The sequence below is a fragment of the Microchirus variegatus genome, assembly GCF_963457635.1.
Source record: "Microchirus variegatus genome assembly, chromosome: 2".
In the NCBI taxonomy this organism is placed as follows: domain Eukaryota; kingdom Metazoa; phylum Chordata; class Actinopteri; order Pleuronectiformes; family Soleidae; genus Microchirus; species Microchirus variegatus.
In genome coordinates, this window is record NC_139803.1 from 7,765,913 (window position 1) to 7,888,387 (window position 122,475).

General features: G+C 40.6%; 5 protein-coding genes across 5 annotated transcripts; 1 reads left to right on the plus strand and 4 right to left on the minus strand.

Moving 5' to 3' along the window:
• Positions 1-17,340: 17,340 nt before the first annotated feature.
• On the minus strand, positions 17,341-21,928 carry cUnh5orf15 (chromosome Un C5orf15 homolog). Its single transcript, XM_083910724.1, has 3 exons — positions 21,807-21,928; positions 17,995-18,896; positions 17,341-17,742 (listed from the first exon to the last, which is right to left on the minus strand). The coding sequence occupies exons 1-3, from the start codon at positions 21,919-21,921 to the stop codon at positions 17,608-17,610; spliced, it is 1,152 nt and encodes a 383-aa protein (XP_083766850.1). The 5' UTR covers positions 21,922-21,928; the 3' UTR covers positions 17,341-17,607.
• A 1,074-nt stretch (positions 21,929-23,002) lies between these two features.
• Positions 23,003-29,651, minus strand: vdac1 (voltage-dependent anion channel 1). Its single transcript, XM_083910851.1, has 9 exons — positions 29,563-29,651; positions 27,145-27,214; positions 26,362-26,411; positions 25,958-26,110; positions 25,783-25,835; positions 25,393-25,620; positions 24,728-24,878; positions 24,158-24,215; positions 23,003-23,803 (listed from the first exon to the last, which is right to left on the minus strand). Exons 2-9 carry the CDS (start codon positions 27,209-27,211, stop codon positions 23,712-23,714), a joined length of 852 nt encoding a protein of 283 aa, XP_083766977.1. The 5' UTR covers positions 27,212-27,214; positions 29,563-29,651; the 3' UTR covers positions 23,003-23,711.
• Positions 29,652-54,697: 25,046 nt separating this feature from the next.
• tcf7 (transcription factor 7) lies at positions 54,698-107,540 on the plus strand (the record flags this gene model as incomplete). The annotated part of the gene is made up of 12 exons (XM_083909873.1): positions 54,698-54,880; positions 55,905-55,974; positions 57,122-57,228; positions 89,026-89,149; positions 94,699-94,786; positions 97,883-97,972; positions 99,088-99,207; positions 99,352-99,514; positions 100,793-100,900; positions 101,515-101,562; positions 103,614-103,662; positions 107,473-107,540. The coding sequence occupies 12 exons, from the start codon at positions 54,698-54,700 to the stop codon at positions 107,538-107,540; spliced, it is 1,218 nt and encodes a 405-aa protein (XP_083765999.1).
• A 1,986-nt stretch (positions 107,541-109,526) lies between these two features.
• On the minus strand, positions 109,527-113,267 carry skp1 (S-phase kinase-associated protein 1). Its single transcript, XM_083910816.1, has 6 exons — positions 113,074-113,267; positions 112,360-112,459; positions 111,580-111,653; positions 111,286-111,429; positions 110,333-110,473; positions 109,527-110,211 (listed from the first exon to the last, which is right to left on the minus strand). Exons 2-6 carry the CDS (start codon positions 112,454-112,456, stop codon positions 110,176-110,178), a joined length of 492 nt encoding a protein of 163 aa, XP_083766942.1. The 5' UTR covers positions 112,457-112,459; positions 113,074-113,267; the 3' UTR covers positions 109,527-110,175.
• Positions 113,268-114,890: 1,623 nt separating this feature from the next.
• Positions 114,891-121,145, minus strand: ppp2cab (protein phosphatase 2 catalytic subunit alpha b). Its single transcript, XM_083910408.1, has 7 exons — positions 120,834-121,145; positions 116,867-117,076; positions 116,592-116,765; positions 116,357-116,446; positions 116,023-116,184; positions 115,758-115,876; positions 114,891-115,672 (listed from the first exon to the last, which is right to left on the minus strand). Exons 1-7 carry the CDS (start codon positions 120,933-120,935, stop codon positions 115,600-115,602), a joined length of 930 nt encoding a protein of 309 aa, XP_083766534.1. The 5' UTR covers positions 120,936-121,145; the 3' UTR covers positions 114,891-115,599.
• Between the last annotated feature and the right edge of the window lie 1,330 nt (positions 121,146-122,475).

The following is a 122,475-nucleotide window of genomic DNA, read 5'->3' on the forward strand; positions in this document are numbered from 1 at the left end:
GAAATAACAGTCATAAAAAAAGTCATAATTTTACGAGAAAAGTCATAATTTTACGAGAATTAATTTATAATTTAACGAGAATTAAGTAATAATTTTACGAGAAAGATTGTATTCTCATATTACAGCTTTATTCTCATAAAATTACGACTTTATTCTCAAAATGAAAATATGGGACTTTAAAAACTTAAAATATCTCTAAAACTGTACAGTAAAAATGTCTATTATCCAGTACACTAACTAATTCATTCTTGGCCAGAACTTTTTAGAGAACTCTCTTTTTTACAGTAACTGAAAGTCCATTTAATGAGGTCTCTAAAAACATAGCTGTGAGGATTATTTTTTTTGTTTTATTTTGAATGTTTTGACGTTCATGTGCTCACAAAACAGCATGAGACTGAGTCACTGGATCGCAGGCGTTTTTTTGTTTTTTGTTTTTTACCGTAAAACCCTTTGTAAGGAGGGCGTTAAAAAAAGTAACCTATATTCTGAATAATGTGTATATTCACACAACACTGGTCTAATGTTAGTAAAACAAACCGTCACAAAGCTTCCGTGTTATATATAAAACGTATAAACATCACGCGCACACACCAGCTGATAAACATTATAACTGATTGTTGCACACAGCGCTGTCGCGCGCACACGCGAAAATAAGGTTACTAAGCAACGCAGTGGTTTGTCCTCACCTGCGTGCACGTGTAGAGTCCTCTTCTAAACTCCAGGTCCAACTTTTTGGTTTTTCTAAGCGTTTTCTCCGTGTTTCTGCGGTTGTGCTCAACAAACTTTGCACACACGTTGAGTTTAACGCAGTTTTTTCTGCAGTTACAGCCGCAAACCACAGACCAAGCACCTGACTGACACGGGCGTACATCCCACTTTGGGACGGGGGTGGTGCGTGTGTCCCCCTCTTCAATAAAGTTGTCCCCCTCCAAGGATGAAAGTCCAAAGAGGACTAGAAGGACATAATTAAGACAATTTATTATTTTTAAATATTATAATAACATATGTTGAAGGCATAATATCAGCTGTTTTTAAGTATTGTAGACCCCCCCCCCCCCTCCCCAATTCCAATGGTTTGCTCCACGCATTTATTTCCACTTATTTAGGATATTTTAGCTTACATGTGTCTGATTTTCCAGCTTTATTGTGTTATTATTGTGTTTAGTTATTTCTGTGATTTAGATCAGTTCAGGTCAACAATTATCCCGTTTTTAATGAAGTGAAAAATGAAATATAATAAAATTGTGACTGTTATTTTCCAGTGTTTGTCCTCCAATTAAAATCATGTCAGGTGTATATTTATACAGGACACTTTCAAATGGGAGGAGTCATTAGTAGTCATAGATGTCTTGAACACAACCTCGTCAGCCATGTCCAAAATGTAAGGAACATTTAGTTGAGTTGAGGTTTGTTTTTTTGATTAAAAAGTACACATGTGGGACTTTTAATTTGAAATTTCTCTAATACTGTCGAGAAAAGAAGTCGGAGTTACAGTATTATAGTAACCATAGATGTCCTGAACACAAACTAGGCATTCTTCTTCCTGTAGGGGTCGCCATTGAAGTACAATCAGTCCAAATATTTCAGCTAATACATAATTCGTACATAAATAATTTTAAGGTAAGGTGGAGGAAGAAAAGGGGACATCAGTGAATAGATCACCATGGTAACACAACTATATTTTATTTATGATAATACACTGTGTCTAATTACGAGCGCTCCACTTTAATAAAATGCTTTTAATGCCGCCACACTAAACCTTTATGTTTTTGTTTAGTGCTGCTTTTGTCACACAGACCTGTCAACCTTGCGGGCCTTTTATGCATTCGCACTTTAACCACCACACACACGCGCGTTGGTCACGCAGCGCGGTTAATATGTTTGATTTATGTCACTGGGCGTGCTCACCGGGCGGTGCTATTAAATCACTGGCTAATTAAAAGGTAGATGCTTATCCCGCCCGTGGCCGCGGAATGACACCGTCCTTAATTTTGCGCATGGCTGTGTTTGATGGTCGGGGGGAAACAGCTGACTGCTTTAGGACAATGGTGCTTTGTAGAAACATAGATTTAATTTAATTAGAGCTTGATTTCACTTAATTTTTTTTAGGTGCTTTAATGGACTGACATTGGCACGGTGAAGGTTAATGCTATAGTAAATGCTAAAGTACGGATGTAAAGAGATTATCGACAGATTAAAGTGTCTATAGCGCTTCTATACTGGAGCTTCAATCCAAGTTCGTTTGCACGCTGCGACACCGTCTCTTAGAAATCTCAGCAAACTACAGATCTTTAACAGCCACAGTATTCTTTTTACTATTTCCTCGTGAAGTTTATGTGTCTTCAATATAGCATAGCATTAGCATAGCATAGCATAGCATAACATGGATCCATTCTGATTCTATAGAACCGGACAGGTCAGGCGTAAACAACTTAAAGTTATGATCAATGTCAACTAGAAAACAATAAAGCAAGATAAAATGACATATAAACATTTACTTGGTTAGTAATGTATGTTTTTTTATATATATTATTATGATCTAAATACTATAATCTAAATTAATCCAATTAAAACTAAACTTGAATGGAGCCTTTAATGCAGGGGTTCTCAAAGTTTTGATACCTGAGGGCCAATTTAGGAACGCAACATTGGACTGAGGGCCGCCAAAGAAATAAAAAACAGAAAGAAATCCCATTTGTACTAATTTTAATGGACAGATTGCAGTTCTACAGTTTAGCGTTAACTAATATAAGCGTTAATATAATGTAATTTAAGCATTAATTTAATAAAGCTTTATAATTTACTGGGTAATTACCCAGTATTTTGGCTTTTGTTCTTACCTTCTAATAACAGGTTAATACCAAGTAACACATTTCTGTTACCATATATTTACTGGGTAAATAGCTAGTAATTGGGGGCTGTAGCTACCTGCTTATTACCAGTTTATAACCCAATAATACACTAAAATTCACCATATACAAACCAGGTAAATACCCAGTATTTTTGTTTACACTTATTGGTCTGTATCCAGTAATGTCCAATAAACATTTAACAAGCTTTGTACCTCCTGGATTAAAACTATCAACTGTAATTCATTGCGGGCCGCCAGAAATGTTTCTGCGGGCCGCCATTGGCCCCCGGGCCGCACTTTGAGAACCAATGCTTTTAATGGGATTAATTCCGATTGATCTGACAGGTTGAAATAATTTTTCAACAAATTTTTTTACTATTTCATCTCCATATAAAGACACTGTGACCACCTTGTACTGTGATACTTTGAGTATCCAAGCTGTTTTTCAATATAATGCACACTTTCATCCTCTAATTAGATCAAATCTCCTGCAACTCTAGCTCCTGAAACACAAAGCATATCTCAGTGTTGACATTCAAAACAAATAAAACGTCTTTATTTAATGGTGACTTATTGCTCCGTTAAAAGAAACGGCTCAGAAAAACCTGAGGCTTATTTGGATGAATAAACGTTAAAACTACTGCGTCTCAGTATCCTCTGGTGGAATTTGTCTTCCAGCTCCAATCCTCCGTGAAACAAAGGAGAGAAATAAAGCCCGAGCAGGAGACAGGGGTTCATTATACAGCACACACAGAGAGGAAGAAAGAAAGAGCCAATTGGCCACACTTTAGTTTCTCCAATAGAGCTGCCTAACCACTGCTTTGGGTGATTATAGATTTATCTATCTTTGCTTCCTCTTCACCTCTTCACACATCACCGACTCTTGCTAAATGTTTCCCTTTGGGGACGCGGCGAGGGAAGTTGATAAATTGCGCTCATGTACGAGAGAGGCTTTTAACTGATCTGTGTAAATATCAGGCCATTGAGAGTCACCGGAGCGTTCTCCCCTCATTATGTTTATGTCAATAATATTGTTTATTAGGTTCATTTCTCTTTTTTTTAATGTAAGTATGTACAGTCGTCTCTGAACTAGATAGATCTAATTTTCAGCTGAGACGCGCTAAAAGGCCAAATCGATGTCAGTAATAACGATAAAAGCTGCCGACTAGAACGTAAACAGCGCGCAAAACTGCAATTAAACACGGCCATTAAAGGCTGAGCGTCAGAGCGGCTTGGTTTCTGATATCGGTGGAACAAATAAATGTGTGTCACAACCAATAGAAGTCACATTCACCTGTCATTAACTGTCTGAGCATTATATATACATGCTGCACAGTGGACAAACAACAATAAATACAGCTTTTAAATGTATGCAGGAGCCACTTATGAGTTAATTTAGTTATGACTTTACGCCTTTGAGACTATTCTTATAAGGGAAACAATGTTGCTTTGATGTTATTAAAACTATTATTTATTAGATAATAAAGACCGATATGTAGATATGGGTTTTTGTGTAAAAAGGGTTAAATCTATAGATCATCATTCTCCTCCAAAGACTCCTCCATTTCCAAGTGAGTTAGGGACACTTACGGTGGCCTTCACTGACCAAAAAGGATGTTGTTATATACTAAATACTTCAACTTCCTCAAGACTCAAGAAGAACCGCCCAACCCATTAAGCATGTTTTCATTTTACCTCGCTGGTTCAACATAAACACGAGAAAACTGAGAGCAAAATAAATGCCGACTCAAAACCTCCTAAATGTCATACAATGGACCTTAAAGGTGAATTTTGTAATAAATCTAAAGCAACTGGCCATAAAATCCTCCTAATATGTCACAGAGACTCAGGAATAATGTTCATATGACAAACTGAACTCACCACCAACAACAGTACAGACAAAATATTTGCATTAAAAAAAATATTTTGCAGACTGCAAATCATGTTTTGGCATGTGGCGCCACCTACCGCCGTCTACCAATCATTGCAGTCAGTAGAGTCTCCGCTGCCGAGCAACCACTGGTTGCCAGTTACGTCAGAAAACAAAACCTGAAAGACCTTGGTATTTTGAATTTGAATGTAGTAACCGTTTTTGGCCACATTCTTACATTAAAAACGAAATGATGATTTATACAATAGATCTGCTTATATAACCCACTCAGGTTTGTTATGGTTCAAATAAGGAGAGAAAGAGGAGGCAAACAAAGCTCGCTCTGTAATATTTTAAATGTCTCGTGCAGTAATTAGAGGTAATCACTTTCATTCACACTCCAAACCACTTATTAAATGAAGGCCGCCGTCGACATGATGTAATATTAAAAACCGTATTGTTGAATTCAAACTCATCATTTTCTAATTCAATGGAAAAGATTGGACTTTGCTGCTGCTGCATTTGTCGTCTCCTCCATAAAACCCCTCCTCCTCCTCCTCCTCGTCTATACCTCCCTCTCATCTCCACTTCCCCTCATGCTTGTGCTTGTGTGACAGCCCTCTCATATTTCTCCCTGCTATATGGCTTCTGTCAGGTGATGAAATGGATTCCTTGACCAGAGCAGGGGCCGGGCTGTTGTTTTAGTGTTTGGGTTTTAGCAGAGCGATAAAGCATCGCCGGCTAACCCCGGCTGACAGCAGAGCTCTATCTAACAGGGGCCTGTCCCTCTCGTGCCAAATCGGTTGCTCCATTTCAATTAAAGATTTTTCCAGGAGTGTTAAAAAAAAAGAGAAAGAGAGGCAATATCATAGATCCTTTAAATGCACGACTGCACAAACACAAGCAGCTGCACAGAGCGGCTGAACACAAGCAGATCTGGAGTTACCTTTACTCGTGTTACTGTAATTCAGTAGGTTTTTGTGTACTTGTACTTTTTAAAGGAAGTTTTAAAATGTTTAATTTTAATTTTACTTTGTTTTTTTGGAAGTGCTGTACTTTGATGTTGGGTTAGGGTTATTTTAAATAATCACATGAATTATGGGGATGACAGGTGAACGATGAGGACAGGTGAATAATGTTGAGGACAGGAAAATAATGAGGACACGTGGATGATGAGGACAGGTGAATAATGAGGACAAATGGATGATGATGAGGACAGGTGAACAATGTTGAGGACAGGTGAATGGATGATGAGGACAGGTGAATAATGTTGAGGACAGGTAAATGATGAGGACAGGTGAATGATGAGGACAGGTGAACGATGAGGACAGGTGAACAATGAGGACAGGTGAACAATGAGGACAGGTGAATAACAATGAGGACAGGTGAATGAATGATGAGGACAGGTGAATGATGAGGACAGGTGAATAAGGATGAGGACAGGTGAATAAGGATGAGGACAGGTGAATAATGTTGAGGACAGGTAAATGATGAGGACAAATGGATGATGAGGACAGGTGAATGAATGATGAGGACAGGTCAATAATAATGAGGACAGGTAAATGAGGAGAAAATGGATGATGAGGACAGATGAATGAGGACAGGTGAATGGATGATAGGGACAGATGAATGATGACAACAAATGCATGATGAGGACAGGTGAATGGATGATGAGGACAGGTTACTGATGAAGACAGTTGAACAATGAGGACAGGTGAATGGATGATGAAGACAGGTGAATGATGACGACAGGTGAATGATGATTAGGACAGGTGAATGATGACTAGGATAGGTGAATGATGAGGACAGTTGAACAATAAGGACAGGTGAATGAATGGTGAGCATATGTGAATTGGCATTAATTAAGGTCCCTGAGTACAAAGTAACTTTTGCTCTGAGTGCATTTTTAGAACAGTACTTTTACTTCTACTTAAGTAAGTGTTACCAAAATAGTGGTACTTTTACTCGAGTTGAATATTTCAGTACTCTAAAACAACATGCATGTGCAGCTGAGTGTTTTTCTGTTTTAATTAAATAAGAGACTGACTTCAGTCCAAACACAGTCTCTCCACTCTCTCAGATTCAGTATTAATGTTCCTCACTTTGCTCTTTTACGATAACACTTCTTTACACTTTTATGCTCACACGATAAATCACCCTTCACCACCTTTAGGAAGAAAAGCAGAAACTGTTTCACTCCTCTGACACGTTTGAACGCTTTTCACTTTCCAAGGTGCACGAGAACAATTGTGGCGACTGAGCTTATATTTTTGTGAACAGTTTTTTTTTTTTAAAAGGAGGAAAAAATTGTCTATTTTAAGCTTTTCTTCTCTCTCTCCGTCTCTTCCCCTGTTCTCTTCTCTCTGCCTCGCTTAACCTTTTTTTTTCTCCCCCTCTTCTGATCCACAAAAGCTTTATCCTCTGTACCTTCTGCTCTATTGTGCAGTGACGGCGGCCTCATCAAAGTGAAGCAAAGGGCAAGAAAAGGGTTCAGCGTGCAGTACAAAGAGCCGATGCAGCAACACTGAGAGCGTCTGAGTGTGTGTGTGTGTGTGTGTCTCCTTTTATTGTTCTTGATGCAGTTTTTCTACAAAGGGAAAAACATTCAGTATAATTAATAAATAAGAGGGAAAATGTTCTTCTTTTCTTGTTGTATGCGACGTATAGATGTTAAAATAACTCAGAACGTGGCAGTTATGTGTCGCGTGTCAGTGTACGCGATACTATTCTGGGATATATAGAAGGAGAGAGATCAAATCAGGGAAAAGGTTGACGTTTCTTATTATTTCCAGCTTTCTACGAGTTTTGGAGCAACAAAATGAATAATAATAGAATAGAATTTGTTTATGTTTATGGGATATGTGTCCATAAATACTAAGACCAGACAGGTGGGATTTGACACCGTATCTACAAAGCAAAATTGACCCGATTGTCCCAAATTTGGTAGCTTCCCTCAAATCAAACTCAAAGGTCCCAGTCTTTGTGATAGAACGCGAGGGTCAACGACCAAAAAACCTCACAAGACAAAAGGAGACAAATCCTTTGTCCGGTGCATTTAAAAGCTCATTTGTAATCTTTGATTGGTGCGATCCATACGATGACGCAAGTAAACCACTCCTTTGTAGAAAGACACACACACACACACACGCTAAGTATTGGCAACTGCTTACTCAAGAGAGAGGGGAAAGGGTTAGATGTGGGTCTATAGTTGGATAACACACCTGAGCGTATACATAGGCTTCTTAAGAGGTTTAATTACGGCCGCTTTCATCGCCTGTTTGTAAAGACAGATTGATCAAATCTAGTAAGAAGTGTAAAACTTCTCCCCCCTGGAGCAGGAGCCGGTGTTTGGACGTGGACCAAAAGACGGAGAAACCGTTGCAGTTATTGCTGAAGATCGATGGAAGAACAGAACAGATATATGTGAGGTTCGTTCTGTGTTTGCGGATAAATCGGTGATGTTTGAGAGGCGAGAGGAGGTGATGAATAAATGATGTGTTAGAATCTCACCGTGAACAAAACTCATGGAATCGTTTCCTAATGAACGCTGTGGTACATACAGTACACGGCGAATAACACGTGTTCATTTGTACCGGCTGTCAGAAGTTCTTTTTTAATTCAATTCATTTGTTGATTTCAACGGTGACTTTTATTACTTTTAATAAAAAAAATACAGGAAGTGTCAGTCCCCAGAAACTTTCAGCTGCAGTTACTGTCTTTTGCCACTAGATGTCGTCATTTGTACCACTGTCTGTCTTTTGCTCATCACCTGACTGTCTACACCTGTGTGATAATGAGTCAGGGTATTTAAAGAGCAGATGTGTGCTGGCGACTTTGCTGAGTTTTCCAGTGTGTCACATACGCTGTAAGTATACCGCTGGTTTTTCTTACCTTAACCCAAGCTTCACTCAGCCCCTGCAGATGCCATCTTGTATGTGACCATGTGCTTCAAATGTTTGGTCTTCCCCAGGATGTCGTGTCAGATCGAGGGCCCCAGTTCACCTCTGGATTCTGGCGAGTCTTTCATCAGGATTTCACCTGGAGTCTACAGGCCAAACGGAGAGACTGAATTAAGACCTGGAAGATACTCTAAGGTACTTTTGAAGTCTGCAGCCACATGTATGTCACCCTTTGAATGCTAGTTTGGTGATAAACCTACTCCGTTTCCTGGGCAGGAAGATGAAGCCGGCGTCCCCTCAGCTTGGAGGTTTGTGCAGTGGTGCCGCCAAATGTGGAAAAAAGGTCAGACTGTCCCTGCTCCGGCCTTCCCAAGATTACCAGCAGCAGGCTAACCATCGTAGGCGACCAGTGCAGCCTTTCCAGCTGGGGCAGAGGGCATGGCTTGCCTCCGAGGACGTTCCGTTAAAAGTGGAGAATCGGAAGCTGGTGCCCCGCTTTGTTGGTCCCTTCAAGGTGGTGAGGCGAGTCAACCCAGTCGCCTACACGCTGCAACGGCCTCGCTCCATGTGGTTCAACCCAACGTTCCACATCTCCCGTCTTTGTCCAGTGGTTACTTTGCCGCTACTTCCCAGTGCCCGCACCTTCTCCAAGCATCATTGATGGACAAACGGCGTACAGGTGCATCTAAATAAATTAGAATATTGTGGAAAAGTTCATTCATTTCAGTAATTCAACTCAAATGGTGAAATTTATGTATTCTATACATTTAATACGCACAGATTGACGTAGTTAAAGTCTTTGGTTCTTTTAATTGTGGGGATTTTGGCTCACATTTAACGAGTAAGCAAAATATAGTGTCTCAAAAAATTAGAATATGGTGAAAAAGTTCAATATTGTAACTTTATGGTGTCTCATGTCAATCAGCTAATCAACTCAAAACACCTGCAAAGGTTTCCTGAGCCTTCAAAATGGCCTCTCAGTTTGATTCACAAGGCTACACCATCATGGAGAAGACCGCTGTTCTGACAGTTGCCCAGAAGACGATCATTAAAACCCTTCACAAGGAGGGTAAAAAAATAATCGCTAAAGAAGCTGACTGTTCAGCACGCTGTATCCAAGCATGTTAACAGAAAGTTGAGTGGAAGGAAAAGATGCACAACCAACCGAGAGAAGCGCGGCCTTGAGAGGCTAGATTCAAGAAACTGAACTTCACAAGGAATGGACTGAAAGAGTTCATGGACGGCTGCTCAAAACTGTTGCGTGAACTTTAATAAGAGACTTTCACCAGTCTCGTTGTGATCAGAGAGGGAAGTTTCAGGTGCAGTTACTGTCTTTTGCCACTAGATGTCATTTTTACCTTTTGTCTTTCTTTTGCTGATCACCTGATTTGTCTACACCTGTGTGATTGTAATGAGTCTGTATTTGAAGAGCATTTGTGTCCTGGAGACTTTGCAGAGTTCTCCAGTGCAGTGTTTCCCACACACCTGATTCAGATGAACAGCTCGTGATCAGGCTGCTGCAGAGCTTGATGACGACCTGACCATTTGAATCAGGTGTTTGTTTGTTTTTTTCTCTTGTTTCGTATGTCTTCATTATGAAAAATAACTCTTGCTGCTAAAATTTGTTGTACATTGTGCAATGACAATAAAAGGATTGTGATCCTCTTTTTGCTACTTGAAGATTTTTATTGCCTTTGTTTTTTGGGCTGGCCTGTGTTTTTGGATTTTTGCTTGTTTTCGAATTGAAGAGTTTTGCCTGTATCGTTTGAGACTCAATAAAGACGACCTTGCATCCGATTCTTATGCATTTTGTTCCGTTCATTCACACCTGGGGATGGTACAGGGGACCTGGGGTTCAAATCCCCATCTGACGGTTTGATTTGTGAGTCCCTAGTTTTTTCTACTTAAAAGTGGGAAAAACAGTTTTGAGAAGACTTCATTTTGAATTCAAACATCCATGCTCCTTCAGACTTCCCTCTGACGCAATGGCTTTTTTGGATACTTGTTCTGGAAAAACAACAAATGCTCTCAGAAGATCACAAACCTACCTGTGGGGTAGAACCAAGCCACCATTCCATCTGCACCGATGGTCGCTCTGGTCTTGGATCGCTCTGCATCATCAGCCATTTCTCTTGGCAGGAGCTTTGCCCATAAACGGTGTTTCGTATGCGACCAGCACCTGTTCCGCTGTAATGTATGACAATGCATTCATTAGTTGGTAACAATCGGGGGTGTGAAAAGAATTTTAAGCACGAGTAAATAAAAAGGCAAAAACTAAAATATAAACTGGAACGAACATGGGGAGAATGACCACGGCATTAAAGAGAACAAACGAGTCACAGGTGAGACACATTAGTTGTTAGGCTAGCCCTAACCCTAGTCATTAGGGGTTGCTCTAACCCTAAACCCTAACCCTAGTCATTGGCGATTGCCCTTGCCCTACCCCTAAACCCTAACCCTAGTCATTGGGGGTTGCCCTTGCCCTACCCCTAAACCCTAACCCTAGTCATTGAAGGTTGCCCTTGCCCTTGCCCTACCCCTAAACCCTAACCTTAGTCATTGGGGGTTGCCCTTGCCCTACCCCTAAACCCTAACCCTAGTCATTGAAGGTTGCCCTTGCCCTTGCCCTACCCCTAAACCCTAACCCTAGTCATTGGGGGTTGCCCTTGCCCTACCCCTAAACCCTAACCCTAGTCATTGGGGGTTGCCCTTGCCCTACCCCTAAACCCTAACCCTAGTCATTGGGGGTTGCCCTTGCCCTACCCCTAAACCCTAACCCTAGTCGTTAGGGTTGCTCTTGCCCTACCCCTAAACCCTAACCCAGGGCAGACAATCAATCAATTAACAGTTATTTCAGGAGATCACCTCACGTATATGAAATGAGTCATGAAGGAAAGGAAACCAGAACGAGCCAGGTTCTCTACGAGAGACTATCTCTAATTAAAACTTTGTTCTGACAAATAAACTTGGTGTAAGTTCATGTGCACACATTACTCGGCTAATTAAGTAAGAGCGACCCTGCCACTGCTCTCCCACTGAACCGTCCAAGAAATACTTTTCTCAGCCTCCGACGACTCGCTGTCACAGAACTTGGATCAGTGGAGTAAAAAAAAAAAGCTTCCTGGCAGAAATCTCTCTTACAGTCGGAGGATAAATGCACCAGAATGTTTCCTTCAACGCCAAGAGAGATGATGTGGAGAGTGAGTGTTGTTTAACAGCAGCTTGCATTATCTTCTGAAGTCAGAATTCTGACTTTTTTTTTTTTCTCAGTCTAATCTCAGAATTCTGATTGTTTTTTTAATCTCAGAATTCTCAGAATGCAGTGTCATTGTTCCAAACAAGACACAGATGAGACACATTAGTTGTTAGGGTTAACCTAACCCTAAACCCTAAACCCTAAACCCTAAACCCTAAACCCTAAACCCTAACCCTAACTCAGGGCAGACAATCAACAGAGAAGACAGGAAGGAAATCTCGAACCAGTTACACACAAAGAAAAAACTTCAAAATAATACAGGAAGCAAAGAAAACCAAAGACAAAGTAAAAACTCAAGGTAAAGAAAAATCCAGCGGTCGTGACAAATGAGATGTTTTCTGTTCAGTTTATTTTCTTCCAACTCAATCTGGTTCATTCTAGGCTGAATAAATAGTGATACAGGTGTGGAGTGATGATGGTTCATGAATTAAAGATTCTCACTCGCTGACCCTCTGCTCATGTTACCTGACTTAATTCTTCATATTTACTACATCTTTTGGGGGAGGGAATTTTGCTCAAAAACCAAGGTTACACACACACACACACACACACTGAAACTTTTTCAGAATCAATAAAAGATCTTTTAACAAAATAAAATCTCTTTAAGTGTCTTAAATGGAAGTTATTTCTCTGAAATAGCAGTTTATTTGTGTTCTTTTATTTCAGGAGAACACCTCATGTTTATGGAATGAGTCATGCAGGAAACCACAGCGAGCCAATTAAAACTTTGTTCTGACAAATAAACTTGGTGTAAGTTCATGTGCACACATTACTCGGCTAATTATGTAAGAGCGACTCTGCCACTGCTCTCCCACTGAACCGTCGAAGAAATACTTTTATCGACTCAGCCTCCGACGACTCTCTGTCACAGAACTTGGATTGGTGGAGTAAAAAAAAAAAATATTCCTGGCAGAAATCTCTCTTATAGTCGGAGGATAAATGCACCAGAATGTTTCCTTCAACGCCAAGAGAGATGATGTGGAGAGTGAGCCTAATACTGTGAGGTCAAATAATGCAAAGGAGACGTGCAGCTTGTATGCATGATGTTGCATTATCTTCTGAAATCAGAAATCTGACTTTAATCTCATCGTTTTGACTTTGATCTCATAATTTCCGACTGTCTTTAATCTCATAATTCAGATTTCACCTCCCAGAATTCAGACTTTTTCTTTAATCTCAGAATTCTGACTTTAATCTCAGAATTCAGACTTTTTCTTTCATCTTAGAATTCTCACAAAGCATTGCCTTTGTTTAATATCCCTGCAGCCTTTTCGAATGGGACTGCAGTAAATATTTTAAACACTGACGGTCGCTGTTGCACATCATTTTATATCACCTCTCACCAAAAAGCTGTGTTGCTCAATGATTGTTCAAAATCAATGATTGCTGAGACGTGCGGTTTGATAAACTGACAAAACAGCATGGAACAGAAACACGTGGAGAAACCCAGGAACACAGAAAACCACAGCATTAAAAAATAGACAAACAAGACACAGGTGAGACACATTAGTCGAACCACTAACCCTAACCCTAAACCCTAACCCTAAACCCTAACCCTAACCCTAAACCCTAACCCCAACCCTAACCCTAACCCTAAAGACGATCAAAGTATAGCAAGAGAAATGTACAGTGAGAAAGAAAGAGCTGAGACGTGCAATTTGAAGGACAGAGTAAAAAAAAGAAGAAAAAAAAAGAAGGGGATGGTGATGATGTACGAGAGGCAAAAGAGCCAGAGGGAGATTGATGAAGAAGGTGGAAAAACAGAGGGAAAATGAGACAGAAACTAAATGCTCCAATACAAAAAACATCTGAGAGGAGAAAGTGTTTTGGGTTTGATGGATAGAATAATTCTCCTGAGTAGAAAAAAAAAGATATAAATGACAACCGTTCAGAATGCAAGGAGGAAAATAGCAGTAATGTAAAGTGAGAGGATGAAGATAATGAAGGAAAACCTTGACACGTGAATGCTTTTAACCGTAGGTCTGAGTTTGTTGCTTAAAAATGTCTGCTTTGAAAACCAGGATATTTAAAATGTGTTCTCTGGTTTCATTGTTCACTGAGCCTGCTGTGTGATTATCATGTCTGCATTCAACCACTAGGGAACGCTAGGGCTGAATAAACTCTAATAAATAAGCAGCCACTGAGCAAACACTCTTAACTTTTTCCCTCTCTGTGGTTCATACATGTACCCAGACACATCACAGGTTGATTAATGTTAATATTGTGGCTAGAAATAGATCGAGAAAGAATAAAAGAAATAAAGAAAGACTGCTGCTGTCCCTGCAGAGTTACACACTGTATTTGCACCTCATTCATGACAAAGTGTATGTCATCACCTCGCCTCTCTTTGTCCACTGTGTGCACCACAATTATTATAATTGGCACCTGTGCCGGATCTAAACTGCTCTTTTTCTGCGCTCATTTCTCTCTCAGACCATAACTATGATGATGCCCCCCTCCCCTCCTCCCTATATTTTTCCTTCTGCAGAAGATAAAGCACAACAAAAAAAAGACACAAAACTCAGACTGTGGATATAATGTAGAGTTCCTGAGAGACTCAGAAAACACAACCGCGTTGCTTTCTTCGTCATTAACTTGCCCAGGTTTCACTTTTAGAGATCTATCAGCTCAAATAAAGCTTAAATGAATCCCAGTGCACAGTGAAACTCCACAGAACTCATTTAACTTTCTTTTCTTTATACAACAGGACTCTTAAGTCACCTGTTAGACCAGGTGTCACTGTGCAATGTGAGTGTGAGAGGCCCCAGTCAAAACTGCTTCCCGAGCAAAGAAAGAGCCACCGATGGTGTTCTAACGTCACATAATCTTCTGTATCTAGCTGTAGGCGAGCGTACGTGTGTGCGTTTTCCACCTCTCGTCCAACAGGCTCCTTAATTTCCGACCAACACTTTGCCTCAGAGGCTGAAACCTGTCGAGAGAGCTGAACAATGCCGATCGCTCACTCCTCTGACCCAGTTTCCGGTGATGCAGGAGTTGCACTTTTGGTGTATTATGTCATAATCGACCAAGAAAAACCATGACAACTAATTCATTCTGAGTAATCGAGCAGTTTAGCGTTGTAAAGATCCATTTAAACACAACTTCACTGTCTCAAACATTTGATATTAGGATTTTAGGACCAGACTCTGCACAAATACTTTTCATTCTGGTATTTGGCTCATATTTTACCTTTTATAAAACACTTAAACGCAGCGTCTGGACTGCGGTTGTTGTTCAAATCCAGCGATCATGTGATCACCACTGCAGAAGCTCTCGTCTCCCGTTGCTCGATGTATTGATGTCTTTTTGCGGGAGAAAAAAAAATGGATACCTGCTGAATGAGAGGTTATAAGGCCAATCTAATGCAGCCAGACGCTGAAAATAGAGAGCGAATCACGGGGAAGGCGATTCAGTCGATATCTGTCAGATGTGACCTTGATTACGACCTTTGTCAGAAGCGATGTGATTTGTCAAAAAGTGCATCCCTGCTGTGCAAATGTTCCCTTAAACTCTGCACAGCAGTGCTAATGTGTCGGGTTTGCTCTGATTGCACCAATGCAGCTTTTAAAGTGTGTTCAGTCGAGTTGTTTGGATTATTTTCATAACACACAAGACATTTGTGCAATAATTAATGAAGGCAGAGGCTGCGGTTTGTTTTGTTTGTGGCCGTGAATTTTGTGGAAGCAGGGAAAATATTCAGTATTTAATTAGACATTCAATGTGAGAGACATGGCAAGACTGTAATACTAAATTATAGACTAGAATTAGAGAATAACCCTTATTATAGTGTTGCTCTCCTGAAAATCCATCTCAGTTGTCTGGGACATTAACAATTCTGACTAAATTAAAGAGGCAAATCTGAGCGGCACATTAAAATAGTTTTATAAATAAGTGGGAATTAAAAAAAAAAAAAAAAGATATTTCTAGCCTTGTGCTGCTTTTCCTTTACTGTTCCTGTGACTCCATATGTGATAAAAACCCATTAAACTTGTTCGAGGACGCAGCAGGAATGTGATTTCTGAAGCACAGGTTTGCCTGCTGCAATTATTTGTGTGGGTATGCTGCCACCTTGTGGCGAACTCACTTATTTCACCTTTCAGGAGTTGAGGGGAACTTCAACTCCTGAAATTTTGTGTGCAGTATGTCACCAGGAGTGGAGTAGCTCAGCGGTTAAGACTGTGACTCCTGTGTGCAGAGACATCATGGTTACAGGTTCAACTCCAACCCTGGCTGGTTGTACGCAGCTGGAAGTTGATTTGGATAAAATCATCTGCAAAATGACATGTGACGTAATAACTTTATAGCTTTGTTTATGCATGTCTTGGATCTAAACACTGATAAAAGCTGCTTTTAATATTCAAACGTTAAGCTGGACATCTGCAAATTATGAGAAGTGACAAAACTGTGTTCTTCGTACCCAATTTGTGCTTTATTGACAAAGAAAAGGAGATTGTACAGTTTCTAGTGTTGATTACAAGATCCATCACCTTGACACGGGTTACTCCTCCCCACCCTTATTATACTCTTCTATACTCGTAGCACAGTGCAAATCATCGCATTAATCTATACGTTTATCGTACACCTCGTGTTTAAAAAAACGAAGCCATCGGGAGAACGTGGTAACTGAAAGCATCAGACGACAACAGACGGCGATAAAAAAGGCGAGTTTGGTGCAACGTTGACGCCACACAGACAAACGATTCACCATCGTTGTACGATAAGAAGAGGGGGGGGGGAACAAAGACTGAAAGACTTGTGTGAGTAAAAGGTAACAGAGCAGTGGCTTTTTCTTTTCTATTTCTGCCACAATGAACAGGACACGTGGTCGACAGGGACTTCACCGAAGTCATAAAACAAAGAGGGGCCCAAAGATTTCTGCATAGCAAAATCTGGCCAGTAGAAGAGGTACCATAACATATATATAAGACAAGTTCAGTCTAAACTGAGGGGAAAAGCCTCTCCCGTAGATTATTAGTATTATTATTATTAGTCGTAGTAGTAGAACATCGTAGAACCTGAATATACAGCATTTGTCTTGATTTAAATGGCTTCAGCACACGAAAGACAAGTCACCTTCCTTGACTTAACGCTCCATGAACAGCATCAATGAAAAGGCATTTTATGTCGAATGTAAACAAAAAAAAGCATGAAATTTCCCAATATTTCTCTTACTTTAATCTGATGTTGGGATGTATATTTATATACACGTACATGCATCTACTTATCTTGTCTTGACCGACTAAGTAAGAGAAAACACCTATTATTTATCGTGTGTGTCTTTATGTAGCATTAAATTATATATATATATATGTATATATATATATATATATGTATATATGTATATATGTATATATATATATGTATATATATATATATGTATGTATATATATATATATATATATATATATATATATATATATATATATATATATATATATATATATATATATATATATATATGAATAGGAGACCCCCTAATGAATCAAAATATAAAATCCCAAGACATTATTCATTTACAAAACAAAAAAATTGAGTATTTAAGATAAAATATAACAAACAGGGATGACAGATTGAAGAGCAAAGAACCCAAAGGCGTCACACCTTTTTCCACCTGGCCTGGTCAATCCAGAGAAAAAGCAGTTATCGATTCACGACGTGAATGCGCCCCGGTCAGGAAAGAGAAGCCGACCGGCGTCCGAGAATGTCTGCTCACTGGTTTTATGACTGCGGCTCAAAAGATGTAGTCGCGGGTCATCTTGAGGGACGGCATGGCTTCGTTGACGTTCTGGTCCAGACGGTGGTACTGGACGGTGTTGCGGGAACACAGGCTGTCCTTCCAGCGCTGATTCTGAACCAGGAGGATGATCTGGAAAGGAGAGGAGAGAGAGGAAAATGCAGTTAGATCTATCTATTGAGGTCTTCTTTGACTTCTACAGGGAAGGAACCTGACCGCTTGCAATCACTTGTCATCTCCTCCCACTATCAAACTACAGATATAGCTGTACTGTACTGGTGAGTGAGACACTGTTTAAAAAAAACCTGGGAGAAACAGGACACACATGACCTTTGCCCTCTACAGCCTGAGGTGTAGCACAACTGTTGTCAGGTGGACACTCACCCTTCTCTTGTTGTGATACGTGATGTAGATAATGGCGACCAGGAAGACCAGGATGACCAGATGAACGAAGAAGTGGGAATCCTCCTCCTCGGTGTTGTAGACGTCAGTTCCCTTGAAACTGGGCACCTTCATCTTGCCAGAGTGCCGGTTGGTGTTCAGCTTCTCCTCTTTGAAATCTTCACCGTTGTTGTACTCGCTGACGTTGTCGGTGATGTTGTCCGCGTCGTCGCTTTCCGCGTAGGCGTGGTCGTCGTCGTCCTCGTCTGCGTCGTCTGGATAGTCGTCTAGATCGATGGGAGGGACTGGTTCAGACTCTTGCTCCGAGACAGACATGACTGTCTCTGTCTCCTGTGATAAAGGTGTCGTGTCAGTGGGTTCCATCGTGGTGGTGGAAATAACTCCGGGAGTAGAAAGACTAATGACTTCAGTCTTTGCAGGTTTATCTGCAATTTTGTGTTCCTTCTTCTGATCAATGTTGTCTTCTTTACCGATGACCGGCTTATCTTTATCATTATCTGCAGAGGTACCGATGACGGCGGTGTCTGCTTTAGGGTCTTCTTCTGCGTTAGGCTCTTCTTCTGCTTTAGGCTCTTCTTCTGCTTTAGGCTCTTCTTCTGCTTTAGGCTCTTCTTCTGCTTTAGGCTCTTCTTCTGATTTAGGCTCTTCTTCTGCTTTAGGCTCTTCTTCTGCGTCATGTGTCGTCTGCGTCTTCTTCCGCGTTTTTGTTTCAGCAGCAGTCACATTGTTGTTTTCAGAAGCTGCCGCTTTCTCATCGTCACCAGCTGTTCCAGAGTTCTTGGGATCTGTTGAATTTGCTGGACTCGGTTGCGGTGGTGAATTATTTGTGCCATCAATGCTCAGACTTTGAGAGACAACTGCCTCCTGATTGTCTTCTTCTGATGCTGTCGGGATATAACAAACAAAAAAAAACAAGGTTACTAAAAGCTGATCAAGGCAACTACTACTGACAACTCACATTGTGGTGAGAAGAACAAAAACTAAACTTTGTGAAGTTAAGTCAGTAATAAACAACCTCTCTCGGTGACCACACTAGCACCAATCAATGGCTGAGGAAATGAGCCTAAAACGGCCTTGGGTGAGACCATTAACCTTCCAGACGCCACAGTAAAAATGCCGGTGTGGACATTTGTAACTTAACAGCGGCCTATCTGTGTGTAACTGTGTGAAAACATGCATTCCCCTCAAACCTTTGCCCTCCACCCATGACCACAGCCAACAATGACAGATTGTACACTGAAGAATCTCTGGGATGTGCTGGAATCTTAACACCACAGATCTCAAATAATGCAACTGTGGATTGAAGTAAATGTTGTACCATCGCATCGGCAGTCCAACAAAATGTTCAGGTGTGACTTTCTTTGGTCTTAAAGTGTAAAATATCATGTTAAAAAACAAGTAAGTAGACAAGTAAGTAGTAAATTAAAAACACACGGCTAAGGCTACACCATGGATTCTTCTTGGGCGAGTCCGTAAAAGGGAACAGAATTTATTTGCATGCATGTGGGCCAGCCCTCCTGAATCAATGACACCATTTAACCAACATGTGTCAACATTATTATATCCTGTGGGACGGGGAGGCGTTGCTTAGGATTGAGAGGACAACACTGGGGACTTGAAGCACAGAACAAGACGAACCCACGAGAACAAAGGGACTATTCATGCGCACGGGCCACAGGCAGCATAAATAATCACGGCTAAATAAGAGAAGTCTGTGGCAGCAGCAGTCATAAATGTCACTGCGTCAAACTACGCGCAGGGAATTCGGAATTTTTTCACAGGGCAGCTGAGTCACACTTGAGGAAAAGTCACCATATTGATGGGGAAACTGATACGACCATAAATCACCAACAAGGAATGAAAAATCTTCCTACACTCTCACTAAATGAGGGCTCTTTTGGCTCGTTTTATTCAGATTTAACCAATGTGTTTCATAAAAAAATGCCCAAAAATGATCAGAACTCAATTGTGGAATGAAGGTTACATAAGGGCGGTCGGAAAGTCAGCCTATGACATTTACATTTCAAGCAAAATAAATATTTGGCAAGTTAAAGGTGTCATCCTCCCTCAGTACAAATATGTTTTGTTCTCCATCCTGTTTGTGAGTGACAAAACACACAAGGATGAAAGCCAGAGGAAAATCTGCATCATTATTAATCTAATTCCATAAACCTACAGTACGTCAAACAGCAGAGTTTGCGCAACTGCAGTTTATTCAAATGGGTTCTGATAATCTGTAATTTCAGGCCACAACAAAATATACCGTTTTCTGACACACATAAAAGGTATTTAATCCTCTTAGGAACAAATACTCAACACACAGACAACAATACATCTACAAATAGTTTGTTATCTGGAGTTATCTAATGTCACACACTGTGAAGGAGGCTGAGGCCAACAGGGAATTCTTTATCGCCGGGGGACATGAGATTGCTACTTGACAACTGCCCAAACAGGCTGTAGCGTGATATGCGTTCATTCAGGTGAAAAGAATGAGAGTGCACAGTAAGGACCTGGATTTTATCACGATCGCGGTGAGTGATTGTTGATTACGATGATCAGCTTTGGGCGTACACATTTACTCCCAATCAGGGTCGACCTAAACAGATTTCAATAGACTTGATCTAAGTACACCATACACGTCAAGGTCCAAGAGCAATTTCACAGCTTTGACTTAGAACACTTGTTTATCACGGAAACAAGTTTCCTGTATATGGAGAAGTTTGTTAATTACAGTATAATGATAATAATTACTGATAGACTGAACGCTTTTAGCTATGTCGCCTGAGCCTTATCTTGACTAACTAGTTTTCTATAATGAGTGAGGGGGAGAACACAATTTTGCAACCTGACAACTGCCCAAACAGGCTGTCGTCTGACGCACTGTGCACGATAATTCAGATGGAAAGAGTGGGGGGAAAGGGTGAAAACAGATTTCAATAAGCTTGACATCAATACACTCAGTCTACAGTCAAAGTCAAGTGTCATTAAGAGCAATTTTACAGCTTTGGCTGAGACCCCATTTCCTCAATGGTTAAACAACAAAGTGGTGTTCTATTAGGAGCAGTGGGGGTTACTGGACTGACTGGAGTTAATTAACAGTTGAGATATACGACATAGGACATCTGGACCAAGTCAAAGTCTGACTCTGAATCTCAAATCATTGCAGTTGCCTTGGGGGCTCACGTATTTAGACCTCAGTTATTCAGAACAGGTTACACAGGTTGTGAAATCTGAGAGGAAATATGTAACTTTACCACGGAATTTAAAACGATTCACAACACTGTGAAGAAAGAAAAAAATATACTGGTATGCTAACATTAGGCAAAACACACACATTGGTTTTTGATGCCTAGCATCAACACTTTTAGCAATAGATAACAAAAAAAAAACACGTATTTACAGATATCAATTTCACAAGATAAACTCAAGCACAATCAATAACCAAAGGTAAAGTTGAAAGATACGAATATTACTTAACTATAGTCTATAGTTGACGAACTCGGAGTCCTGACACTTCCGGGAAAGACTTATTTGAACGTTGCCGTCATTTCTCTTTCAGGACAATGACTTAAAAACACTATTTTAAGACGTGTTTTCAGAATATCCACACCGTTAATCACCGCCCTCCTCGTCTGACACCGTGGTGGCATGAAGCACTCGTCAACTAGCTGCTCTACCGAGTCTCCTTCCTGGCTCTCTTTAGCCACTTGTGCTAACTCGCTAACTAGCAGGTCCCGGTTTGACCGTGAAAAACACCATTATCTCACAAACTTTGAAAGTGTACCACGTACCTGCCAGTTTAATGGGAGCTGACAGGCAGCTGCCGGCTAACAGATGGAGGAAAACCAAGGCAGAAAGGGCGCAAATGTTTCTCCTGCTGCGCTGCATCTTCCTGCACGTCGCCATGTTGATGCGCGAGTGAAGTGGGGAGGGGCGTGGCTTGGCGTAGATACACGCCACAAAGACAGCGGGTTGCCAAGTCTGACGGACGACTTCCAAGTATGCAAGTAAAAGATTTGTTTAAAGGTGTGGAAACGCCGTTTCCGCCAGTTATAATTATGAGAAAGTATTTTATAATTACGGAATTACCATCTCGTAATTATTACTTAATATAAATCCGATTGTGATAATTGATACTTGATGTACCATCTCAAAATAATGAGATAAAATATTACTGAAATATGTGTGTGTAATTTTCAATTAAATGAAATTCCTCGCTGAACCAAGTTCTTTTTTTTTTAAACGAGCTGATCATGTGCCACATATTGCCTTTCATTTTTGAAAACCTTTGAAGTGCTGTTTAGTCATCTCTGTATTACTTGGTCACCACCGTCATGAAGCCCGAAGACAAAATTAGTCACAGTAAAACAAGTAAAATAGCCCAACCTGGCAACACAGTGAGAGTGACGGGGTGTGATTCAGGTTTGTTATTACGTGTCTGAGCTCTGTTTGTCTGAGTCACTCTCTCATGACTAAAATGTTTTGCTTTTTAACCCTGCAGTTACATAGATTTACTTTAAGATGACATCTAAAACTTGTACCTGGATTCATGAACAGTTCTCATAAAATAGTACAACCTATGTAATATTTAAGACATTCTTGACTGTCGGTTTATATATTAATAATAGCAAAAATATAAGCAAATAACCCTAAAAGCAAATAAGTGTTAGTTGCAGCTGCAGAGTGATATAATGTGCAGATCATCGACACGCGTGCAAATAAATTCAGAAACTTGTTTAAGATGTTCTTAATTTATTTAAGGGAATGACAATATTGTCAAATACACCAAGCATGTTTCCCAAAACCATTTGTGGAAAACTACCGTTTGTTCTCCACTCTACCCTTTTCCGCTCTCCTTCAAAAGAAGCACTTATCCAGAGAGACTCGACTCGAGCGTGTGATCGGTTTCTTAACGTTTTTTGCTTGACCACAAACAATTGACAGGCCTTGCGTAAGACTTCAAAGTTGAATTATACTTTGCAAGACCGTCAATAAAACAATTGTTTTTTTATTACTATGTGTAACAAAAGACATGATTCACACCAAATGCACAAACAAAAAGACACGACAAAACACAGAATGTACACGGAGTGTAGTGACTCTTCAAGCGACCGACAGAGGCTTGTTATCAGGGAACAATCGACTCTTCTCTTTGTATAATGTGTCCAGACAAACACTAGAACACTCCAGTGCAATAGTGACATTTTAGGTGTGGAGTGCTTAACAGTTCAATGCAAGAGCACCATCTGATGGTGTAACTACTCAACTACCATATATGCCAACCGTGTCGAGCCACACTTTGCACTTTGCGGCTGACCTAGTTTTCATCGTCCCTTTAAAATCTGCATTGACAGAAAGCAAAGAGACGCACAAATCAAATAACCTTGTGACAATGGTGACAAAAGGGATGAAACTTTCTTGTTTAACGACTGGAGTTGTGTGTTCAGCTGGGGTTGTTCACTCTTCCAAAATTTAAGTGTTCCCTTAATGTGGTCCTATCAAAGTGGTGCATCATCACACGGACGATTTAACCTTAAAATAGTTTCAATTCCAACTGAAGTAACGTCTAGAGGAAACACAGATTTTTGTGACAGCTAACTAATCAGTAACGGACTTCAATTTTTTTTGGGGGGGGGGTAGAGGTAGGGGAATGCACGTGTGCTGGGAGGACTCTAAGGGCTTTTTGTTTCATCCTCCTACGCCTGGAATTCGAGGCCGAGACCGAGCTTGTGGCCACCGGCGTTGATGTTCTTGCCATCGAGGAGAGCAGAGAGCGTCAGCTTGATGCCTGCAGACACAGACATATTTGGTTAAATCGCATACAAACAAGGAAATTACAACAAGTTCCCTTCCAGAATTATATTCTAAACTCATTATTCTGTGTTGCAAACCTCAGAAAAAGTCCAGAAATTTAACCTTCAGACATTTTGCAGAATTTCAGTGAAATATTCCTTCAGTATTTGCCCCTGAAATTCTATGACATTGATGTGCATACTTGACGCAGATATTAAACTCTGGCATAGCTCGGAGTCGGACCCGATTCAAACTTTAAAAGACCATGGTTAAAATTATAATTTTGTTCAGTACTTGGCAAATTTTAATAGTTCATTTAAGCACAACACAGTGTAGAGGTTGGACTCACCTGGCTTCAGAGTCTGAGTGTAGCCCAGGCCCACAAGGCTGGAGTTGTTCACCTTGGCCTGTGAAATATAAAGAAAAGCTCACATTAGTAAGCGATAGTGGATATGAATATTGCAACATCTGGGTGATTTATTGCTAAAACTCAACTGTGATTCATTCCGAGCCCTGAAACCGAAACTGTGATTTAAAAGCAACTCCACTAAAAACAGTCTCGGATCAGAGTGGCATATTGCCTACCTTACAGACAATAATTATGATCATATTTATTATTAATAATAGTGTTTATAAGTGTAATTCAAGAGGGAATTGAGGATCACTTTGATTGACAAGAATAAACTAGCCTGGCCCTCTCTGTAACAGGCAGACTTCTCTACCAGAGGCCATTCATTGGCTTGATTGAGGCTATTTTTAGTGTGATATGTTCACGTGGACTGGAAGCTATCGTTCAAAGTTGGTCAGTGAGGCAAGACATGCAGCAAAAGCCTGTGACGCAGACTTGAATCACCACTCCCACTAGTCAAAAAACAAATATGTTGAATGTAAAACTTCAGGATCAAAAACCACTACTCACAGAGAAGGCTGCATCAGCGTCGATCTGATACTTGGCAGCAATGCCAAAGCGGGTGTTGCTGTTTCCTGCAGTCCAGGCCAGGTTGACGGCCGTCTCGAGCTGGTCGTTCACCTTCTGGTAGATGGAGCCACCAAACTCAGTACCATCATTTCTGAGGGGAAAAGAACAGAAGAGGGAGGGGGGGGGGGTTTGTTTAATATTCCCACATTACTAACACCATTTCCCTATGGGTGATACTTTCTTCTCAACGGGATTACACTTAAGACACCGTCAGATGAGTGCACTAATACTGATCCAACATTACACTACATGTGACCTCACATCAGCACTACAGTTGAAGAGTGAAGCAGACAGGCTCGGTCAAGGACACAGCAGGACACACTACTAATGCTGTGCCATCTCCCTCCCTGTCCCGCTCTGGCACTCACTGCCTGGGTATTAGCTCCCTCTGATACTACACTAAGGCCTTCGACGGCTGCCAAATATTCACTCTATCTCGATTGTAACGTAGGAAATCCTATCACCTGGTTGCAAAAATATCTGCTAGGCACCTGGGTGAAGGGCAAGTCAGTGAGGCGGACAAGAGTAGAGCTTATCAGGTGTGTAATTTAATGCCGCATTTAAAAATCTATCAGTATAATTTAAAAGCTTTACATCTGTCTTACACATTCGTATGGAGCTGGAACTCGTCGGTCTTGTATCCGACTGCAAAGTTGCTCTGGGTGATCCTGTTCCTGCCGGCTTCGAAGGTCATCTGGTAGCCTGCCAGCCAGCCCTCGTAGCCCACCACTGCTGCGCCGTGGATGGCAGTGCCGTTGATGTCGTAGTTGACGTCACAGCCGAGGTTGACGTGGTCGCACTTGTAGGCCGTCTTGATTTTGCCTCCTTTCTTGCTGTAACGACCAAGGAGAGAGTGTTTATGTTGGAAGTGACTTATGCTTTTATTTCTACAACTGACACCTTTAATGGCACTGTCATTAACCTGTAAGGAGCATCCACCACAACCTATTTAAGTAAATTATAAGATGACATCCTTAAACCTATTCTGTTCTTACCCAGTGTTTGGTGAGAAAGAGGAATCAAACGTCAGCTTCAGCCCCTTAGTCAACTGCATACAGAAAAAGAAAAAAAAACATGATATGAGTTGATTAAAATCTGACAAAACGATGCAAATGAAATGACAAGAATGACGTTTTTCCAATTCTCTTGACCCCACACGCTGTCACTGACCTGGTCTTCGATGGTGATTTCAGTCCCAAGGGTGTTGTCTGTGTTCCACTTCTCTGTAAAGGTCAGCCCATGCTCCGCCCACTTGTACTTTGTCTCCAGAGATCCAGCCACCTTGCTGGTCTCGGTGTTGGCAGAACCTGTGCTGGTGAACTCCTGTAGATCATAGAACAGTGTCATACAGACAGGTACAATGTGATATTACACAGTGACACAAGCCAATTCTACTAAATGCCCAATATAAGATATTTAGGAATATTTTAAACCAATTTTATCCATCTACAACATAGCTGTACACAAATAACCCGTCTATTCACCACCAGCCAAGAGCCTCTTAAGCTATGATAGAGCGGCTGCAGTCTGGGAGGGCGACCTTGATAATCTGCTCAAGACTGACGACAACTTACCAGTCCATTCTCAGACTTTGTTTTCAAGTCCAGCTTGATGAGCCCGAAGCCTGTAACACAGAGAGTTTTTAAATAAACAGCTCAAAATGACACCTAGTGGAGAATAAAAACACTACCTGTGCCATGATACACATGCTGAAACGTGTCTTCATTAAAGTCATAGTCATTATATCACTAAAATACCCATTTATTGACCCCTACACTGCATTTTAAAGTTATTGACTGAACATGTTCATGCATACCAGCTTCGCCTTCACTACACCCTCAGATTATTCACCCCCGATTTCATCGAGAGCTGTTCTAAAAACCCATAGTTATGAATTATAGACACTGCCAAACTCTGTTGGTGTGCACATAAATCTCGCTGCTGTGAGAACTAGAAATTCAACTTATATTAAAGAGTACAATGCAGCATTCAGTAACCTTTGAAGCCATAGACATTTGTGTATATACAAAACAAACTGAGGCCGTGTGAGACTAACTGCAGGTTCTAGATATGAGCAAAAGTCACTTCTTGAAATAAAGCCACGTTTGAGCAATAACAAGAATGTTTGTTTTCCAATCTGATCTCCAAGTACATGAAAGGGTTTCACAATGTTTTTACTTTCACTGACATTTGCACCAGTGGTATTTTACACCGCTCCTAGAGACACAAGCTATTCACTAACTAACTAACTCACCTTTATGAGGCAAAGGCCGACAATGACAATAGTTAATTTCATGAGATTTACATGCTTTTCTTTTACTGCTGTAAAAACATGTTACTGTCTGCTTGGTGCTTACCGTAACCCTTGGTAAAAACATCCCTGGCAGACTTTCCAAGGTCAACGTAGGTGGGAGGTACAGCCATTATCTGCAACAAAAAAAAAGGAGGAAAATGACTATTAAAGATTTGACAAAGAATAAGGCAAACAAGGAAGTGTCACAGTTTCATAGGATAGCCTGAGCGTTCAGTCTAACAGCAGAGGGGAAGATGACGCACTGTAACACAGGAACCAAATCAGATGGGACATGCTGATGCAGAGAGGCAATTGGTTTTTATTGATGAAAACTACAAAAAAGGTACAACTCTAGTGATGTTATTGTCTTTTATACAGTCGGGAACACTGACTCATACCTTTCAGTGTTCAAATGACTTTAAACGCGCTTTCCTTATGGTTCAGAGGCTACGTTGTATGTGTCACGTACGTGTCGTTTACATCTTTCTATTTCTAAGTTTTTAATCACATATGAACACAATCAGTGCCCACTCTAGGTTTACCAAGAATTTAAAAAGCAATAATTAATTTTTAAATTAAAATAATTTAGTGGGAGAGGTCAAATTTGAATCATTCAGGGTCAAATGCGTTGCCAACTCGTGTGACTTTTTGTCCTCCTATAGCCCATAGTGCAAGACGTGTATTTCATCATCAGAAAAGGTTTAAGCACATTTTTTCAATGGCACAACTGTTGACAAGGTACAGTTGTTACGCAGGCTCACTGATAGCTTTCAGGTGCCTATTGACCAAAGATAGGGCAGGAATCTGATTCTGAATAGTAACTCTTGGTGTGCAATTCTGTAATTATAATTTCTTAAATCCCAAATCTACAGTATTGCAACACACTTCAGTGCAATCGAGTGTGGTTTATTACAACAGAACAATGAAGCAATTATCCATTTAAGTATATTCTATGAAAATAACTAAGCTCCAGATGATGAGCTATGGGCAGTTTTTCAATGAATAACCAATATAACCTGAGCTAAATCACCTCGAGCACAACAAATATACGTCCCTTCCTGGAATGTCCAGCTCTCTGCTTTTTAGAAGCACCTGGTGGTCTTAAGGGTCCGGTTATAGACACCATGTGGACAAATGTCACGTTTCTACAGTGCCTCAAATAGCTCCACATACAGTCTGCTGTTACACCCCCCAACAGTGAGTAGTTTTGGTTTTCACACAGGCACAAAATGTCAGAAGGCCAACAGGGCTTGGGGCCAGAGGAACACTGTTCACATGATAGCCTTTCAAGTGTTGTCATGATGGACTATGGTAAAATTAGACTCATTAAATAGGGCTGCAAAGCACTACTGAATGGTCCCTGCAAGTGTGGAACAACCACAATGGCCACCAATAATTTATGCCAGAGTATCCCACACCCAGGTGGAGTGCATGTACTCGCATTACTGTAATTGAGCATGTTTTAGCTACATTTTAAATCAGGGTTCTTCAATCTTGGTTCTGGGGACCCAGTGCCCTGCAGGTTTTAGAAGTCACCTTGCTCCAACACACCTGATTCAAATGTTCAGCTCATTAACAAGCTCTGCAGAAGCCTGATCATTTGAATCAGGTGTGCTCAAGGAAGGAAACTTCTAAAACATGCAGAGCAGAACAGTATTGAAGATCCCTTGTTTTAAATCACATTTTTTACTCCGAGTACATATAATAGTGGTAGTTTTACTCAAGTAGAATACTTCAGTTTCTCTTTCCACCTCTGTCCACACCCTGAAATTTTCAATAATATGAACCAACGTTTGTTACTCAAGTCTGACCCCACAACAAATTAAATGACCCTTTAAATTATGATGCTGGCTTTGAACCCCAACAGGACCTCCATCCTCAAAGCACAGAGTTGGTGTGATTAGCTGATTAGTGTAAAGAAGCAGGTGTAACTTTAAAAAAAAAGAAGAAGCTTATAAGTGCACTACAAACTAAAGGTTTCTTTTAATATGGACTGTGACACTGAGTTTGACAGTCAGACCCTTTTAAATAGTCAAATTAAGAGTGTCCTCATTATTGGAGAGGTGACTTCAACAAAGAGGTCATGAGCACAGCATCTCCGTGCCCTCGCCTGCTGCTAACAGATTAGCATTCGCCAGCTATCAAGGTGGACAGCTGGTTAAAGCGAGCACCGCTCCGACACGATGACAGGCTGCGTGACAGGGCTGTAAAACCCAATGCTGGCTAAGCTTCTTCGTTTTCGTGCTGGATGAATAACTTATGTTCACGGGCAAATGACCGCAACGCAAGACCTTAGCCACAAAGCTAACAGCAGCAGGCAAGTGAAGACTCCTGGCCTAGCATCTATGCTCTCAATGGATGAGACCGTGCACGAGACGGAAAGCACCGCACAGACCGGTCCACAGAGACCGAGCAGAGCCGTGCTAACACCGACCGAGTGAGACGTGTTGTATTCCGGTGCAAAATTAATTCCACTACGTACCTCTGTGCGTGTCCCGGACCGGGTAGAGAAGGAACCAGCTTGTCAAGCTCACAAAGGAGGAGGAGAGAAGGAGAATCGGTGGCGGTGCGGCGTCACGTACGTTACGAGTTACGCAAGCGGCGGCCGCCGCGGCAGCGACAGGATGTTACGTCAACGCCAAAGATACAGCATTCAGCCAAACAGCAAGAGAGAAACACTCGTCCATCCGTCCTAGAACTGATACAAAAAGTCAGTAATTTGTGAATGTAAAGGTGCAATCAATCACCATTAACAATAACAATAAACTTTCCTCACTCCCTTTACCTGTGTGTGGTCACCAGTGGTGTACACAGAGGGGGAACATGGTGCCCTAACGGACAAAAAAAAGCACCCTAAAGAATGCTAAAAACATGAGGAAGTTGCCCCTGTCGAGCATATGTGGCCTCTAAATCAGTGTTTCCATACCCTGGTCCTCAGGGAACACTGCCCTCTTCCAACACACCTGATTCAAATGGTCAGCTCGTCATCAAGCTCTGCAGAAGCCTGATAACGAGCTGTTCATCTTCATCCGAGTCAGGTGTGTTAGAGCAGGGCAGCATCTAAAACATACAGGGGCAGTGTTCCCTGAGGACCAGGGTGGGGCAAACACTGCCTTAATGGACAAAAAAAGACACCCTAAAGTGCCCTGAAGAGTGGTAAAAACATGAAGAACTTTCCCTGTCTAACATATGTGGCCTCTAAACCAAAACACGCATAAAAATCGATTGTTTCTAAAGGAGTGCCTTTAGTGGAGAAAATGACACTCCCACTTTGCAATAACTCTTTGTGTTTCATTGGTATTTTACCATGTTATATAAAACATGTAGTTCTTAACCTTTGCTTGCTTCATTTATGTCAGCGTGGTCCTTATATACAAACAACTTTTATTTAATACATGTCTAAAGCTTGTAAAGATTGTGGGATGTACTTAAAGTATAAATCATATACTTATGAGCCTTTTTTAATCACCACTCAAACTCGTTGTGACCACAGTGTCTACTCAAACAGGCAGATCTGGTTCACTCACTTTCACCACAGCGTTCTGCAGAAACACAGCATGTGTGGTTGAGTTTAGGAAAGTTGCCAAAACCTTAAGGTGCTTTCCTCTGCAAGGCAAGGTGGCGGCAAAAAAAATAAAAAGCTACTGTCACTCACAAATAATTCCATTTTCACCAGAATGATAATGACGTGAAATGAAACTGCAGGCAGAGCATCTGCAGATGTCAAACTGGGTCACTGAAATCCCCCGAAATACTGATCAGTAGATCCACAAATTAGAATCAACCAATGCTCTTATCTGAGTATCTGTGGCTTATTCACATTCTTCATGGGGGAAAATATACATTTATAAAGAATATATATAATTGTATAGGGAAGTAAAAAAACGTGATGAGGCACAGTGTGGTTACAGCCAGTAGATGTCAGCGTTGTTCACAATCTGAATAAAGTCATGTCAGTAAATGTAGGCTATTTCAGAGACTGTCCCTGTCACTTTATTTATTTATTAAATTCAATCAAATTAATATGGAGCAAATAAAACAGAAAATATTCACATTTAAGAAACTGTAAAACTGTTAATAATGAAAAAAAAAAACTCAAACTGAATAATTGAATATCAAAATAGTGAATCGATTCATCGAGTAATTGTTTCAGCAATAATTAGTTTGCTAGTAGTTTAATTTTAATTTTTCCTCACAAACTCAAGCCATCAGTTCGATATCGATGACATAACTGACTGTACCGAAGGGAATTTTGCACTATTTTTGGGTTATTGCATTTTAACATCTTGTTTAACTTGAACATAAATAATGGCACTTGACACTTTAACATTAATTAGCATTTTATTGCAGGTTCGCACAGAACATTTGCACATTGTCGTGAACACATTATAATAATTGTATTTATTGAATGTTTGAATTAATTAGGAAAACCGTTCTTGCATAATTGTTTGTCTTGGGGCAGGTGCAGTGGCGGCTACGCAGCTCCTCCTGGAAAGGAAGGAGCATTAAGACAATAAAAATGTGTATATTAATGACTTAAGTTGGTGAGTTGTGTGGATAAATTGTGTTGAAGTTTAGCAAGACACTCACCTTTTTTATTTGTTGCAGCGTGGTGGTCAGGTAAAAGAGTCCTGAAGGAAACAGGAACTTATTTATAGTTCCGGGTCAGACCAAGTGGGTAAATAGGAGAGGGGAATTGGAGGAAAATGGTTAGGATGTTGGGGGATATTAATGGTGATGTAGAGTTTGTTTTTAATAAAATAATAATAATAATAAAAACATTATTAAACATTTGTGTTAAAAATATGAAGTTAAAATTAAATTGTATGCTGATCATAATGAGGTTGAGAGTTAACGTGGAAATGGTCATGCCAGAGCTGACAATTAGGGACACAGTATAAAAGGCGTAATTTTCCAAATTACCCATTTCTTAAGTTTAAGATTTGACTTCAAGCAAACATTATGCTAAAAAAAAAAAAATAGAGAGCTGTATTTACTTAATTCTCTATGGGAAAGGATTAACTTATTAAAACATTTGGGTTTGCAAGATAAACTTAGCCAGAGAGAAAAGTCAAAGCAAATGCATTTCATCACACGCCAGGAGGTCTTCATATGGACGTGTTTTTATATTTCTCTGCAAAATATCGACATATTTAACAGATTTATACGCTTTTAAAAACCTCAGTGAACGTTACTGGCTCAAACTTTTCCAGTTGTTTCTACCACGGCTGCTGCTTTTGACATATTTTGATGTGCTGTCAAAGTCTGTGATAAATGTAATGTTTTCAAGATCTATTGAAGGCATGGGAACGAGTGATTACAGCGCTAATTAATGTCACAAGTGCAAAAACAAAATGCTGGGGAGGGGGCTGCTTTTTGTGACATGAGAAATGACAGTTCCTCCCCTCGACATCCACAGCTTGTTGTCATTAAACATATTTATTTCCTGATGTGTGTGTGTGTGTGTGTGTGTGTGTGTTTTAAGATGTTTCCATTTGTGCTCCATCAAAGAATCTCAAGTAACATTGAATCAACAGCTAGTAACGTGTTTGTCGCCCCGTGGGTCACCGTCAAACAAAAATGCATTTCGAGATTATGACAGTCATGTTTTTCAAAGCCAGCCGTCGTGGACCAATGACAGTCCAAACCCTGCTCCAGTAGACAACAAATAACCGCAGAAAAAAAAAACGTTAATCAACCCCGGCCAAGCAGCACCAAATTAAATAAAACGAAATTGTAAACAGATGTCATCATAATTTCCATATGGACAAATAAGGCAGCATGTCATAGTCTTTTTAATTCACTGGTTCACACAGGGTCCAAACTCTCGCTCTAACCCAACCTTCCATGCATCCATGCTTTTCCATTCTCAGTGTCCTGTTAATACACCAGTATAAATCACCTTTCCTCATGCTCCTGTGTTCAAACACTAACCTTTTTACCCCTCCTTTGTCCCCGAAGGATCAAACATAACATTCAGGGGTTTTGAGTTTAGGATTTAGTGGTGCAAAGTTTCCACGTCTTCAGCTTTTTTGTGCAGGGAGCTCTGCCATATAATGAAACGCCGCACAGAGATGACAGGTCCAGCACGGATAAATAAAAGCCCCTGCACTCAGTCGCTGGGGTCGAATCCAGAAGAATCAACACGAAGACGACTGATGCAGAGCGAAATTTGGCTGCTGCCGTGTCCTGGACTGATGTCTTTCATTGTGAGATGAAAATATTGCAACACACGAGATGTGAGATGAGTGTAAATCACATAAAATAAAATAGATAAAACAGATAAATAATAACAAGAGGCAGTTGTTGATCCAAAGAGCATAACCTAACACCAGTGATGTCATATCACGTTCACGCGAGGCTCCACGCTGGTGTCGCTCTGTTTGGTTTTAAAAGTTCAGGTTTTTGTTGTGGTTTTTTCATAATAAAAGCGATTTATTTGTTTGCCTTGGCTGGTTTGAAAGGATAGGAAAACTGCAGAGAGACGTCCTTCCTGTGTGAACTCTGGAGGCATGAGAAAATGTCAAGGCCCCACTGTGGTCAGAGTGGAGCCCTGACTTATTCTCACTCTCTCTACATGTGTGTGTGTCTGTGTGTGTGTGTGTGTGTGTGTTTGTGTGGCATGCAGCGAATGCACTGATCGCTATCTCTCATTCATGGCGTCCACATGTATCGTGTGTAGCGTACACACGCTGGTGAACAGTTAACATTTTCTCGGTATCCGCCTGGCAGAGCAGAGATGTGCTGATAGTCACTGCTGCTTCCACCTGCTGCGTCTTCCTCTGTGGAAACTGAAGCCGTCATCGCACCGTTGCACAAGACACGCTGCTCACTTTATTGACTCTCTTTTAAAGTACTAAAGTAGCAACAATGACATATAATCTTTGTTTTTGTTAATCAAAGTGTTTAATCTGGTTTAACCTGAAATGCAACAGGATGTTAATTTGAAAATTTGGACTTAAATTATTGTATATTTGCAGATTGGAGAGACTATTTTGGCAAAACCCACACTATACAATATATATATATACTATATATACCACTGTTATCAGCTGGTCTTTATTTAAAGTTTAAGTAAAAAAAAAAGTAGCTTGTTTAAAATGTAGTTATGTAGTAAAAGTTACTTTTTTAACAAGGTTCTTTCTTGTGTTAGGCAAAAACGACAAGGGAACACAAAAGTTTAAACTTAAAGGCAAAACTTTACAAATTAAAGTACTGCCAAATAAAATAAGTAAAGTCACCTGTCCTCGTCATTCACCTGTCCTTGTCGTTCTCCTGTCCTCATCTTGTCCTCATCATTCACCTGTCCTCATCATTCACCTGTCTTCATCATTCACCTGTCCTCATCATTCACCTGTCCGCATCGTTCACCTGTCCTCATCGTTCACTTGTCCTCATCTTGTCCTCATCATTCACTTGTCCTCGTCATTCACATGTCCTCATCCTGTCCTCATCGTTCACATGTCCTCATCCTGTCCTCGTCGTTCACCTGTCCTCATCTTGTCCTTATTATTCACCTGTCCTCCTCTTGTCCTCGTCGTTCACCTGTCCTCCTCTTGTCCTCATCATTCACCTGTCCTCATCGTTCACCTGTCCTCCTCTTGTCCTCATCATTCACCTGTCCTCATCGTTCACCTGTCCTCATCTTGTCCTCATCATTCACCTGTCCTCCTCTTGTCCTCGTCGTTCACCTGTCCTCCTCTTGTCCTTGTCGTTCACCTGTCCTCCTCTTGTCCTCATCATTCACCTGTCCTCATCGTTCACTTGTCCTCATCTTGTCCTCATCATTCACCTGTCCTCCTCTTGTCCTCGTCATTCACCTGTCCGCATCTTGTCCTCTTCGTTCACCTGTCCTCATCTTGTCCTCTTTATTCACCTGTCCTTATTTTGTCTTGGTCGTTCACCTGTACTCCTCTTGTCCTAGTCGTTCACCTGTCCTCATCTTGTCCTCGTCGTTCACCTGTCCTGCACAGTACTTCCAAAAAACATACTGAAGTAAAAGTAAAATTACAAATTTTAAAAGGTACAAGTACACAAAAAACCTACTTAATTCCAGTAAAGTGAGTAAATGTACTTGATTACTTTTCCACCTCTGCTAGTTGCCCTTTGTGACACCAGAAAACAGTCATGTGATACAAGCTTGACCAATCGGAGAAGAGGAACATTTCTGTAATTACTTTCAAATACATCCCAACCTCAATGCAATCCCAGACCTCCAGACCCCCCAAAAACCTAAGCCAGCAGTGTTTCGTAAGTCTTTGTTTTTCCTGGGATTGAAAGGCTGACATGTGGATGTCATCAGGTGGCAACAGTGACAGAACTCTTTCTATTGTGCAACAGCACGACCACTGTATGGATGTTTGGGACACGGCGGATCAGAAGCCTTCGTCAGCTCGACATCCGATACTCCACATCAGTCCAACCAGAGTCCAGCCTATAGCTGCGAGCCACACTGATCGGGAAAAGTTTAGATTGTTATTCACATCTGCCACTGTGAATCACAACTGGAAACCACAAGCTTGGCAGAGCAGAGAGGGAGATGTGGGCCTTCCAGCACATTCACCACAAACTGATCACACTGCCATGCTGGGCCTCCTGCTATAGAAGCATGTGCGCACTGAATATGTGATCATGTCATCAAAAAAAAAAAGGTCTGCATACACTCCCCTCGAGGTGTCTTCACTGACATCAAAGCAGGTAAAGGAGTGGTGTGGTATCTGTGTGTGTGTGTGTGTGTGTGTGCATGTGTGCATGTGTGTGTGTGTGTGTCTCTACTGTACGAAACAGCCCTGAGACACCAGCGCACAGAGAAGCAGCAGCCGAGCAAATTCAATTTCATGATCTACCATGTTGCTTATCTGGCAGGTATAGGTGGGAGCTGTGCTAGTGTGCTTCACTGGTGTTTGTACTCCTTGTTTTTTTTTTTTTAAATGTAGGATCAGATATGAGAGAGAGTCAATGTGACTTTTTAAGATTTCTCCAAAAATCAATAAAACCGACAAAAAGAAGTGAAGGAAATGGCGTATTTTTAATATTCCGGTAAAGACAAAAAACCACGGACTTCCTCCAGCACTCACACACTCACACACACACACTCGTTAATTACTACACTTTATTTCTCCTCAAATAGACGCACAATGTTCTCTTTGTGTTTGTTTTCTCTCCCTCTTAAGATTATAGCAATTAAAGCCACTTTAACTTGGCACAGTGTTCATTTTCATGCATCCGATTTGACGGAAACTTCAGTGTTATTCAATTTAAAGTCTAAATTTTTTTTTTTTTTTTCTGTGAATTGTCTTTTGTTAAAGTTTGATAAATGACCTGGTTTTACTCTCTTTGACACTTTGTGAGGTTAATAACTGGAGAAAACTAAAAATCCTTGTGACCTTAACATGCTTTTTTTCATCCTGACTTCACATCGGGAAGAAATCACGCTTTTATCTTCCAATCTTATCATTGTGAAAACGGCATATGAAAGCTTTTACCACCATGTATATATATATACATATATATATATGTATATATATATACATATAGAAACATATATATAAAGCTGAAACATCTGTCTCCACAGCAGCAGATGTTGCCTGTGAGCTGCAGATTTTAAAGGTGTCATATTTGGTCAAGCAATTTGCATGAATAAACTAATCCGTCATCTCAATGCTGAGTGGTTCTTGTCTCTATTATTCACTGCACACACATATACAGTATATTCTTTATAATATAAGAGGTTTGTGGAGTTTCTCTCACACTCGAAACACAAAAGGCAGTAAATTTGACTTGATTCCGATCAATAAATCAAAGTGAAACCTCTCAAATTTCACACATTTTCATGTGGGGAAGTACCATCGCCTGGATTTGATGTGAAAAATCATCGCAGCTGAATGAGTTTTGAACCAGAAAAGAAAGACAGGACATCTGCTCTTTATGTCCATAAAGATCAGATTCATATAGAAAATGTGGTTCGACTGTAAACATGTGTGAATTTGAGAGGTTTCGGTTTGATTGATTGAAGGGAATCAAGTCAAATTGACTGCATTTTGTGTTTTAAGTGTGAAAGAAACTCCACAAACCTCTTATATAATAAACAATACATGCATACTTCTCCACAAGACAATCTGCTTTAAAGGTTTAAAGCATAAAACTTTGATGCACCTGCACGAGGAGGAGAAATTAGTGTTGAAATGGGACATAATTCACAGAATGAAACCGACCCAGAAAAGACGTGAAAGGCAGTTTTGTCTCACGCTGGAAAGATAAGACATTTTCCAGTGGAGGTTTTCAGCTCAGATTGTGTAATAATTCTGTGTATCTTTAAGAAACATGTTTCTCTGAAGCTGAGCGAGATGTGAGGAGATCAGACGACAACGCTTGTCAGATGCTGTTTGTCGAGATGCTAACGGTTAAAATCTAAATGCCAGGCCCACCTCGAGGTAACGCACACACTAACACACACACTGACTCTCATTCTCTTGACTGAGGATGAACTTTGTTTCTCAAAGAGATTTTGATGATAACATGAATTTCTTTTACAGTGTCAAAACTGCTTCTATAATCATTCCACTAGTCTACATTTCTCATAACATAGCACTATATCTCTTGTAATCTCATCCTCAATAGCATAATCTCGTAATTGCTTTTTTTGCTTGCTGTTGAAAAAGACAGAATTCTGAGATTAAAGTGAGAATTCTGAGTGAGAAAGTCAAAATTATGAGATTAAAGTGAGAATTCTGAGTGGGAAAAGTCAAAATTATGAGATTAAAGTGAGAATTATGGTGAAAAAAATCAAAATTATGAGAGAAAAAAGAATGTTGAAAGGTACTTTTCTGTTCCATAATCTCATACTTGCTTTTTTGCTTTGCCGTTAGTACTACTTTAAGAAGATACTTCTTTTTGGAGTAAGTTCTTACATGTTTTAGGTATCTCATATCCTCATATTTTTATCCCAGTATCCTAAAATCTTTTGGCAAGACAAAAAAGATATATGTGTGTGTGGTCTACATCTAAGATCTCCAACATGGCTGTTTGGTTCGATACCAACTCCTTCCTAATCTTTGGAGTTATATCTAAAAAAGAAAATCTGATCACATTTTTCCAATTGAATTCTCTCCAAATCCTGGAGCTATAGTGGAGTTTTTTTTACAAATATCAAACCATTCTTCCTCAGTTATTTCTTCCTTCAGTTCTTTCCAACCCATTTTTCTTTAATATAATCCAATGTAATGCCTGTATTTGCCCACTGCCTATAGCCTTTATCCAGGTAAAAACACTGGATCGAAGGCAAAACAACTCAAAATATGTGTGTTTTTCTCCGTTTTCAGATAACATCAGATATTTAAATTCATTCACAAAGCATTCAGGTGTCTGCAGAGCGGGAAAAACCGCTGCAGACGTAGAAAATATCACTCAAATTACAAAACAAATAAAGAAAGTACTTTGTTCCCCCTTTTGTTTAACCCAGACACTCAGTTTCAGGCGTAAAAATGTCATCACTCCCTCGAGTTAAAGACCAAAAACAAAAGGGGGAAATTAAAGATTTAGTCATTGTAATGTGGATGTGGTCAGAAGCGGGCGAATAAATCCATGTATTCGTACATGTCTGTGCAATTCAGTGTGATTTATTTATGCAGAAAAAAACAACAACATTATACTCGTTTATTTTATCATTATAATATAAGAATTCTGTGGAGCTGTGGCATGAATGAAGCCCTGATACAGACGGACATCTGTGTAAACACTGGACACTTATTGTTTTTACAGCGATGTAGCTCGTGGCGAACGTATCTGGGACTCATGATGTGTTGTTTTTAGTCTGTATGTCTATATGTTCTACTATATACACACATATATATATGCTGTGTTCTGCTCCTGAGCCACAGCAGCCAAACTTAATGAAATCATTGAAGACGTCTGGGGGGTTTTGTCATATTTATCTTTGCACACAAACATCTTAACTGCATCCAGAGGAAGAAAGAAAGAAAGCATCATTTAAAACTCATGTCGGTCAAAAGAAGCTTTGCCGAGTTAAATAAATGATTAAAATAGTTTACTCTGTTTTCTTTTCTTTTTCCAAACGAGTTATTGTTTTTAATCAACATCGGTTTCACGTATCTCGGTGGAAAATCTCACTTTAATTGCACGTTGTGACTGATGTAACTCATAAACACCGTCGTTATCTTTCAAGTCCCTCTGATGCAAACCTCAAAACCTCACACAAATGCATTTTTTGTCAATCACAACAACATCGCCGCAGTGGTACGACCCAAAATCAGCGGGCCCGATCTCACCAGAAGCCACGGAATCAAAGAAAAACGCGTCAGATTGTTTTATCTGTGAAACGAGAGACAAGAGTCGATGTGAAGATTACGCGCGGCGACATATTCGTCGCCCATCTCGACAACGCGGCCCTGTAATCTTCTGCCCAATCAGGGAAACCCAGAACAAATTAGGTTGTGCCGCGCTTCCAGTGCACCAGGGCCGTAAATCAGCGTCACCATCGTGACCCGGCGAACATGTACGAGTACAACTGTACAACAACAGGGGCCGAGCTGCGGCAATAATGTTTGTTCCCAAGCCTGTTCCACACATGATATACTGTGAGAAGAATCCCTGTTCACTTGTACTTCTCACACACTCTCATTGTATGCTGCAGGGGGAAACTATAGGTTCCAGAATTGGCCCCCGGTTTTTAGGGTTTGGCCCTCATCCTGGTTCATTACAGGGTTGTTGTTGTTTTTTTTGTTTTTTTTTTGTCGGCGGTTGAACGAGCATTAGAGCGAGTCAACGTGATTGATAACTGTCACTGTGAGAAAAACAAAAGACGAGGGCCGCAGCGGGACAAAACGGCGACTTACGCACAACGTCCTACCGTTCTCTACAAAAATGTATGATTATTATGCTCCTTATGTTATAAATACACAGTGAGATGTCATAATTTTGCTCTTTATGAACAGGAAACATGTCAAATGATTCAACTGAGGGAGCACTTGTTTGTGTGCGGCGTGCGGCAGCACAGGGACGAGCGGTGGCAAGAAAATGCGGTAGAATTCATCTTTTTCGTGAGTGTGTTTCTCTGTGTTTTCAGTCACACTCACTATAGTACAATGTTATAGTACAAAGTTACACACTGCAGTTTTAATTCGTTTTCATTATGAAAAAGGTAAATAACGTAGCATAGAGTGATTAAACTGGCATTTAAAGGGTTAAAATCCTCAAAATGATTGAGTGTTTGGTTGTTTTGAGCACGGCTGAAGTTGTTTAAGTAGATTTATGCAAAAAAAAAGTATTAATCTGTCAGTTTTTTGGACATTTTTGTCCTCCAATGACTTAAATGTAACGCAAATTGCTTTCTTGTTTTCTCTTGATCTTTAAATAAATAAAAAATGACTTAATGACAATTAAAGAGGAAAAATGAGCCCAAAATGGACTATAATCCATAATGAAGCCTGAGGGTTAAAGCTGAGGTGTCAAACCTGTGGCTCGTGGGCTAAATGCAGCCTGCCAATCAATTACATGCGGCCCATGACCTTTAGCAAAGTAGTAAACATCATTCTATATCAAAACAAGTCCTTTTACTTTGAAAATTATGTGAAATATCATCATCATTAAGTACAGTAAATGTCATATACTTTAAGACTTTACTTAAGTGATATTATTAAAACAAAAAGTGACTTCAACTTGTACCAAAGTCATTTTCTGCTAACATACTTAACATACTTTTACTCAAGTAATATACAACGAAGTTGTGTTATTATGCAACACTGTTTTCATCCAGTTTTCATCCAGATTGGAAGCCAATAATCTCCACATGGGTGTCCAGTCTGTTTCAAATAACTTGTTTTTCATTATTGTTTAATGTTATGACATAAGTAGCTCAGCAGTGACAAGAAAAGAACTTAGGTTTCACCTTTGTTTTCTTCTTGAAAAGTAAATCTTTGAAAGAGAAGAAGCAAGAACAAGAGCCGAAAAAGTGAAAGTGAAAAGGGCAAAAAGGCAAAAAAAGAGAGAGAACATAAGACACAGAGGAAGAGAAAAGAGAGAGAAAAACACTGCGAGAGGAGAGGGAGGCAGAGAGAAGCAGCTCAGCGTTTGGTTGGATATCCAATCTGTGTTTTTAGTCTCCGAGTCGAGGAAAAACCATCAAAGCCTGAGGTTTGGGGACTCAAAAGTCGACTCCATCTCCAACCATTCCCCGCAGCCTTTCAAGGCCTGCCAAACGTTTATTTGTTTTGGATTAATGTAATTAACCCTACCCTCCTCCTCCTCCTTTTCCTGGTGTCACACACACACACTCACACACACTCACACACACACACACACACACACACACACACACACACACACACACACACACACACACACACACACACACACACACACACACACACACACACAGTGAACAGATTAGAAGGACCAGCCCGGGCCTCGTGGATCACACATTCACATCACATTCATTTTACTTACTTTGATTTTACTTGACGTGTAAATTGCTCTGGAACAGTTTTTACGTCTCGCATTGACATATTATGTTTTGTTTTGTTTTGATTTGTTTGCACTACTTTTATAATCATTTATCCTCTTTTTTGCAGCTTGAAATACGTTCAATTAAAACTAGAGCCTAAACAATCATCGATTATTTATCAGTTTGAAGCTTTCTTCATGATTAAAACAAGATTTCTGATCGTTTCAGCTTCTAAAATGTGAATATTTTCTGGTTTCTTTGCTTCAATATAACAAAGAAATCATTAAAAGTGACACATTTTTGGTTTAGGACGTCATTATTTCCAGGTTTTTTTTTACGTTTTCTGACATTGTATGGACCAAACTCGATTAATGGAGAAAATAATTGTGAGTTTCAGCTCTAAAACTGTTTTCCTTTTGGTAAAAATAATATTTTAAATACTACATTTCTTCATTTTGCTGTTTGTGACTCAATTTAAGTGAAACAGGCAAAGTTTTTAATGTGATTTTATTAAATATCTGAATATTAAACGAGGTTTAGGTGACAAATGTCCACTTTAGTCCATAATAACCTCTGCAGTGGTTCTTTATGGACAATAAAACGTCTCTTAAAGTATAAACAGGCTCTGGCGTTTTCTCAGTAACTGTTCTGGCATCAATCTTCTTTCTTTTCATTCTTGTTTTTCCTGTGACAAATGTCACAGTGAGAATGATGTGCAAGTATGTCATACATTAGCGTCTTAAAATGCCTCGTAAATCCTATCACGGAGAGGTTTTAATACACGGCTTTTCTGCAAGTATTCACAAAGATCTGCGTCAGTCAGTCAAACCCAGATGTACGTGCGGTAACGATGAGCAATTCGCTTTCTGATTCTGTTTAAGTCGCAGTGATGAGAGGGTGAGAGCTCTCCCTCTTCATTCTCTTCATTCTCAACTCCTCCAGCTTCATTTTTTAAAAGGAGAGAATTCTGATGTATGAAGTGCAACTTTTAAAGGTCCTGAACTCAGATTAAGTTCCATTTAATGCCTCTAGAGGTCAGTGTAGCTCCCTGTGCCAGCACTGGCTGATGACCAACAACAATAGAGTTATCTTCTTCACTCACTGTGGACAAGGACTCAGACAACGACATTCTGACGTTAAAAACTGGTAGAATAAGGATTTAAATGTTGATTTTTTTGCTTTTAGATGTATCTTAATGAAGAAATGAATTCAAAAATGAACCTTAATAAGTTAAACAAGTGAGGAATCATGGGAATTGTCTTGTTTTGTTTGGTTCCCTGTGCTTTTGCATCCATTAGTGACAAAAAAAATACACAATAAAACACATGCTAGTTGTCATTTTGGGCTAAAAAAAAGTACACGTCTGCATAAGATATATATAAGTACTCCTAAAATACATAAGTATATTTATGTTGCGTAATATAAAATGAATTAATGCAACTAAATTAGAGCCCTCGTGGAAACTGAAGTCTTCCGTTTGAATGGTTCCATCCTGTTTCCATGGCTGCTGCCAGTTTAAGAAAAGAAAAAAGCTGGGGGAAATGTTCAGGATGTTTTCTTTTTCCTGCACGATTCCTCCTCACATGTAAGGATGTGACCTTGGCTTCTGATCAGTCTGTTTTTGGACTTTCTGTGTTTCTGTGATCTTACGGGAAAATTTACTCCCCGATTCACAAAATAGCTTCTGGATGAACTGTTTTTTTTACTAATAATAATTAGTCATTTTACTTTTACTTAAGTGTGTTTTTTGGAGGTTACTGTACTTCACTGCACTTTAAATCACATCCTTTAAAGGGTGAACTGGTGCTAATGAAGGTCCCTGAGTGAGTGACAAGTGTGACCTTTGACCCCTGTTGACTGACACAGTATGTGTCATATTTTATTTGGTTAGCACTTTAATTTAATTAAAAACAATTCACGTGAGATTTGTGTCCTTATGTCCTTTGTCCACGACACAAGAAAGTAACTTTTACTTTTACTTGTACTTCAGTAAAATGCATCAAAATAGTGGTACTTTTACTTTTACTTTGGGGATAGACACACATATACAGACAGTTTGCACTTAAGTTTATTTTGTAAATTAAAAACACTGCTCTCCAAAAAAAAAAAAACTAAGAACATCCTTTTTCTTTGTTTTAATAACCAACAAAACTGTATTTTCTAAATGATTCAAGAAGAGTTTTTGGATGTTTTCATCAAACTTTTCTAAATCCTCGAAATGTGTGTGTGCATGTATGTGTGTGTGTGTGTGTGTGTGTGTGTGTGTGTGTGTGTGTGTGTGTGTGTGTGCGCGTGAAAGTGTAGTGTGAACACTATTAGTACATATGTTTACTGCTTCCACGCAGATGTTTGCCTGCACACATGCATGCACGTACATCGTCGGACAAATCCCCGACTCCTTCATGGACAACAAGCATGGAAACACTCACACACCGAACACACACACACACACACACACACACACACACACACCCTCTCCTCTAACCTAAACAATGATCCATCATACGAATCCACATCCTCCTCTGGGCCACATCAATCCCTCTGCCGCGGAAAAACTGATCCCAGAATCGGCTGCTAACTGTCAAATGCAGGACTGTGGCGCCGCCCACTCACCACTAGAAAGAAACCACTGTGGACGCACACATTTAATAGGCCTGCCATTAGTTTGAGAGCACTCTGATCTCTCTCTGGATTTGTGACTCTCCTCTTTCTCTTTTTTATGTTTCCCAAAAAACCCCAAAGGGGAGAAAACACAATGGTGAAGCTGTTGAGGCTGTAATTGTGATTTTGTGATTTTAGTTGTGCTCCTTGTCATTGGAGGTGAATTGTTTCGCGTTTGTGTCTGTGTGTGCTGTGGTGTATGTCTCTGCATGAATGAATGAATGAATGAATGAATGAATGAATGAATGAATGAATGAATGAATGAAACATGCACATGTGACAAACTTAAAGGTGACCTAGTGTTCCTGTGTTACACTGCTACAGATGAAAGAAAGATGTCTTGAATGGTGTCTTCTTGTGATAGAAAATGTCTTATATTGATAGATAGTGTCTTATTTTGAAATAAAGTGTCTTCAAATAATGTCTTAATTTCTTAGAAAGTGTCTTATTTTGATAGATAGTGTCTTATTTTGAAAGAAAATGTCTTGTGATAGAAAGTATCTTCAAATAGTGTCTTCTTTTGATAGAAAGTCTCTTATTTTGATGGATAGTGTCTTATTTTGATAGAAAGTGTCTTTTTTGAAAGAAAGTGTCTTATTTTAATAGATAGTGTCTTCTTTTGATAGAAAGTGTCTTCAAACAGTATGTTCTTTTGATAGAAAGTGTCTTTTTTTTTAAGAAAGTGTCTCTTATTTTGATAGAACGTGTCTTCTTTTGATAGAAAGTATCTTATTTTGATAGAAAGTGTCTTTTTTGAAAGAAAGTGTCTCTTATTTTGATAGAAGGTGAATTTTTTTGATAGAAAGTATCTTATTTTGATAGAAAATGTCTTATATTGATAGAGAGTGTCTTATTTTGAAATAAAGTGTCTTCAAATAGTGTCTTAATTTGTTAGAAAGTGTCTTATTTTGAAAGAAAGTATGTTCAAATAGCATCTTCTTTTGATAGAAAGTCTTATTTTGATAGATAGTGTCTTATTTTGATAGGAGGTGTCTTCTATTGATAGACAGTGTCTTCAAATAGTGTCTTATTTTGATAGAAGACATAATGAGGCAAACTTCAACAATAAAGTTGATAGTCCTCGACAGATTTCTGCACACAGTCGTCTGCTCCAAAGCTATAATATATAATATAACGTTGAGAGAACTCATGGAGACGCTGCTTCACTGTGGCCACCCACAGAGTCTACCTTTTATTATGTCTGTATCAAAGTCAAAATAATGAACACGTGATGTCTCTGCATGGCAGATTTATTAGGAAAACCACAAGCAGCTCCTCTATGTGTGTGTGTGTGTCAAAGCTTCTCACCTTTTCCAAGCCTCTCTTCGGCTGAGAACACCAATTTGTAAATGTCAGGAAATGTTGATTTTAGTTTGGATGACTATTTCAAAAGAAGAGAGGCTATGAACACAGACTAGTGAAGCCCTGTCAGTGAGGTTATTTCAAATCTGCTGTATTATCGCAGAGTATCTGAGGTTAATATGGAAAAGAATCAAATCATATTAAAGGGGATTGGTCTCTGCAGCCAAAAGTCATTACTGTTCCACAATCTCCAAGTCTTTATTCTGCAAATGTTTCTCCTCCAGGAGAGGAAGTCAAAGCAAACATTTGCTCTGTGTTACAGTTAAACAGGACAAGTGTGTCAGAGTGATACTGCAAAAGTACGACAACGACCATCAAAGTTTCAGTAAATGTCAATGTGGTCTTACCATTGGAAGCAGATGACTGTGTCCTGGCCTCTCTCTCTCTCTCTCTCTCTCTCTCCTTAGTGAACACATTCGCCTGCAGACAAAAACCAACCAGGCAGGAATCAACGTAAGATACAAAAAAAATATCAAATTAGAAACCGAGCGCGAGCTTCGACATCAAACGACAAATAAAGCAAACAAGGACGAGAGGAATGAGGCTCTGATTATTAACGTCCAGTGTGATGGAGTGCGTTTGTGTGTGTCCTGCGACGTTTAAAGCTCTGGGCTGAACCTTAATCAGGGACATAGTCAGAGGCCTGTGGTGAACACACGGACCACTAATATCAGGTTGGTTCAGCAGAGGAGAACAACAGCACGGCCACACTAACCAGACAGCTGCAGTGTCCTGCATCACCATCACTATGTGCTGGAGGAGGAGGAGGGATTCAGACGCTCATCATCACAACAACAACAACAACGACAACAACAAATAATAATAATTAGCATAATTCCATCAGAATCACCTTGGACGTGAAGAGTGTCTCCAGTCACCAGCTACTTTATTAGCTACACCTGTTTGACTGCTCGTTATGCAAATGATCGGCCAATCAGGTGCAGCACATCGGCTCGTTAGCTTCTTCCTTCCAGAATTATCTTCGAAATTATGAGATTCATAGAAGTCATAATTATGACATAATCTTAATCTTAAATGAAGTAACTATAACAGGTGACTTTAGTTACATGAGACATAATCTTCTTATCTCATAGTTATGACTTTTCATAATGATGAGAGAATTTTTATCTCATCATTGCGACTTTTTATCTCACAATTATGACTTTTTATCTCAAGTTCAACTTTTAATCTCACAATTATGACTTTTTATCTCACAATTTCAACTTTTTTATCTCATTATTTACTTTGAGGATATTTTTATTATCAAGGCTTTTTTGTTTTACCTCTTTTCTTTCCGGCAGAAATGTACTTCCGTAGTATTTTTGATAATTTGAGATTGAGATTAATTGTTTGGGGGAAGGTGCAGGTAACGCAGACTGTGTTCAGAGTCTTTCTCTGGTTATTACTACAACAACAACACTGCGTCTACTTTTACAAGTCATACAAGTTGAAGTTGTGTTTTCTTCAAAATGACAGTGTTGGTGTCGGTGGTAAAGTTTGTTTCCATTGCTGCCAAGTTGCATCAGTGTGTGAGTGTGTTTCATTAGGGGGGATTGTGGTGGGGAAAGAGTTAGGGTTGGGGGGATGGGGGGATGAGTCAAATCTAATAGATTGGAGCTTTAAATAGCAGACGAGCCACCTCAACTTAGGCGGACGCCGCTCGTTTTAGCATTTTCGTTTTTGCAAAAAGTGTGCGTTTAAGGCAGCCTGTGGTAGAAGGTAGAAAAACATTGTGAGTGAGTGTGTGTGTGTGTGTGCGTGCGTGCGTGTGTGTGTGAGAGAGAGAGAGAAGTGGGGAGTAAATGGCTTGGCTCCACATCAAAGGCCTCTGCGAGTCTCTGCATTAACAAGGCCCTTTGTTTCCTGCCTCCAACACTTCTCTCCCTGTGTGTGTGTGTGTGTGTGTGTGTGTGTGTGTGTGTGTGTGTGTGTGTGTGTGTGTGTGTGTGTGTGTGTGTGTGTGTGTGTGTGTGTGTGTGTGTGAGTATGTGTGTGAGTGTGTGTGTGTGAAGAGGACGCAGTGACCTGCAGTCCAAGGGCCAAGGTCTGATGATTCTCTTCCTCCTCCTCCTCCGCTTCTGTGTCATGGTTCTTCCTGATCTGTTTTTTTTTTTAAATGAACACAAAACTCTATTTAGAGCAAAAACTGAGTTAAAAATTGAATTGAATTAAAAAATCTAAAGAGCACAATTACTTCAACGGCAGAAAGAAGTTAGTTAGCTCTAAATCTTAGCTCTCATGAGTAGAGAGCCTGCATTTCAGCAGGACAATCCCCAGGTGGCGATAGAGTAACCATGTGCACCTGGAATGAATGCATCCTTTTCCTGCTTTTATACAGGAAGCTCTATAAATCTGATTTAAATACTCTCAAAGAATTTTGGGACTCTGAACAATTGGAATTCTCCAGGTTTGGATGACATTATAGGTTCCTCAAGATCAAGATTCTGTGCGAGTGAATGAATGAAGAAATGAGGATTTATGCTAAATAACTGGCACTGATCCACCTCAATAAACATCTTGACAAACTCATCCGTCCTGTTCAAACAGGCTCTGTGAAAGCATCCTGGAGAAGCTTGTTACTGATAATATTCAGTCTCAGACTCTAGAGGAATCCAAAAAGGGAATTCGATTGACTTTATCACTGGGCTTTATTTGGAACAATAAAAGACCAAAGATTAAACTTACAATTAAATCTTCACAGAGAGAAATCATGTTGTCTTTTCACTTTATTTCTTTTTTTCGTTATTGACTTTTTCATGTCATTTTATGTTGTTTTTGTCCCACACATGGACTGGCGGTTACTTTGGGCAACTGTGTTGTTTTAAAAGGATTTAATGCATGCCTCTGCTACACATAGTATATTTATCCTTTTTTCTCTCTTAAAATAAGACGTATGTGTATATATATATATTCAAGGATACGTATCACTTTTCTTTATATATATAGACAGCGGTGCAAGAACAATATGACGTAAAGTGTATTTATACACTTGTTTTACAGCGATCCACTCCTAAGTTAACCAAAAAATGATCATATAATCAAAGGTCATTTAGGTCATCGTTCTGAAGTGTTTTGATGAAGTGGCTCAGGATAAACTGTGCATTCATTACATTACATCATTACTTGTGCGTCATAAATAAAAGTGTTTGCGACTCCGTCCACTGACTGACTCTCCCCCCCAAAGACCAGCGATGCGTTTTTCAAAGCTCTTCTCCCCCTCCACTGTGTTGATGTTTGTTGATTTCACCCCCAAAAGCCCTGCACACAGCTCTGATATCAGCTCATTAAAGTTTGATAAGGAGCCAGTGGAGAGGTAAAGGGACTGCGCTGAGAGACACATTCAAATCAACAAACTCCTCTCATTATCTGACTTCTTACTCTCCTTATTATATGAGTCTGAAACCAGTCTTTTTTCATGATTTAGTGTCTCTAATGCTGCTGGATAAAAGGAATAAAAATGAGTTATTGGGACTAAAAAGTGGACTTCAAAGTTAGGATTAACACACCCAGATAATCAGGTGTGGAATGACTATAGTGTGGATAGTTAGTTAGATTGAAGCTGCTCCAAGAAGCAGAAGACAACAGAAGAAGAACATGTCGCGTGCTAACAACCAGCTAAACCATAACCGTATTTACATATCGCCACCTATAGTGAAGCAAAGTTATTTGATAATTCCCTTGTGTTTTTGTATTGGGACTAGGACAGTTTGTTTCAAGCTACAACCGCAGTAAAGACAGTTTTTTGGAAGAAGGAGCAGGAAAAAGGACCAAGATTAATCGAGAACAGCTGATGAGATTGATCCACAGCAATGACAAGTTCCGTCAGACCCTGTTGTGCAGTGTGTGTGTTTCCACTGAGTGGAACGGTTCGGATTGTTTTGCGTTTCCATTAGGAACAATACCAAACTACGGTACACTGCAGTCCGTCCCTTGAGACCAGTGCTTCTGCAACACAATCCTTGGCGTCTTGTCCAGACAAACCGAGCAGGAAAAAACGAGCTGCTGGACAGCATCCTTTGTTGTCTTGTTGGCTCCTGTGTTGCATTCAATGTCATCGAGAAAAAAGGACTTTGGGGGCCACCAGGAAAAAGCAACGTGGACTGACACTGAACAAGTCATAGATGCTGGGTTTGGTACAATACGGTAGGGTTTAGAACGATAAAGTCTGTCAGACCCTGTGCCGTCTTTCCACAGATTACCAAGTTTCCATTAGGAACAATACCTAAATATCCTTTCCTTGGGGGACCAGAGTAATACGGTACATCCCTTGTGACCCGTGTTATTTCAACGTCTAAACGATCTAAATCGAGCAGGGAAGAACGAGCTGCTGGACGTCCTCCTTTGTTGTCTCCTGTGTTGCGTTCAATGTCGTTCTGGTGCCCCTCAAAAGTCCTTTGAAACGTTCCTTGCCTGTTACCTTTTTTTCTTGGTAACTGACACGACGTATATGCTGTGTTTCCATCGGCGTTTGGTACAGTACGGTACAGTTTAGAATGGTAAAGCCATGAGTTTCCTTGGTAGTAAACAGTGTTTACAGTCTTATAAATAACTGTGTGACATCCCATCAGTTAACTACATAAGTTTAGTCCAAATAAATCACTTAGGATGGTTCCTTCTATCAGACATTGAATCAGGTGTACCTAATATAGCGGCTCAGATAAAGAAAGTCCTTATTCCGACTGCTCACAACATCACTGTGTGTGTGTGTGTGTGTGTGTGTGTGTGTGTGTGTGTGTGTGTGTGTGTGTGTGTGTGTGTGTGTGTGTGTGTGTGTGTGTGTGTGCATGTGTTCCACATATGGACCATAGCGGTTATTTCGGTCCTCTTAATATTCCATAAAAATAAAAAATAAAAAAAACAACTGAACATATGTCATCATCTTTAATCTCGCTGAGAAACCACATCACTGTTGACTGCTGAATATTTTCTTGTGTTTTCGACTCTTGTCGGAGTAGGTCACTGTCTCGTATGGAGCAGAGCCTTACACGACATTAAAACACTGTCGGCGTTACACACACACACACACACACACACACACACACACACACACCCCTCCACACACACACACAGTGCTGGTTGGACGCTGCCTCCAAAGACATGGTTTTGATTGTAGGAAAACTACCAATAAAAAAGCACACAAGTGGTTCCAGTTAAGAGCTGTTTGCTTGGATGTGGCTTAACCCCAATGAAAGGACATGATTTAATTGCTCTGCAGCTTTAATGCGCCTGATGTTTCTTTAGAAAGCACAGTATATAATCTTTTCTGGAACCCTGTGACTGTGATTCATCTCAGAAACCTGTTCACGAAAAAGAACGTTAATGATTGAGCAATGGAAAGGGACTAATTAAAATGATCTTGATATATTTGCACACGACTTTGATATTTTATTCTCCTTTATTTGACTTTTATAGACTTATATATATAACGAGATTATCGGTATCTGGAAATACAGAAGAAACGGTGGGTTTTTTAAAGGAGTAATAAAGTAAAACAGAATGTGTTTAGATTTATATCCTGTAAATTTGAACAAGGGTGACACTTATCACCTTGGCCACACTTGTGTTGACCTTGTGAGATACAGAGAGTGTGTAGCAGTTGAGATTTTTGCCTATTTCTGATTCACTTAAAGGAAAAAAAATCATATTTCCTTTGTCAGAACAGAGATGTGGAGCAGTAGCAGCAGCAGCAGCGTCTGTGTTCTGCGTGGGTCGCTTATCACCTCTTCTATCTGCTCGTGTTTCCTTATTTGGCTTTTCCTGCCAACAGATGATGTCTGACTTTTGACGCGAGGAAATTATGCTTCAGCACGTCCTCGCCTCACAACTTCAGAATGCTTTTTTAGGGGAATTAAGTTTAGGTTCAGCTGTAGCTGTGCTTTTTGCATTTGTGTAAAACATTAAATGGAGAATGTGACCTCAGGTGAACTCTAAATATCTTTATTTCATATCTCTCTCTAGAACAGGGCTATTCAACTAAAATTTTCGGAGAGGCCAGCTTTTCGGAAGGCTCTCCAGCCAGTGGGCCGGTCAACCCCTGTACTACTACTTTGTGTTGCATGTACAGTAAACGGATACAAATAGATATAAAATGTTATAAATTATTTAGCACTTGTTTATTGAAATGGCTGCTAGTTTTGTGCAAAGGTTCAGGTACAATACAATTTGCCTATAGTGCAAAAAGGTTACAGTTACAGTTCCACCGAGAGGTAACAATATAAACAACATTGAGGTGAAATGGCCACAAAAGGCTACTTTTCAGAAATATGAGTAACAGTACCAATAATATTAAGGTACAACTGCTACAGTTGCCTCTTGGTGCAAAAAATAAAAGTTGCAGTACCAACAAGCCACAGGTACCGCTACAGTTGGCTCATAGTGCAAAATATTCTGGTACATACATAGGCTGCCTACAAGTACAGCTGTACTAGTATTTGCCAAAAAGAGACGCAAAGTGTCACAAAGTGTTGCAAAGTGTCAGAAATAGGTGAAGCTACGAAGGTCTTATTTGCTTTTTAATAATACATTCATTATTTATGGGTTAATTGGCTGCACGGGCCGGTCCAAATTTGAATAGCCTTGTTCTAGAATAATAATAATAATAATAATAATAATAATAAAAAACAGCTGTCTATATTTAATCAAGGCGAATAAACAAGGGGTTTAAACAAGTCATTTATAATTTAGATTAGCATACATTAAGACTGCTCATTTTAATCTTTTTATTAATATGCATTGACGACATTGTATAAATATGCAGTTTTATGCAAATCGCCGGGGCCCCCATCTCTGTTTGTATTTAATTCTGTTCCTCAGCTGTGGATCATCATCGTTCTCATTCCAGGCGAGCGACTCAGATTAAGTCAAATATTAAGACACTGCTCGCGAGTGCGTATAAATATTTCTCAATTAAAGACTCGGAGGAGCAGCGCAAGGCTACTGTAGCAGCATTAAAAATGCATCGGGGGAAGTTTGATAACACATCGTAAACTTTAAGTCTACAACTTTAAACTATGTTGTTTTCTGCTGGTTTTTTTTTTTTTTGGAGACGGTTACAAAATCTGTGGGATGTAAGGAGCAGCCAAAAACATGCTGTGCCTTCGTTATTGATGAGCATGCTGTGCCTTCTGATGTTTTTAGCAGAATGTCCTACTTTTTCTCTCTGTTTCTTGCCTCAGCTGCCACGTCTCTGTCGATGCAAATGAGGAGTTTTGTTCCAAAAATGTGAAAACTAGCGAGCGAACAGTGTGACGGCAGCGACTTACAAAAGAGCTGCTGCTCGAGTGGAAGGAAAACACGAGGCCTGCATAATAACCAGAGGTTAGAATGAATGTGTGTCAAACTTTGTCTTCAAAAGTCCACACAAAATATTACATCTACTGAAATGTTCGTCAAAGAAAAGAAAAATCAAGTTTCTTTCTCTCTTCATGTGAATCATGAACATTTGGAGACAATTTGGCTTCAGATTAACTGCATGATGACAAAAAGAAAATAGAAACAGATTCTGCACAAGCTTTGATTTAGGATGAAACTAATGAGGTAATAATAATAATTATCATTTCAACAAGATAAACAAAAGACACAAATCTGAAAAGAGTCTTTGAGAAATGAACGTTGTTTACTCTTTACTTTAATTTCAGGAATACTATAACACACTCTATTAAAAATCTATCTATCTATCTATCTATCTATCTATCTATCTATCTATCTATCTATCTATCTATCTATCTATCTATCTATCTATCTATCTATCTATCTATCCTATCTATTTGGGATTACAAGTAAATTTTGGGATTATAAGTAGAATTTGGGATTATAAGTACATTATTGAACTGTTAGATTTTTGAACTATAAGTAGAATTTGGGATTAAAAGTATATTTTGGAACTATAAGTACATTTTGGAATTATAAGTAGAATTTGTGATTATAAGTACATTTTTGAACTATAAGATTTTGGAACTATAAGTAGAATTTGGGATTATAAATAAATATTTTGGAACTATTATTAGAATTTGGGATTAAACATATATTTTGGAACTATAAGTACATTTTGGAATTATAAGTAGAATTTGTGATTATAAGTACATTTTTGAACTATTAGATTTTGGAACTATAAGTAGAATTTGGGATTATAAATACATTTTGGAACTATAATTAGAATGTGGGATTATAAGTACATTTTGGAACTAAAAGTACATATTTAAGTCTTTTTAACTGATGTGCAGTTCGATATTGTTTGGTTTGATTCTTGTGTCGGACGTCGCTCTCATGACTCTTATAGTGACGACGCTCTCTGACCAATCGGTGGCCCCTCAGTTCGCTTGGACCTTCGCCAGAGCAGGTAGGAAAAAACATACCAGGTACTGTCACTAATGGAAAAGCAAATTAACCGCGCTGTGCCGTGCTGGGACCATGTTGTGGAAAAGCGGCATTAGTATCGGCTCAGCTAAGAGCAGGTACCATAAAAGGCATGAGGTACTATCAATGATGGAAAAGTAACAGTAGAGTAGAGTAGAATTGTGCCAGAAAGTGGAAAAGCACAAGCAGAAGCCTTGTTGTCCCTCAGAGAACAGATGTTTGTTTTGAGAGAAGTTTCCAGTGGTAAACTGCAGCAGCAGCAGCAGCAGCAGCAGCAGCAGCCTCTCTGCAGCAGCAGCCCTGGGACTGTGGATGGTGTGAACACGCCCCTGGAAGTCATGAATAATGCCCGTGGAGCTGAGCTCGGGGAGGTGATGTCTCTTTAAGAACCTCGGCTCTGAGTGAAACAATCGTACAACCCCCCAACAAGTCATCGGACCTGTCAATCATCCGATCGGCGCTCTTTGATGTCGGGACTCCTCGCCATGTCTCGGGCTCAAATGAGCTGTTTGCTGTAGCGGGGAAACATTCGTGCTGTACCGAGTGAGAGCAGGGAGCCGGCGGGGACGCCACATCTCAACTTTTTCTGCTCTGCATGTGGAGGGGTTTTCTGCGGCCACTCGGAGGACTTTCTACACTAAAGTCCCTGCGTTCTTTATTCAGACTTTTCTCCGTCTCCCTTTTTTTAAAGTTATTATTATAATAATAATTTTTTTTTTTTACCTTTTTTTGTTCTTCAAACAAAGTGCGAGACATCGCCAGGGAGGGGGAAGTAGACATGCCTCAGCTCAGCAGCGGCGGCGGGGACGACCTGGGAGCCAATGATGAGATGATAGCGTTCAAAGACGAAGGCGAGCAGGAGGAGAAAATCCAGGAGAACGCGTTCACGGAGCGAGACCTGGCCGACCTCAAGTCCTCTCTGGTCAACGAGTCGGAAATAAATCAAAGTCCGAGCGCAGCGGTAGGTGGTACCGCTCTCTGTCTCTGTGTGTGTGTCTTTGATATAAGAGTGAATACACATTGTGTGTATGTGTGTGAGTGTGAGTGGTCCGCGTGGACATACAGCGCGTGAAAGTGGACATACAGTTGACCACAGAACGTAAATTAGCTATTTAGCTAACTCTGGTATATACCCGGTTCTGTACGTGGTCCCCGTTAGCTAACAAGTGTTTTTGTGGACATACAGCACGTGAGAGTGGACATACGTTGTTTGTGTGGACATACAGTGTGTGTGTGAGTGGACATACAGTTTGTGTGTGTGTGTGTGTGTGGGTGAGTGGACATACAGTGTATGTGTGTGTGAGTGGACATACTGTGTGTGTGTGAGAGAGTGGACATACAGTGTGTGTGTGAGAGTGGACATACAGTGTGTGTTTCTGTGTGGACATACTGTGTGTGTGTGTGTGTGTGTGTGTGTGTGTGTGTGTGTGTTTGTGAGTGGACATATACACTGTGTGTGTGTGTGAGAGAGGACATACAGTGTGTGTGTGTGAGTGGACATACAGTGTGTGTGTGAGAGTGGACATACAGTGTGTGTGTGTGAGTGGACATACTGTGTGTGTGTGTTTGTGAGTGGACATACAGTGTGTGTGTGTGAGTGGATATTCAGTGTGTGTGTGAGAGTGGACATACAGTGTGTGTGTGTGTGTGTGTGTGTGTGTGTGTGTGTGTGTGTGTGTGTGTGTGTGAGTGGACATACATAGTGTGTGTGTGAGTGAGAGAGAGTGAACAAACAGTGTTTGTGTGGTACAGTAACTATGAGTGGACACAGTATGAATACTAGTATATGTGAGTGGATTTAAAGTGTGTGTGAGTGGACACAGTCTGTCTTGTGTTGACACAGTGTATATAAATATACAGCTTGTTTTGTTTTCCATGCTGTAAACGACAACAAAAGTGTTGAAGTAAATCAACAAAAACACTCACAACAGCAGTAAAAGCACATGTGGACCTCCATCATATATTTTGTTGTCCGTCCTTCTTAGGCGATCAGGCGGGGACAGCAGGGCGAGCAGAGGAGCTTCGCAGAGAAACACCGGGAGCATCTCGACGGCGGTAAGAACTGGAAAAGTTTTTAAAATTAAAAAGGATTTGCACTTACTCACTCACATGGTCTGAGAGCGGCCACCACTATTTCAGAAAACAGCTGAGGAGATTAGAAATCCCCCCCCTGCTGTGTTTAAGTGAGGACTATTATGGTCAGCTAAACTTCAAAGAGTTGTTTTCAGGTGTAGGCTTCACTGTGAAGAAGTCATCCTCGGGTTCTCAGCTCTAGAAGGTCTATTAGTTTCTAATCTTTATTTTTGTTCTTTGACAGTATATGTTGTTGTTTTGTCCCCCTCTTCTTCAGGGTGGCCACCCAAAAAGAACAACAATTCCACTTCCCCCCTCCCTTTTTCAGTGAATGTATACATGGCCGTGGTCTTAATTAAAGGCGTCACCGTAGAAGCAAAAAAAAAAAAATTCCCCAGCTTAATTCAGTCATTTCTGAAATGATAAATGTTTCCTCGCATCGTGTTTCTTTAAGTATAGTCCTCTGTCAGAAACGTGGATTTGTGGTTACAAATGTGCCTATTTGGGGGGTCTTGAAGAAGAAGAAGAAGAAGCAGAAGAAAAAATTTAAATTACCACACTGAATGATACTGATTACATACAGCATGTCACTGCATCTGATATCCTGTCGCTTTGGGGCAAAGTAAAACGTTTTTCGGCAGCTTCAGAGACGCTCGGTGTGGAGTTAGTTTACTGTGTGTGTGTGAGTATTTTAGGTGTAACCTGCAGTTGTAGTGGGTCCCCTCACTGAGAGGCTGCTGCTGCCGATGCTTAATGTGGGTGGTGGTGAGAGATAAATTAACACGTAGGCTACAGGAGTTGACGCCTCTCAGACTAGGTGAAGGTTGTAACGCTTTGTGTCTGCAGTATTGTGTTCGCCTGAGCTCATACAAGGATATAACATGTAGGGACGAACACACACTTGTAAAACAGCCGACCTACTTTGTATGCACATGCAGTTCGTGTGTCGGGGTTTTATGACAGATACATTATTCTTTTTTGTGGGTTTTGACATTGTGAGAGTAAGTACATCCCTATCCATATTGTGCAAAAGCAGGTTTTTGGAATTTAAACAAAACTTTAAGTGTAATAAAACATTTTTTGTTGTTTTTTTCTGGATTGTTTTTAATTGTTTGTTTTCTGACCTCAGTGTCCAAGCAGCAGGATGGAGGCATGTACAAGACGCCGGCATATCCTGGGTACCCGTTCCTGATGCTGCCTGACCCCTACCTCCCCAACAGCTCAGTTTCTACATCTGTAAGTGCAACTTTCTCTCCTTTTAACTGCTGGTTTGGTCCCAAATGAGTTTATTTTGTGTGAGTTTTTAATTCTTTAGAGGTGCCTTTTCTGACTCTGTGTTTGTGTGTATATTGTGCTGCAAGTTTGTTTACTTGAGCGAGTATACTGTGGTTTTTTAAAACACTGAGCACATGGTTTTGTGCTAATGACATTCAGTGTTGTTGGTGATGCTCTTGACATAGAAGGAAGGTATGGAAATGTGATCTTTCGGCTCCTTTATAAGTTTACTTTAGACTACTTACACAACTTAAAAAGTAGTATTAAAGGCTATTTCTTGACATGAAAAGCAAATAAAAGTTGATTAATCTCAGTCACACCCCCCCAGCAAACATGAAAATAAGTATTATTATTATTATTATTATATATATTTTTCCACATTTAAAAAAAAATATTGCCAGTATTGAGGCTTCTATGGTGGTATTTAACCTCTCTAAGTAGAATATATAACTGCATATCTGTCACAAACACCACAAAACACATGTTCTTATTTAGCGCTTTCACCTGAAAGTGTGATGCCTTCCCGTAACGGCCGTATAAACTGAAGTGTGTGAAGTGAAATCAAAGTACCGCAGCCTCGTGAGAGGGGGGGAAAAGGTTTACACCTCTGCTGAAGGTGAAATGTGACGGATGCTGTCACCGTGAACACATTTTTCAAGCGTACACATACCTGCGAGAATGAATTAACTGTTAAATTGCGAGGAATCTTGCTCTCAGTGTCTGGGTTAATTCCCAGAAGTTAGACATGGGAGTTTTTGAAAGGGTCATTGGGGGGTCAAAAATTAAATTGCTTTGTTATTGTTATACAGTTAAAAAAGGAGAAGAGGGTCCAAATAAATATGGAAAGGCTATTGTACTTGAATATTAATGTTTTTCCCCCTCTAAGTTTAACTTTAAGCTTTTAAAATGTAACTTTTTCTATTGTAAATAAAACACTTCAGCCTTGTTTTGTTCCCAAATCACATTCTGCTTAATTTAATAGTGTTATTCTTCAACCTAGACTGTGATAAGGAATAAAAATTGTATACAACGGAGTGAGAGAACTGATATTTCCTTAAAGATGCTTATACTCATCGCTGCTTAACACGCTACATCCGGCGTAATGGTAGACAAACACACGGTGAGCAAGTGTGAGGGTATTTGTCGCTTGTTAATTTTCTATCTTCTCCTTCTCCAATGCTGGAGTGTCAACCGCAGAGCCTCTTGGAGATGGTGTTTGTTGAGAGCGCAGTGAAGGAAGGAGGGAGTGAGGGAGGAGGGAGTGAGGGAAGAAAAAGAAGGGGGGGAAAAGATAAAGAGCACTTTCTTTCCCTGTGTGTCTTCGAGACTCCACACAATGCTCACTTGTTGCCGCTTCCCTTGTAATTAGCCCGCGAGTTGTGAGGCAGTGGAGGCGCATCGGTCCTGTCTACCTGCCACTTGAAAGCGCTGAGAGTAGTGGTTTAAGGGTTTTTTGAGGTGGTGGTGGGGGGGGGGGTGATGATTATGGATGGATGGATGGATGGAAGACACGGAATGGGGAGTAAAGGTCTGTGTAAAGATGGACAGAATAAAGAAAGAAAGAAGAGGTTGTTTGGTGTTTTCCTAAAGTTGCGACACATGTTACACATCTGTTCGTGTGTGTCACTGCTGTCCTTCTGTGTTGGCATATGATGATTTTTAAATTTATTATAGTGTTTGTGATGCTATAGGACTGAAATATTAAATGTCACACTTCATGCTGCATTTTTAGGAGTCAAAAACAAGGCAAAAATCAACAAATAAGTCATTGTTGGAGCCGCAACTAACGATTATCTTCATAATCGATGAATTGAGTCATCAATTGATCCATAAAATGTCAGAAAAGGGAGAAAATTATTTTTTTAAATGTCTTATTTTTGTCCACAAACCAGAATGATTCACTCTGAATGATTTCTTTGTTGATATGGGGCAAATAAATCAGAAGATATTCACATTTAAGAAGCTAAAACGATCCGAAATCTTTGTTTTAATTATGAAAAAACCCTCAAACCAGTTAATCAATTCGTAATCAATTGTTTCAGCACTTATATCTAATAATAAATGGTAATCCAGAAGTTTTAAGTGGGCAAAGCTGAAATAATTTGTCAAGAAATCTCTAAATCTATCACCTTTTTTCATTTTCTGGTTTTATTTAATTGAATGTGAATAATACCTGGTGTGATGAAGTGTCAGCTGGACAAAACATTGAGACAGAGGAGATGGTGGTATATCCAAACAGATTGTGTCATCATTTACCAGCCACTTTCTGCTGCTGTTTTCCCATAAACTGCTGCTGAACTCATTATGAGGTCATCACACGAGTGACTGGAAGACACATATCAGTTGTAATATTTGCCTCTGTGTGTGTGTGTTTTCCCTGCGTATAAATCATGTGGGCTTATCGTTTACTGTACAAGTAAAAGAAAAGTTTTTTTCCTCCCCTGCATTTATTTATTTATGCTGTTTGAATAAACGCAGTGTAGCCGACGACGCTCTCTGGCCTCCCTCAAAGCTCAGAGCTCGGATGAGATTCTGTTTGAAGATTTACATCCATCACTGGGGTCAGATTTAAAATAAATAAATATACACCCAAAAGCTGTCTCTGAAAAAGATTAACATGTCGTCCCAAACCAGATTTTTGTGAATCGGACAACCTTTCTGCTATTAATGTGTAGAAACAAAGCTTCTAATCTCTGTCTCTGTAGATCTCTGATTCACTGGTAATTCTGGTATTACAACAGTTTCATGGGACATTTCACTGTTGTAATATTAATGGAGACATCAGCTGGACCCAAAAACTGAGATTTGTGGGATTCAGAGATATGAGTAAACTCCTCCCGCGTGTTGTCTTTGGATAAAGCTTTATCCACACTGAGTGAGTGTGAGATGGTGTTTGTGTTTGTGTTTGTGTGTGTACGCGCGGTGGCTGCTTAAGTTCATTACACTAAGTCATTTGTATGTATTTAAGGGTTTTGGCACGCTCTGTGCTCTGCCATGTGAAGAATGTCTTCATCTGCGTGTTTTCTCCCCCAAAGATTGTTGCCTTAAGGTCGTGTTTGTGTTCAAATGTCGTGTTGTGTGGAGCCAGACTTTTGTGGATAAGCTGTGTGAGTGTAATGCAGTGGATTACCAACGACAGTGGGTTTGTCTCTGTCGTCTCAAGACGTCAAACAGCAGCTGAGGGGAGTCAGTAAAACGCATAACTCCATTTACTTTTTGGTCTTTTCTCCACCTTTGTGCCAAAAAAAGCAAATTTATACTTCAACTTATAGTTCTGTTCTTCACAGCTTAATCATTAAATTATTTTAAAAATAATATAAAGTCAAGTGACTGCACCTCACATACTTTTAAGAGCATCGTTTCCCTTTAAAATCTTACTTAAAAATCTTAAAATATGACTTGTTTTGAGTCCTGTGTATATGTACTGTATATTAAATAAGTGATGCGTCTTAGGTTTGTGCCATCTTTTCTTTTTCTGTGTGAAAACTTTAGTAAACACTGAATGTGGGGGATTAAAATCTATCATTAATTAAGGAGAAATTAGGAGAAATGACTGTTGGAGTTTAATGAACCAAAGAGACTGCTTTATATAAAGAAAAGTTGGGAAAAAGATGTCAAAGTAAAGGATTAAAGACGTAGAATAGGTATTTTATATCTGTTGTGTTAAAAAAAACTGGTTTAGAGATTGCAGCTTTAACTTAAAATCAATAAAAGTGTTTTTGAGAGACAGGGAGTAGAAAATCAATAAGCAAATAAAGGACTGATATTCAGCTGCTGGTGGATTGATTTGCTGGCAGAGAAGCTGTGAAACTCCCTGTGATGTGGAAGCTGTGGTCACACGAAAGACATCAACAAGAGCAGATGACGACACAACACACACACACACCTCCCTCTCTCTCTCTCTCTCGCTGTAAAACACTTTCCCGCTCACTCGTTCCTGGTCAGTGATGATTTTTGGACAACAAACAGTTTGTTTTGCGACGATGATTCTTGGCAGCGTGCGAACCTGAGTCACTGGGATTTTTTTTTTTTGAAGAGTAAGAGCGGCGACTATCTTTGTTTTGGGGAATTTCCTGATAAGGCGTTTAATCTCGCTTCACCGACTGAAGAAAATACAAAGAAACACGGCGTGATGACAGATGATGAGATTGGGGGATTATTGGTTTAAAAACGTGATATTTGAGACGGTAATGTCTCAGCTGTTGTGTGTTTATTGAATTGTCCCGTAGAAAAGAATATGTGACATGTCTAAAACAAGGGCATAGATTACACGAGAAAATTCACAGATAAATAAGATGTAAAAGTAATAGTGCTTAAACATATCCATAGCTGCTTCATTTCTTGTTTTTGTGCAACTATGCACGTGAGATTAAAAGTCTTGGCACATACACATTTACGATCTCTTCCGTTTTACATCCGTAAAAAAAAAAAGAAATCCGCTGCTGTTGCTGACAAGCTTCACCCCCCCCCTCTCTCCTTGTTTCCACCCAAATAATACCAGGTCCATCCTCAAAGATCAAGGGAACGGCATGTGTGTGTGCGAGTCTCTCGGATCTTGCCACTTCCTTGTTTCCTATTGTACTGTGGTGTTGACAGGGAGGGAGAGAGGGGAGGGTTGCAGCCAGCCAGCCCCTATAGTCCCTGGGTAAACAATGGCACCAGCACAGGCTGAGGTCTCCTTAATCTCCCTCCCCTTCATACAGACCCAGGGGCTGGGATGATCAGCAACAGGGGCCTCCCTGCCTCTGACTGACTATGATAAGGACCGTGCCGCTCTCAGATCTAAGAAGGCTAATAAAAGAAAAGCAGCTTTCACTTCGCTGGGGTCAGTCAGACGCACGGCTTCTCCGAATCTTCTATACGTTTGTTATTGTGTGTGCATAGAAAGACAACATTTCTAACTCGCCTCTTGTAGCCGTAAGTGTGAGATTATGCTTGCTCTAAAGTCTGACAATAGTGAGTGAAATGAGGCCCAGCAAATCTCCCGTTTGGCAAACGTCCTCCTCCACATCACATACTGTACATACAGTGTCTCATGTTGTTGTTGTTGTTGTTGTTGTCTCATTATTGTTGTATTTATTCTACATTATTCGCAAGAGATGAGATCCCTGTGGGCCTCTAAACCTTGAAAAAACAAGTTTGCACAAGGTCAATCCTATAAGATTCTCATTGTTTTCCCTCATAGTCATTAAAAGTTGGTAATTCTGATCTAATCCAGCTAGCTCTGTATCACAGTTAATTATGTAGCAACAGCAGAATAACGCATATCAAATGACCATTAACATTCTCAGGACATGTGTGTGTGGGTGTAAAGAATGTTACAGCAGAGATTTCTTTTATTAGGTGACGTGAAACTTCTTTACGCTTTCTTTACTGATGGTCGAGAAGCTAATTTTGGTGTCTTAAATGTGCTTGTAACTTAAATGTATAAGTGTGTGTAGCCTGAGGCCACGTCCTGACGGAAACAGCATGAAACATACAGCAAAAAAATCAAAATAAGTTTGGATGTCAAGAGATGAACAGGGTGAATTTGAAGGGGGGAGAAACGGAGGGAGGAGTGAAATACAAATAAGATAATAAAACCTCCGTTGCTGTGCAGGTCTTTGAAGGCACCAAAATAAGAAGCAGTTCAAACGATGATTTCACGAGGCGGAAAAGTTTAAAAGAAAAAATAGAAACCCCTCTAGATGGCCCCGAGGTGTTAATACCTGTAATTATTCATCCACTTATTTCTTTCCGGCACGTCGGGAATACGGGATGGCGTAGGGGGAGCAGTAAAAGACAGGTGTTGGCAAAGGAAGTGCGGGTTTGTGCGGTGGATGTTATTATAAGTCTGTGATTCTCATAAAGGCAGAATGTGATGTGTTGACTCGCCTGAGAGAGGCGACTCTTCATGACATCACACACTCGTAGAGTCTGATGAACTCTATGGGTGTTTTGGAAGTTACAAGGACAGTATCAGCTGTCAGTCACGCTTGTTTCCAGTCATAATTAATCATCTATATTCCTACAAAGTGGAACATAAACGTTCAGTGGACCTGAAACCTTTTGACAATTGAGATAAACAACTCCTCAAAGGGGAAAAAAGTGCTCATATTCCCATAGACTTCCTTCTAAACGAGGGTTCTTTTTGCACCCAGTGTTTTCACTTCTAGGACTGAGAGGAAAGACTTCAGCCAGTCTCTTTTTTTACTGTGCAAGTGTCGGGAAAGTGGTGACGAGTTTAACTGCACGACTTGACCAAACGCTTTTAGTCAAATTGAGTCACTATTTGGTTTTCAAAATGTGCATGTTTGCATGCGTGAGTTGCGGGATGTCTTGCTCAGGTGAGTCACTGGCCAGTGGAGTGAAATCATGCAGAATTTCCCCTCAGAGTGGAGTTGTTGTTTACAGAGTGAGTGTTTGTTTTCTCAGCTCTCCCACAGCAGCAGATATTACTGTACATTCATCCTAAATGTGAAAACAACAACACAGTCTGCATTTTGAGGACTTAAAGTTTGTGATGTGATGCTGGACGGAGCTCTCAGACAGAAGAAAATGTGATTTCAGGTTCTTTTCTCTGCCCCTTTTGTCTTCAATAAAACAATCTAACTCTACCATTTACAAACTATGTCTTCCATTATGAAGGACTTCCTAAATCTGCTTTTCCCAAAAAACTCATATGGCTCACGTTATATAGTTCCCCTTTTTCCTTACTGAAACAATAAGATAAAGATTTAAAGCGCAGATCAATAATATCCAGCTGGGGACTCTGAATTCTCTCTTACATGATAAAAGGCTTCCTCGTGCGGAACCTGCTGTTATTGTTTCTCAGCAGCTCAAACACTATGATCCCGGTGCTTCAGTGTTGAGCTGGTGATGTAAGTGTCATGTCGCGTTGTTTTATACAATGTGGAATTACTCTCGTTATTCATATAGACGATAAAATAAAGCTTTAATATGTGAAAAAAGGATTTGCCTTCTGGGAAAAATCGTTAAATAACGACAATAACATCAAGCTGTTGCCTGCGTCCACTTTGCCTAAATCGATTTGCGTGCGTGCCTTTTTCTTTATCGCTCGCAAAACATCGACAACAACTTATTAAATCAACTTTATTTCTTATTTAATCGCAAAGATACAGTGTCCATTTATTTTTTCCGTTCGTAAACCAACAGCAAATTCAATTTCCTGACCATATTTTTGCTGCTTTTTTGTGAGACTTTAGTTAGATGGAGAGGTTTTTTTTGTTGTTGTTGTTTTTTACATCACATGACCTCTGGGAATTAGTCATGTCTCGTTTCCTTTTCATCACTGTCAATAATCGGCCTGTTAAACAGTTTCACACAGCAGTCACTCTCTCTCTCTCTCTCTATGCCGCTTTTGTTAAAGACAAGTTTCAATTTCCATATATAGCCGCATGCGTGCACAGAGGTAATAATAACTCTTCACGTTAGAATAAAGACATGTCCGGTCCCTTTATCTAACCAGGTATTTGTGTATCAGATTATTTTAGCTTATTTGATATTAAAATATGTAATTAAATTATGACTCTTGGGTCATATTTGTGTATTTCTGAGTAAACAATTGTGACACAAAGCCACAGTGAAGGGGCAAAAAACCATGTTTAAGTTAAACACAAGCCTAAATGCACATTAACGTCACTATCTGCTCCAATATAGAGAGCAGACATGAACTGGGCTGTCAGTGAGTGACATTTTCTCTTCACAGCCTGCAGACTCAGTCACACTTGAAGTGTTTTTGTCTCTGTGCCAGCGACTGTTTGCAAACACGAGTCAGTGTGACGCCGACACGGGGTCGCACATTTCATCTTTCTCTTTCACCCGTGAGTGTGTGTGTGTGTGTGTGTAAGGAAATTTACAACTTGTTTACAAAACTCCTTTGTGTGTGTGTGCACGCGTGACTGCATGTTGTATTATAAATATTAGAGCCTGTGATACATTTTTACTCGTCTATCTTACGCTGTTCTGCTGCTTTTAATATCTTTTATATCTTCACTATTTTGATCATCGATTTATCAGTTTGAGGGTTTTTTCCACAAGATTTCTGGTCGTTTAAGGTGGTTACTTTGCTCCCGATGACAAATCATTTGAGAACATCATTTCCAGGTTTGACAAACATTAATCAATATTTTTCTGTCATTTTCTGACATTTTATGGACCAAACGATTCCAGATTAGTTGCTTATGAATATAATCTTCATTCCCAATGATCCCAACAGTCCAAAAAAGCCAAGATTTGTTGCCTTGACACGCTATGATTAGCACTTGCACTCAAGTAATTGACAGATTATCAGCTATTCATATACTTTAACAGATCAGCACTATCATCATCATCATCATCATCATTATTATTATCATAACCACCGAGTGCCTTTCAATGGGAATTCTCTCCTCCCCCAATCTCGACCCCGGGGGCCTCCCGATGTCCTCGACCTTCACGTCGTCATATATTTAACATGCAATTTATTAAAAAAAAACCCGCTCGTAAAAATAAAGTCGACTAAATTAAATCCAAACCCCATCCTCCTCCTCTTCCTCCTCCTCCACCCCGTGCCCGTGGCTCTGCCCAGACCAGCTGGAGCCTCCACAGCCGCATGAAGAGAACCCAGCAACACATGGCTGTGATCTGGAGCACACGCACACACAGAAGCCAAATCATAATCCTCCCTCATATGATTCTCATCAGCCGAGGGAAGGAAGCACTATTTTAATATATGTATCTATAGAGAGTGTACTGTATGTGCAGTGCTGTGCAAAGGTTACAGTGTTGAGTGAGCTGCCATTGATTAAAAAGCTGTGACAAAGGTGTATTCCACTCCAAAAAACAAGCCTGCAATCACAGAATTTGACCGACATAGAAACAACAAAGCTGCATGGTGTTGCCTTGAGATAAAGGCACGCTCTCTCATCGTTGTTGCTGTATTGTACAGACTCGACTTCCTTCTTCCTCTGCGTACACACGCTGACACACTAACATATATCACGCACACACAACGCAGTGACAATTAAACACGCACTGAGCATTGTTTTTGGCAACGACTCATGAGAAATAATATTGGTATTTTTTTACCTGTTTCCTGGTTTAGTTTGACTTGTCTTTTAGTCTTTTAATTGTTTATTGTGCATGTATAATCCAGGGAAAGAGGTTACATGCATATTACAGTAAATATGATGATGATGGTCTGTTTTCTTGCCTGTGTCACTGCAGCGTCAGCTCCTCTGCTGGTTCAGAGTTTGCCGCAATTTGGTGCAAAGAACTGTGCATTAATGAAGTAATCGAGTCATCATTTTGTCCTTAAAATGTCAGAAAACACTGAAAAATGTTGGTCAAACCTGGAAATGATTGTTTTTGTCCACAAACCAAAATGATTCACTTTTTAATGATTACTTTGTTTATATGGATCAAATAAACAAAATAATATTCACATTTAAGAAGCTGAAACAATCAGAAATCTTGTTTTAATCATGAAACCGATTAATTGTGCATGTGATAAATGATAGAATGCAGGGTAAATGCATGAAGTGTGGACTGTACAACCACCTTTTATTGCATTATACATTATTCTTTGTTATATATACCCCAAAAACTCCTTGTCCTGCACCTCTGCACACAGTTTTGTGCACATGTGTCATCCATAACCCTGCTGAGAAACAAAAAGGATGGACATGGGTGAAAAGATAACCTCCTGTCCTGGGCGGAGGTCTTTAAATACAGCTGCATGTTTTGGGTGGAAATGACCGGTTCTGACATGTGTTTATGGGGTTTATGCAAAATTATATGAATCCAAAGAACTATAATCTTTATAATCTTAAACATATTTAACTTTGTCAGCAACCAGCATGACCTTTCATGTTGTTTTAGTACATCTCACATCACACTTTCTACTCGACTGTGCTGTAAAACAGATTTTCACAAGGCTTTGGCAACAACGCGGCGTCACAGTGATAGAGCTATATTTGAAGTATTTACATCAGCGGTGTTTAAAAGAAAGACAAAAAACACCCATGTTGTTGTACTCAGAGGGGGAAAATGAGTCCCATGTGAACGCCGAGTCGCAGAAGTCTGCGTGCAATGTGACGTCTGTGTAAACACGTATGCTTTGGCACGGCTTCCGTGTGTTGATGATATTTGTAAGGAGGGGGATAAAAAGAAGGAATTCCCTCTTTGACGGGTTTCCTCAAAAGCCATGCGTCAAATTTATTTCCTACCTTTGTTCACCCTGGTTTTATTGTGGAGAAAGGGAAGACGTTCTGTGGTCATGGGAATCTCGACACTCAACTGGAGCGTCTTTTTAATATTTGTGTCCGGATTTGAGAATTGTTTGAAAACACAGGGGGGAGGCGGAGCAAGATGTGGCCTTGAGGAAACGAGGAGGGAGGAGCAGAAAAGGGAGTGCTGAAAGGATGAAAGTATGACGATAGATCCAAAACAAAGTAGTGCTGCACTTGATATGCATTGTTCCAGGAAGCTCATAAAGCCTTATTGTGTGTTTGTGTGTAGAAGTGTGACAAGGTCCTGTGGTAAATCAGCTTGTGTGAGCATTTTTAAGGCCAAACAAAAACTAGAGCAGCTGTGATGTCTGCTGCAGTGTGTGGTGTGCGGTGTGTGTGTGTGTGTGTGTGTGTGTGTCGGAGAGAGAGAGGCTGCATAGGCGTGTGTGTGTGTGTGAGTGTGTGATGGTGTAGGTGTTGCAAGTTGTACAGGACATGTATGTGGGAAACACTGTATGCACACACACGGACAGATGAAAGGGAAGAGGTGGGTGGGCAGGAAGTGAAGAACAAAAGGAGCGCATCGTCTGATTTATCAGATGGCTTCAGATTAGTCTGATCATCAGATGCAGGAAAGAGATGCTGGAGGAGAAAGTGGACGCATGCGAGACAAACCGAAAGAAGGCGCGCGCCAAATATAAAGAAAGAATGGAGGAAGAAGAGAAGGTAGCTGCAGCAGCGGAAGGGAGGCAGCAGTAAACATTTGAGTAGAGACGGTAACCACGACGTTTGTGCACCTGGTACAAGAGAAAACCGCAAACCCCTGAGTTGAAACACACACTCTTCTGACACCTTAAGAACACCTTTAACCATTTCACCGCCGCACTCAAGGAAAAGCAGCGCCAAAATCCAAAGGGTGGCCCCCACGTATTTGAATATCGAAAGTCAGTTTCTCAGTCTCAATGATAGGAAGTGGAATTTGTTTGAAGTAGAAAACCAAAGTGGGCAGCAGAGCCACAGACACAGTTCTTCACTCTATTGACTGAGAGGGAGACTCTTTTATATGATTAAATATTTTTAATCAACATCAGAAAGCAAACTGGGTCAATAACAGCAGAGTAGGAGCCCTACATTTTCATTATAACCTTGTTTCTTTTAAATTCAGTCTTCACTTACTCAGTTATCAGTGAATATCCATAAATATAAGATTTTAATGGGTTTGTTAAAAGGCCAAGATGTGATTTAAGCTTGTTTTCTTAGTCTATTGTGATTATGATAATCACATTAGTTAATGACATCAGTTCATGTGGCTGTTTAATGCTCACTGAAACCGACCCAAACACCATTAATGATAATTATATTACTAATAATGGGATTTAGGTACTTTTTGCATCCAGGCGCTATTGATTAGTCTGTTTTTTTATCTTTAAATTTAATTTCTTGGCACTGGAAGAAGACTCTCTTCTGACAGACAGACAGACAGACTCCATTGATGATGTTTTTATAGCAGATTTACAGTCGTCAGCTCATCGCTGGGACCCTCGGAGGATCCGTTCAGTAGTGTGGCAGCCACTTTTTCTTTTTCATAGTTCCTCCCTCCTTCTTCCTTCACCTCATCGCTCACTCTCCAATCACTCCTCTCTTTCTCTTTAAATACTAAAGTAAAACCGAGCACCCAGTGTCTTAATTCAGCCAAATAAAGTTCTGCCATAACTCTGACACTGTCACAAACAAGCAGCGCAGCACGAGTGCCATCCAGGCTCCAGTGGATCGCCCCGCAGAGGCGGCGTTAATCCTGGGGGAGAACTGGTTTCAATTAAGCATCCATTAGCTTTAACACTAAGTCACTGGTATGCTATTTTGATTAGAGAAGAGAGAAAAAGCATGAAAGAAGAAGAGTGTGTGTGGATGTATTTTTTCCACTCTCTCTCTTCTTTGTCAGTTTCACCACAGGGAGAAAAAAAAGTCCACAATAATGTTCCTGCAGGCTTCCACTGCCTCTGAGTTTGAAGAGTCAGATTTCAAAATGAAAGAATGAAATGAAAGAAAGAGAGAGAAAGCGAGAAATAATCAGAGATACATGACTAATAACGGCGCTTATTATTCATAAGATGGAGTGAATATCCACGTCAAAGATCATCCGTTTCATTACTGATGCAAAATACTGTTACTTTTATTTTAAAACGAAACAGTTTTTTATGATGTGGTTTTATTCTGGAAATGAAACAATTAAAGAAAATATACTTGTAGTTTTGTTTTGGGGCAGCTTCTTTGTCAATTAGCGCTGATAACGCAAACTTTTAGTTAAGTTTAAGTTAATTTTCAGCAGGGAAAGGGCACAAAAAACAGATTCTTGTTTATTTTTTACTTTTTTTCTCTATAAGGTTCAATACAAGACACATAATCCCACCCTCTTTACTCACCTTATCTGTCGACGACGGCCTCTCCTACCTACGAGCAACATGGTTACACCAACTCTTAATTAATAGCAATTATATTCACGTGAGGTCTCGTGATTAGTTCTGATTATAAATTTGCATTACATTACTAATATTTGTTTTCAAACCTCCAAATGTGTGAGAAAGTCTCTCAAAAATGCCTGAAACCAGGGCCAAGTAAATACTATCTGAAGATTACAGTCCTGACTTCTGGCGAGAGACGAGGATTATTAACATCTACGGTGAAGCTGATGGAGTGTGTATGTAAATGCTATTTTGAAAAGAGCAAGACTTAAATTGTTTATTTGATATACACAAATGTACTGAGGGTATTCTCTCTCTCTCTCCCTCTGTGTGTGCATGTGTGTGTGCGTGTGTGTTCGTTGTGTACAGTTATACGAGGTTAAGCCTGTTGTGGTTTACCATGGAAAATAAAGGCCTCGAGTCTTATTGTCACCTGAAGAGCACACACACACACACACACACACACACACACACACACACACACACACACACACACACACACACTGCTCCTCCCTGTGTGCGGCTTTTGTGTTGCCGGTGGAAAATTTTAAAGGTTCACTCGCTCAACTGCATCTCCTCTTCTTTTTTTTTTCCTTTTGCCACTTTAAATAAGGAGAAGTCAGTGTTTGAAAAACAACAACAACAAACGCGTCTGCCCCACAATGGAAAACAGCATGAGATAAACAGATGATGTTGAAATAAGTTTGATTAATCTGAAATGAATTGGCAACATGAGGTCAAAACATGACCCATTAACAGGATATGTTATTTAACCCTTGAGATGTTGATAACTAACCATTATTTTCAGAATAGAGTAATCTGTCGATTGTTAATCCAGTGTTCTTTTGTCCATAAAATGTCGGAAAATGTTGAACAATGCCGATCAGTCTGGAAATCACATCCAGAGATTAGAAAATGTTCACATTCTGAGATTAGTACATATTTACATCCAGAGATTAGAAAAATATTCACATTCTGAGATTAGAAAGCGTTGACATTCATAGATTAGAAAATATTCAGTCAGGGAATAGGAAACATTGACATTCAGTGATTTCAAAATATTCACATTTCGAGATTAGAAAATGTTCACATTCCGAGATTAGAAAACACTGACATTCCGAGATTACAATATATTACAGAATAATCACATTCCAGGATTAGAAAAAATTGACATTCAGCGATCACAAAATATTCACAATGTGATATTAGAAAACATTAGCATTCAGAGATTAGAATATATTCACATTCTGAGAATAGAAAACTTTCACATTCAGAGATTAGAAAGTATTCACATTCATATATCAGTGTTAACCAAACCATTCACATATTAGAATCTGAAAAATCTGAAAACGGATTAATAAAAAAAAAACCCTAAAAGCGATTAATCGATGATAAAAATAGATGATTAATTGAGTCATCGATAAACAATCGATTAATCCATGGAGGAGAGAGACGACACATGTTAAAGCCTCATCTCTCACTGCTGCATGAAAGCAGAGAAAAGTGAAAGTTGAGCACATTCACAAACCATGCTGCGTGACCTCAAATATATCTCCTGACATGCTGGCAGTGGATGAGGTGTTTTGTCATTAAGCAGTAATGGAAAAATCACAGAGTTTGATCAGTGATGTCATGGCTTTAAAAAGGCCTGTTCGTGCTTTACTGCGGAATCACACGCAGTAGCTGCAGGGAGAGAGAAGGAGGGAGAAAGAGTCCAGGTTGGGAGCAAGCGAGCAGCCATCTCTGGTTTTGGCCTCAGTCGAGCTGTTTGGTTTTTCTGGTTCCACACGATGTTTCCTTTGGACGGAGATTAAAAGGATGATGGAAAGAGGGAGAGAGAGAGGGAGGAAGATAGCAAGGGACTTTTAGATAGATTGAGAGAGAGGAAAGATGTGGAAAAGGCTTCTTTTATCTTTGACTTTTAGTTGGATTCTTAATGCACGATAGGATTGCTTTCCAAACGGTAATTGACTTTAAAGAGCTGAATTCTTGCGCCCTGCTCTCAAACCGCGTAATTCGCTCCCTCCTAATGAAAACACCAGCTTTTTTGCTAAGTAACGCGCTAAATAACAAACATTCGAGGGAACGATCTCACCGAGCCACAGGTGCTCAGAAACACTCAGTCTTCTCGTCACATGATCCTTCATCCTTCATTTTTCAGTTTAAAGTTTTTAGAGATACTTTCATAATCGATAAAATGTCGTAAACCACTGATCAGATGTTCTCAAATGTCTCGTTTGGTCCAAAATTATTCAGTTTTAATGATTTCTTTGTCACATAGAGCAAAGAAACCATAAATTATTCACATTTAAGAAGCTAAAACAATCAAAAAATTGTTTTAATGCCTTAAAAACACTAAAATCAATTAATAGAGTAGCTGTTTCAGCCCTAAATGATGATACCTGGGGAAACCTTGTAGACTGAAGATCATGTGACCTGGATCGTTGACTAATTGAACCCGAGATGAACTCATGAAATTTATCGTCTTATGTTGTGCAGCTGCGTCACAAATCAATAAGTAAAAATCTTTTAATTAATTCATTGCTTGTTGTCCTGATATAAATTAAAGCCTTTGTGCAGATTTACAGCTTAGTAATCAATAACAAATAATCATTTATAAAGCAACAGAAAGACCTCGCTGGTGAGAAACAAAGCACCACGGTTGCTGAAGGCTGCCGTTACGTCACCTTCACTCTCTCTCTGGTCCATAAATGATTAAATCATTTAAAAATAGAACCATTGTCACTGTGCATTGTACTTGTGTATCGGCTTCATCGCCGGGCAGTTGGCAGTGTGCAGTGTGCAGTGTGCAGCGTGGAGCCCAGAGGGGCCAAGCCAGGCCGTAAGGACTGAGCATGGTTAGCCGCTTGGCTCGAGCCGAACCAAAAGAGAGAGAGAAGAGAAGAGACGAGAGGCCCGGGAACAATTATGGCTTAGTAGGAGACGGAGCTGAGCCAGGCAGCTGCTGGTTGTTCTCTGAATATGCAACATGTTTGTGTTTGTGTGTCCAGAGGGAGCCGTGCACATTCATACGCGGCCACATATTTACATTACAAATCACGACTAAACAATTCAGCTCCCCCCCCAAACCGACCGCAGATGCAAACATGAGGCGCTTTTATAGACTGTAGGAGGACGGGTGACAGTGATGGAGGGATGTGTGGAAGAATGTGGAGTGTGCATGGAAATAGGAAGAGGATGCACTGATGGATGGACGGGTAACAATGAGAAATCCTTGTTTTTGGGCGAGTTACCTCAAACTGGCGGCCCCCCACTTAATATCATGTGATAATGAAAAAATTGCCCCACGACCTCACTGTCTTTACCTTGAGGCACAGCTGCCAGCGAGGTGATTGAATATAATATATGTTTGCTAGCAAAGTTTATTATAACAGCATTATTAAATGTGTCATGCACAACATTCAATTACATATATACTGTATAAATACACTTGTTAGGGCCCGAGCCACTAATGTCACACATTTTAATTACAGTTGTCCACACTATTATTGATGTCATTTAAAATAAAAGTCTGTTTTTGATATTATAACATTAATTTTACATCATAAATAGTATTATTAAGTATACAGTGGTGTGCAATATTGTGAACAGCATTGGCCTCCAGGTTATTTGAGTTTGAGACCCCTACTTTAGCTGATGTTTTTATTTTTTTTTGGAGCTATTCCTTTCTAATATGAACTAATCTGTTTCAATCAATCAATCAAATATACTTAATTGTCTTCCCATGGAGGCTTTTTCTCAGGCAAAACAACCAACAAAAGACAGACTATAGAGCAGAATCAGAAAGATGGCCTAAAATTGTTCTGTAGATGAACAGAAGCATGAAAAATTCACATTAATCTAAGCCCTAAAGGTACTTTTTAAATACTTTGCGACGTCCTCATCATCATCACCATGTCATTACACATTCATTGACGAAGCACTGCTCACTTTTGTTCCCACACCGCAGCGACACATACACACACACACAGAGAGGAAACTCGTCGTTGACACAGAAAACCGTCGACGGGGCATGTTCCCACATGACACCCACAGGGAAAAATTTGTCTGAGGATTTAAAGACTTTTTTCACAGTTGAACTCATAGAGAGAGCACAAGACAAGGAAGAGGGAGCGAGTTGACAAAAGCGCGGCTCACGTTTTTAAAAAGCAGAGGTCCCTGGGTAGAGCTGGCCACTTTATTTTGGGGTGATAATTACACGCTGGAGGCAACTCACCATGTTATTAGCTCAGATGATCGATAGCAGAATATCAACCCCAACCCGTTTAGCCAAGTGAGCGGCGGCTTTGGCAGGCACTGTGTAAACCACAGGGCTGCCATGCTCTCTGGAGAACTCCATCACACACACACACACATGAGGAAACAATGCTGATGAATGTTGCCCCAGATCAAAGCAGTGCATATGTCTAAGTACATGCACACACACACACACACACACATGCGCAGTGTGACACACAGAGATGGCGAGCGGTGAGAGGTCGGTCTCTCTGATGCTGCTGCGCGAGGAGGCCCCCTGGGCCTGGGCATGCAGCACTGTGGCAGAGCTCACCATCGTTAGCTCTCGCCAAAAAAAAAGGCTTTGGCCAAACTCCACATGTGGTCAGCTGGATGGTAGCGCCCTCGCTTCACTCGCCCAAAGTATACACATGACTCCAGGGGAGTTGTGCCAATGTCGAAATCCTCAACACAGTTTATTGCCCCAAAATGAGAACCAGGAGATTTCTTTCTTTCTCTTTTCCACACAGGCTTTTTATAATGCTGTAAGGTGTAACATCTGTTTATAGCCTAAAATACTCTCACAGACGAGTGTGACACTCATCATCGTCCCATATTGTCATCCTACACTATATTTATAACATTAAACTGTTATTTTTAGACTTTTTTTGTAGCCTGCAGACACACAAAAAAACATTTTTAACCCTTGACTTTTTCATCACATCACATCAACAGTGTCCCATCATCTCTTAATGCATCCAGAGGACTTTTCAGAGTCTGTAAAAAACACAAAATTACAATCTGCAAGGTTAAACCTGTAGGCAAAGGCATTGCCTCTCCACAGACACCACCCCCCTCCTTTTGAGTGTGTGGAGATAAAGCAGCTGGCGCAACATCAAATCGATAGGTCCATCAATGGGAACACATCCCGAAGATTAAAGAGAATTTCACTTAGAGAAAGGGAAAGTGGGAAGGAAAGAAGGACGGGTGCTAATGAAGCACAACTTCATTTGTGGATGCATGTATTTACCCAGCCACCTTTTTACATGTATGTGATTATATTCTCTAAATTTCTAAATAAGGGGTTTTTGAGCCGAGATCTGCTCAACAACATGATCTATAACGTCATGTGACCCACGAGGACATGAGAGAGCCATAGACCTTTTGTTCAGATCAGTTAAATATATGTTTTTACATGTTTTCAAATGCTAGTTATTGAATATAGTCGTTTTTGAGCTCTCATAATTTATGCTAAAATGCAATAAAACAGCTTTCTCAGAGGAGAAGGCCGTATATATGTGCCGTATCTTTGCCTCCTGGACTGATTTGTGTGAATGACCAAGTTGTTGTGATCGGACAAAAACTGTAGGACCTTATTTTGTTTTGTTTTACATTTTAGACCGAGCTGTTTTCATTGATAATTAGGGGGAAAATGAGCAGCCACTTCCTTTTCAGACATCAAATATCTGAATGGGAGGAACGACGCGATCACTCGCTGACTTTGATCTTGTCGGCTATTGTTGTTGATGTCCGTCCTTCTGTGAGTGAGTATTCTTATAACTCACAGCCTCATACCGTCTTTCATCAGAACACAGCTTGATCCATATATTCAGGATATACCTCCTTTGTGCATTATTTATGACGACTGTGGTGAGGGATAGTCTGAACGGTTGAAGTTTGTTCTTCACCTGAACCAGAAGATGTACTTTTAACACTTAATAACTTGTGTTTAAGCCCAGAAATAGTGATAGAGATTATTTACAATCTGCTCACCAACCTGGACGTCTCTGACATTGATTTGTTTAACTGGCATTGACCAAAAAACCCTTCTGTCCAGAAGTGAAAACTGACGAATCGCTTTTGTGAATCGCTTTAGGGACAGCTTGTCACAACCACCGGCGGCTTACATCGCAGCCCCCTCATCCTTCCTTCATAAAAACCTCATTTAAATGAGAGCAGCATGTTTTTTTTAGTGTGGGGGGGATAATATAGTTAGGGAATGTAGAAGGCATTGAAAAATATTCTGTCATAGCAGGGCGACCACAGGACGGGGCTTACGCTGAGCCGCTCGGTGGTGGTTGTGGGCCGGGGGTTTGTGAGCTCTCTCTATCTGAAGCCACATCAGAGACTGTGAGTCCTGTGTAATGTGATCTGGACGAGGATGAGGAGGAGGAGGAGGGTTCCCCTCTTTTAGATTCAGCAGCGCAGGGATGGGGTGGTCAGTGATGTAACAATTATGGGGTGTGTGGGTGAGGAGGTGACTTATTAGGAGAAGGTTTTCTGCTGCCTGTGTGTGTTTGATCCTATTTTTTCTTTTCCTCTTCCTGTACGTCGTGAGCACACAATGGTGGACTGTGATCACGCAGTAATGAAACATCTCACTTTTGTATTTTTATACATACATACAAGCACTGCCGTCTCGTGGGATTCTATACTTTCCTCTTCCTTAATCTGCATCGTCATCCCTTTTTCTGTCTTCCTCTCTATGCCGCACACTCAATCCCATTTCATCTCTCTCTTGTTGCGTTTCTCTCTTCTGCTTACTCCCAAGTCTTGTACAAACAAACAAGCAGCGGGTGGCTCGCCTCTCCTATCTATAATTCAAGCCAGTCAAGCTACAGCGAGGATGTTTGCCAAACACATGAAGTGCATCTCGCAGCATCGTTGCGAATAGAAGAAGAAAAAGAAGGTTTCACCATCATGGTTTGGACTCGATTCACACAGATTATCCCAGTATTGAACGCAGAGATTAGAATGATTTTTAATGGCTTTGTTTTCATTGAAAGCACACCAGGGCATGGCAGGGATCGCATACGATCAAATATGTGAGGCCGCTGAGCTTTGAGGGAGAATTCTAACAGGTTTTATCATTAAAAAGAAGAAGAAAAATTATGTTTTCACTTCAGGGCGTCTGTGTTTAACTCGAGGCTACAGCTGTGTGAGAGCAACTGACTGCAGGCGTTATCCATCGCACAGAAGTGCATTATATCCCCCCCATCCCCATGAGACCGAGCCAAACCACTTGTGGTAACAACAACTTATAACGAAAAAAAGAAATACCAAAGTTGTTTTTCCAGGTGTTTGGATTTAAACTCTCTGTGAGGAGTCGGGTAATATTCATCTCAGTCATTTTACAAGTGTCTGACCCTTTAAAATTCACCATGAAATCAGTTTAAAAGTATCTAGGGGCTATTTATTAAAGTACCACACATTACACTAAAATTAGTTTTTCAATCTTGGCAGGTGGAGGATGTAGTTGTTTTAAATTTTCCTGCACACATTGGACATGGACTTGTTTTTACTGCTTTATAATTGATTATATCCACCTTATGGCCCATGATACCCTGTGTGAATTATTTGTGCAATGTAGAGCTGCAACTAACGATTATTTTCATAATCGATCGATTCGTCGATTATTCTCACGATTAATCGAATCGTTTGGTCCATAAAATATCTCGAATGTCTTGTTTTGTCCAGTTTTAATGATTTCTTTGTCATGTGGAGTAGAGAAACAAAGAAAATATTCACTTTTAAGAAGCTAAAACAATCAGAAATCTTGTTTTTATCATGAAAAAACCTTCAAACCGTCAAAATAGTTGACTATTGCTTTTGTAATCGATTAATAGTCGAATAACAGAGTAATTGTTTCCGCTCTAGTGCAATGCTAATCACAGAGAGCCTCACAAAATCACCTAAGAGTTAATTTAACACCAATCCTGTTAAATTGACTCTTTTAGTGTTAATTGAACACCGCTAGACTGCTTTACTGTGTATAAATATGTCTGTATTTTCCAAAATGATAACCGCAAAGAAGTCAAATTTACTCTTGGGACATAATGTTATTGATTTAAAAGCAGACAAAGAACCAAGTCAAAGTCTTAGTGGCTTTTAGTTTCAACATCCTGTGAATTACAAACTGCAGGATGCTCACTCACGCTCATTCCAGGAACAACACGACCTCGCCGCCGCGTAACTGTCGCCGTGCCATGATGTTCTGCCACTGGAAAGAACTGGAGTTCACTGCTGCTTCTTTAAAAGTGAAAGTACACGTTTGAACTTTCTTTTTTTTTTTCATTGTTTGTTTTTACGTCCGTGCAAATTATGTAAAAAAAAAAAAGTGCAAGGACAGATCTTTGATCAGAAACCAGGACTTTTTTTTGGCGTGTCCTGCGGCTGAGGCTCTATCATGGTTGCCATAGCGACGGCACGCTCCGCTCTGTTTCCTCACTGCTGCATGCAGCGAGGGCACCGGCCCAGCAGGTGGGCTGAGAGAGGTAGAGAAGGAAGGAAGGAATGAGAGAGGCACAACAGAAAAGATGGATGGATAGAGAGATGGAGAGACAGAGCGCTGCTGGGAGGTGGAGCTCGTCGTCGCACATCCAGAGGAATCACTGCAGCCGCTGGGGTAAAGAGGAATTAATCAGACAGAATAAATTAGAACATGAAAGGAGACGGAGGCAGAAAGAGCACTTCTCCCTCCACTCTTCATCTATCATCCATCTATCCATCATTCTTATCTCCCCCCCTCTCTATGTTTATTTATCCCAGATTAACTTTATTGTGCCCTTTAGTTGGATTCCGTAGAGAGACTCCACGGTCCGTATTGACATTGTTTCATACAGAGAATAAAACTATCTGACGATAATGAACGAACAAGATTCCACATTAGCAGCGTATTAGCGCTTCTTTTGTGTCTTCTTTGTTCTTCTGTCTTTAAAATTAGTCGTGATTGTTCAGAAAATAGTCAGCAAAACTTATTTATTACTCGACAGTGGAATATAGGATTTGGAATTGTCGTCTGTGAGTCTGGTTGGTCCATAAATTGTTTCGCTGAAAACATATTGATAATTTATGATCATTAAATCCTATAAACCATCATCATGTGTCATATTTTATGACCAATAAAGTCAATTCTAAACTTAAACTTGTTCCTGTATCGCACCATAGACCATTTCTGTTTGTGCAAACACAGAGAGAGAGGAAAAAGCCCAGAAGCACACAGAGAAAATATTCCTATTTGAATTCAGAGATGTTCAGGCCATTCATCGCACTTTAGCCCCCGAGGTCTGTCTTTTGCATGACACCCAGGGACGAGATTATTTTTGATACAAACATCAAAGCGGCAGATCAGACAGAACAGAGCACCGTACATGTGAGGTGAAACCCGGTGTGGTCCCCGCGAGGCAGAGAGCATGTGAAGCTGATTGAGACGTCTGCTTCCACAGAACTTCACTCGACGACACGACAGTTGGGGCCTACGTGAGTAGAGTCGCACGCGTTTGACCGACACCACTTGAATTTGATTGACTTTTCCATTTGCGATAGTACCTGGTACTTTTTTTAGTTCCTATAGGAAATGTCTAAAATCTCAATATTTAACAGAGGAGTCTGGTGTATTTAGTGACTGCACTGCTGAAAGTACTGTCTGTGAGTGTGTGCTCCGGGGCATGCAGGAAAGAACTGAACTATTCTGTCTTTTAGAATAAGTATAAATCTTTTGAATCAACTGATTCTAATGAGTTACACTGAAAAACCACTGCTTTACAATTCACTCATTGCTTGTTTGTGTGTGTCATGTGTAAAATTAAGTCGAGCCAAGGCGGTACTATGTGGTGGAAAAGTGCCATAATTCAATTTTGGCAGAAATTGAAGATAAATTATCAATACTAAAGTGTACATTCACCTGATTGTATATACATCTTTTGTTTTTCATTACACCATAATGAGCCTTCTATGTTTATATCAGGAGCCAAATATACATTGGACCACCATGTTTCACAATGGAAGTGAAGGGTGAGGTGATGGATATTCAGCTGCTCAGACACACTGCTCAGACACACTTTGCTTTTTGCATATCTTTAGAGCAGAGTGAAATAAAGGTTTTCCTTGTGATCCTTTTCAAATTATAACAGTAATAAACCTTTGGAAAATCTAGAAATAGCGTCTTCAGATGTGTTTTTTACCAATTGTCCCAAGATACAGGATATTTTAACTTGAAACTTACACAGCATTGATACCTTTTACTTATTAATTCACAACTTCTTACCTCAGGGTTGTTTTTAGATTTCGACAATGTGTAGAATTTGACAAAAGTTTGTCCTTGTGGCCTCACCTGCTCCTGATTTAAATAAAAAAGAGCTTGTTCTGTGATAATGAAAACATAAATCTATACATACAGGTATAAACCTGTATGTATAGATTTATGTTATACACTAAAAACAAACACCAAATGGAAGTAATTTCCCCTAAACCTTTAACAATAGATCTTTAAAAACTCAGGCATGTCTTATCTTATCTGTACTATTCAAAGTTTTATCTTTGATATTGAAATTTTGCTTTTTTTTAACTTGGAAATAATGTGATTTAGATAATGAAGTCAGTCCTGGGATTTATTCAGATTGTTATTGAAACCAGTCAGCGATCAGATGATAAGCGTAAATGTAACTTTCTCAGCACTCAAAGAGGAAGAAAGGAACTCGACTTGATTTCCATCTGGGGTTAAATTATCAGCGCACATCTCTGCCGCTGCAACTATGACCCACATCAGATTTTTTAAATGTGGTATTCAGTCAGCGGCCGTATTTATGTAATCAATAGAAACGGGCTCACAGGAAACTTGTCACTGCAGGGTTTTTTTTTTTCTTGTGTCATGTGTGGTGTGGTGGCATTTCCCATTTGGGCACATGGTCTGGTTTTTAGGCTGAGTTGCTGCGCGAAGGCTGTCCTCAGCAGCCGTGGAGGAAAGGTTTCACGATGACTGAGCAGTAGATGCTCTCAGTCATCTCAGCAGGGGATGCAGCCACAGAAGCTGAGGACCGGGGATCTTTGAGAAGACGCAAAGGCCTGGTGTTTCCTTCCCTTATACAGTAGGTAGAAGGAGGAGGAGGAGGAGATTCACCAAAAAGGTCACTTTTATTTGTCTGTGTGTCTTCTTTTAATCCCACACCGTAAATCAGGTCATATAAACACACCGGGTTTGACATTTCACACTGAAAAAAAACAATCCCTGCCAAGCTTGTCTGAGAATAAATGCAAACACAGGCGCCCTTCTCTGTCGCGGTGAGCCTCTTTTAGTGCCGATTCGACAATGCCGTTATCAAACCGCTCGTTTTTTGGCTTTCGCTAACCGGCTCCCACAAGACGGGGCAAATATGGATGTGGCCATGAAGACGTCCTAGTATCTATTGTTTTGAACGAGCCAAACCCAGGAAGAAGTGTGTCTCGGGGAGGATTTATGTCGCCTGTGGTCGCCTCTGCTTCCTCTCGACTCCCTGCGTCAATATTTTTGTTGCCTTCAATGTCACAAACAAGCTGTTAATTGTGGAAACGCTGATAGAGACAAACAAGTTACACCATTAATTAGCTCTCTTTAGGACCAATGGTTAGAGGTCATCTGTGCAGAGACAAACGCTCACCGCAGGCGAGCAGAGAGGAGAAAGTTGCCAGCTTGTCTGTCTCTGTCCACTCATTAAGAGAGTGATAACTCATTTCTTAAATGCCACTGCCCTGCTTGGATTTTTATTCTGCACCCAGTCATATCCTCAGGCCCTGGAGCCAGCGGCAGCACGCTGTCATGTCTCATAAAAGAGTTGAGAAGGTTTTTCTCACTCTGTCTGAGCTGGAACACACAAATACATCAGACTAAAACTTCCGAGTACAACAGCTCTTTCTACATCATCTACTGAATGAGGATTCAATGGATGAAGGAAAATAAAGGCGTAGACAAAGATTTGTCAGTGTGTAGCACAGCAAGTTTTGAATTAAAATCTCAGTTTTAAAGCACAAAAACATACGATAATAATCTGGTTTCAGAGTTCAGAAGGTTTATAGTCTGTATTAAAAACATTGCCGAAAATAAAAGGGCAGCAGATAACGTTGGCGTCTCCAAAGGTTCCTGTTTATTGACATTCATAAAGATGTAGCAGCAGCAAGTAAAGATGCAGGTGCTTATCTTCTCATTCGTTTGTAGTGTTGTGTCGTATCAAAAAAACTCTTGTCAAAAACACAAGATGCTGGGTGAACACTGAGCTTTCGTCTTTTGTGCTATATCAACATTTTCGTCAGATCTGCAACAGAGAAACACAGCGAAGGCGAGCTTTATATAAACACGGCTATTGTTTTTTTCTGTTGCCATCACACTCTACAATCAGTTTTAAGATTATGATGAAAAGGTTACGTCAAAAAGTGGACAATTAAAAAAGCGCAAACAGTAGAGAGAAGGGAAAAGGACCTGGGCACATTAGAGTTCAACTCGGCATCCAAAAAGTATTTATTGCCAATATTGTTTGATGCACAAGGTTAGAGGATTCATCATCAAGGTTACAATAATAAACTTCATATCAAGGTTTGATGGGTAAGTAAATACAGGTCAAAGATGACAGAAATAGCAGAAATAAAGCTGTAAAATGCAAGTTATTGGCTGTATTTTTACAAATAGCTTGTTAAATACTAAAGTTACCAAAAACGAGATGCACAAGGCACAAAAACTACTTGGTAAGGTTTAGTAAAAATCAGGTAATTTGTATTAAAATAACCTTCTAAATGACAATGACTATTGATTACAAATGAGATGACATACATGACATATAATCACTACAGTCATGACTATAGGCTCTCCATAATAATCAATGATAAATGTTAGGTAAATAACAGAAATAGAGTGACTGAAAAATATAAGTTATTGGCTGTATGTAGGTTGTTAAATACTAAACTCACCAAAATGTTGTTATTATGAACTGATGAAATGCAGTGCAAACATTGCGGCTGTTTCCCCCCTGCTGTGATCCAAACAAAACTGAATCTTCAGTTCTTACCAAAGCTTAAAACTTTAACTTTAAAACTTTAAATACACATCAGCATGTGACTTGTTATATACGTGTGTGTGTGTGTGTTCCGTACTGTATGTGCACGGCACAGAGTTGCGTTACAAGCGGCGGTTACTGATTCATCATGGCCACGGCCCAGATGTTCCAGCGGTGTGTGGCAGCAGTGGACGACAGTGTGTGTGTGTGTGTCTGGGCGTGTCTTGCATACATGCAGACATCTGAACGTTTTGTGTGTGTGTGTGTGTTGGTAATTGGGGGGAGTGGGCGGGTGTGTTGGGGGGTTGGTGGGTGTGGGGGGTGTTTGGCCCTTTTTTAAACATAGCTGCGTTGTTATAGTTGCCTGTGCTTTGATGTTGCCCAAACCTCCAACTAAGAGGCTCTCATTTCGGGCTCCTGACGCTGGAGCAGGCAATGACTTCCAGATTTGGGAGACCTATACACCACCACCACCACTCAAGGCTGGCTGCTGTGGCGGGATGGGCAGTGGGGGGTCACGGGCAGTCAGTCAGTCAACGCAGGTCAACCTGGAACTAACCTGGTATAAATGTACGAACCATGAGATGAGATGTTGGCACTTGTAGTTGGAGTTGGTACTGTTTTGATTGTGCCGTTTACAAAGAAAATCATAAAAAAAAACCTTTACATCCTCCATATTCTTTCACCCCACAATTTATTTCACAATAAAGTTGATTTGAAACTGAACAGTGCTTCACAAAAACAGAACTGAAGCATTAGAGCTTTTACTTTGAAACAGGAACACGACTTGTTGAGTCTTCCAAATAGAGCTGAAACCATTATTAAAACAAGATTTTCTTCTTCAATGTGAATGTTTCCTGGTTTTCTCTGCTCCAAATAACAAATAAATCATTCAAAACAGAATCCTTTTGGTTTGTGGACACAAACAAGACGTTTGAGAACATCATCATTTCCACGTTTGACAAACACTTGATCAACATTTTTTGACAATTAAAGGAACCAAACAATTACTCGATGATGAAAATAATCATTAGTTGCGGCTCTACTTCATATCCTCCACTTTGTCCCCCCCCCCCCAATTTATTTCACAATAAAATATAGTTGGAACTGAATCAGTGCTTCACAAGAACATCAATAGTTTTGTTAGAGCTTTTACTTTGAAACAGGAACAGGACTAGTTGTTGAGTCTTCCACGTTTGACAGAGGTAGAGAAGTGAACTATTTAAAGTATTCAGGACGGTTGGACGTAGAAAAGACAGTGAGAGAAGAAGAAATCAAACTTTGCATTTAATTTTATTAATAATTTGATTGCGATTGTGTTTTTTTGGAATTCAACACTTTACAAATGGTTGTTGCGTCTTTGAAAGACGACACTGTCTCCCAGTTCATTTGATGTCACACTCTGATGTCTTTGTAAAATATATTTGATTGTCGTCACTTAAAGGAACTCTATAGAGCCATAGAGGTGAATCTAACACCATTAATTCCCAGAGAATGTCAGTTTGTTTTGTTTTTTCTTCTCCTGCCACACCACGACAAGGACAAGTGAAAGAAAGAAAGAGTGTGTTGGCTGTTTCTCTCTCTCATTTTTTATTTTATGTGCCCTCCTTGTGAAATCTGAGATTAAAGACGTTCGACTCAAAGGCGCTTTGGGGGGGGGGGGGTGAACAAAAGAGAGAGTGCTTTAATTTCCGCTTCAAATATGAAAAGAGATGGATCTACTTAGCGTGTCATCTTAAAACTAAAGAATACATTAGGAGTTGTTTTATTATCAGCTTAAGGCTTTTAAATGAAGATGTGCGTGTGTGTATGTGAAACACATATATACAAGTGTGTGTGTGTGTGTGTCAGGGTCAAGGTGGAGGGCGTCATTACAAACAAGTGATGTCTGCGATCCCATTAACTCTCTGCTATTCAGCGGCAGAATTCTGTTTCAAACAGAGTGGAGATAAAAGGCAGCAACAATAATGCTGATAAATCAAAGAGGCTGTTTTAAGTGAAACGAGACTACAGAGGGACGGAGAGGGCTACGCGTGTGTGATTTCCTGACACGCTTTAAAAAAAAAAGAAAAAAAAGAAGGTGTTTATCTAATTGGAATTTCTAAAAGTAATTGCATCTTTGAAGTAATTATATCTTTGATGCAATCAACAAACGTGGAGGGAGATTCATTATTCAGCCGCTGCATTTGGCATTTGACATGATTAGTGTATGTATAAATGAAGCTGGTGCATACAAGTGATCTAAATTTATGATTATGTACATTTTTGACGTGATAAATGCGTTTAACAGAACATATATGTGTGTCAAATTGGGTATTTCTTCTTGTGACGGTCACGCAGTAGAGTAGACCTCAGCTGACTCGTTATTGGCCATTTAAAGGAAGAATGTCGGGACATTATTACAGTCTTAACGCATCAAAATGACCTTGAAGTTGTGTCACATGTGATGTGAACACATTTAAACGCTACCAGCTGCATCATGGTGTCTGCTGCTGCACCTGTCTTGGGCGTAGATTTAGCATTGATGTCGCTGCAGAAAGAAGGTCTGAAGAACTTCTAGACCCAGATCGTTCAGACTGTCCCGGTGACCCTTTTCCCTCTTCTTCGTCTGTATTACATGAGTTTACCTGAGTTTTCAAGATGAAAAAATGGGGCTTTGTTGTTTACAAGTGTTCAAACTAATTTCACCGACCAATACGAGACTTCTACGAGTTTCTGAGAAACTGGTAAGGGGAGGAAATAAGATGTGGTGAGGTGAAGGGTTAAGGCATTGAACTGGTTATAGTTAAGGTGAGATAAGGTTTTGGTTAGTTCTGTCCACATGAATGGAAGTCAAAGCCGAGTCCTAACAAGGGTAGCTGCACAACAACTGTGTGTGTGTGTGTGTGTGTGTGTGTGTGTGTGTGTGTGTGTGTGTGTGTGTGTGTGTGTGTGTGTGTGTGTGTGTGTGTGTGTGTGTGTGTGTGTGTGTGTGTGTGTGTGTGTGTGTGTGTGTGTGTGTGTGTGTGTGTGTGTGTGTGTGTGTGTGTGTGTGTGTGTGTGTGTGTGTGTGTGTGTGTGTGTGGTGGGGGGGTGGGGTAAATACAGAGGGGGTTGATAATTATGGGTTAAATGAGTGCTCACAGTCAGCCTCCCTGAGTGTGTGTGTAAAAAAAGGAAGGCGCAGCGAAAGCCACTTCAAGGCCGACTAATTACCCCGAGGAAGAGAGGAAACATAAATGGACGATTTTGTGGCTATAACGTTACAGCAAAATGGCGACGTCGACCTCAGCACGTGAAACGGAGCCCACAGCTACTTTTGAAGACGCGGTGCGGCGCTGCACAGATGTGTGTGTGTGTGTGTGTGTGTGCATCCATATGTGCAGAACTTGTATTTGTTATCTCTTTTAAGACCTTTTTCTGGCATAAACACTGACCTTGTCAGGACCGGGAGTCCTCATGGAGACCAAGACCTGGGCCTAATGAGGCAGAACCTCATTGGTTCAGATTGTTGTGCAAATAACTTAATGTCAATTGTTCAGCTGGATTTGACATTTGCATCTATTGTGGTTCTTTTTGCTCTGACTCTTAACACGCTCTGTGCTCGATCAGATTTTAATGTCATGTGACCTTTGCGATGGTTGCCAGGTTTGGGATTTTCCCAGCCAAATGTCAGCGCTACTGTTGAAAATGTTTAATTACGTTCGACAAGGACAGATCTGTGCGATCTGTTCCTCCCCCCTCCTGACCTCTTAAAAACCTTTAGAAAAACAAACCTCCGCTCCTTAAAAATACATATTTAATTACAGTATTACTTGACATGTAACTCTTGATGGCTCAGTATTTTCACAAAGTAGATAAATCTTTCTCCCAACTCTTTATAAATTGATCAGCAAAAGTGGTGTGTTGCAGGAACCTCAGTCCTGACCTGCTGAATCCATCTGAATTAGCTAATGCTCCAAATACCTATAATTAGCTGCACCTGGATTCTTCAGAAGAAGAAGAGTTGTTAGATGGAAATGAAATGGAAAAACACCACTGATGCCTTTATTACGAGTCATTTTAAGACTCAAGTTGTCTGCTTATTACAGTAGTTATGGTAACACTGTCAAACAATGAATGACAGCTCAAGAGAGAGGTGTCATCGTTTTCCTAAAGTAGTATTGTAGTATTTGCCATTAACGCGGAAACGCCAGGCCAGCAGTTTCTTAGATTTTCCCACTCTGGGAGGTTTCCGTGTGGACTTTTGTGCCTGAAACTGCACAAGATACAACATCTTAGATTTGTTGAAAGGAAACATCATTAGTCATTTGTCAACACAAGCTGTTTTTCAGACACGTTTGCTGAATAAAGCAGCAGGAGACAGGCAGGACAACTCGCTCGCTTACTCACTCGCTTTGAATTTTCCTCCCACGTGAACTCACTTAGATGTTTTTGAGGAAATATAACCATGTGTTTTCACACAGTGAGCAGAAGAAGAGTCACACAGGTAGAAAAATGGCAGCAAATCCTATCAGTCATGAGAACAATTATTATTAATATTATTGAGAATATTCATGTGGCTGCTCACTCACTTTGACTACCTGTGCGGAATTGATTTTAAACATTAATGCGTGTTTTTAAAGAGATTTGTGGTCGTCCAACCAGCTTATGATTGATGTTCCCAGACTCTGGAATAAGCTCCTCCCCCCTGAGATACCAGTCATCTTTTTATTCTTTTTATTTGTTTACTTTTTATTCTTGTGGTATTTTCATGAATTTGTTTTTGTGTGCCTATAATGCTTTTATTTTGTAAAGCACTTGTTGTGTAGTCACCTGTAGGTTATAGCAATCAAGTACATTACATTACATCCACTAGACACTCTTGCAAACATGATTTTTTTTAGTCCTGCTTAAATAAAGGTTATAATATTATAACTATATCTGTTTATTAGTATGTGGTGTGTCATTATTCAGCCTAAAAATAAGATTTATTTGGGTCTACATCACCAAATCCTGTGGTATTTCCTGAAGGGTCTCTTTGATTAGGCGTCTTCTGATTATACTGAGTGCAGATAAGGCCATCATCTCAACCTCACCTCCTCTCCTCCTCCTCCCCACTCCCGTTTTTTGTTTTCATGTGCTTTCTCGACATTAAAAGCGGTTAAGAGGTTTGATCTTCGTTACACAGTTGGACGTGAAGCGTACACATGAGAGTGTGTGTGTGTTTGGCCAGTGAGAGTTTTTAAGATGTTGATGGACGGGTTAGATGTGTGTGTGAGAGTGTGTGAGAGTGTGTGAGAGTGTGTGAGAGTGTGTGAGAGTGTGTGAGAGTGTGTGAGAGTGTGTGAGAGTGTGCGGAAGCTCTGTCTTTAAGTGATAAGGTATTCACTTTGTAACTCAGCAGGAGGCCTCAGCAGATCTGCCCCTCTCTCTCGAGTGCTGATGTTACACACACACACACACACACACAAACAGGTTTGTCTATCTCACTGTACAACATAGAATCGTTTAAAATTTAATAACACATATTTTTCAGCATTATTCATAAACGTGACAAGATTTTGAAGTCTTAAAAAAGTGCACGGAAGACACTGCGCACACACGCGTATGTTACAAACCGCTGTGGCGTGCTGCAGGTCAGTTAGCACGCTGCGAGCATTAGCGAGAACTCAATATTTTTTTTTTTTCCCATTAAGTTATTGAGAGCCATTTGTAAACAGGAACATGAAAGCAAACACGGCTGCACGCTGCTGCTGCCCTTACTTGATCATCAAAGGTTTTATCGATCAAATGGTCCTCCTCCTCGTCCTCCTCCTCATAAACTGGAAAATCCAATGGGAGCGAAAATATCATGTTTAAAACTCCCAGCTTTCTTCATTTTTTCTGTAATGTTGTGTCTTCAAACCTCTGTGACGAGTCCAGTCGTCGCCAACAGGATTTTGCATGCATATTTCTCCGTACAGTAACTCCTTTGGCCATTTGTGACATCTAGAAAATTTAAAAAAACTTTGCAATGGAGACCCTCATGTGGAGGATAAAGCGTATCATATTAATGACCTTTGTGTGTTTTTTTTTTTGTGTCAACAGTCCAACAAAGTGTCGGTGGTGCAGCAGTCTCACGGGATGCACCTGACGTCTCTACTACCGTACGGCAACGACCACTTCAGCCCAAGTCCTCCACACCTGCCCACAGACATGAGCCAGAAGACAGGTGAGCTCCTACACACATGTACACACATACATGTACATGTACACACACAAAAAAGACAGGTTTAAATGGAGACACAGACACAAAAACCACTTTTGCATTAAAATTTGTGAATATACACCTGGGATTTTTTAACCTGGGTGAAGCTGCTAAAATCATCAATCATTCTGATGCACAAATGTAACTTTACATTCCTTATATCTTAATGACTTAAGGTAATAAAAATGAAGGGTTAATCCCTTGTCATAAAAAGTAAGATAAGATAGTAGCTTAAAACATAGTAGAGATGTAATTTAACAAAAACCATAAACTCATAATGTTTTTTTCCTGTTTCTAATCCCTTGTTTCTCTCTTTCACACTCACACATTCTCGTATTTCTACCCATTTTAAGACATAAGCCTAATCTTAACCTTATCCCATAACCAGTTGATGCCTAATCTTAACCTTAACCTCAACTCAGAACCTCAGAAATGAGGGAAATCAGTGTGTTTTTGCCAATAGACACACACCTATTCTGCTACACACACGCACACTGAGGCACGCACATGGTGAGTGAAGTGGCAGCAGCGACTCTGTCGGCCTGTGTCCCACGGCTGCTCTGAAGTGGCTTAGCTCCTCTGAAGGAACTGCCAGCCACACACACACACACACACACATGCGGAAACAATTAGCGTGACAATCGCACAAGCCATCACAGCAGCAGCAGCAGCAACAGCACACAAGGTTCTTCTTAACAAACACACTCACACACACACACACACAATGCTCTTGTTTTTGAAGTCACAAACAAACACAGGCATTCAGGCGCTGCAGGATATTTGTCCCGCCAGAGGCGGAGCTTACAGGGCGGCGGTGGGGGAGCCCGTTTGTCTCGGCGCGCTCTAGATCCTCTGAGGTCGATTCGCGAGCGCGGCGACCTCATGTTTGGCGTCGGGAGCCGTAATCAGTGTCAGTGTTAGATGAGAATTTCAAAATGTAAGTAGAGTATTTGTCCCTGAAAATCCCAAATAGTGAGTAATTACGCGTGTCATGGCGATGTTTGTTGTCAGCGTGGAAACTTATTGCTCAGAAGGTGGAGAAAAGGATTACACGTCACATGTCAAAGTGTCACAGAGCCTCATATAGCGTCCATCACATCCTTCAATAAAAGTTGTGTTCCTCAGTGAACAGGGGTCATGTGTGTGTGTGTGTTGATGACGAACGCAAACGCCCTTTATTCATAAGACGACGTCGGGAGCCATAATAAAAGCAGAAAGGCGGAGAAAAACAGAACCAGGAGATGAACCAAAGTCCTTTCCTTGGCTTTGATTTAAGATATTTTTTTTGTTGAGTTCAACCTCAGGCAAAACTCCTGCGTCTGGAAATCACCCTTCTCTCCACAGACACACTCTTTGTCTGCTCTGCATCGTGTACACCGCGTGTGTGTGCGTGTGTGTGTCCATGGCTGACATGACTCAGCCTCTAATGACAGACTGAGCCACCTGCTTCTAACCCCACACACACACACACAAACACACACCTGGCCGTTTGCACACAACTTTTCTCACCTGAGTTCTGATTACGTCTCCACTTTTCCACTCAGGACAACACAAACACTCCTCGTGTCATTCACCAGCACAGGCAGGACTCTGACGTCATCATTATGATGATGTCATTATTTTAGCAGAAACGCTCTCCTTCATCACTGAGATTAACGTCATGGGTCAAACGTGGTGACAGAGTAAAAGGATGTCAATTTAAAGATGCAGTGACTTAGTTTTTAAGTAACTTCCATCACCTTCCCAGTCTCTTAACGCTCACCGTCAAGTTGTGCAAGTTGGTACAAATCGGTGCGGGATGATCATCGTCAGTCGTCGGTGATGCCGCTTTTCCACTACCCTGTTCCAGCACTGCACACGGATTTTCCATTAGCGAGATTACCTGGTACCTGGTAGTGTCGGCAATGGAAGATTCATGAGCGCGACGCAAGAATAAAACCAAAGAATCAGTGAAAAGGACTTTAAAAATCCTGATCATGTGTGTTAATCTCCAAGGAAAATGTCTAAAATCTCACCCTTTAACAAAGGAGTCTGACTATCTGTCATGGTTATCAGTTTCCACCTCCTAAAATAAGTTATTAGAGGACCTTAAAGAGCTTCTAAAACACCCTTACTTTCCCTTTGATTAAGATAAGATAAGATAAGATAAGATAGTCCTTTATTCGTCCCGCAGTGGGGAAATTTCTATTATTGTAGAGAAAATCTTCTTTTCCAGCTTTTTACTCACCTCACTCATCTTTACTTTAGTAATAATTCAGTGTAAAAAATCTAAGTAAATTTTGCAGATTTCACCTGTAAATTTAGCACCTTAGCCGTGCTTTACGTCATCGCCTCACAGATACGTTAAGAGCCTCACAATAAAGAGACTTATTCAAAATACAAGGTGAGGATGCTGTGGACTTGCTCGTTTCTATGGTAACAAGGGAGGTTGTTTCTGTTGTTGTGTCCTAGCGAAGACACACCCTGTGTGGAGAGTTTGTAGAGAGGATGAAGAGGTGTATGATAATCATTTATAATATTATTATTATTATTGTTTCTGAGACACATTATTTCTCGTCCATCATTCGTCATTTGGCCGTGACACCATGTTCAGCACGTGAGTCGCGCTGCTCTCAGACTCAAGCTTTTTGACTGTTTTCCCAGATATGACTGTGAGAGCCGGGGGGACTATAACTATAAAGCATTTTATTTAAAAAAGCAGAAGTGAAACATGTCTGCTTACTGTTGCACACTTTCTGTTTTAGTCTCATATGGCTCTATGATATCAAGACTGTAACGAAGTGCAGATTGTATATAATGACACAAGAATGTTGTTTATTATTAGAGGTTTATAATGTTAATTTACTACTATGAGTTCTAGTAAATATTGAAAATGTGTCTTGTGTTACATTTTTAAAATTAATGGAGCGCGAATGTGAGTCACTCTGCTATAAACCCATGAGAAAATGAAGCGTGATCGATAATAAGACTGAAATTTGGAGCGATCTGAGTCACGGGCTTTCGCTACACTGACTTTTACTCTTATCGGGACGTTTGATGTTTGCTGCCGTGAGTAAAAAGAAATGGTCTTCTTACTGTCCTTACTGTAACAAATAACTACAGCGTGACTTTTATGTGTTGGGCCGTCCAGTCATCTGAAGCGCTCAGGTGCTGCGTCGCTTTCACTCTCAGTGGTTATAACCACCACAACACATTATCAGTGCAGGAATACTATTTTCAGCTCCCTGCACTCTTTAACACGCAACACGTTGTGATAGCGGGCTCACGCTGCGCCGGTTTGACTCAAATGTTTTCCCCTTTGAAGTGTTTTTTTATTTTTTTATTTTTTTTAACCCGAGACAGTGCTATTACTGAGACAGTGAGATCGTCGCTGGAGCTGTTATTAGATGGCTGCCTTTAAAAGGGGCATTCCAAAGTAAACTGCCCCATTACTCGCTGCTCATTTCTATCCCTCCCTGTGCATTTCCCAACAACAAATGGCGCTGATAGTGAAGAACACGACTTACAGAAAACAGTGTCATGTTTCCATCTCACGAGTGACTTGTGTGATGTGTTGTGATGCCATACACTCATTTAAGGCAACATGGGTGCTTTCGAAGACACACAAAAAAATTAAAAGTATTAAAATCTACTTTAACAAGTGCTTTTTTATCTGTATTCATAGTATTAATATCTAAATATTGTTATATTATGTGTTGGGTGTGGTGTACAGGATACTGGTGAGAAGATAAGATGAGTTTTTAAGCTGATTTTTAAGCTGTGTAACAATCACAAGTTAGATTATAAAAGTAGCTCTGATATTAGATATGTTCGCATTAAAGAATAATCTTCAAAAACAGGATGTTTCTGCATAATATAGCACTCTTAAAATGGTGACGGGTCCCCTTATTTTTCCAGTTAAGAGTGTAGTGTGACTTCTGGATGAACATGAAAGGTAAAAAGTCTGGGTCCAGAAATAATCTAAGAGTCCTAAGGTGCAGAAAAATCCCCAAAAATAAAACATTTATAAAAGAAAAGATCCCCACGCTGGATCATAAATTGATAAACATTTGTATAAATTCATCTGTCCCTGGAGAGAAAGAAAACTCCCTTTTAACAACAGGAAGAAGAACCAGACGCAAAGATCTGCATCTACCATCTGCCATGGCCGGTCGTGGTGAAAGGAAAAATGGGGGACAGAAAGTGGAACCCTAACTATATTAAAGCTTTTCCAAATGACACTGCATTCAGTGCAGAAAAGACTTGGATTGAGAAAAAAGGTTAATATGCAAATTGAGACATTTTTAAAGGATGAGAGAAAGATCTGAGGTCTGTAATGAAGTCGCGAGAACAGCGCAGGTACAAGCTCAGGATGAAGGGAATACAGAGGTTAAAGGTAAGAAGGGGGTGAGAATGAGGGCAAGAAAATCAGGAGGAAGGGGGGACAGACGGAGGGAGGGGAGGATGGATCGGAGGGGTGAGGTAGGTCCTCTGACTCACTCGCATTCCTGTCGTCCAGATTTATAGCGGCTCGGGGTCCTGAAACAGGCCCGGAGCCACGGCCAAATTACAGTCATCTACAGCATTCCTCTGCTGCAAACACAGGTTAGCAGTCAGGCCACGCTAAGTGCTAGGTGCTGCCTGTTGACAAATGACTTCCTTTGAAGGGCACAAAGAGGGAGACTGTGTATTTACTGTGTGAGGGCACAAGAGAGTCGAGCTGTCTGTGTTTCTTTTGTCGGACAACATTTTTGCTAAAAGTAGCCGACGAGGACTGTTTGTTTGCGTGCGTGTTTGTTTGCGTGCGTGTCTACCCCCCGTAGTTGCTTGTGTTACTGAAAATGTGGCTCGTGTTTAATAAACCAGTGGAACCAAGTGGCGACACTGGCTTACAGTGAAGGCTCCTAGTATCCAGAAAATCCAATTATTGGATTTGGACTGGTAAACATGTGTGCACTGTATGTATACATTGACCCCAAACTTGCTCATGCAAGCTTGAACATGCTTGCACATTTTCACCCCTCAGGCTTTGACCCCGGAAATAATAAAATGAATAAATATAGAAGTAGAAGCTGGTACACGGGAGAAAAAGTAAGAAAACATGGTAAAAATCCAGACCAAAGAGGAGAGTTTATGGAGGGTAAAAATCGAATAAACGGTAAACAAAAGTCGTTATGCCCTGCAACTGGAAAATGTATGATGACGACCTGAAACGAATGCATATCGCCACCTAGCGCAGCGAAGGGTGGATGGATTTCATGGATTTCCCGCTCATGCTTGTGTACTGGGATGAGGACAAGAGTCAAGTTAGAGTTTGACTCACAACTGCAGCTTTACAGAAACACACACACTGTAACACACGCACACATAAGTGACATCGATGGGAACGGGGAGTGTGTGACCTGTGTAAAGACTGTCTTTGTGTTTCAATGCTAGGTTCCCAGACAACTAATAGTACTAATGGTGGAGTGGACTCGGGGCAAGAGGTCGCTGACCTGACCTTGTGTGCGTGTGTGTGATTGTGTCTCCTCTAGGCGTTCACAGGCATCAATCCCAGGACCTTTCAGGCTACTACTCCCTCCCTCCAGGCGGTGTTGGTCAGATCACTCCCTCCATGGGCTGGTGAGTGTCTCTCTCTCACACACACACAGCTGTACAGACTGTGACTCACATAAGTCCTTTGTTTGCTCATCGTGACCTTCACGCCTGAACATTCAAAGGAACACACCAAAAATGTGTTGTAGGACGCCTGAAACTGTCTACTCGTCATTTTATTCAGTGCTCTACCGTGATGCTGCACACTCATGTTAACGGCACATTAAAAAGAAAGCACATAAAAAAAGTTTATAAAATGATGGCGCAGATGACAAAAAAAATATTTGGCCACATTAACCCTTAGAAAACACAGCGTTTTGGCTGCTTTTTACGATTACTATTTTAAAACATACAGTGTATACAGACCGTCTTATATCCTAACAACTGTATAAACACACCTCAACAAAAAGTCCTCAAACTGTGTAAAATCGGATTGAATTTGTGATATTTGTGAACTACGTCACAGTTCAAAGTTTGCTTGACTGGTCAATTTGTGACTTCTGTACAATTTTATATCACTATATCATGTTTTAAAGCCTGAATATGTGACCTATAAACACACACACCCACAGGATGTCCATATAAGGAGCTGTGTATCATTCCCACGGCAATTTACCGTGGGTGCACCTGCGGCACAGATCCCCAACCCCTCACATATTCACTTTACAAACCAGTCCTCCACACTGTAATTTTCACTAAATAGTCTCCAGCTAATCTCCCCAAACACACACACACACACACAGTGTGACCTTGGCTAGTGGCACATACATCACTGTCTCACCTGGTCTCAGCCTAACCCTGTTGTCATGGAAACCACCTCTTTGAACCTCTTCAACCCGTGGCCTCTGCTCCAAACAAAAGGAATGTGAACAATTGACGTAAAGACACTTAAAAGTTTATCTCTCAACTCTCAGATACATCTTTACTACTGACTTAGAAACTGAGAAGATTTCGAGGGATTTTGTGATTTTTAAGATGACCTCATGGAGTAGAAAACTGTGATCTCGAGTCGTATAAATATCCTGTAACTTGCTGAGTCCCTCATGATGTGGTGCGCTCTGGGGAACGTTGGCAGGCTCCAGGTTAGATGTTGGGTTTTCTCAAAAAAAAAACCTCCTCCCAAGAACTATATATTAGAATGTGTGTGTGTGTGTGATTTGGTTTTGTACCCGCTGAGCTATGATTTGCAGAGCAGCAGAAGCCGTGTGGGACAACTAACATCTGCTCCATATTCAGTCCTTTCATTTCTGAGTCGATTGTGAGCTCCCGGTGTCACGCTGGGTCGATTTGTGAAGTTTTTAATGTCAGACTTCCACCGATTTATGGATCAAGTCCGTCTATTACAAACCAACAGTATATCTGTGCCTGCACAAATCCCAGTTTAAGGCTTACGTCAAATGTCACAGAGATTTTTAAGAATGCCTTCAAACAATCAAACAATCCCTGGACAATTTTTAAAATTTTCAAAGTCTTGTGATTTTTTTGCATTCAACATTTTTTATCTGTTTCACACAAGAACACGGAGTGTTATTACAGCTAATCTCCCTTTAATCCAGATTATCTGCATGTCGCACTTCTTTGTTGCCAGGGAGAAAAAGGGAGGAAAATGTCAAACTGTTGTTTCCCCAACGATGATTAGCCTGGTTTGTCCCTCTGGTCTCGTCAGTGGTTTGATCCGTTGTCTCAGAGCAGGAGAAACACTGTTGTGGAAGCGTGTAAAAAGGGAATAATGTGTCATTTCTCCAAGTGTTTGGCTTGACAGGTAGTAAGGAAGGGAAAAAAAGAACCCTTGAACCCTGGCCTTGTTGTTCTCCTGCACTTCACTGACCAGTCACAGCACGTCAGTAAGAGAAAATTCATCCATCTATCGCTTTATCGTCCACATAAAGTCTTTTAAAGCTTAATGAACACACATTTGTCGTCCATTTGTGCCTTTAAATAAACTTTAAAGGGATCAGATGTTAAGCAGACGTTGTCGACGTCTGCTGTGTCAGTAAAAAGTCAGTCTCGGGGACAAAGAAAACACATGAGGAGGCACTGACCGGGGACAACAGAGGCCTTCGCTTGACTTTTCATCACATTCCCAGCATACCTCTGTGCAGCCATGCCTCTCACATGGGAGGTATTTTCTTCTGCTGTGACTGACTGTGGCATCACCACAACAGCAGCGTTTTTTTGATGTGGACCACGGTGAAAAACGGCTTCTCTTTTTTGGCGATATTGACCCAAAAAACGGAGTGAGTCACATTGATGGATGGCTCGGTGGTTTTGCCGAGACATGAGCTTCCTGGCAACAAGAAGAAAAAGAAAAAGCAGACGTAGTTTTTATGCTGAACAACACTTGACCTGTGTGAGAACAGGATTACATCATGAATGCTCCTCTGATGCTGGGCTTCAGGTGTCACACGCTGTCTCCTGAAGCTAAAGAATAGTTAAGAAGAAGGAAGTGCGTGATGATCATGAGGATGAAAAATGATGGGTTATTTAAATGTGAGATGTGGATTAGGCTGCATGTGTGTGTGCATATGTTGAAACATAAGGATTAATGGGGGGTTTTAATGGCTCTCAGTGAGGTAGAAGTGTGGTTTTCTACATATCAAAGGGTCTCTGCTTACATCCCATCTCCACCCTCGACCCCCCATGGTGCGCTAGTGTGTGTGTGTGTGTGTGTGTCAGCAGTGCTGATTCAGACTCTCCGTGAGGGATCACAGAGAGCGACTCCACACAGCTACAGAAGAAGTGGCTACGCAGAAAAAGGAATAAACATAAAACAAACCAAGAGAATTCACTTTATGTAAGAATTTGCACATTCACTGGTTTTGTGTATTTATTTATTTATTTGCACCACGAGTGCAAACGACGGACATTAAACACACACAGTAGCTTGAAACTCAAAGGAAACTCAAACGAAAACCTTGTTACGTTTTATTATAAATAACAAAAATAATATAGATCATGAGGTATGACAGGATAACACTTCATTTGTCCCTAATTTCAGTTTAAATTAAAGTAAAAATTGACTCAAACATCCATATATATAAGAAGATGAAGCGGCTGTTATCTGTCGAAACTGAAAAGGCATCAACTGTTGCCATGTGTCTTCCCTCTGCTGTGATGTGGCAGGCAGAGAGAGCCCGTCTATCCCGGCCTGTCCCCATGTGGATTCAGGCCGCCTTACTCCTCCAACCTCCCCAGCGCCTCCTCCTACGCCAGGTACTGTAACCGTGGCAGGGCTGGACCAAGCCGAGAGAGAGAGAGAATGATAAGAAATAAATAAGAGAAGAGGCCATGCATCGTCCGCTCCTGTTTACAGCACAAATGCCCAAGCTGGAGTTTTTCTAAACTCATGCAAATCAGCTTTCTGTGTCAGTTTCTCATTGGACAACTACTGTAAAGGAGCCATTAGGGAGCCAGTGTGCTGTAAACAGGAACAAGCCAAGCCAAGCTATCCGCTGCTGCAGAACACAAAAACACAGAGACACTCATGTGTCGCCGTGTCATATGGACATTTACTGCTTTTTTTTCCCCTTGCTTCTGCTTCTTTTACCCGTTTTATGTCATTGGATTATAATCCTGTTGTAAAGAGTAATTCAAATATGCCAGATTTTGCCCTGTTATCTTATAGCGTCAATGTATTCATATTAAAAAAGCCATGTATGTTGATGTTATTTTCCCCCTGTGCACACACTTCTTCACAAGAGGATGAAGAAGATGTGAGGGGGCAAACTTTGTCTCTCAGTGAGGCTAAGTCGCCCTCTAGTGGTGGTCTTACAGTAAATGAAGCTCAACAGAGGCCCTCATAGTACAATTGAAATAAATAAATACAGGGATAAAATGAGAAAAGTTGCACAACAAAATCATGTAACATCCACTAACCAAACCAAAATCACCAACATGTCGAGGCTGGATTAAAAATAACACTAATCCCTTAATTTATTTATTGTTTTTATTTTAGTGCATTTAGCCGGTGAGTGTTGACTTTTTCAGTTTGTGAACACATCTGGTAAAGAAGTATAAATACTGTATATATGGATGTAAAATCCCTGATGGCACACAACAAACAGGCTTTTCTGCTTTCAGACTCATGGTAAGTGTTTTATACGTCTACACTGCTGCAGCGACCTCTCTTTGCACTTCTTCATGCATTGAAGGTCTTTGACCCAAAGCTTGCATTTAAAACGTGTGCAGATGCTTTTTTTTGATCAGTTTGAAGCTTATCGCTTTGAAATCCCTCGCTCCTGCCTGCAGAGTCACCTCCTGCCCCCTCAGCTCAACACTGACTGTCAATCTCTGCCTTCTCCTTTCTCTTTTCTTTTGCTGTACTTTAGGTTCTCTCACCCTCTGATGCTCGGCCCATCAGGCATGCATCCGACGGGGATCCCCCACCCAGCCATAGTGCCCCCTACAGGCAAACAGGAGCATGATCAGTACGACAGGGGCATGTATGTGTAAGTATGGCTTTTTTTTCTAACATTAGCACAGTTGGGGGGGATTTGGGGGATAATTTAAGTCTAAGTCCTTGCATATGTAAATGACAGTAAAGAAAAACAGATTTTAAAGCCTCCTCTCTCCTCTCTCCTCCCCCCCGCCAGGAAGCAGCAGGTGGAGCCCAAGCGGGAGAAAGAGCCCAAGAAGCCAGTCATCAAGAAACCACTGAACGCCTTCATGCTCTACATGAAGGAGATGAGGGCAAAGGTCATCGCAGAGTGCACGTTAAAGGAGAGCGCCGCCATCAACCAGATCCTGGGCAGGAGGGTGAGCAAGTACACACACACACACACTAAAACAGTTTCCAGGTCAGTCTATAATTTCACACATGAAGAACATGTGAGTAGTCATGTGAATTCTCTTTGTTTAACACACTGATGCTGCTGAAGATACCCAGACTGTTGAGCTGAGCATTTTGAATCGTCTTTAATCAATCAATCAATCAATCAATCTTTATTTGTATAGCCCACAGTTTACAAAACATAGTTTGTCTCACGGGACTTCACAGGGTTGGCAACATCCTCTGTCCTTAGACCTTCGACCAGGGTAAGGAAAAACTACCAGGGAAAAAACCCTTATAACAGGGAAAAAGGGTAGAAACCTTAGGGAGAACCACAGGTGAGGGATCCACTCCCTGGACGGACAGACGTGCAGTAGATGTTACCCAAAACATACAATACACAATGACAAAGAATAAGAAGTAAAAAGTCTTTAAATGCCATGATCCATCTGGTTCACTGGGTTTGTCACAGAATGTAGCGAAGGCTTTTGTGGTCAGAGACTTGGGGATAACGGAGTTTAAAAACCCTACTTTTACTCCATCATGTCAAACACAGGCTGAGTTGGACGCCATTGTTTTTGTTTGTTTGTTTTTGAGCTTTGCATGTGTTATTACTATGCTTTTACTGTTTTTATTCTGTTATTTGACGTCATTCTGTACAGCACAGTACAAGTCAACCTCTGTTGTTTTTAAATGTGCTCTATAAATAAGTCTTTGAGTTCAGTTGAGTAAGGACGTCCTCAGCCACACAGAACCCCCCTGAAACGACTCTGAAAAACGCTGTACAATATGCCAGCATAAACATTGGTAATAAGAACAGAAACAGAGACGGAGTGAACCAAGCCAATAATGTCTGTTTCTGTTTTGTGCCGTTTCCGTGTGCCGTATTTACCGACTTTACAGACCCACGGACACTTGTTTTCACTTTTAAACCTTAAATACTTAATGCACGATTCTGCAACACGTGTGAGATCCATCCAACTGTACTTACTGCGGAAGGAGAGTCACACACGCTGTGGATGTTCAGTGCAGCTGACTGTGTGTGGAACAGTCACTGATCTGTGTGAAATATAAAGACAGGGCGTGTGTTGGCGATATCTAGCCGACTTTAGTTACTTTTCATTGATAGTACTTGTGAAAACTGTCTCTGTATACACACAAACACTCCCCCATTGATGTGTGATGGTTTGCAGCTTTAATTTTTGATGATTAAATGTTATATATTAAGATTTTCTTTCTCCCTTTGTTTGTGTTTGTGTGTCCAGTGGCACGCACTGACCCGGGAGGAGCAGGCCAAGTACTACGAATTGGCCAGGAAAGAGAGACAACTCCACATGCAGCTCTACCCGACCTGGTCTGCCAGAGACAACTACGTAAGCAACACCCATCTTCTTACTTTACCACATCATTATTATTATTATTGTTATTATTTTTCCCGTTTCCCACCAACAATGGCTCACATTTGCTATGTTGGCGTGAATCCACACGAATGCATGAAGATGTAAACATTTTTTTTTTTGGTGGGTGGAGGAACGCCCCTGGAGAAAAGTTGTGTGAATTTTTATTATACTTTGGTTGCTGCGGTTACAAGACTTAAATAAATAACCAATGAAACACAATAAATGTATGGAGATTGACATTGAAGAGCATTGTGTGCACTTAATTTTGATTCACCACAACATGATTGACCCACATCAATGCTCTCAGTGATAAAAAAAAAAAACAACAACAATGCAATCAGGGACAGCTCCAACCCTTCACTTTTTATTTCATGATATTTGTTGTTTTTACCTCAGAAGTGAAATAAACACACACATATATACATACATATACTTCATCTACAGACATTATCTTAACACGTTAACCAGAGTTACCGGGGTGAATTAAACTGTGTAGTGCATGCATGTTAGTCTAATGTTGTGGGGATGTGCTGTATCTGGGCTGCTGTGTGCCTCTCATTTGTCAGTTTGCTGTTGAACTCTTGCAGGAGGCGGGCCTTAGCGGGGTCGCGGGGGAAAAGAATAAAGCCGATTGGGTAGGGACACATCTTATGGTGGATTTATGCCTCTGTGGTGGAAAAGAGCAAATGAGAATGTGAAGGGCTGCATGAACCAGGTTGTGGGTATATATCTTCACCCCCCGTGCAACGTTTTGCATGCACACAAACATTAGCCTCACAAAATAACACACGAGCAACAGCAGCTGCAGAAGTGGGGAATAAATTGATTGATTGGTTAGTTAGCGGTGCACGTTGGGTTAATGAAAGGTGAACGGTTAATCTGCTAGTTAGCGAATCACACAGAGGTATAAATCAACCCGTTTTGCTCCACTAACAGAGGACAGGGCCGCATGGCTGGCCTCACTGCCTCACTGCCCCCCCACCACCCCCACCCCGCCTTTGGTTTTCCATTTATTTATTATTATTTGTGTTGCTTTTTTTTTATTATTATTATTATTTTTTTGTGGGCATCCCTTTTAAAATACATTCAGTGTAGCAAGACAACGGTGACACAGGGGTTAAAGGTCCATGTGTGAGGCACAAATTGAATCTATATCCATGAGAAGTCTATAAACACTTAAAAATAAAAGCCTTTTATATGTACTTCAGGCAAGAGGAAGATACTTGGAAACCTGCGGCAACGCTTTCCTCTGCTGTGCTGTCTCTGTTTCTCTGTAGCCGACTCTTCACGGGCAGGCACGCTTACACTTAATCATCCGAATGAGTGCATCACCAAGAGCAGCCCAGTGGCAGTGCTTTTTAAAAGCTATTTCAAAATAAAAGTCCCAACCCTGTTCGTGGAGAGATATTCCTAAAATTGCTATTCCCAGTTTATCGTATCCATTATAGACCAGAGCTGAAGTAAAGTGATCATAGATGAGCGACTGCTACTGCTGTGTATGCGTGTTCCAATTATTTCACTTTTGACTTTTAGGACAAAATGTGTGACTTAACTGGGAGGTTGAGTTTTTTGTCTGTGTCAAACTGTGAGGGATTATTTCTGCATTAGCAACACAACATTCTCTTTCCGCGAACAGACAAGACAGATGTAGGCAACAGCGTCCCACCTGCTTCTGCACTGGTGGTGTATACACACAAATGCTCCCTCAGTCAGGTCTAATAACACTGCTTGAAAGAGGCAGAATAGTAATAACAAGAATAAGTGACACACTGCAGCTTTAATGACAGGAATACAATACTCTACAATGGTTCAGCAGCAGCCAAAGTGAACTTATACACTCCTTTTATGCTCCTTTTAGTCTGTTGGGAGCATAGAGAGTGTGAGATCATGACATACACGTCGTCTTGTGCTTAAAATATCCTCTGCTGTGTTTTTTTTCAAAAAAACCTCACAGAGACAGTGAGAACAATTACTGGACGTAGAAACAAACCCTCCAAAACCCCTACATGTAGTCTACATACACCCACGTCCCCACACACACAGCTTGAAAAAGCCGTTGCAGTAGGAGCTTGTTGTTGTAACCACATAGACGCGGCGCTGAGGAGGGCAGACACTGACACTGACGCTGACGCAGAGAGAGGCAGTGAAAGACGTCTGTGCCCACATCCTCTCACCCAAAACATCAGGCCTCGTTCACTTTAGCGATGATTATCTCCAGCAATCAAACACACCAGAACAACAACAACAACAACCCCCACGGGTCATTTTTGCATGTTTTTTTTTTTAACGGTGGCCATTTTTATTAACGCAGAGTTTGTTTGTATTTCTTCATCTCTCTTTGCTTTTTTTCCTCCCCCTCCTGCTTTGGTGAAACACTTTGAGATTTGCCTGTTGTTTGTTTTTGCTTTGCACCCCCGAGATGAGAAGCAGCAGCTTATATCACATCATACATATACAGTGTTAGCGTCGCTCTCAAAAGAAAGATTTCCCCCGACAGTTGGAAAAGCTTGTAACAAACCATCCATTTCCCTACTAGGAAATCTTTCATTGAGGTCAAAGCAGAGGATTATGGAGCTACATTATTCACACATTTGCTAATATTTTGATGACGGTGAAACTGCAACACTTAAGTGTAAACTAATGAGTCGGACTCATGTCTTTTGTTTGTATTTCTTTTTTACGACAGGGCAAGAAGAAGAGGAGAAAAAGGGAGAAGCAGCAGGACTCCAACACAGGTAAAACACGACAATAACATCTCATATTTCAACATATGAGGAAACACACAGCCGGTGTCAGTCAGACTCTGCAGCCTTTGACGGAATTCAGTTAAAAAGTTGAGGCAGGATGCGTCTCTAACATCAAAAAAAAAACACCCACCCACTCTGATTTCCACGTAACCTGAATTATAAACAATATATTCCCTGGTTACACAAACGTTTGTCCTTATCTTCGCTGGTACGAGTTTTGAAATGTCATAATCGTACATCACGGCACTTTCCCCCTTTATCTTCTACCATGTGGGAATATTCCAGCACCTGTTGTCGATTTAAAAAAACACAGTTAATGTGATAAAAGCCAGAGCCATACACCATGAGATAGGTGTCACTTTACAATAAGACTTCTATTATAAATGGTTTGTGATTAGGTTAGCGGAGCACCACAGCATGGCAGCGCTCTCATAGTCCGTCTGTATCTCTTTGTTCGTCTGTGTTTGAAGAATGACAACGTTCTAGTTGTTCTGACGGTTGTTGATTGCTTTTTTTTTGCTGTGCTATAACCAGCGACTAACATTTACACTTAATGGATGATTTTTTCCTCTCAATGGACTTTCAGACTTTTCTCTTTCTTTCTGCTCTCTAACAATATTCTTCTGCTTCTTCTCTTTATTTATTTTGTGATGTCTCTCCTCCTCCTCCTCCTCTTCCTCCTCCTCTTTGTGTTGTGCATGCTTTGCCTTGTGCTCAGACCCCGGTTCTCCTAAGAAATGCCGGGCTCGCTTTGGCCTCAACCAACAAACGGACTGGTGCGGTCCTTGCAGGTGTGTACCAAACATCCCTAAACATCCATAGCCACCGCCACCGCACTGCCGCCATCCATCCAACAAACTCCACCGCCATCATCTAACCATTTAAATATGTCATTTTCCATCATGATGACATCAGGACGTTTGTGAAGGCAGAGCTGCTCTGGAGGCATCAACAGTTACAGTCAAAGATGATTAAAAACAACAAAAACGATGATTTAAGATCAGCTCTGCCTCCAAACAATGTTTGAGCTCTGCATGCCTTTCTGTGACTAACTCCCTATTCTTCAATATAGTGACATTACAGCCACATACAAGTTTAATTAAAAAATAAATGAATTATCACATATTTGCACAAACGCACTTTGCAGGACCGCGATTACACAACGTTTGGTGTTATCAGAAAAATTACAACAGTTTCTGAAAGCTAAGACGTTGCACGTTAAAGCCCCTGTGTGGCTATTACGGTAATTTCACTCGCGTTGTCGCATGAAGCTGGCAAATCGGCGTCTTTGTCGCCAGAGAGGAGAGAGTTTTTGGAAATTGAGACAAAAACCCAAACAAATGTTACTTTTAATATGTTTTAAACTGTTCAGATTTCAAATTTAACACACAAAATCTGGTGTTTGTGTACAAATACAGTGTTTTTTCCTTAGTAAGTTGTTAATAAATGCCAGATATTGAAAGTTATTCTGGAAAAATGGACAAAAACACTTAGTTGCAGGATGGTTATGGTTCTTTTATGGTTAAAATAGGTCAAAATGTGATTAAAATTGATTTATTGAACTGTAATCTACTGCAGGAGCCTCACCAGGTTTGTTTTTCATTAATTTCCCTGACGTTGACTTCAAATCATAACAATCCTGGTGGTCTCAAAACAAACATGGCAACAATGCAGCATAAATGATGGGATGTCGACAGCTCCAGCAGCAGCAGCAGCCTCAGACTGCTCAGTGTTAGTCACAGCAGAATTTACAGTAGACAACAAGTCGACAGCTTCACTGCAGGAGTCAGGAGTCAGTGTGGTTCTGCAGAAGAGAGAGAGAAAGAAGTGTCACCACAACAACAGCACTGTAGCAACCCTGCTGCTGCTGCTGCCGTTGTCTTCCCCACCATCACGTCATGGAAATGTGTGTGTGTTTCGTTTTGAGAGAACAAAGGGGGGTGAATGTGGTTAAAGCAAATCCTTATCACCGCAGCTCAATGCGCACACACACTCTCTCTGACAGCCGTTCTCATGCCCATCTGCTTTCAACTTTCTCCATTCATGCGATGTGGTCACCGGCAGACGTTTGATGGTGAACTCTAACATTTAGAAATCACTTTCTGCTCTTCACTCTTCCTCTGTCTCTCTCCCCTCTCTAAATATGGCCCAGCGCCTTTCCTTGTGGTTAAACCTGGTGACTCATATCATATTCTGGTAATGATCATGGGATCCTGTTAACTGCTTTCATGCCGCGCTCACTCAGGGTTGCACAGCTCGCTGAGCACGCACACACACACACACCAGGTCACTGCTGCAGAGCAGGAGAGTGAACACGGGGAAATGTGTAAAACACAATTCATTTTCATGAGTTTGTTATTTAAAACTTTAAAAATGAATCATCCTCCTTGTAGTCTGGAACTAAACTCCTCAGAAAAGCTTTGGAAACCTTGTTTCTCCTCTCTTTTATATATCGTTGGAAAGCCTGATTAGTCATCTTTACGACAAGGTACGACATGTAAGGATCGTGCTTCTGTGGAATGAGCAACGCGGCTAAACGTGTGGGCAGCTTTACTCAGTCGTGAGTGGAAGATCCATCTGCTCACATGTTGCAGTGGCGTGGTATGGCATCCCATTCCTCAACCAGGAGCTGTTGTTGATGTTGTTGTTGGTCACTGCAGCACGTACAGCACGTCCAACCTGATCCCACACGTGTTTCTGCAGATATGAGGCTCCAGAATCTCATGTGCTGATGGTTAGGTGCCAATCAGGGGTCAGTCACACACCTAGGACTAGGACAGCTTAAAATAAGGAGAATATTACAGGGCATTTTGGCACAAACCCACATGATTAATTAGCCGTGTTGCTCATTCCACGAATGCACAATCCTTACAAGCTTGTACCTCACTGTAAAGGCGACTAATCAGGGTTTACAACCATATAAAGTACAATATCAAGTGGTTATTATAAAAGAGGATAAATGAATGACTGAAATAAAGTTGTTCTTGAGGAGTTTAATCATTCATCTTTCACATAAGGGTCGCAGGGGTCGCTGGTGCAAATCCCAGCTGACATCAAGATCATAATAGTTTTGGATTTTTCACTAGTTTTGGTTTCTATTTCATTTTGACTATTTGTTTTTAAAAATGGTTTTAATACATTTTTAGAGCAGGCTTGTATAAGTTTTAGTTTTTTGCATTAGTTTTAGTGTTATTTTTTGTAATATGAAGTATTTTCCAGGTGCAAGATTCAAAAGGGTCATAATAATAAGAGGACTGTATTGCAGCAGTAATAATACACAACTCCTTATATTATATAATATTATTATATTATATATAAATAAGAAATAAACACACTTCGTATGAACCTTAAAGGGTTATGTATGAAATTAATGTACAAAGATAAAAACTAAGCACATTTTCATGTCAATTTTAGTTAGTTTTAGTTGGTTTTATATAAATGCACAATTCAGTTAGTTTTCTTGTTATTTCGTCAGTTTTGGTTAACTATAATGACCTTGGCTGACAGAGGGTGAAAGGTCAGTGTCCAATTTACCTAATCCCTAAAATCTGCATGTTTTTGGTCTTCCTGTTAAGACAAGAGTGTTAACCACGTCAGTAACTGACCGCGTGTAGGAAATAAATGTGATTAATGTAGTTAGTTAGTTAATGCACTGACGCTAATGACCCTGGTGTGCCTGTGTTGTTCCTCATGTCCATGTTTCATTGACCTCACAGTGAGTGATGCATCTCCATTGACTCCTGCTGACATTTACCATCCACACTCTATTCACAGATAACTCTCTCTGACTGTTCCTAGGAGGAAAAAGAAGTGCATTCGCTACCTTCAAGGAGGAGGCTGCCCCAGCCCATCTTCTTCAGATTTAAGTGCTATAGACTCTCCCCCGCCCTCCTCCTCCCCGTCACACCGCCCTCTCTACCACCACCACCACCACCACCACCACCAGCAGCAGCGGCCATCCTCGCCGGGCTGCTCGCCGTCCACACCCATGTCCCCGTCAACGCGCCTGCCACTGTCCCCGCCGCCGTCGCTCTCTCGCTCACACAAACACGGCCACGCCCGGCAACCCGCGTCCAAACACACGCACCTGGAAGCGTCCGGCAAACGCGGCTCACCTGCGGCGCCATGTGCCGCCAAGACCGCAGGACTTTCTCTTAAAGTGCTGACAGAGACTCCGTGACCGCTCCGGGCCACACTCCCATCATCCATGTCACGTTTTTCATTCCCCCGAGTGAGCCACATAGATGCAGCTTTGACAAACGTCAAAATAAACATAATAAACCTGTCGTATGCAGGAGGTGAACGGTTACAAACCTGGGCCTTTTGTTAATCACAGTGTCCCGGGTTAAAGGTCCAGTGTGTGACATTTTGGAGGGAAATTAAACATATAATCGCTCTACAATTTTATTTTCTTAAGTTTTTAGAAGTAGTATCAAAGGTTTTGTTTCTACGGCAGCCACATGAGGAACATGTTCTCTGGTTCCCCGACAGTCTCTGTGACAATCTTCAGTCTCACCACTAGATGTCACTAATTCTTACACACTGGACCTTTAATTTTAGTATAGTAAAGTATTTATATTTTAAGACGCACAAACAAATACAGATCGGACAAGACATTTTAACTGGTGTGAGGCTTCAGTTCTGTGGATTCAGCGATTAATTCATTCAGAAGTGAGTAAAGACTCGGCCGTGAAGCTCCAGACCACACACATCCAGTTCTACAGAGGCAGAAATCATCTGGTTCTCTGGTTACAGCCGAGCCTGTGCTTCGACCTCCCTGACAATCATGAAAATACAAGTTAATGAGCTCTTAATCCAACGATCAACGCAGGCTCTCAGGCCCACGGAGCGACGGACTCATCATTCTCTCATCGTGTTGAAGAGAATAAAAAGACAAACTGGTTCCTTCACCTGCAGAGACACGTCGAGTAATTAAAGCCAATTTGGCGTCAACGTGCTGTCGCATGTTTTCCTCCACCACCTTTCTTCTGATTCCTTCCTCCATCCATCACAGTTACTGAGACCAAACCACTGCATCTACACCCCCATGAGAGCAGAGAGCAGCCTGTAACCAGCACAACTTCCACTTCCATCGCTGCCTTTTTTTTAAATTTCACTTCTATTTCCAAATATTTCAACTCCAGAAAATGACACCAGCAAATCTCCATGATTCATTTTTTAGGCACTTTCATTCTCCTGCTTCTGCTCCATTTCCTCTGGGTTTGAGGGCATCTTTGTGCAAATTGAAAAAAAAAAGAAAGAAAGACTTTTATTATTATTATTTTGGCAGTTTTTTTCTCCTTTAAACATTTTTGCAGCTCCATAAACTAAATCAGAGAGAGACCAAATGGGTACTATTATATTGCATTGTGTTGTAAAGTTTTTTTTAATGTTGGGATTCCCTATTATAATTAAACTTTTATATGTTTTTATGTAAAAAAGAAAAAAAAAAGGTTTAATAACTTTAAAAAAAAACATTTCTTAAAGCAATACATTTTGTTCGTCTTGTGCAGTTTTACTTTTGGTTCATGTTACTGCAGCAGAATCCACATAATTTTTTGTGCATGTTCAAACTTAACTGTAACAAAAAAGGCTTTTATTTTGTGTTCTGCTCACAGCTCCTCACTCAGGGCGAGCTGTTCCGTTTCCCTCCAGCAGAGAGCGCTCTTGTGCTAGAAATAGCTCGTTTATTTTGACGTCAAACATGTCTTTTTTTGTATTTTTTATGCCTCAAACGCCTCTGATGTATTACTTGTTTTTTTTGTTTGATGTAATAAAAGTGTTTGGAATATCCACGTGTTCTGTATTTACAACCAGAACAAAACAAAGATGACACAGCGGCCTTTTCATGATTTATTTACTTCTTATTAAGTATATTGTCGACCTTTCCCTTCACCCCCCCAACAAAAAAATAACAAAGCTTTTCCCAAATTCACTTCCCATTCAATACAACGTGAAATAGGAACGTGTGACAACACTCAAATACTTCAAATCCAAGAGTCTTAATGCAAAAAACCCTCTTAAAATGAATTCACAGAACAAATGCATTCAAAAAGGGCAAAAAAAACAATATTCACCCTTGAATTTCCATTGTCAAAAAAAGCCTTTTTATTTAGTAAATGATCCTAAAAGAAAATGCATGTCCAGTAAAAAAAAAAAAAGACATCCAGCAAGTAACAGGAAAAGAAAATATGAAAGGACTGCCGTCTAATCTTTCAGGCTACAAAGCCGACGAACCAGGACTATTTTGTTTATGTGTGTAGCAACAAAAAGCTTCTTTTCCTTTTTTTAAATTAACACCACACAAGCGAATTAAAAAAAATGTTCATGCTATTGGAAACAGAGGAGGAAAAAAAAGAGGAGGGGGGGGGACAGGGATCATGTGGGTTTAAATATACTAAATGTAAATATTAACAAGTATGAACAACGCCAGTGCAACCAGTTAGCAGAGACAATCCTTTTCAGTGTGGTAGTGTTGGCCAGAACTCCTCCTCACTCCATTCACTTCTCTTCACACCACTGGTTCTCTTTGCGTACCTGTGGACGAGAAGGAGTGGGACAAGTCAGACACAGTCCTCGTACAGGGTTAATACGACACTGGGAACAGGGTTAGGTCGCTAAAACTGTCGCCAATAATGAAGATGATGCTGTGTCTTACCTGAGCTTCCTCTTCCTCTGTGAAATCGTTTTTGATGTTGAAAGTCTTCCTGATCTCCTCGGGGGTTTTGCCCTTAATCATGTTGGCGACCGTCTTGCAGGTGACGTCTAGCAGGCCCTTGATGTCCAAATAGTTGGCGGCCTAATGCAGAGGAGACGACAGTGAGACGACAGTCACAGAAAAACATTCACACATAACATGCGAAGAGGAGAAACTCCGTATTTGCTTTATGCAAAACTATTCAAAGTTATAATCAGCTGCAGCTGCGTCACGTCTTGAACTTAATAAGCCCTTTGCACAGCAGCCTTTGTCACAGGTGTAAATAGTTAAATGAATTGACTGTGAGAGTTTGTTTAGTTCTGAATGTCTGGTCCAGGATGGACCACGCCAGCTTCCTGTGACCCTCATGTGGAGGATAAAGCTATAGATGGTGAGTGCCCTGGTTTAATGTCACACTGCACTGACTTACATGAACTAAACAGAGCTATTGTTGACGTAATAACTAACACATGTGCCGTTTCCTGCTCAAACATGTTAAAATGACTGCTGTGCAAAATTACTCAGAGCACCAAAACCTATGTTTACTGGAAAACACAAGGTGACAGAGTCATAATATGAGCATGTGCTGAGTTTCTTTAACACATTTGCCTCTGAGGCTTTGAACATAAACACATAGAAAGAGCAGCGGGTGTGATCGGTGGGTGCAGGTTTAGTAAATTCAAGTGGCCAGACTGGAGTTTCACTTCCTGGAAGTCAAGAGCTGTGCAAACACCTGCAGCATTTCTGCTTTGGTTACATTTCACACTGTTGTTGTTGCCTGGTTCACATGTATATGTTGCACCCAAGCTTCCAGCTTTTTTTACTCATGCTGAAATGTCAACGTTACTGCTGAGGTTTGCATCAGCTCTTTTTGGGGGAATGAAGGACGGTCAATGTCATGTAACTGCACTCACCAGGATGAGTTCAAACAATGTGCCTTGGTCAACTTTGAGGAACTCCTGGTCCCACACAGGAATATCATCCGTCCTCTTCTCCTTGTTCTCATCATCCTCAGGAGGGGGAGGGTCATCTTTGTGATGAGTGCACCACTGAATCACCTGAGGGGGAAACAAACACAGGAAACCAAATATGTATGGTAAAGAGTTTGAGTTTATCCTCGCAGCGACTCATCAAAAGAATGTCCACAAACAAACCCGTCTGCAGTGTAATGTTTGCAAGCATAGCATGAATGTTTGTTTGTTTAGTACCTTCTTCAGGATGGCCGCGTTCACATTAGGCAGAGGAACCGGGTCATCGTCTCCTTCGTCGTCCATCCCTAAATCTGCAAACGAAATCAGAGACGACATCATCATCATCTAATCATAATAATAATAATTTCCAGCAGACTCTTTAATCTCAGGCCCATAAAGTGAGAGTGAATGGTTGTTTGTGTCTCTGTGTCCCTGTGATAGAGTGACGGACATGTCCATGGTGTACCAGCACCAGCATCCTCCATGCGAGGGTGTGGAAGAAGATGGATGGAACAGGTGACACACATGCATAAACATTTTCCTCCATGGGTGTTTATTATATACTAGTTGTTGCGTATTAGTAGATAAAAACAACAAAATAATTCACCCACACTGCATACAATCTGATCATAGCAACAGTTTCCGTCTCGATCTGGTCCGTAACCCTGATTTTAGGCTGATTTGAACAAATTATTTGGCCAAATGTTTTCTACGGTGTGACGAGCTAACGGATATTAAACAGCGAATGAGACGTTAGAGAAAGAAGACAAACTTGTGGATGGAGGACAACTGAATCTCCTCCCTGAAATAGTTTGTGATCCTGTATCTCGACTGGATCGTATACTATGTGCTTCCTCAGGATCAAAACATTTGAAATAGGTTCCAAAGTTCGTTTGTGTGTGGTCTCCCATGTCTTTTTAAATGAAGTCACTTTCGTAAATCGTCTAGTGTGTGTGAGGCAGCCTTTATGCGAATTAAAACAAGAAAAAGAAAGTTGGTTGGTTGTTGAAGTAATACCTTCTAACATGGTCTTGATGGTGACAGACTGCTTGGCTATCTCCACATCCACCTCAAAGATTTCCCCATCGGAGCTCTGTAGTTTTATTGTGGGCATTGTCTGTGGAACAGAAACAATATAAAACACATGAAATGACAGAATCATGAACACGAACGTGTTGTGACACATTTACGTCAGGTAATTGCTAACGCTGCGGCTAGCTAATTAATAACTTGAGTTACAGCATGAAGGATACTTATTTTTTATATTAATAACTACGGTTGTAGTGATACACTAGTTATAAGTGCCAATAGATGTTCGGGTAAACAGTGTTGCCGCTAAACGCTAACATATCCGCCAAAGCTATGTATGAAGCTAACTGCAATGCGTAACGAGCTAACTGGATCATAATTATCCCGAATAACAGCGCGTAAAAGACTTGCATTAATGCACAAACACTCCTCTTCTCCGGTGCGTTTGTGTCTTCTACGACCAAAAACAACAACTTTGCGGTGATTATTAAACGACAAGTGAGCTAACCAGACAGCTAGCATTACCGTGCACAAAACTAGCATCTTAGCCTAACATTGCAACTGGCGCCTCGCGACGTCAACGAGGCCCCGTTCTCCGCCACAACAGCTCGTTAAAAACAGACACACAAAAACGGTTAAATGATCATTATGGGATTCCATATTCCTGGAACGATGCGTTTGTTTTTTCGCGAGGCTACGTACCGTGTACGTTTAAAGTCAGATCCAGAGGAGAAACTCTTTGAAGTCAACAATGCGGGCCTGACGGAGGAGGAGGAGGCACTGAGCAGCGGCTGAAAGTGTGTGTTTCGACCTGGTGGTGGTGGTAAAGCTGAGGCTGATCGAGCTAAAGCTAAAGCTCAGGCTGAAGCTGCTGATGATGATGATGATGATGATGATGATGTTACTGCCGATCGCTGTGTCACACGCTGCGTGGAATAGGAGGAGTTGTCTGTCTGCGTGAAGCCTGCTTTTCCTGTTTATCGCTAAACCAAGTGTTTATAAAAAACTTCAAATAATGTTATATAACTATCGCTTCACACGATTCAATGTGTACATGTATTAATTAAAAAGAAAAAAGTTCAATATTGTTTTTCATAGGTAAACCTACGGAAGAGGATTAGGGCCACATGTGATTTTGTTTATTTTCATTCCAAAAACCTTTATACATATGACCCTAATCCTCTTTCGTATTAACCATACATTTCCAAGAGACATAGGTATGGAATTAGTTATGTCAATATTACTTTTTAAGAAGCAAACAAACACTCAATATTGTATTTGCAATTTGTTAATGTAAGTTTTTGTGGTTAATTCATAAAGTGTTGAAAATATGGACACAACTCTAATTCCATACATTTGTTTGTGGAGTTTGAGAATGCATAGAGCCCCCCAAGCCACCAGGGGGCCCCAAAGCTGTATGTTCAGTCTCACCCAAGGAGAATGAACATGACCTGCCTTTATGTTGTAGCTCTCTCGTGCCTTTATTCAATCCCCTTATATGTTTAAAATATGAATAAGGGTAAAATACAAAACAAAACAAACTGCAATGATGAGCTGTGGCTGGTGTTTTTGTGACTTAATTAAGTCAAATTCGTTGACTGACGTCAGACAGGTGCGATAGGGATGATTGACAGCTTCCTGTCATCCCCGTTAGTGATGATATTCATGTAAACCAGTTTTATAACAAAAATGAAATTATCCTAATGGAGCAAAATCGTAGGCAAAAGAAAGACAGTAGAAGAAAAACAGTCAGTAGAAGTATAAAGGTAAGACATTTGTTGGTGATGTGGAGTCAGTGAAGGTGTAACGCTTTTTTAGTTTTTAGCAAGTTTGTGATTTGTCATGCTAGCTAACTCAGCCAGCCTCGGATAAATGACAGTTAGTTAGCTGGTTAGGATTTGTTTGCTCATAAAACTAGTTTAATGTTTGCTTTATGGAACATGTACGTATTTAAGTTTGTTTTATACATGCACTTTGCTTTTTAATTTTCAGAATCTGACTTATTTTGAAATATATATTTATTTTGTGCAAGATATTAGCTGTTAGTTCAAATTAAAGCATACACACAAATGTAGCAGAGGCTAAAACGTCATATTAACACATTTTAAGGGTCTTTAAAGAGTTTATTTCTTTCCTGTTCCTTGTAACTTGGTATCGTTGGTCATAAATTCATAAGTTCACAATCCCACATAATGTGAAAGCTGGCACCAAATTTTGGATGTAGTTTAAAAAAAGTCATGAAAATTATAGTTTTTCTTGATGATTTCCAACTTCAGTTCATGATCCAAAAGGCCATCAGTGTGCATATTGGTCTAAAACACACATCCTGATTTAATTCCCTTAATTTGGCACTGCCAGAAAAAAGTGACAGGCCAGTGGATTGTGACGTGGCAGACTTCGAGTTGGTTAAATTCTAAATTAACTAGAGGGCACAGGGTTCCGAGTGCAGCCGACACCTCATTCAGTTTTTCAGTGTCATTAAAAAAACAAAAGCCGATCACATTGATTAAACATCTTTGTCTTTATTATTCAAACTGTTTGGTTAATACAGTAACTCAGAGGGAGTCAGTGAGGGGATGTGGATGAAGGATCCATCATCTGTCAATCATATATACCAAGCAGGGTAACGGCAGTAAGAGGGTGTTTTTCTCCTAAAAGTAACACAGAACAAAAAAAGCCTTGTGTAAAACATGCCTGATGAGGGCTTTCTTATTTAAAAAAAGAAAGAAAAAAAAGATAGGAAAAGACAGAAAGAAGAAGAAAAAATATCTGTAGTGTGAAATCTTTTTCATCTTTTGACATTGTTACATCGCTTTAAATTTACAAAAGTGCAAACAGATCATGATCAGATATCCTAATATTTTGACAGTCGTGTTTCTTTTCTTTTTTTTTGTCTTGAACTTCAGTGCCATCAGTCAGCTACACAGGTACAGGATGAGGGAAATAAACATCACTGTTTTATGTGGAGAGGGAGAGATTTTCTGTTACAGGTCCTCAGCAATGAATATTGCAATGATTATGGCACACACCATTTGGTCCGTCCATAGATACATTATTTTTTTTGCTAAATACATAAATAGGTCTTTGTGTGGATATACAATGTGCACTGCTGTGTTGCCCCCACCCCCAGTCTCCCACCCTCCCCTTCCTCATTCATGTTATCAGCTGCTGAAGGTCATGTGTCATGGCAATACTGGACTGGACTGTACAAGCGTCGAGGGCGATTGTTTACAGGAAGTAATCCGGGGTGCGACGAGTGACGTGAGGTTCCCCTCTGCGAGGTGCAGGATCAAACTGCAAGCTGAAACAAAAACAAATATATACGATTTAGTTACTTTCAATTTGCACTCATTTAATAATAATATCTTATTTTTAAATATACTTACAATGAGTATTTGAGGGTGTCGTCTAGTTCCATGATAGCTGCCTGATTACCACAGCGGTAGCAATAGTTGGGAGCACTAAATATTGTCACCACGTTCCTCTCATGGCACCAGTTGTAACCCTGTGGGAAGCACAGAATTATTCATTATTCACTAGAGATGTATGGGAAAGGTTTTACTATAACATTAGTCTAAACTGCACAATGTTGAGACAGACTGCAATAGATAATTTTTTGTTTTTGTTCATAGACGATACACAGACACACACCTCCATAACCAGCTGGTGGGCACGGGACACCAACGTGAGGCGGTTGGCATGGTTGAAAGTCTCGGAGATGTCCTGACCGAAAGTGTAGCCAGCTCCTCGAGGAGAGATGCCCCAGCCACCGCGGTCGTCGGGGTCGGACCATAGCAGGTCACACATGGGACCCTGCAGAGGATGAAGAGGAGGACGTTAGCAAGGACACACAGACACAGGAAATGACCTGCTTACGTTGTGCTTCGTGGGACAGGTATGATCAAGTTATTTTGAAGTTTGGTTTTATCCATTTATTCTGATATTCCCAGTTCTGAACCGTTTGGAAAGTATAGTGTGAAAATACCTCATGTGGCACTTCCTGTAAACGGTCCAGCGCTCTAATGTGATCCAGTGTATCTATGGATGGTGATAGGCCTCCATGAAGGCAGAAAATCTGGAAGGACAAAAAGAAAATTCAAGTATTTCACATCTGATCAATATTTCCTAAACTAACAGTACATAGTTGATGGAGCAACATTTACTTTAGTCACCATACAGTTCATATTTATAACTGAGAAACAACCCACACGTGTTCTCACCTGAGAGTCGACCAAGGCAGTGAGAGGGAGGTAATCAAAGAGGTCTGTGAAGTACTTCCAAACGTTGGCGTTACCATATTTCCTTAGGCACTCGTCATAGAAGCCGTACACTTGTGTGATTTGTCTGCTCTCATGGTTTCCTCTGAGGATTGTGATGCGCTCTCGGAAGCGTACCTGAAAACACAAGCAGAAAACCGAGAATTGTGTGAACTTAAAAAGCCCTTCAGTTTCATTACATGTCACATATGGAAAGGCATTTACAATATTTTACTTACCTTAAGTGCTACTAGTAAAGTGACTGTTTCTACAGAGTAATACCCTCTGTCCACATAGTCTCCCATAAACAAATAGTTTGTGTCTGGAGATTTCCCCCCGATCTTGAACAGCTCCATAAGGTCATGGAACTGGCCGTGCACGTCACCACACACCGTCACTGGACATCGCACCTCCTGAACATTTGACTCCTTGGTCAGGATCTCTTTTGCCTGGGGAAAAAAAAAAAACATATACACATATTAACAACTTGAAACAATCAGCAGAAGCTTGAGATGTGGTACATTGCTCAGAACACAAGTTTCTCATTGTTTGTCATGTCGTGTTCTGCACATTCAAACTCAGGAAAATTTACGAGACGGTGCACCATAATCACACACCGTGTACACTGTAATTTTCCGTCTCCGTCTTTGTTCTCCATCTTTATTTCAGGAACGAGACAATTTCCCGTCAGTCTCTTTGCACAATTTTCACATCAGCCTCTGGTGGGGGGGGTCGACATTAAGATGCGACACAGTGATTATTACAGCATGCACACCCCCAGTATTACAGAGGAAATAAGCCCCTAGTGTCTGTGCCACATGTGTCTCTAGTTTCCTGTGGGCCTACCCTACCTTGTAGCATTTGCAGCACTGGGTGCACCATAATATTTCCTAAAAATACGTTAGTGTAATGCTCTCAAAGCTGAGGACTGAGTGAAGAACAGTCACTGGTGTTTTTGTGTGAAACACTTTGTTTACTAGACGAGCTGAGGCAGCGAGGTCAGCCACTGCAATAAATAAATACATAAATAAATCTGAGCTAAATAGAAGTGCATGACTCATCGAGTTGCTTATAGCCAGAATTCAGTTGGATGAAATATTACATAAAACTGGACGAAGTAGACCATGTCTGACATAATCCTGGATTTAGCAATAACCTCACAACTCGGTGTATACATACACACTTTTCATACCACAAATACCAGTCAGCAGTGAATGAAAAGAAGATGACGAGAGAAGTTACGCAAGCACCTCAACCTAAGTACACAGTAACAGAGAGGTTACAGGGAGGGGAACCTTGTCCTGATTATAAACAACACCCCAGACGTCAAACACTACACAGCTAACAAACTGCTTAGTGTTAACCCTCGTCGTGGCCGTCGCATCATAATCCCATTACAGCGAGTTAAACACTGACAAAGGTTCTCCTAGACAGTTCAGGGCGAATCACACACGGCGACGAGGCAAGACTTTACCACAAACGATGACCTCACTCATGTCAAGATGTTCATGGAGCTTAAAGGTCTATCATTTTACTGAGTCCAGCACAATCAGTGTGCAAGTCAACACCACAAAAAGCTAAATTATGGCAGACTGCTGCGTTGTCAGCAGTTCTATTACAAGCTAGCCGAGGTAACAACCTGTGCGTGAGGGTCAACAGTAACAGTGTTCACAAGGATCACTGTGCTGTAGTTTATTTTTCTGACGTATGTCTCTTGCCATGCTCGTTTGCCAACATCTGATGATTTTCATAAAGAACAATAAAATGGTGACATCAACTAGTGACAAGATGCGTCAGACTGATTGGAGCGTCGAAAGGTCACACAATAGACTTCAGCTTCAGGAAGTAGGCCAACCGAGGCTGCATGACCCAATTGTTACATCATCACACACTTCAGTGAAATCTATGATCATTATTTAATGCAATTTTTTTTCCTCTTCGAGAGTGCTGATGGAGAAGTATAGAGATGAATTTGCACAGTCTCTGTGGATGTAGAGCAAGCTCGTGATCGGGTGGTCAAGAGAGGAACTACGGTATTTTGTGAGGAAGTCAGGAGAGGCAGAGAAGTATGTGAGGGTGGTGTAAAGTAAAAGTAGCTGCATGGAACCTAGATGGTAGTTGATAGTGACGTAAACCCAGAGCTCGACTCTCAAAGGACAAAAACTATGTCTACAAGGTTATGCAACCCTGAAATGGATTCTGTAATGGAGTGTAAAAATGATTAAATTGGCCCGCACTCAGATGACATCACTACTCTGTAATTAAACAATATCTGCAACGCATGTCCTGCCCCAAGAGGACATTGAGATGTCTGCTCTGGTTCAAATAAACAAGATAAAGCTTGTACTGGTTTCCCTCTTCCCTTTGACACCTGACAGAGCTGTAAAACACAGATGAAAGACTGACAACAGACTGCACAGCCAATATATTCCTGCAAACTTCCATGCATCCCAAAACAGAGGCAGGTTTCATTACATGATTACAGTGAACAGTGTTATCCCGAGTCATGCTCTGATCCCCTGAGCAACAAAGGTTTTCATCGCGTTAGTGATGCAACTCGCAATCAATCTTACTCGCTGTGTTATTTTTAAAATCAGACGGGACGCTGTGTAGGTGCACTTTGCTGCATTTAATAACAAAATGCACAAGAGGGGTGGCTGGATAAATGCAAGTACGTGTTAGTGCGGAGCAGCTGAGCTCATAAGCTTTGGCAATGATTCAGCCTCAGGGGGAGGAAACTGTGCAGCTATCCTTTTTCTTCTCATCTACTTTGACAGCACATTTTCTGCTTTGGAGAGGACAAAGTGGAGAGTGAAAAATAATTTGTGTAATTTGTTGATTGTCAGGCCACGGAATAGTCACATATAATTACAATCAGTTTTCTTGATCATCCATCACTAATGTATTAAGAGCCCGATCCAGCAAAAACAGGGCAAATTAATCCTTTTAAAACTACTGGAACTGACCATATCAGAGTTTCTGAGGATTATTAACAAGACACTTGAGAATATCCGGCCTGTAGACCTTCAGAGAACAGCACTCCAAACATGGCAGTGGGCTTTAGAATCTGTGGCCTCCCAAACAGGGAGAGAGATACAGCTGCAGTACAGAACTTCTAAATCTGTCTAAAAACAACAACAACACAACAGATGCCTCTTTTTAAGAAATGCAGAAAACATCACCATGAACCAATGTCTTGTCCCGTTAGTCAGGACTGCTAACACTGATATCAGGTGTCAATTTATGCATCAGTGGAAGCCACATGACACACAGCAGAACAGTTTAACTGTTGTTGTGCGTTTGCCCTCATTACGTGACATGTGAAACAACATGTCCTAAAACATGGGGTAAGTAAGCTACATTATACATTTGTCACTCACATGATGACCAATAAAGTCATATTTGAATTTAAAGATTAACTATAGTTTACTACCTCGCAAACGAGTCGACGTACATAACAAGTAAATAAGAAGCTGGTGGGCAAAGGTGAATCTTTTTCCATAACTTCAAAATAATCGTACACCTCAGTGCGTTTAAAAAGTGCACAGTATTGGCTGTAACTATTAATAAACGTGTTTGTCTTCTCAAAGTGCAAGAAACCAAGAAGATGCACAATATTAGCATCGTTTTATCATGTCATATGACTCACAAACATCTCACAGTGCCTTTAACAGAATACAAAAGAACTATGAGTGTTATCAAACCCATCAGACTACTGGAGGAATGTATGTAGGAATCTTTGAGGGCCAGCAGCAGGCTTCTTGTTCCCTTTTGATACCACCTTACCTGTTCATATACAAAAGGGCATGATACACAGTGTAGAGTAAGTAATAACAGAGCAGTCACACACTTAACTTAAACTTAACTAGACTTTTTAACTGTCACGTCCAAACATAGAGAGATGCCACAGGTCACACAGTGTGAATGAGGATGGCTGTAAATGAGGCCAAACTCCCCCTGTCAGTGTGGTTAAAACCCAAATAACTGACAACAGTTTCCATGAGTTTACACACATTGTTCATTTAAAATGTGCTAAAAAGAAAAATAACATTCTATAGAAGACAACGGTCCACAGTCTACGCAGTGAAATATACACTATAGGCGCCATTTTAAGAATGTCTGGAAGGCGGTGGTGAGGTAAAGACAAGACGTTGATTCTCAGTTGACGTAAAAGAAGTTGATTTCTATGAACAAATAATAACTCACCTTTTCACAAAGTGCCTTCACTTGTCCCTCCGATAGCTGCTTGCATTCGTTCAGCTGCTCGATCCATTGATCCAGCTCTTTCGTGAACGCCTTTTCGTCCATGTCTGCGTGCGTTTTCTGTGCTTCCTGTCGACACGTTAGCTTCGCTAAATCACCTCGCGTTCGTCTCCCTTTAGCGGGTTAGCTTAGCAAACACGAGCGCAGACGGTGGTGTTTTCACTGCGCTCTGAAGTGAAGACGCATGGACCAGCCGCCGCCTGATCACTATGATTTGACTGAATTGAAAGTGAAGAAAGAGGGAGGGCGAGAGACGTCAGTATGTGATCCACCCTGGAAAGAGTTGGTCTGTCATGCTGACGCACGAGTAAACGTAGCACTTCCGGTAAAAATCTTCAAAATAAAAGCACGCCTGGCATTCACTTTCCTTTGAAGTGATTTTCAGTTATTTTCAGTTATTTATTACGTTTTAGTTAGTGTTGTTGTGTTTCAGTTAATGTTGTGTTTTAGTTTAGTTTAGAAATACTTCATTCGTCCCTGAGGGGAAATTATTTTGGCACAGCAGCAAAATACAATACACAAAAAGAATGCAACATAAAATAAGTGTACACAAGTATGTAAAGAAAATAGTGCAATAAATGTGAGAATGAATAATCCATAGGATCAGGTGCAATGGCATAAGAGAGAGACTAATGTAGTCTGACTAATAGTTATGGCATGAAGAGATATTATGCAATTTGTGCAATGAAGCAAAGTCAGTTTTTACAGGGAGGGGCTGTAAATCCTGATGGCAGGAAGGACTTCCTGAATCTGTCCTGTTTGTCACAAGGACCTGGAGAATGTGCTCTCCTGAGCCCGGAGGATGTGGTGGAGAGGATGATCAGTTATCCATGATGGAAAGCAGTTTGTTCAGCATCCTCCTTTCCACTCCAAACATTAATCTTTAAATTAATTAGAGCATCAAATCAACCAGAACTTGTGCAAAGTTTGGTTTATTTTTATAAACATATTTCTTAGAAAACAGTACAATTGTCCTGAGTGACTTGAGTGTTTTTGTGGCAGTTTATCTATCCATCCCATGACTTCCGGGCTCCCTGTGGTCGGTGGTGTCCAGCTTGACGAAGCAGCAGAGATTCGACATAAATAGCAACGAGAGAATGATGACGGTAACTCAGTCATTGGCTGAGAGCTCTGCTTCTTCTGCGCTTTTACTGGCCCCCGCCGTTTCACAGAGAAGCTCCTGAAGAACAGAAGGAGACAATACATCACCATTCACCACTCCCTGAAAGCATGCTGAGAATTTTATGGCGTTGCCATGACGTCAGTGTTCAGCCCAGGGTTGGTAAACAAAAGGCTGCAAATAATGTTACACAGCATACAAGAAGTTTACAGTTTAAATATAAGTTTTGTTTTTGAGGATAGGTGGTCAGTCTTTTCTTGCGTCCTCTGTCATCTAATTACCATTAAACATCACTGTATTGAGTTTCCTAATTATCAATATGAGCCCTGCAGATCCACCCAGATACAAATGTAATGCTGTTATCTCTGGGAAAGGCATTTTCTTGAATATAAAATAGCTTTTAAAGGAAAACTAAATATAAAGCATTGAACAAAACACACTTACAACTTCCTTAAAAGCATTCCT

Bases quoted from the DNA above. Each gene is read 5' to 3' on its own strand.
- cUnh5orf15 (XM_083910724.1), bottom strand. From the start codon at position 21,921: ATGGCGACGTGCAGGAAGATGCAGCGCAGCAGGAGAAACATTTGCGCC. The intron at 18,897-21,806 runs GTACGTGGTACA...ATATCCCGACAG, and splicing joins AGCTCCCATTAAACTGGCAG to CATCAGAAGAAGACAATCAG. The intron at 17,743-17,994 runs GTGAGTGTCCAC...TCTCCTTTCCAG, and splicing joins CGTATCACAACAAGAGAAGG to ATCATCCTCCTGGTTCAGAA.
- vdac1 (XM_083910851.1), bottom strand. From the start codon at position 27,211: ATGGCTGTACCTCCCACCTACGTTGACCTTGGAAAGTCTGCCAGGGAT. The intron at 25,836-25,957 runs GTCAGTGACAGC...TTCTGTATGCAG, and splicing joins AAATCACCATCGAAGACCAG to TTGACTAAGGGGCTGAAGCT. The intron at 24,216-24,727 runs GTGAGTAGTGGT...TATATTTCACAG, and splicing joins ACGCTGATGCAGCCTTCTCT to GCCAAGGTGAACAACTCCAG.
- skp1 (XM_083910816.1), bottom strand. From the start codon at position 112,456: ATGCCCACAATAAAACTACAGAGCTCCGATGGGGAAATCTTTGAGGTG. The intron at 111,430-111,579 runs GTACTAAACAAA...TTTCCCCCTCAG, and splicing joins ACGCGGCCATCCTGAAGAAG to GTGATTCAGTGGTGCACTCA. The intron at 110,474-111,285 runs GTGAGTGCAGTT...CCTCTGCATTAG, and splicing joins CATTGTTTGAACTCATCCTG to GCCGCCAACTATTTGGACAT.
- ppp2cab (XM_083910408.1), bottom strand. From the start codon at position 120,935: ATGGACGAAAAGGCGTTCACGAAAGAGCTGGATCAATGGATCGAGCAG. The intron at 117,077-120,833 runs GTGAGTTATTAT...TTTTTTCCCCAG, and splicing joins TGAAGGCACTTTGTGAAAAG to GCAAAAGAGATCCTGACCAA. The intron at 115,877-116,022 runs GTGTGTGTCTGT...TGCTTCCCACAG, and splicing joins CCCACCAGCTGGTTATGGAG to GGTTACAACTGGTGCCATGA.